We start from the raw sequence: 144179 nt of genomic DNA, 5'->3' as shown, positions 1-144179 counted from the left end.
TCCCTGGGAGAGGTGCAGCCAGGAATGACCAGCAAGGTGGGCATGGTGGTGCTCAGAGGAGGCTGAAACCATGGGCAGCACTGGGCTGGCTCTGAGATGGTACCTGAGGCATCTATTTCAGAGCTCAGGCTGGAATGATGCTGGTTTGACCCTCCTGACAAGTCTTGAGGTTGCAAGAGGAATCATTTCATTGCAATGACATTCCTTGGGAAACCTGAGTTTTTTCAGATTTGATTTTAGTGGGGTTTTTGCCTCACAGATAATCCAGTTAAAATTAACAAAACAATGGGTTTGGGTAAGGGTTTTTGTTGGAAGAGTGGCCTGCTTTTATTGCAGTGTGTGTTGGGGCTGGCCAAAGCTGCTCAGTGTGTTCTGCAGGGTACATCCTGCCACCACATCTGTCCTGGCTCTGGAAAGGAACCATAGGAAATACTCTCAGCAGTTTGGACCTGCACCATTCTGTCAGTGCCCCACGGTGTATAACAAAGGATAAAAGTGCGGAACATAAAATCCAGAAAGCTGGACGGGAAGATCACCAACTTTGGGTGGTTCCTCTCTGGTTTTGAACATTTTTTTTTGGCCTGTAGCTTCAGAGGGGCATGTGGCCATGGTGTGGGGAGATCATTTTCCTGCTCTGCAGCTCAGTTGCTGCCTGCCTGTGGAAAGGCATGCGGCTGGCACAGGTGCAGGTGCAGTGCAGGCAAGGATTACAAATGCAGTAGGCACTGGTGGCAGACACACCATTCCCTTTCCTGAATCTCAGCCCATAAAGAGCAGCAAGGAAAGCTGCAAGGAGAACAAGCAAGGCTGTTATTATTCCAGCTAGTGCACCTACAAACATTATTTCCTTCTTTTCCAGCTCTTCCTTTTGGGTCCTTGCACTGGCTCAGTCCTTCTGGCTGAGTTTTGTTGTCTTTGTAACTTTTGTTGGTGCAGCTTTCCAGATGCTTTCACAGTTGATAATTTTCTGAAATAGTCATGAAATGCAAATCTGCTACAAGGTTTCAGCTAAGAGGAGTGATCAGGAGTGGTGTGGAAAGATGTTATGATGTCTCTGCCCCAAACACAGAGGGTGGCCGTGGCCAGCATCCACTTATGTGGGTTGACACTTAAACCTACAATATTTCTGGAAATATTTTGCTCTGCTGTGAATGGGGCAGGGTCCCTGTTGAGCTGATCCTCCACCCAAAACTGCCCTTTTGACTTCAGTGGGGGTTAGACCCAATTGTCTCTGGAGTCATTACTTGGTTTAATAGCCAAGACACAGTTAGTAATGCTCTTGCTAATGTGCTCCTCTCTCCCCCAGTGCCCAGCTGCTCCTTGCCCAGCAGCTTCAGCAGCACGGCTGAAAGTGAGGGACTGTTTGACCTTCCCTGCTGCCACAGCCGCTGCTGAGTGACACACACTTCACCTTCAGGGCTGGAGCACGAACTGGCAGCCCTGCCAGCCTGGGTAGCAAGATACCATGTTTAGGCATTAAACTAGGGCACTTGCATACCAGCACTGGCCGCTATTTTAGTGGGTATATGAAGCTGATCCCTGCTCCCCACCCCTGTGGGACAAGGGAGCTGCTGTGAGTGAGGGATATCCTCTGCCTGGTGGATAAAGATATTAAAAATGGACTGTGTTTTGTCAGGAGTATGTAGCTCATCCAGCTGAATGACTGTAAAAGTACCAGCCCAGCTTAAGGTATGCTGATACATGCTGTAAATGAGAGCACTGCACACAGGGCTCGGCCCCTGGGGTCCTGTGCGTGGTGTGCTCATGCCTCCTCAGCAATGGGGGTGTAAAGCTCTTCTCCTCTGACTCAAATCAACACCACTTGCAGTGATTCTGTGGAGACCATCCAGGATGTAACTCAGCCACGCTAAGTACCATAAAATTGTGATATTATTCTCCATTGTTTGTAGCTTGGAGGCCTGTAGAGGCCTAGCTTAGAGGAGTCAGTTTTATTAAGCTCCATCCAAACACAGTGAGATAGTTGTTCTTCCTGAAGAATTTGTGTTCTCAAAGTGTGAGCCGCCCCGTTTGTGTTCTTGTATCCATGCAACCTTGTTGCTCTTACATTACACATTTGTCCTGTGAGATTCCCTCCCTTACAATAAAAACTCACGAGAATCATACACACATTTTCAACTCCGAGCACTCCAGAGACTGCAGGATCCAGCAGTACCTAAAGGACACAGGGGATATGGAGGCTGCTGTAGTAGAATTGCTAGCTTTGAACTGCAAGTGTTTGTAATGGCTGTGAAGCTTCCTAATTGAATTTGAATTTCTGACCCTTTTTGTCACAGAAACCTAGTTAATATAAGGGAAGAAGAGCAAGTAAAGGATTGGTGATTGGTTTGCTTTTTTTTTTTTTTTTTTTTTTTTTTTTTTTTTTTTTAACAGAAACTCCAGTGTAGAGTTTTTTTCATTTTTCTTTAAATTTTCTTAAACCTACAGCAGCCTGATCCTCACATGGTCTCAGTGACTGTACATCATTCAAGGATCATACCTGAAGTCACCAGCCCAGAGTAGTATCTCTACAGAAAGGCTTCATGGAGCCCATGCTGAATCTCCAAACTCATCCTCCCTGACCATTTCCATCCTTTCAAGACACACTGGTATCCACAGACCCACTGATGGTGGTGGTCAGACCAGAGCAGGCAACCCATGTTGTGGCATCTGCTCCTCAGCAGAAATTCCCAGGGAATTCAGTGCTTTCCATCTCTTTATTCTCAACACTTTGTACTCAGGTGATTTCTTCCTGAGAGCTGATAAAGATCTTTCATAGCCATGAGGCACATCAGTAATCAGAAATGCAGAGAGGATGGAGAGAACCTGCCATGGGGCCATGGCCAAACTTCAGGTGAGAAGCTGGTAGCAACCATTCCTGAAGCCCTTTTCTCACCACCTTGGGACAAGTTTTATCATTGCCCTGCTAAATTTCAGATCTAGTAGACCTCTGAGAAGCATCTCTGGTCACATCATTTGGCTGTGTCACATGGAGATGTCTTAAGGTGGTCTGTCACCTCCTAGCCACCATCACATGGTCCCTGTGAACATGTTCCTGATACACTGCTGGGCTAGAAAGGGACTATGCACCCACATTTACACCAGAGTTGGTGTAAATTGTTCTTGCTAGAAGTGAACTACAAAACCATAGATTTGTAGAATCATTTAGCTTGGAAAATACCTCTAAGATCACCAAGTCCAACCATCTTCTCCATCCTATTGAACCTAGCATTTGTTTACCTTTCAGCAGTGGCTTGTGATGCCATTCCCATCAGTTGGGATACAGAACTCCCTCTTTCTTGGAAGTCAGTGAGGAGTACAGTGTTAAAGCTGAGAGCAGGCAATGGCCCTTTAAGCATTGTCTGTTTAACTGTAGCACGATCTCTCCTGCACTCCAGTGCTTTCCATAAACAGCAAGCCATCCTGGAAGGGGAGGGAGAGGATGATAAATAATCCTGTTATTCATGCGACTGCGTTCTTTCATGAAACTGGGAAAAGGCAAAATAAAGTGGCGACTGCGAGGCTGAGAATGAAACGTGAGGCAGTGGGTTGTGTTGCTGCATTTATTTGGGGCTGGAAGAAAATCTGGAAAGAGAAAGGTGAGCAGAAAAGCTTTAAAATGCCAAGAAGAAAGGCAAGAGACAGGACATAAAAGAGCAGCTTTCCCTGCATTTGTGTCTGGGCTCACTGCTGGGGCTGGCTGTGGTTCTGTCTGTCCAGCAGCAGCTCCCACAGAATGCCAACCTTTGCCAGAGGCTTCCCTGTGTGTGCCCCTTGTGAAAATTGGGGAGTGGGAGATGACAGAGCTCCAGTAAGAACAGCTGGGCAAGGAGAGATGCAAAAGTGAGCAAACCCTGGGAAAGAATCTCATAGAACAATGAGGAAGCAGAGAATAAACCTGTTTGCTGAGGGTCCTAGCAAATGAGCTATAATTATTTTTCGTGGGGCAGTTATGGTATTGCCTTCGTCACCCTTTGCATGTGTGCCAGAGGTGCCTCCCCAGTTTGTGTTGGAGGTGCCCACGCTGCAGCCGCTCCAGTTCTCCATCTGTGCTCTCTGTGCATCCCCTGGGCCCTGAGCTGGGACAGCTGAGGCACAGGCATCCCTCATCCCATCAGCCCTGCTCGTGGGCAGCCTCCCACCGAGAGCTGGGACACACAGCTGCGGGGAACATCTTAAACCACTGCAGCTGTCTGCTCTCTGCATGTGAGCCACAGCCCTCCATCCCTGGGATGCTCCTGGAAGCAGCCAGGCCCTGTACCAGCCCCTTCTTTGGTTTGTAAGAGAGCCTCCTCCTGGGACAGTGTGCCAGCCATTCTAACACTTCAGTAATGGCACACATCCACCTCAGCAGCATCAGGGCTTGGGATAACCAGCCACATTGTTATAATCTTCCAAAAGTGCCTCTTCCCTTCGCATGGCATCAGTGCAATTCCTTCAGGGTTATAAAAGCTTAAGCCTTTGTAAACAAGGCAGCCCTGGGGCCTAGGTATTGTAGAGAGAGAATTCCTCTCCATGTCCTAAATATTTTGGATGGGAAAAAAAAATAGAAGAAGAAAAAAAAGAACACTTAAGACATCAGCTTCCCTTCTAATGTAAATGGGACCAGCTCCACCCAGCTTCAGCCTGGAGTCTCTAACACTGTCACAGTGCAAAGCTCCCAGTAAGGCAAATGGGAATTGCACATGATGTGATGGGAAAGCAGCAGATACCTCTGTAAATACTGCACCCTCACACAAGCCACAAGTATCTTTCCTGAGACACCCTGCCAAACTAGCAGGTGTTTTTTACATCAGGCCTTATATTAACACACTCCTACGTATGTCTGGCTGCATCTGCTGCATTAACGATCCCTCGGTGCATAATGGCTGGGTTAGTTTGTGAAGTTAAATACCACGGGCAAGAGCCCAGCCACAATGCATACAAACCTCAAACTGCTTCTGTTTCTATCACAGGAGTTACTGCTCTGCTTCTTTACTGTGACTTTTTCTTTCTTTTTCCTTTCACTGAGTTTTTCCCTTCTTCCTGCCCATCCTTTCCCCAGTTTGTAGTGTCCAGGTTCCCTCCATGTCTTTATTTTCTCCATCTTTTACTATGTCTTTCCTGTCTGATTTCAGTTTCTGCAGATGCCAGAGAGAATGAAAGCTGCAGCCAGCCAACCCCAACTACTGCAACACTCCAACAGCCCCAGAGTGGTCAGATTCTCCTCCAGCCAGTGCATGTCTGGAGTCTGGGGGCAGTGCCATGGGGCTGCTGGGTGGGGATGCCACCATTTCAACTCTGGGTGCTTATAGTGGCTGCTGTGGAAGTGAAAAAGGCCAGCTCAGGCCTGCTCAACTTCTACTCTCAGTGCAGACAACAACTCCAAAGCCACTGGGGAAAATCCATGCCTGTAGTGTAAAAGCCTGTTTTTACAGTAGCCAGTGGTAGGAGTCTTTGGGGATTAGTCTTGTGTTGTAATTATCAATGATTTTAAAATGCATTGTGGCCAGGCATAAAAGCTGCTCAGAAACATGGCAGGGCTGAATCTGAAGCCAGCTATCACAGACTTCTACAAAAACCCCCACCTGCCTTTGTAGAGCTGACACTAAAGTTAGGTTGAAATTTTCAAGGGCACCAAAGATGTGTGTGTATGTTTAACTTCCACTGAAATGGGAGTTTGGGGCATTACTTAATGAGAAGGATTTGACAAATACTCTTCTATCCTCCTTTGTTTAAAATTAAGATGCCAAATTCAAACATCCATGCCAGCGTGGTGTCTGTTTCCATTGCTCATGCTTTTAGTCGTGCAGTTGTTGTCATGGTCCTTCATGGAGGTCTCACCTTTGGTCCCAGGCTCTCTTGGCCCTAGGTTTAGCTTTTTGCAGTAGTTCCATGGTGTGTGCACACACACAAAGCACAACAGCTGGTGGATCTCTTATTCATGGCTTAATCACTTCCCTCCGGAGGTGTGCGGTGTGATGTGTGGTCTTGCTCAATCCTGGCTTCCTCAGGGATGGAGCAGGAGGGTCAAACACAGCCCAGATTCCCTAACCCAGCACTTAGGAACATGACTAACCCGGGGCATGGAGTATTCTCTCGACATCATTAGGCTGGACCTGCTTCTTTTCCTGGCCTTAAGCAAGCATTTAGCCCTTTGGAGTTTGTCTTACCACACCCTTCCCATCTCATGCTTATCTCTGTATCACACTTTGAGCTGCCCACTGGTTTTCCACACATCTCCTCTGACTTTCCGCAGGCCATCCATCTGATCTCATAACCACAGCTCCTCTGGTGGTTCACCACATGCCCCAATCCCGCCCTTTGTAAAGGCTGGCTGTATCACTGCTACTTTCCTATCCATCTGGAATTTCCCCTGAAGGCTCTGAGCCACCTACTCCATAAGTGTCATCAGACACCTTTTGCTGGGAGGGACTTTTATTTCTTTGTTTCATGGTTTCGTAATCCAAATTGGCTGTCGATTTAATTCAAAATGCCATCACACCAGAGCAGGGCCTCTGCATTTGAAGCAGTGGAGAAAAATAAAACGCTGATAAGGAGCCAGATGGCTCAAGAGATTGGGAACCAGCAATGGAGTCAGTAACCTCGACATCACTGCTCCAAAATGCAGCTCTGATCCACAGTGAACTTCCTGGGCTCAGTCCAATTTCTAGTGTATGTAGGGTCATGCCAGAAAAACTTCCCTTATAAACACCCCCTGCTTTAGCTAGGAGGCCTGAAGAGATGTGTGAGGGTCCTTCAAACAGAGGAAATGTCACCTACTGCATATGGATGATGCAGTCCCTAGCAGTGCTTGTGCACCTTCTGCAGCAAGGGAAATTCATATTGCAGCATTGCCCACCTGGCCACTTTCCACAGGGAAGACATTTCCTTCTCTTCCAAATTACCTTTCAAGCCAGTTTTAAAATTGCCTCATGCCTAAGTCTCATGAAAACTGTAACTCTGCAGTCCCAGTGGTCTGACTGATCCCATGTCTACCCGGTGAGAGGCTCCTCAGAGGTGAAAGAATATTGTGTCAATAAAGAATAGTGTCAATAAAAGAATAAGAAGCAAGGAAGAATTTGTGTCTGGAGCATCCCTAAGATTAAAACAGTGTGAGAACAAAATCTGCCCATGCACACAGAAGCCAAAAGCCTTACTAAACTAAGCTACAGTTTCTTGCAGCACAGCCTTCCTTCCTGCTGCTGGTTATTTTCTAACCTCGCTGTGCAGGAATTGGAAAGAAGCAGGTGCCAGAGAAGAGGCGACTCTGAAATGGCACAAGGTCATTACACAGAGAGCAGAAGAGCAATCCAGCCTCCCAGGTTTCCTTCACTAAAGCCATAATAGTCTGATAGGGCATCAGACCCCTTAGTGGTAGTCTTCAACTGTATGTGAAGGCAACAGAGAAAACAACTGCTTTTCCCTGCAAGGCTTCCTGGTGTGGATGCTGTCTGTCCTCAGCCCATGTTCCCTCAGCTGCTCTCTCCCAGATTCCCCTTGCCCCCACTGGAAAGCTGCCCAGGAACTCCCTCCACAGCTTCAGGGCCAAGACCAAATCAGCTCAGTCAGGCTTGTTAGAATCATAGAGTCATTAAGGTTGGAAAATATCTCTAAGATCATCAAGTCTAACTACTAACCCAGCTAAATGGTGTCCCCAGGGGCCACACCTACATGTCTTTTAAATCCCCCCAGGCACAGTGATTCCACCACTGCCCTGGGCAGCCTGTTCTAATGCTTAACAACCCTTTTGGTGAAGAAATGTATCCTAATATTCAATCTAAACCTCCCCTGGCAGAGCTTGAGGCCATTTCCTCTTGTCCTATTGCTTGTTGGAGAAAAGACTGACTCTCCTGGTACAATCTCCTTTCAAGAAGTTGTATAGAGTGAGCAGGTCTCCACTGAGCCCCCTTTTCTCCAGCTCCCTCAGATCTGTCAGACCTGTGCGCCAAAGGGACTCCTTGTTATGTGGGTTCCTGCCCTGCCTTGACACCCTGTGCAGGTTGTTCTCATTCTGTGGTCCTTGTTTTGGCTACCCAGGCATCCCCCAGTGCTCCTGGCTGTGAGATGCCAGTGCTGCTCTCTGCACCCCTGAGAGCTGGTCCCATCCCACACGTCCACAGCCCTGTGTCAGCCCCGGGGAGCTGCTTCGTACCATCCACAACTGTTTGGTTTATATTCGCGTATCGGGCCGTGACCCTGAACTGGCTTCTCCCTTTAAATTCCTTCCACATGGCTCTGCCCACACTGTCCACAAAGCCTCTCAAAGAAATGCAGCTTGGAAAAAAAAAAATCTGAGAAGAAGAAAAACCCCTTCACAACAAAATGTCCTTCTCTCTCCGGCAGCTCCGCTTGGGTGCGGTTTTCCCAACACTCCCCCGCAACTGAGGCGCGGAGTCTGTTCAGCTCTGCTCCTGCCTGCACTGCAGGGACAGGGTCACCCCAGGCTGGGCACAAACACCCCCACTGCAGGGACAGGGCCAGCCCAGGCTGGGCACAAACATCCCCACTGCAGGGACAGGGACACCCCAGGATGGGCATAAAGCACCCACACTGCAGAGACAGGGACACCCCAGGCTGGGCACAAACATCCACACTGCAGGGACAGGGACAGCCCAGGCTGGGCATAAAGCACCCACACTGCAGGGACAGGGACAGCCCAGGCTGGACACAAGCATCCACACCGCAGGGACAGGGACAGCCCAGGCTGAGCACAAACACCCCCACTGCAGGGACAGGGACAGCCCAGGCTGGGCATAAAGCACCCACACTGCAGGGACAGGGACACCCCAGGCTGGGCATAAAGCACCCCCACTGCAGGGACAGGGACAGCCCAGGCTGAGCACAAACACCCCCACTGCAGGGACAGGGACAGGAATACCCCAGACTGGGCACAAAGTATCCATCCTGCAGGGACAGGAATACCCCAGGCTGGGCACAAAGCACCCACACACAACCCCCATACACAGGGGCTGGGCACTGCATTGCTCTAAAATAGTGTTTTTACCCAGCTTTCATCCCAAAAGCCTTGATAACCTTTAGCTTCTGCCATGCCCAGCCCTGGGATTGTGCAGCAGGGCCAGGATCCTTCTCCCCTGGGTGAGCAGCCCATGAGAGCCCCTCTCCATTCTCTCCCTTCCATATAAACATATATATAGGACTGTCCCCATATAGTGGCAGCTCCACACATGTGCTGGTGGGCGGGTAGCTCTGCATTTGCCCTCATGATTTCATGCCAGAAACATTTGCAAGTTCAGCTCGCTGCTCGGTTTCCCCTCTCTCTCTCCTGCTCCCTTTCAGGGTTACTCCCCGAGTCTGCAAAGGCATCCCACATTCTCCCCCCAGGCCCTGGGCTCCTGCCTGCCAGCATCCCTCCAGCTTCATCATTGCCTCATCCTGCCCCAGCCTCTTAAACATTTCCTTAAAGGATTTCAGTAAGATCAAAATACATTTTGCCATACGCACTGCTGTTATCAAGCCTTCCCTTTTTGCCTCTTTTCTCAGCAGCTATTTTGGGGATGATTAATAATTCACAGTGAGGCTTGGCACAGCAATGGTTAAAGGGACAAAGCTGAGCTGACGCAGGAGCCTTCTGGACAGAAGCAGTTTTATAAAGTCTTATAAGTGCTATTTTTTTCTTTAGGAAAGGAGTGGATTTTTTTTTTTTTAAGTTTTGTGAGAACAGGAATGTTTCTCTTTTAGCCAATTCCACATACTTTTTGTTATAGGAGAAGATGTGGTCTGAGGGTTTTAGCAGAGGCTAAAACAGGGGAGAACTGGATCTATTTTGGTGGTGTATCAAGTGGATAGGAAATAATCGAAAATGCTGTGTTAAAAAATGAGTTTAGCAGCAGCTCCAGGCGAACCCTGTTCTGCAGAGAGCCCTCCCTCCCCTCACCTGCCCAGCACCCAGCAGACCTGGCAAATGTGCAGATTTGATCCATTTCCACCCTTTGGCCAAAAGACATTCTTTTAATCATGCCCTCCTGGGAGCTGAGGTTGTGAGTGTTTTTCTGTTGGTAAAACGAAGCACAGTGGCTGCCAGAGGCTGTTCCAAGGCTGTTCAGGGGGTGTGGTGCATGGTGGACAGACAGGTCTCTCCTGGGGCTCCACTGGGATGCTCCCACACATCCTGGCTGATGGGCAGCCTGTGGCTTTGCTCAGGCTGAAGCACATCAAACATTCCTTTCTGGGCACGGTGGTGCAGCAGCCTCCTGACTTGTACCAACTATTTTTCCTTCCCCACCTGCTGCCTGGGCTGAAATCAGAGCTCAGACCCATCCCCTCTCATCCCAGCACCCTGTCTCCATCACACCCTGCTCAGTGGAAAGGTGATGGAGTTTTTCCAGGACCCCACATGACACACATCCCTTCTGAGGACACTCACTGGTCCCATCGCTTCAGACACACCTCCAGGTCTGCCAACAGCCTCGCCTGTAGTGATGGGTGGGATGTAAAATGGATTAAAAAGCAGAGGCCAGAACTTTTTCAAGTTAATCTCCTAATGCAAAAGGATCATATTTGGCAGCAATATAAGGCAAGCTCTCATCAGTTTATATTTCTGTTTTTCTTCCCTTTAACAATCTAATTTTGTACATCACTGTGTGTAATCCAGATACAGATAATCCTCCCCCAGTTAACACCACTCTGGCTGTGCCCTGTGGAAATTTGTGTGCTGCCTGTGGGAGCTGGAGACATGGGGGTGCCGTGCTGGTCTAGAGACTGTCTGGAGGGGTTTCAGCAGGTAATAGATAGCTCAGGGTCACAAGAAGAGCTGCTGGAAGCACTTTTCATGAGCATTTTTGGAGAAAGTGGTCTTTTGTGTTTGCATCTCACCTTACACTTTGGTGCAGGGGACAGTTGGTAGCTGTTGAAAACTGAAATATTCTGATTGTCACAGAGGAGAAACTCACAATTTTCCATTAAACATTTTCACACCAAATGTAAAATTTCTGACAAACTATTCAGCCAGAATGACCTTTTGTGCTGCAGAACAAACTGTGATGAACATTTTTTCTACCAGGTTTTTCTCCTGACATTATGAATCCTGATGGAGGATTAGCTAACACAGCTCGTTATCAGCACATGCAGCATCAGACAGGACTTGGAGCTATGTGAGATCTCAAAAACAACCGTCTGATGCCAATATTCAATTTGAGATGCTGCCTCCATCAAAATGGAAAATTCATGGGCTAAAGTTGGTGCTGATGTTAACCCCAGCTATGGGTGAAGTTGCCCCTAGGCTGAATTTGCCTCAAGAGAGTCAAGCTAGGGAGTGGATTAACTTCTAAGAAACTCTGAGTGAATGAATTAGCGGAATTACTGGGTAGGGTCAGCAATGAAATTATGAGTCTACAGCAGAGGAAACAGGATGCATTTCTAAAGGGCTAAGAATGGCCCCTTTGCTAGATTTATGGGGCTGAGGTGATGAGCCCGGGGTCAGATAATAACCTTTCAAACCACCAAGGCAGACCAAATATGCTTTGCCATGGCCCGCTTGCTTTTCAATGCATGTGTGTCATGTTTGGAAAACAAGGCCCCATCTGTCCAGGCTGAAACAGCAGCAACAAAATAACGCTGCTTGTTAGGGAAATGCCACCGCAGAAGAAGATAATTGAAACATTCAGGCTGGCAGTACAGGGGGATAAAGGCAATAAATCCTGAAAGCACGCTGCCTTATCTCGGGCAGGAGCTGCCGGCGCTGCTCCTTGGCCCGGATCCGCCAGGCTGGGGAGGCCTCGTCTGGGCCCGGTTATCCTGAGGGCCGGCCTTCAGCCAAGGCCACCAGCCCGCCATAAAACAGGGATGCTGAATCTGACAGAAACCTGTCCCTCCTCGTACTGCAGCTGTTTTCCCTCCCTGACACATGGGGAAGCATCTGGAGTGGGTTGGGGTGTGTGAATTAACCCAGGCTGCAAAGCGGCACAAAGCTGTGTCAGGGGGGTTTGGGGTGGATATGAGGAAAAAGTTCTTCACCCATTTGTGTCAGGGAGGTTTAGGGTGGATACGAGGAAAAGGTTCTTTCTTCATGTAGAGGGTGGTTGAACACTGGGACCTCCAGGGAAGTGGTCACAGCACCAAGCCTGACCAAGTTCAAGTGTTTGGAGAACATTCCTGGGAGTAGGGTGGAATTTTTGGGTTGTTTAGTGTGGGGTCAGGAGCTGGGCTCAGTGTGCCCATGATTCTGTGAAAACAGAGGTGGGGCTGGGAGGGACACACAGCCCCTTATGGAGCCACTCCAGGCTGTCCAGTACAGCCCTGGTGAGTGTTCAGCACCCCCAAAAGAGCTCAGTGAGCTGGAGCTGCTGCTCTGGTGCTCACAGCCTTCTAGGGCTTTCCTGATGCCTCCACAATTCATTGCTCCAGGGACTCTGAATTTATCTTAACATTGCAGAGAGTAAGTGGGCAAGGAACCCCCATAATTCACCTACAGATCTGATATAACAATGATGCAAACTTTTCCTCTGGATTTGTGTACAGCTGAAACATGAGCAATAAAAGGGGAAAGCCTGCAAACAAAACTAGTATCCTCAAGTCTTCTGCTTATTACGTGGCAACAAAGGTATGTGATGCTGCAAAGCTCTTGGCTTGTGGCCTCACCCTGCTCTCACACAAGTCCTGAAGAAGTTACGCAAGTGCAACGGGAATCCATGAATTTTGATGAGGAGTATCTCTGCTTCTCACCATTCATGCCCCTGTGCCAGGAGGCAGCACAGAGATGTGCTTCAAGGCAGCTGCATGGCAGTGACCACTTCATTACTGCCCTGACTTTGTCCGTTCAATTTTCCATGCTCCTAGAAAGTTTCCATGGTTTGCTGTTGTGGCACTGAGATTCTTCTGGGAGTGGTTTTTCAGCTGGCAGCCTGGGCAGCAGCAAGGCCCAGCCCCAGCCAGGCAAAGAGAGTCCATGATGGGACTTGGGCTCCAGGGAGCACATTTGGGCTTCAGGGCAGCTCCCCTTTGAGGTTTTTCAGAGCCCACCCTCTGCCCCTTTACTTGCTTGATGTTCTTCAGATGGAGACAGGATTTACAAATGCTTGACTGTAGGAAATAAATGTAAAGGAGAGTGGTATTTCTCTCCCTGCTTCTTTCCCCCATCTACTCAAGGATTTGATCCTGCAAGTACTGCTGAGACAAAGCCACAGTCAGGGGGGAAATGATGTTTTCCAAGACCACTCCAAGGTGGGCAGCACAGAGCAATCAGTTCGGGTCTGTGTTGCTTTGTGCTTGACAAGCAGCAGCCAGAGAGTCTCCAGGGAGACCTGCTTTTCCTAAGGTGCCAGTACAACTCCTTACACGGAGCACAGCAGTTTGAGGTCCTGAGGCATCACTGTCAGACCCCAGCTTGCTATGGAAATGTTGCTCTGGGAAGAATTACCTCTCTCTGCAAAACACAAACCTTTTTCTTTGCTGCAGTAATTTTTCTGCAATTATAACTTACACTGAGCAGCTCAAACTGCAGGCATTAACACAGCACAGGCTGCAGTCTCCCTTTACCTTCGGGTGGACAGCATGGATCAGACAGCACTCGGATGGTTTCAGCATGAATCACTCACTGCCTCTGTAACCAACATTCCCATAACCTAAATCTATCAAAAAGAACATAAACCACATCAGAAGCCAGTTCTCAGATACTCATTTGCTAAGACTTTGGAAACCTCTTATATTAAACAGATCATCTCTTTACAGGAGCATGAAGCTGCCCTAATTATACAAAGGGTGGAAAGGGACAATCTTCCTTCTGGGAAGGCTGTTTAACTTCTTCTGGCTTCCTAAAAAGCTATTGTCTTATAAACTGAGCATTCCTTCACTGGCCTGGTAGACACAACATTCCCCATGTCCCAACCAAGTGCTGTGCAAGGAGCAGCAGGACCTGAGCCAGTCAGCCTGAGCAGCCCCGGGCACAGCCCCACAGGGGCTGCTGCTGGCTGCCCCTGGAACGCCCCATTCAGAGCATGATGTGCTGCCAAGCATAGCTCTGCCTTGGCTTTTGCCTGGGGCTCTTCAGCAGTGGCCTCTGGCCTGGATATTTTTTGGAAGGAAGAGGTGCTCTGGGCAGCCCCCTCCTTCACACCAGCAATCACTGTGATTGTAGGAACCCCACTGGGTGAGCAGCAGCTCAGCAGCATTGGTCTGGTGGCTCTGAGGTTCTTCCACGTGGCTGGAGACACAGTGAGAACCCCAGATCTTCAGGAAGAGGAGCAGATTCATCACAAAGGCTGTGTGGCTTCTCAGCAGCCACCAGGGCCAGGTCTACCCACAGGAGGGTGATGTCTCAGGATGCAACAACACCCCTCAAACCCCCTTTGCTTGCAAACCTTGTTCAGCGCTTTTCTGCAGCTGGAAAACCAACTGTGAGTAGCAGTGAGGTGACAGCTACTAACACCAAGTCACATCTTCTAGGAAGGACATTACTTCCATGTTATGATAAACCCAGGTGTTTTTATTTGGAACCAGTAGCTTTTGTTATTCTCTTCCTTCATCTGTCATCAACACTGTGCTCAGTTTCTGCTTGTGTACATGCCATTGTACATCTGACAGGCCTTAAATTCACAACTTGTGGGAGGCATATTTATTTCCTAAGGTTTTACATCACTGAAGGTAGCAAGCCACAAAATAAAACCATTGTTGCAAATATCATTTGAAGCTAATCTTGGTATAATCCACAGTAAATATTTATGTGCAATGCAATAGTGGATGGATTTGTTTACAGTTTGAAATTGTTAGAGAGGATTCCATATAGATTAGTCAGCTAATCTGCTGTAATCTGCTTAAAAAGCAACTGAAATGGGTTTTCTTTCACTGAATCATGTTAGCCCTGTCTGTGCAGTGACTTCAGATAGGGAAGGGATTCAGGCACAAAAGGGCATTTACCTTGTGGGTGCTCACAGCATTGCTCACATTGCAGAAGAGCCATAAATTTCCCCTCCTGCCTTAGAGAACGGGACAGCTGCCGTGACTGAATTTAAGCTGAGATGAGTGTCAGGCCCTTCTATCCCATTTCCTTGCTGCAGCTTTTGAACTCTATTGCCTGGGGATAAACTGATCTTTGATGAGGCACCTGCACGGTGTCTGCACAGAAGTCATCCTTTCTGAATTTATTCTGTTTTATTTCACTCTCTCCTAAGGAGATCTACAGGAGGTGCCTTTACTTAGCATGCTCCTGGGTTAATAATGAAAGCATCCCATATCCTGTACTCCCAACTCACCTTTGTTCACAGGGAAGTTGCAGCTCAGGGTAGAAAAAGATTTTAGATACTCACTGTACTTCACAGAAGGTCTCTGGGTGATGTGGACATCCATGGGACAGGTGTGTCTCCTCTGGGCTGTAAAGGTCCAGGCTTGGACCTCTGATAGCCCAGTGAGTGAAAGGTAAAGTCTGTGCAGCAGAGAACTTCCTCCAGCCAACCAAGCAACAAGCTTGTCTGGGACACTCAGCTAGCACATGGCAGAGAGGATGTGAATAGTGATGAAATCCCATTCTGTGGCTTGCAGCAATATTCAGAGGCTGGAGAATGTCTCCAAGACCTTGTTCCTGGTGTAGGGATGCTCACACAGAGGTGGCCTCACGGATACCAGGTGATGGCTGCAGCATGGGTGAGTCCTGAGCTCTCTGCATCCTGTCTCTCCAGGACACAGGCAGGAGCCAGGCAGGGAACAGCCCTGCTGGGAGAAAATGGGGCTGAAACAAGACACCCTGTGGGTATGAGGCCAATTTATTTCCCATTTACCCACCACACCTGGGACAAGCCAGGTGGAGGATGGGGTTACCTGTGGGGGTCCCTGCCCACCACTAGTTTTATATCCCATCTGCTGCCCCCTTGCACTGGGAGGGTTGGGCACCTTCTGCCTTCAACCAGGTTTGAGCAATGGCTGCAGCCCAGCTCCACTTCTGGAGGCTGAGACCTGGAACATCCCCAGAGAAACCTGGGGAAGGCAAAACACACTTTGTGTCCCCCCCATAAACAGCAACACTGGCAGGTCTGTGGCTCCCAGTCTTGGAGGGGACCTGGCCCATCACCTGAGTGACCCTCTGGCAAACACATCAGCCCTTGGTGTAGGGGAAGTCACTTTTCTCCCCTTTCACACATCCCCAGTGCCGGTAGATCATTTCAGTGTGGGTGCCTCTGAATAATACATTCATCCACAGTCCTTCCCCCACCCCATCCTCAGCAAGGCCTTCACGAGTTGAATACGGTGGCTCGGCTCCAGCACACACAGCTGCCATCACTGCTGCAATTCTTTTGCCTTGAGAAAAAGCATATACAATTTAATATGCTCCTGGCACAACAGCTTTTCTGTAGCAGAGGAGGCGGGTTTGTTTATGGCTATTTTGATAGGGCAGCTTTCATCCGGACACAGGTTCTGCTGCATCTCCCCGCCCGCACAAGGGTGCCTTTGTTGGGCTGGTTCTCGTGTTCTTCTGCCCATTTTGGTACCTTCTCCTGCTCCCTACAAACCCAAGGTTTAAAAAGCCCTTCTTGCTGGTCATGTTATTCTTTAAAAGCTAGATCCTGGGCTAGGAGCCAGACATGCAAGGCAATGGGAGAGGGTGTGATGCTTTACTGGATATGTGTCAGGGATATGAACCATCCTGCCATCTCATGGCCCATGGAGCAGAGTTCTTGGTGCTTGTGGTGGCCGTTAGCAGTGATTTACAGGCTTTCCAGGCTGGGGAGCAGCTCTGTTGCTTTCTCAGACACCTTCTGTCTCACCAACAGCCATATGAACCATGCTCAGGGGCACAACTCCTTCCTCCAGGCAAGGCCAACACAGAGCTTTTCCATCTCTGCAGGAGCTGGCACTGAGAGATGCAGATTCCCTTCCGGCAGCAATTTCCAGAGTCACCCTTACGCAAGATAAACTGTGAACAGTGATACATCTCCCTGCTGCCATGGCACTCAGCTCCCCAGGCAGGGTGGGGTGTGCAGGAGATGTACCTGGGGCTGGGAAGTCTCAATCAAACAACCCAGAGTCTGCAAGCTCAGCCAACTCCTTCCATTTGGCAAGCAGCTTGAGCTGCCTCTAGTTGATGAGGAGAAACAATCTCTTGTGTTTTTCAGCTGCTGAGTCTGCTCCCTCTCACTACCACAGTGGAAATAAATGGTGGGAGGGTTTAGCCAGCACTAATTCATTGCCATGTTCAATCTGAAGCCGCTGTGACTTTGTGCTTGGCCCACAAACACAACGGAGAAAATGAAACCGGATAGAAAATACAACGGATCATCCGATCATCGTAAGCACATGGGAAAGAAACAGAGTCACTCTGTAGTGCACATGAATTCCACACATGTGGAGGAATGCAAAGCAGCTATTGTACCCCCACTTTGCAGATCCATTTCACTGTTTTCCCAGTTTATCTGGAAAATACATACTGCATGGTACTGTACGTCGTATTTCACTGCTATGCACCATGATGTCTTCTAATGGAACAATCGCCATGCTTGTAGTCTAAGGGCAATACAAAAGTGCTTTCAAATAATAACAATACATTTTCTGTATAAAGAGGATAGGGAGTAGCCATTTCCCAGAAAGGCTTGATTTCCCTGGAGCCAGCAGTATGAACATCCAGAGCGCCAGTAACAGCAGGCAGTGGTGAGAAATTCCCTACCTCATCATCAGTCTATACATCCTGTTTCCAACTGCCAGCTCTGGGAAGAGTGGAGGCTGTCAGCACCCACCAAGGGTAAGGTGAATGCACCCAGTGAGTCTTGGCAGCACAAGGCTCCATTTATCCCATCAGGGCTTGGGTGGGGGGCACTTTGTTGGCAAAACAGCTCTCTCAGCTTTGAACCAAAGCTGTGAGCAGAGGAGCAGCGTTCTCACAGCCCAGCTCCCAGAGATCACACAGCAGCACAGCATCTGCCAATTCATTCAGCACCGCTGGCCCATGCAGCAACATGGCACGCCACTGTTCCACGTTTGGAGGCAGTTTATACTGGAATAGGAGCACTCTTCTAGGGTAAAATGATTATTTTTTTCCTCCATAGGATCTCACGACTTTTTAAAGGGAACACTGGACACTTCAAATTGCTGAAGCACAGGAGCATGGGAAGTATGCTGCAGCTGGTCTGGGCTGTGGAGGCTGTCTGTGATACTTGTGCAGGGAATGACTTGAAAACAAGAATTAAAGCACAGCTGGGGAGGAGCTGACACACTCAGAAGGGAAAAGTTATCCTCGTACATCTGAGATAGGAGTCAGAGCAGCCCAAGGAGACACTCATGCTTTGCTTTCCTTGCCTAGGCAAAGTGCAGCCTCTTTTCTACAAACTCAATCCAGATTTTTAGACATCAGAAGAATCACTCTGGTATTGGAGCCTGATCAAGCACAAAAAACATCCTCAGCCTTCAGAAAAATACCAGATGGCTGCAGATGCCAGCTCCTTCGGCCAGGCAGTGTTTTGAGAGAAAAGGCCAGCTTGTTGTGGTGTGCTGCATCCCAGATACAACTCTGCAGAGCAGCAAAGAGCCACAGAGAAATCCCTGGAGGAGGAGGAGCATCCAAGCCAACGTATTCCCGTAACATCAGATTTTCAAGGCTGTACATATGCTCCCATCCAAATATGCTCTCTTCCTCTGGAGGGAAGAGGGACCTACAGAAGTGACTCTGGCTGGAAATGCTCTTATGAGTTTCTGAGCAGTCGTGTGCACTTGAAGCTTCAGTCAGAGTTGCCAAATCATTGGAAGCAAGTTACAAAAACATGTCTGGCAATGTGAGAGGGAATAATTTGGTCTCCACATAGTGAACTGGTCTTTGGAATATCTACTATGAGACTTTAAGCTGGTTGGTTCTCAATCACCTACTCTTTGAGGAGGTCATCATGGTGTTGCTGCTGCACAGGATAATATTCTCTTTGTTCTACAGAAGTGAGAGCAAAGAATGGTCACTTCTCTCATAGATAGCACAGTGAAAGGATTTATGCACCATTTAAGACTTAAAACTTTATGTGGTGACTCCACTTCCAAAGACCACTGACTACAAGAAAAACAGCCCAGCAGCCAATAACCAGCTGGGGTTACTTGGTTCTCCAACAGCTCTTGTGTCCCACCAAGACCTGAACAGGTAACATGGTGTCAACCTGTGGTTTCTTGATGATCAAGGAAGGATTCACAGGGTTCACAGCGACTCCATGACTTTGGCACCACTTTAGCACCACTTTAGTGCCACGAAGCAGTGGGAGTGCCTGAGCCAGCCAGAGTAATGTGATACACACACCAAAGCCTGGTCAGCCACATGGCCTTGTAAAAACCTGAGGTGCAATTAGTTTCTATTGAAAAAAAAAAGAAGTATTTTCTTTTGTTTCAGGAGTCCTGAAATGGCTGTGATACAATTAAAACCAACCAAAAAAGGAATGTCAATGAGGGTGAGATGTTCATTTCTGGGGAGCGTGGGCTGGTAATGTCCGTCTGGAAGGACCTCAGAGAGAGTGGTCACTTTTGATTACTGCATAATGTGAGTAATTCTCTGGAAAGACCAATCCTTCCCTCCTGAATCGTAGGAAATGGGGGAAAAATAACACACTCCAAAAACGGAAAGCTGCACAGCCCTTGGATGTCGGGAGCCACCCAAGATTTCTGTGCAGGGGCCACCACACAGAAGCTGCAAGGAGTGAGCCACTGGCCCTGCCCTCTGCTCTGGGGTGGCAGCTCTAGCTCTGGAGCCAAACTTGGACCATAACACACCTACTGAAGTGGCCACCCAGAGCTCTGGTAGGTGGGGTGACACTAACAGCACATGGAACACCTCATCACCCAGAAGCCATGCTCTCCAGTTCTAACCCATGACTGCACCTTGATGCATGAGGTGCAGGTGGTTCCTTTGGAGGCTCTCAAACTCCAAAAGAAGTTTGTCCTCAGTGCAGTTCCTAGCCAGCCCATGGCATGAACACAAGCCATGGAAGCAGAGCAGTACATCCCTGGTGCCAAAAATGGGGCTGTGCTCCAGGACAGCCACGATTCTAAAAATCCATGTGTGTGTCCATAAGTTGAGAGGAAAAACTGGGACAGATCCCTGGTGTGGTTGGGACCATGGGCTTTGCCTGTGATACTGGGGGAAAGGAGCAGCAGTGGTATTTGAGAAGGAAAGAGCCTGTTTTTGCCCAGGTGTACCCCAGGCCATATGACAGCCTCAGCATCAGTCCTGAGGGTTTCACAGCTGGCACCTGCACAACAACAGGAAGGCCCAAGAGACACATCGGACCCCTATTTCTTTATATAGACATATATGGTTACATTTAAACAGATGATTTTTTTCCTTCATGCTAATCCTCCACAAAACCAGTTTGGTTTCCATTACTATATATAGCACTGGGAGTCTTGGTCTATTTTTTGTCCCTTTGCATCTGATTATTTTCAGTAGAGCTCAAAGTCTTGATGATATACAGATTTTAACTGGAACATGACATCTTCTCACACAAACTTCCATTAGCAATAAACCCACAATGGCCACTTATAACGTAGAAGAATTTTATTCATACCATAATCCTGTCCCATCATCCACTGCAAATATTACAATTATCTTCAAAATGTCACTGAATATCATTTTGTTCCACTTAAAGCACAGGAATCCTGGTGTTAGACAGTTACATTTCTCTTGAGATTGCTTATAACAGAACCATAATTCAAATGTATTTTCCATGAGCTGTAAAGGTTTAAAGCAAAGAATCTGCAGTGTGTCTGTGTGCTCAAGTAACTTCTAAACAATGAGGCTAATACTTGGTATTTGACAAGAGATGTGTCCTGCATATTATGTGAAACACTCACAATTTTTTTACCAACACAACAAAAATGCAACAGGTAAAAGAACATACTTGAGTGACTGGTAACATTTAAAAAATATTTCTTTTAAAAATTGCACAAGAGAATACAAAAACAGTGCAGCAGATAACCAAATGCGTATACATTGACATATCTATATAGAATAGGTCTGCCTATATAAATGTACGTGATAAAAATTGCAAGGTTGGAAACTGTGAATGGTCATATTTAATAACACGTGCAAGAAGCATAACATAACCATAATAAATAGCAACAACGAATATACCCTAACAGGACCACTGAAATTATGCTAAAATAAATTAAGCACCTTTAAGTGATGAGAAGAGCATGAAGCTGAGAAGCTTTTTAGCTCTGTGAGAACCACTGCAGGCAGCTACTGGAATATTGGGCCCTTGGTGGGAGTCAACAGGAACGTGTCCAATTAGCATTTGTTAATTCCAAAGAAGAAAGCAATTGTGTGTCAGTAGGACTCATTTTAGCCATATAGCCAAGTTCAGCTACATCTCTACTTTCAAAAGGGAGACTGATGTCGTATTTCACTGCTTAACCTTTGGCATGTCAAAGGTACAGAAAGCTTGTATTTACTCAGAAGAATGTTATTGTAAAGAAGAAATGGAGTTTTTGGCCTAGCTGAAGGGCAGGCAGTGCTGTTTAGCATGGCTGAGATGCAGAGCTTTGCTGCTGCTGGCAACGACAAGTTTACCTGCAAAGGTAAAGCTTTGCACATCATAGTCCCAATGATCCCATCCTTGAGGGCTGTGCAGATCCCCAGCCTTGAGAGATCTGCAAAAAGCTCCTTTCAGGAGGAGCCCCATGAGTAGGCAGGGCAGCAATGACTGCCAGCAAGGCCATGAGGCCCCTGGAGAGACCTGGGCTCCAGGATCCTGGTGCTCTTTGTTACACAATACTGTCTTTTGGAGGAGAAGCAGCATTTTGAAGCACTTATTTGGCTTTCAGAAAATTTTTAAAAAATCTAAAATTTAGTCATATACTAGAAGAAAGGCATTTGAATTTCATTAAGTGGACCTTATTAAAAACAAGCTGCTGTATTTTTCCCTGAAGTGCACCTGGCACCATCTCTTCAGCATTTTATGTAATGCTCAGAGAAGTGGCTGAGGACATTCTGCTGAGTTTTGAAGCCAACTTAATTCAGCAGAGAAGCCCTCACTGGACTCCTAAGGACTCTAATGTAAACCCTCATTTTAAAAAAGCTGAGGACAAGTAACTTAGGTCCTAAAGGCTCCATTTGAATTCTTACAAAACATTGTCCCTTGACCTCTTCACCCAGAAGACTGGAGCAGGCTGTTTGCCTGAGCATATCCTACAAAGCAGACCCAAAAGGGGTTGTGACATGGAGGAATATGGACCCTATATTTAAGCCACAAACAAAATCACTCAAAAGCTTTACTTTTCCCTGGCTTGCTGGAATGATCAAAAGCTTCCTCCAACCTTCCCCTTTAAATTGCATCTCATCAATGAGACTGCCACTTATTCCATGGGATTTTGGAACCCCCCAGTCTGTAACCAGTGAAAAGTCTTTTAGAAGTGACAGGCAGAGATATCAAGGAATCACAGACTGGTTTGGGTTGGAAGGGACCTGAAAGGCCACTGACTTCCAATCCCCTGCCAAGAGCAGGGACATCTTTCACATCACTTGATCAAAGAACCTTGACAAAAGGTAAGACCAGCTTTAAAGATAATAAAGAAAACAGAAATTCATAAGTATTTTAAATAGTTGAACCCACAGTTTTAACCAATATGAACCAACAATAAGTAAAAATCTTGTCTTCAAGCCACGAGCTCAAAAGAGCCCCAATCTTCCCCAAAGCTAGTCTTACCCAAATAGTTATCCTTCCATTTCCATGATACATGAGATTTGAGCTAACATCCACTAGTTGACATAAACAGAAAAAAAAAACCACATAAAATGCACACTTCTTTTTTTTTTTTTCTTCATAAAGCTGTGGAGCTGCACAGAGCAAATTTGAAGTGCACAAGGTCACATGAAGGCAGCTTTCCAGAGGAATCATTTAGACAGTGAGCGAAATGAAGCTGTTGTATCTCTGAATGTTTCTCTTGAGGATCTCGGAGCAGGGGCCGAGCACTCGCTCGAAGCGGGGCCGGTCCAGCTTCACGCACTTGAGGGGTCCTCGTGCCACCACCGTGGCTGCCCGGGGCCGGTTGAGCAGCAAGGCTATCTCACCTGGAAACAGAGACAGCACACTGCCACACACCCTCCTCTCTTTCACAGCGTGCATATTCCACCAGCCCGTTGCTCTGCTGGTGGAACATCTCCCTTTATGTATCTCTTGATAGACACTTTACATAATTCTGCTGACAGTACAAATGCATTACACATGCATAATGCATGTGTGTAAAATGCCTTTGAAAACAAATGCTTTCAGACTGTTTTGCTGATTCTGGATCTGTCTCCTGTCAGCTACACTGGTGTAAACCATGGAATGGATTCAGCTTCCCTGAAATCTCTGAGCATCGCTGAGAGCAGCGGCTGACCTGCCCATAACCCCTCGCATGTAAGAGTGGAACACTAATTAAGACAATAAGTACTTGACCCAGATGTGCCTGTCTTTCTGAACCATGCTCAGCTGAATTTTCTTACCAAAATAATCTGAGGGACCGAGTCTTCCAACTTCGACGTACTCCTCATTGTCAGACCTGCGCTGCAGCACAGAGGCTGTGCCCTGGGAAGAGAAGGGCAGGGAGTCAGCTGGCTTTGCTCAAACCTGTTCTCATTTAAAAAGTACCCAGGCCTGAGTATTTCCTTTTGCATATCACACTCCTTCCTGATATATGAATGAAAGGAATTAAAGGATTAAAAAAAAAAAAAACAATCAAACGATTTCTCTGTTATGAGTTGTTTGGATGCAGACATATTCCGCTCATAAAAAGAAGAGGAACAGGACAGAACCCAGGAATAAAGTACATCATGCTTTAATATAAATGTATACTTTAATATAATTTTGAAATATGTTCTGTGTGAATGCAGAACCTTAGAGAGAGACACACAGAAAAGATTTACATTAAAAGAAATAAAAAGGCAATTTTCCCAGTAATTATCCTGGGACACAATTTTGTAAGAGCAACTAGAGCTTATTCCTCACCTGACCTATTGCTGAAATGGGTGGCAAAAGACATTTTTAATGCTTGTTGTAACAAAGGGTGATTTTTTTTTCAGGGGCTTTGCCTGCTCGTGGCCTGTAGTGATCTGGACACCTGCGAGTCAGTCTCTGGAGAGATGGAATGTGCCTTGTCTCCACTACCCTTAATAACTGCTGTACCTGACACGTGCTAATACATGTCAAAACTCAGTTACAATCTATTTAAACCTTCAAAGAGTTTTACATGCAGAAATATTCTGACCTGGAGGAAATCTTAAATTATTGTGGCATAAAGCTTTTGTAGAGGAACAGAGAAGGTATCTGCTTTTCTGGAAAAAAATTACAGCAACTAGTAGAATATCATCTGAGTCCAAACCAAAAGAATAGGAAAAGGCCAAATGTTAACAGATTTTGATTTTAACTAAATAAAATAAACCTCCCTCCAGTGCAGAGTGTTCAGTGAACGTTCACTGGCTGCAAATATCCTGCAGCCTCCTTCCACCAAAAGAAACTTGTGCACCTCCAGTAGGTAAATTTTATTTCTTCTGTCAAGTTTCAAAAAAAAAATCCTTTTCCTTGATTTAACTAAATTGTTCCACCAACACTGCAGTTTCCCAAGATCTTCCAGTAAATCTGCAAGGGCATAAAAATGCAGAGATAGTGTGATGAGCGTTGCTATTCACACTTGCAGCAGCTTTCAGGGCAGACCCACATTCACAAGCAGCATTCTCAGAAATACCCCACGCAGGGAACGATGCCTGCATCCATCCCTCTCTTGCCAAACTTTGGATCAGGTGCAGCTCAGTAAATTGATGCTGTTCTCATGGCTTGTACAATGTAGATGGATTCAGCTTCAGAGTCACTTCCAGCCCTTGTCCTCCTCTCATCTCCATCTGCAGCCTGGCAAAAACTGAACCCCTTGACCCAAATAGCTGCCTGCAATCCATGTCTCCAGTTCCTTTCCCAAAACTCATCTTTTAAAAAATCTTTTATTACAGATGTTTTATTACATAAAACAAAAAGAAGTCCCTGAAGTAATCACAGTGACCACCCAGGTCAAATGAAGAAAGGACTCAACTCCCCACTGCTCACCTTCAGCACATTGCTATAAAGGTAATCACAGTATCAAGCAATATTGCTTTCATCTCCCTGAGTGTCAGCCTTTATTGTGGCTAATATTTTTCTGACAGGGTCCATGTGATATAGGACTCCAATAAGTCAGCCTTCTGAAGCAATTTCTTCCACTGTTCCACTACAGTCAGCCTTTTTAATCCAAGAAACACCATATCTGCTGGAGAAGGACAGATGTGTCTGGCCTCCACAATAAACACTTGGCTTGGCAGGATAAAGCAATGCATATTCCAGATCCATCTTTTTTCCACTCTTGTTTTAACAGTCACACAGGCTTTTCCCCTTGCCCAGTGAGAGCAGGTCTATCTCAGAGCAAAACAAGCTTCCTGAAGCCCTGACAGAGAACACCCAGATGTCAGCTCTGATTACACTGCTTGGCCCCTGCTGCAGCAGCCACCAGCTCCACAAGTACATCCTGGAACATTGTCAGAGTGACCTTCAGGGGAAGGCTGCCCACCCCAGGAAACAAAGAAGATGTTTTTATAATTGCCTGTCTGTATCACCTTCACTTTGTGTCTCTTATCTCTGGAATCAGCACTATTCTGACTGTAGTAGAGGAGGAGTCCAGTTGTAGGCAAACAGTGGAAATGGGACAAAAATAACATAGAAATAAAATAATAAAGAACAAAATAAAATATTACAGAATAAAATAAAGAACAAAATAAAATAATGCAGAATAAAATATTACAGAATAAAATACTACAGAACCAGTCCTTCATTACCCATATATCTGATAAAGTTTTCATGAATTCAGTTTTGACCCCTACCCTTGCCCTCATCCCAAGTTTTGTGGCTGTTTTTAACTTCATTTTACTTGTCACATGCTTGTGATAGAGTTTTTGGTTTTTTTGTCCTTCTTGTGCTTTAGGATCTCCTACCTCCCACAAATGATAGGACTGAATAAATCCTCTGGGCCCTGTCCCAGGAGGTAAGGGCATTATCTAACAAGGGTTCAGGAGCTCATCACTGTCACTCCTGAATGCATTTTTTCTCTATGGGAAAGACTTCTCCTTAAATGACACACAAAACTTGGCAAGATGAATCTCTGAAACAAGCTGCATGATCCTAGATTTGCAGGATCAGGCTGCTTAGTGCTGCTCAACTTAAAATGCTGCCTTGTACACTGATACCCATTCAGCCTACACCACGAAGCAAACCCTACAGAGCACAAGCTCGAAGGCTGTCAGGAGGGTTAACACCATAAAATAAATCAGCCCTTTGTGATGATATCAAACTGAAGGCAGACAGGCATGTCTTTCTGCTAGCAGACACTTGGGAGTGAAATTATGGTCTTTGGGGGATCCAGGAATATTCCCTTTCAGTCACTGGGGAGTGCCTGTATTCCCAGAAACTGATAGCATTAACCTTCTCTCCTCTCCTCTGAGTAAATACAGGCCTCCAATTGCAAAAACAACAAGAGTAGGAGTTCCCAAAGCACTGTGCCATCAGCACCTCTCTGCCATCCTCACCCCACGCACCTGCCTGCTCCCTCTGGCACTGCTCCACAGCACTGCTGGGAGTGTTTATTCAACTCCTTCCAAATGCTTCAGCAGTTTGTTTTGCAAAAATTTATGCCTTAGATATGGCACCATGAGTTAAGATATAAAAAATAAATTAAGGTTTATAATCCATGAGCTCCCAACGTCTCCAAAGTAATGAGATTTTGATAGATGTTTCACTTTTAAACTCTCAGATTCTACAGACAGATGAGGGAGACATTCTAGTGTGGCCCATCTGGATCAACACTGGGATTCCCAGGCTTATCCTGCAGGTACTTACAAGCACTAATAGCTTCAGGAGCCCTGGTTTTATATTTAACCATGAATCCTGTAGCCAGCAGTTGGCCTAAAGAGCCTGGCTACAAAAGGCAAGTATGATTCATGGTGCTAAAAACTGAAATCCTGTATTTTTTTTCCTCTATTCCAGCTCAGTGGATCAGATGGGATCACTCCCAGGTAGCACTAGGCGAAATGTGTTCCCTCTGGGCTGGACAGGCAGTGCAGGATGGGCTTCACCAGGGGCAGGGGGTGGGATGAGAAACTCCACTGATTTAGAAACTTTTTTGGTTTAAAAGTCAGTCATACTGATTGTTTGGTTTTGTTGGTCTAACCACCTATTTTAAAGATATAGCCATCAATAAAAAATATAGTGAGGCTCCATCTGGGATAATTATAAAAAGGATAATTATAAAAGGATAATTATAAAAAAGAAGACATTATTAAAATTATAAGAAAATAACTTCAATTTTCATAATCAGAAAGTTACTACTTAATATCTCCAGTTTTATTTCATAATTTTTTTACTTCTGCTTTTTCTAAAAAAGCACAGGCAAAGTTTTTCCCCCATGGCCTCAAAATGTGCCATTTTTATCCTAGTTTTGAGCTTAGAAAGTGTTTCTAGCCTATTTTATTTTCCTCTGCACCACCCAGCACAAAGGGCAGTGCAGTGTATGGAGTGAGAGATGGAAAGGTCAGGCTGATCATCTGCAATTGCCATTACCTCCATCAATGGCAGCTCTGAACATACCTTTGCTCTTTCTCGCTATGTTAACCCGCACACTCCATAATTCACACGTTCAAAAGATAAGTTTCCCCTCACTCCACAGCCACACAAATCCTCATTAATGTGTTGCTATTAAATCATTGCAGAGTTACTACAAAAGGAGAAGGAAGGGGCTGTGCTGTGGCACAACACGCTGCTGCTCCCATGGAGGAGCAGAGGGCCTGGATGGAGGTGCAGTGGGTCTGAAATGAATGAAAAGATCTGTCAAACAGCATGATTCTGGGAGGATTTCATTTAATTGCAGGCAAGATGGGGTTTGTGGAAGTAATATATTTTATTAGATCAACAAGCAGAGCTAGAAAAAGGGATGAGAGCTCTCGGGCACATGTCTATCTTCAGGTTGCCTATTTCCCCAGGTAAATCTAATAAAATCCACCATTCACCTGTCTACAAACACTGTCTGGGCCATGTTCTCATATTATAACAGCTACAACCATATTAAGTTGCATCTTATTCAATCATATCTGCTTCCTAGAGCATCTCCAAATCATTAACTTAATTTAAGGAGAGCCAAAAGCTCAAAATTTCCTGGAAATTCCTGGGAGCTGGAACTAATTGATATTTAAAGTCCCTTCCATGCCAAACCATTCTATGTTTCTATGAAACAGTGATTGCCTGGTGAATCTGGGAGACCTGTCAGCCAATGCTTCACCCTCCACTTCAAAAAAGGATCATATAAATCAGTTCAGTTGTCTGATGTGAAACCTCAAGCAAATTTGGTCCAGTTTGGACAACTCTCCCTTCTTGGCTATCCCTCCTGATGAGCCAGTTTTGATGGTGGGAACAGGCTGCCAGAGCAGCCCCAGGTTTTCACTGACAGGAGAAGTGGTGGCAGTTTGCTTTGCTTATCTCAAGCAAGTCAGCTCTTTTCTGCTTCCATTAGAACTCACTATAAATACAGCACAAGGCAATGCCCAAGGTAATGAGCTGCTGAGAGCTTTTGAGAACAAATGTGCAACATTTTACACATCCAGCTTTTTTAATTTGATTGTGATTTAATACATTTGGAGTTGCACTGATTTCATGAGATTTTTAGGAAGTCAGCACATTGGGAATGGGGTTAGGATTATTAATGCAAGGTCAAAGGAGCTCTGAAGGCAATGTTAAAGTTACAAGCTCTGCACCCTGATACTCTCCTTAAGTTGGTCTCCTTAAGAGAGCAGTGCTGCCAAAATCACCTTTACACTGTCAGTGATCATCACCAAACTGTCAATACAACATTCATCTTATTGGCCATCATTCTCAACAGCACATCAAATTTTAGCAGAGATGGAAAGCACCTGTCACTGCCCAGCTGGCAGAGGTCCTGGACATCATCTCTGCAGCCACCACTGATATCAAACAACCTGCAGGCTGCTGTGTGTTTAATATCACACCTGCACCAAACTGCCCTATGTGTGCCTGGAGTTTTCCCAGCTCTCTGCTATTCAGACATGTTTATATTAGTTTGGGACTATGGGTTTAGGAATAACACCCAGACCCGGGAGAGAGGAACAAAGCTGTCTAGAGCAGTCACCAAAATAGCCACAAACATTTAGGTACTTTTAAAGACGACAATCAATCATAAGCCAAGTGTAGCTTAAAACAGCAGAAAGAACTAAGCCACAGGGCATTTCCTAGGGATATACAGGAGGCCAGGGTTAAGGCCCAGACATGACTACACCCAGCCCATCATTAATCACCAGGAAATGCCTTTGTCTTGATCGTTCAGTATTTAAAATCATAGATGTCTGACACGGGAAGACCTTTTCAGTCGTTTTGTTCATCCCCCTACTGCATTACCTCAGACAATCTTTCCCTTCAGTGTTTCTTTGATACAGCCTGCATTAAACCTGTGCTGTACCTTTGTATTCCTCTTGAGGTAAAAGAAATGCTGTTATTAAATGGAAGAGGTCAAGATTCAGACAGAAAGAGACCAGTAAGCACAGTGACAAGCCAAAAGAAATTGTACAAGCTGCAATTTGCTTTGTGCATGGAGACCTCTGCAATACTCAGGTGAAATAAAATAAGTTTTGCACAAAGTAAAAAATGGGATTTCTTGTTTTGTTAAGCTTTTCCTGTTGAAAGACTTAACAGGAGCAAAACTTTAAGTTTTATAGTATATATTGACTTTAGATTCTTGCCTTTGAGCCACAGCAGCCAAGCTACCATCAAGCTAGACCACAGGTGTCCAGTAGAGGCATATCCACATGCTTGGGGACTCACGACTTCATCATCATCATCATCCCCCATCATCAGACAGAGGGACACCACAGCAGCTCTGCCACATTTCTTCAACCACCAGTTGCCAATGGGACTGGGAAGCCTGAGAGCGAAGGGATGGTGACAGAGGAATAAGGATACCAGCTCTGAGACATGGGAGGAGCCCCTTGCCTGGGGTGTGATCCCCCTTGGCTAGTTGTCCTGGCTCCATGCCCAGAAAGCTGGGAAGCCATTGCACCACAGCCCTTGGGGCTCCTCTGCATTTTTATCTTTATTCTGTTCTGGGATTTTGGTTGCGCCTTCCATTACACATTCAGTCACCTGTTGAAGGGGTGACAAGAAGCAGAGCTACTCAGTAAAGGTGGGCTCAGATGTTGGTTTTAATGAATCATCTCAGGGATACTTGGCCTTGACTAATCAGTAGCTTCTGTGGGAAAACAACTGAATTAATATTCATCCCAGTGCCAGATTTTTAAGACCGTCTGTGCCAAGCGCTGTGGATTATTGGCAACAAGGCCCTGTTTTCCTCCCTCAGACATGTCAGTGTACAAAGCAATAAAAGTCACAAAGGGAAAAAAATGTTGCATTTTAGAGATTCTTTCTTTCTACAAAGCTAGCCATTATCTTGCCTCTCTCTGAAGCCAGGAAACGTCCACTGAGTCAACATAAAAGTGACTTTATAATGGGTTATTCATCAACTGTTCATATTTGTGACTGACCTGACAGGGCTCATCTCCTGCAAGCAGAGAGCTACCACCTACAGCCAGGGCAGGGGTGAATGTATGGGAGAGAAAACACGAAAACAGAGCTGAACCTCCCTCACCCTGCCCGCAGAATCCTTTCTGGTGAAAATCGTTTTTAGCTGTTAATGCTGTTTTACGGCCCAATTACTCCTACCACCATCTGCTTCTTTGTGAAAACATTATGTAGATGCTGAAGTAACCAGACCAAGCAAAAGGCTGAGGCAGACATTGTCATTAAAGTCTCATAACTAATGCTGTGACCAGGGCTGGGAGAGCAGCTGTGGCCAGCAAGGGCAGCAGCTTCTGAGCAAGAAATAAAACTTGGAGTAAACTGGAGGAAGGAGAGAAGAGAGTTTATCACAGAGATCTGTAAAATCCCCCATGGAAAAATCTCTTTGAGTCCTTTCAGTTAGTGAATCTTGTGTGTTCAAAGGACCAAATTCTGAAATTCAGAAGAAAAAGCCTCACAAACTCAAAATTGGCTCATCCTGGAGCACACTGAGAAGTGTCTTGCATGCTCCAGAAAATCCACACTGCACAGCTAATGAAGGAGCCCTAAGGGCTATATTCTTGCAGCAAATCTGCAGTCAACTCAATGATATCTTTGCAGAGCAGGGACTAAGGAGCATATTTAACATGATCCAGAGAAAGGGATGAACTCCAGCAGGGACTGGGAAGTTCTCCATTTCTCTTCCTCTAGGTTGAGCACCACCATATTTCAGGTCTTGTTTACACTGCAGTGTTTTTGCTTGAAGACAGAGAAGCTCCCAGCTCCTGACACAGCAGATGCCTTTAATGTCAGTTCAGATTTAACATGCCTGGGGCCATAAAGCTCTTGTTCACCTTGACTAAGTGCTTTGAATCAGGGCTTGTGAGCTCAGGCTCCAGCGCCAAAGGAGCTTACAGGGATCCTGAAAACCTTGAGGGGTAAACATCCTGTGCTGCTCTCCTTACTCCAATGGAGAGGCTTTTCATCCCCTGTGAACCTCCAATGCTTTTGCAGACTGTAGGAAAACACTTCTGGACAGGATGAAGAGCACCAGCCATACCCTAAAGTTGGTATTAGCTCAGGGAGAAGTCACAGGCTGCTTTGAATACAGAGAAAGTCTTGCACTCTGATTTTTATGCAAATTCAAATGGGGCATGCATATATTAAGAATGAAACTGCCAATTACTAACTTTGGGGTTTCCTTCTCTGCCCACCAAATAATTTCCCTGATTTCCCTGATTTCCACATATCCCATAGTGGTACAGGGCCAGGGTGTGTCTGTCATTCCAGCATAAACTTCAGTTTTATGGGTTTACAAATCAGATGTTTTAAATTACAGCTGAATGAGACTGGAGACTCCTACACAAGCTGTCATGTCAAAAGTGAACCGGGGAAACATTCATACATTTTATTTTATGCTGGGTATAGCATGTGCAAAAAGAGGCTGGGAAAATGACTTTTAAGCCTTTGGGAGCAGTATGGCTGCACTGCATCCTCCTGGGAATTGTGCTTCAAGATGTAGATTTATCAATATCCCAAAGACAGAGTAACACAGCAGGTCCTGTGTGTACACGGGGGTGCTGACATAAGCAATGTCCTCACTCCCAGTGTCCTGGAAGACCACCAGCACATCACTCCTCAGCTGCCATTTCAGCCCTCAGGGACTGCTGATAGCATCATTCCTGGGACAGCTTTCATGTTAGAGCTAAGGATCAGCAGTTCTAGGGCTACTTTCCAAAAGAAGACAAATCCTTTGAACTATGTAGCCAAAGACACTGCAAATATTCCTTTAGCCAGTAAATAATCTTGGATTCTTATTATTTGCCAGCCTTTGATTTATGAAAGAGACCTTTCTACAAAAACAAGGGAAGAAATCAACACATTTCTGCCAATGCAAAGTGCAAGGGACTTCCACAGAACCTGCAGCATAAAATAACACCCATCATTTTTGGGTGGTAAGGTTTAACCTAAAGGAATAAGGATGGCCCATTAATGATGAGGTGCTGTCCACAGCTCCCACTGTTTCTCTGCCTTAGACCTTACATCAACAAAATCATTAAGGTCCTTCAAGGTGCCTAATTCCCATCAATTGATTTTTCAGGAATGAAGAACTATCCCAACTTTTGTGCCCTCTGCTTCAGATCATGCAACACGGAGGTTGGTTCACACAGCTCATCAGAAGGTGTGGTGAGAATAAAAACCCTGTGACCTTCATGAGATGTTCATGCAGGTAAAGAGGAATGAGTTGGTTAAAAGCTTTCATGTAATATAGACCATAATTATTAAAACTCTTAAAATTATTTAATTATAAAATTATTTATCTCATAGCATATGGAGGGGCCAAATCCAGGTGAAAACTCTTTTCCATCACAAACTATTGCCTGTGCACATTGCTTTTACACTGTTTTCATTTCCATCAGACCTCTTTTCCAAAAGTAATAATTTTCCTAATATAAAAGCTATGTGACATTAATGGTCTTGCAGAAGGATGAAGCAAGAGGACTTAATTCTGATTGTGGACTCAAGATTGAGTCATGACTGGGTTTGACAGTATTTTTTAACTGTACATTTTTAAACTATTATATATTATTCTCCACTCTCTGGGTTCATAGCAACTCAAGGCATTTATATACAGTTGTCCTGGTTTCTGCCACAAATGAGGAACGAAATCTGCAAAGCTTTAAAATAGACTAGAAATAGTGGCTAATGTGAAATTTCACAAAGTTGTTAGGAAAATGCTCCCTCGTACATCACTTCTGAGGTTCTGCAGAATTCACCAGAGGTGACTGCACTGCAGTGGTTATTGGTGGGGCTGGAGAAAGGTTGAAGGAAAGGCCAAAAGCTGCAGTCTGACAGGTCCTCCATGGCTGGGAAGAAGAAAGGGAGCAGCCATTTGCTTCCTATGAAACATTATCCCATGGATATGCAGCCTGACCCACTGCCCATGGAAGTTAAACTGAGTTTAACAGAAGCAGGACTTAGCTGACATTTAAGTCTCTTTGACTCAGCAAAACACTTCACCTCCATCCCTAGTCAGGATGGGACCCAATCATACACCCAACTTTCCATCTTTGATGGCAGCTGGCCATTAAAAATGGATCCTGAGCACAGAGGAACTCTGTAGCAGGGCCAGTGGAAATGCTGCTGCCCCAGCACAACTGGGTGCTGTCAAGAAAATCGAGCATCCCCTTCCTGTAAGAGCTCTGTGGGAAACAATGTCTGTGCAGTTAAAAATAAGCAGAGTACAGAGCCCTGGTGCCTGCTGGCTCTGTTTATTCAGGATATTTTGTTTATTAGGTACATTAGGAGTCGCTGCAGACTGCCTTTGACAAACATTTTCGGTATCAACAAAATCCTGGTAACACTAAGCAGTTCAGATTTGTAGCCTTTGAAACTCCTTTTCTAGACAACATTCATCTTCCTAATTAATAATTAATCGCACTGTGTTTTAAAGAGATTATCAGGTGTGATAGCAGAGTGTGCCTAAGGCAGTGACTTCATTATCCCTGTGGAAGGAGTTTACTTTGTAGTTCCCCTGCCTGTCGCAGGGGTAGGTGCCAAAGGGGTCTCTCTTAGGTTAGAATGTCAAAGAGCAACGATTTAGGGCAGGAAACAATTGGGCTATTATTTTTCTTTTTTCTTTTTTTTCTTTTCTTTTCCTTCTTAAGGAGCTTTTAAATCATAAATCTTCAGATGCTCGTTGTGTAATTTAAGACTCGAGTCGAGTTTTCCTACAGAAAGGCCCAATTCTGTGTAGCACCAGGTGCCCTTCCGAGGTTACCATGGCAGGAAGAGTTTACAAACACTGTTCCACCTACAGGCTTTGAACTGCATCTGTGCAGAGACGCTCCAGAGCGTGCCAGGAGTGTCAGCGGGGCTGGAAACACTGATTTCACCTACAGGACACTATCTCAAGTACACTCTCATCAAGAACTCACAGCGGATCCTGCCCAGACCGGAGCCGGTTTGTGGCCCTGACTTGAAATGTCAACAGCAGCACGGAAGGAACAGCCCCCACCGAGGGCTACTGGGCTGTTTCCAATGTGATCAGCCAAGGATAGTGCTGGAAAAATGATCATTACCAATTAATCTCAATCATTTATTTCAATAAGGCAGCCTTCTGCACTATCAGTGTGGTTTTTTTTCTTTTATTTGTCAATTCTGGTATTCCCATTGCCTGGTTTCAGTAGCGACAGATATTTATGCCTTTTCCCATTAAACTTTTCCTCACCTTTAAGAAGTGTCATTAGGATTGTTCCCACTGATGGGGAAACAGGGAGGGCAATGTTCTGCCCAAAGACTGGACAGGTGACACTGAAAATCAGATGCCCTGACCATGCCTCCTCTCTAACCAGCAGGATAATAAGGAAGAATATAAATCCCAGATTTTTATAAGTGCTTTTCACAAAGGAATTGAAGAGGAGTACCTGCTGTAACTTACCACAAATCTGCAATTAAATATATTGGGTTTTAAAGCTAAAAACAAAAATCCAATGCCAAACTCCTTGATACCATGGGTCCATTTCTCCTTGAATTGTCTCCTGTGAATTATCTTCTATTTTTAGGTCTTTTATTTTTAGACTGCTGCATGCGATTGCTGGGCAGCTCAACCAGCTATTAATTGCAAATGTTTTACTTCTCATGCAGATTTATTTCCACGCTTTCTTTTTAAACCAACCTGTCCTGGGAGCAGATGACAGGCTGTACACTTAAAGGGCAGCCACAAGCTGTGCTCCTCAGGCTCACCCTGGCCCTGTCAGAAACCTTTTGCTGCTCTCTCCTCCTCCACCTGCGCACGTTTGTGTGCCTGTGCACACATTTTTCTTGAACCATGTCAAACTTTATGAGTATCAGGGCCATATGGCAGCAGCTCAGCAAGCTCTGAGAGTGCAGCTGAGACTCAGAGAGTCCCTGGGCACGGGGGGTGAGTCCCGTGACAGGCTGGGTGCGCCGGACACGGCGCTGGCTCGTGACAAGCCATGCCAGGGATGGGACAGGGCAGGGCTGGCAGCTGGAAACCCCAGCAGGCTGCAGGTCCCTTTGGTGATTTATGGAACGGTGTTTTTGGCAGCTGCCTCACAGACTTCGAGGTATTGTGCCACCCAGCCAAGCTGGAAGCTGAACTTGAGAGAGTGGTACATGATCAGAACCGCTGCTTGTAATGCTATTGTCGCTACCTTTCCCAGTAACCTAGACAACAGCAAAAACCTCTTTTCTTTCCAGTTTCAGAGCACTACTACACTGGTTTGAACTACTGTTTGAGCTGGAGTCAGAGGCAAAGCACAAGTTGGGAATAAAACCAGCCCCTGTTCAACTGGCATTTCATTTAAAGGGGCTTTTAACTCCACAAAGCTCACATGCCTTTGCATCCACCACTTTAAAATGCTGGCTAAAAATATTTGCGTTATCTGAAGTCAGATGAATAAATCCTCCCCACTGCTGGGTACACAGTGTGGCAGGGCACGACACAACTGCAAATTTATTTGTTAGAAACCGTACATCTGTTATGATTTACGCTTGCCAAAGTATAATTCTTTATGGCAACAATTGTTTCATGGTGCTTAAAGTTTTTCACCTCTGTGCCAGGAATCTCATATGGGATAATTCCATGACCTTGGAATCCAGCAGATACATTCCACATCTGTCTGGTCTGGGAAAGCCCGAGTTTGTTGTGTGAAAACCATAGTGGGAAAGTAAGACCTGGAAATATCTGAAAATACAGAAACTGCAGGGCTGCTTCTTTTTTTATTTTTTTATTTTTAATTACTAGTTTCAAGTGCAGTAAATCAATCTCACAGAAGTCGTTACTTTGCTTTTATAAGCAGACATTGACTTCTGATTCTATCTTCACATTAGGGAATCTGGTATAAACATCACAATAATTCTATCTCTGGGAAAAAAAACCCCACAATCTTTAAATATTAGAACTAAATCTTTTTGAAGGCTGCTTGATATTTAAACAGAAAAGAACCCAAACTACTGCAAGTAAACATCTTACTGGTGCCTGTGAAGATTTAGGATGGCAGAAAAACTGTAGCTGTCCTGGAATCTCAGGGTATACACTTGTCTCATTAGATTTTTTAGCAAAAAATGAACCATCAACAGCTTTGTGAGCAGTGAACTTAAAAAGCTCTGGTTTCCTGTGATTCTTCCCTGTGCACATTTTCTGTTATTATAATAATTTGGCTAAGCTCCTGCTGCAGCCTTGCTTTCCAAGAGGCACTGTAGCATTTCCATGCTCACAGCCTGCACCTCAAATAACCTGCACCCCAAATAAACTGTGCAACACTGGAGGTAGGAAGGTGGACAGAAAGCCATAACAAAAAGGTTATAGTAAGAAATGGAGAGAAAAGGTGAATGTGTTTTCTTGATAGAAGGGGGAGACTAACTCGACTTATCCACACTAACTAGGATGATATTCCTGGTTTAAAGCAGGAATTGCTCTTCTGATCATCACTGGGGCTATCAGTCTCCCTTTCCAAAGGTTTCAGTGGTTTCTCTTCAGTCTGCAAATCCTGAAGGTGCCAATCCACTCACAGGATTGGCAGGATTGGGCAGGACCAATGTCCTTACAATGTCCCAAAGGGATGGCACAGAGCAAGGCAGCAGGGCAGGCCAACCAGAAATTAATAACTAATTGATGAAGTTCAACAATTTTAAATCCATATGTGAGTCCTAGGTGCCTCGAGAAGCTTTTATGGTAGGATTCACAAGATTCCACTTGGAACCAGTATCTGGGATGCACCAAAGCTTTATAAAGTGATAACTGGTTTGTCTAAGGCATGACATGAATGATCATGGTTATGATAAATCATAGAATGGTTTGGGTTGGAAGGGACCTTAAAGATCTTTGTGTTCCACCTTCTGCCATGGGCAGGGACACCTTCCAGTAGTTCAGCTTGCTCCAAACCCCATCCAACCTGGCCTTGAACACCTCCAGGGATGGGGCAGCCTCAATTTCTCTGGGCAACCTGTGCCAGGGCCTCACCACCCTCACAGGGGAGAATTTCTTCCTGATATCTAATCTAAAGCTGCTCCTTTTCTTTTGAAGCCATTCCCCTGTCCTGCCACTCCAGGCTCTGGCAAATATTCTCTCCATCTTTCCTGCAGGCTCCCTTCAGGGGCTGGAAGGGCACAGTTACCCTGGAGCCTTCTCCTCTGCAGGCTGAGCAATCCCAATCCTCTCTGCCTTTCCTCCCAGACAGGGGCTCCATCCCTGTGATCATCTCAGGGAGGGGACCCCAGAGCTGGACACAGAGAGCAGAGCAGAGCAGCAGCATCCCCTCCCCTGACTTTCTGCCACGCTGCTTTTGAAGCAGCCCAGGACACAACTGGGGCTGCATGGAATGTAAAATGAGTAAATAAAAAGGTAAATTAGTACCTTGTCCAAAAATCATGTGGCCAAGTTAGCTTTGTAGTACTGGACACGCTGTGCTCCAAAGGAGGCTGCATTTTAGTGATATATGAAATGGTTTTCTGCATACACAGCAGCCAAACAACTTGGCTGCATTTCTAGTGGTTTGGATTAGAAGACCACAAACATCAAAAAGCATATGAAAGAAGCTAATGGCTTTTCAACATATTGTGACAACAAACCAGCCAAAACTACTTTCAAGCAGGTTGTAGAATAATGTGTTCCTGGTGATTTGCAGCAATTTTTCCTACAGAAAAGCTTAAAATCAAAGATGTGAACTCCTGTAAAAATCACGTTTAAAATACGAAGCTTAAACTCTGTGTGAGAAGGCAGAAATACTGCTGCAGCACAAGAAATATTTGAAACTGGATGTTCATTCTTTAAAGTAAAAAATATAGGCAATTTCCAAAGTAAGAAACTAAGTCAGATTTGCAGTGAAGGGTGAGGTGAGCAGGTACTTTCTACAGAATGCAGTGTTAATGCTTTTCTACCCATTCAAGACTTAACAGCTGTTTCAGCAAGAGGGGGAAAATAAAGGCCCTTGGTAACTCTTAAGCAAGCTGCCAATTTTCCACATGGGATTCAATGGCTAAGAAAATTAAATTTTCCTAGTCTCCTGCTGCTGCAAGGAATAACAGCACATTCAGAAACACTAGGAGCAATAAAAACTCCATATTTCTGAAAAACTTCTGTTTCCTAAATTTTTCTCATATACTAAACATCTTCTTAATGAAAAAGATTCCCTATCTAATATCTAGTCTCATTTATTCTAACATTGTTGTTTTGATGGGAGACTGCTTGTCAGATATTTAAAGTTCCTGAATTGTCTCCCTGTATGATAGACAGATGCAGTTACTTGCACTGACAATTTTGTGAGCATTGTAGAAAAACTATGTTCACAAATAAAATACATATTTCCAACACTCAAGAGGAAGGAAGGATGGAATTTTAAATGTCAGATATTGATTATGAACCAAATTCTGGCTGCTTTGTATAGAGGCACCTGTCCAAAAATCCACAGATAAAGAGCAAGCAAAGCAAAGCCTGGGCTGCATTCTGTGTGCATACAGCTGGATCCCAAGGTTGCACCATGACAGCTTCTGACCCCTCTTACCCAACTTCTCCCACACTGAGGGGTTCCAGTTCCCTCCCAGTTCCTGTGCCACCACTGGAACTCACTGCTGGTCATGTAACACCTGGCAGGTGTGTGCACTGGAGCTGTCACCACAGCCATATGTCGGTTATTTGGTTTATTTTATTATATTGGCTATTTCTGCTCTGTATATTTGCACAGGAACACACACAATCCATAGACAATCATATCCTAATGCTCTCCTGTTATTCAGTCTGAGTGTCTCTAATTCCTCTTTATAGCTTGTTATATCACAGTGCCTTGGTGCTTGTGTGAGATAGCAGGGATCCAAATATTTATGTCAGAGAGGGGGGAAACCCTGCCAGCATCTGTTTGCAGAAGTGAGATGGTGGAACTGAAGTGTCAGATAATCTCCCCAAAAGATGTCAGCATTTCCAGCTGCCTGACAGATCTGTCTGCCTGTGTCAGAGTAAACAAAAAGATGGCTCAGCCATTAGGGATGAGTTTAAGGCAAAACAAAGAACAAATTATCCGTTTTCTGATCAGGTCTCCTGCTCCAGTTTTCAGATGTCCATTTGTGATATTCCCTGTAAGCCCCTTTGGGAACAATGATCAATGCACTCTGTGGCTGACCAGCCCTGCTGAAGTATCAAAAATTTGGAACTAGAAAAGTCTCCCACATAAGCAAACCTTCAAACAGTAAAGGCACCAGACACACCTCAAAATTATTCTGCATTTTCAGTTTACTGGAAAGAAGATTGTCTCACTTAAGACAATTCCATGGAACTGGTCTCTGAATTCATTTGAATTTTGAGTAGGTCTCCTGGTTTAAGTGGAATTAGATTTATGCTGAAGTAAGAGATTGAACTGAACCCAAATGTCTTTAATACAAAGCCTTGATCTTTACCAGGAAATGACAGAGCTTATCAGGTTGCCAATCTTACCTCTGTAATAATGAAGAAGTCATCACCAGGCTCTCCCTGCACAACAATTTTTTCTCCATCTTCAAACTGGACAGGTTCCAGTGCATCAGCCACTGTCAGCCTCTCCCATTTGTCCAGGGACTCTAAAATATTGAAGATCATAAAGCTATATTATAAAAACACTCCAACTTTGGCTGAAGATTCATATCTAAACTGACAGCTCTGCCGTGCCTGGTTCTGTTATAAAAGAAACATTTCTTTCATCCAGGCACTTTGCACGAACCTTCAGTTGGGAAACATGAATGTATTTATTCATTGTGTCTTAGCCATCAGTAATCACCCAGATAGCAATCTGAAGAGTTGGACAGGGGAAGTTGGCTCTGGTTCCTCACTGCTGAGATCTGATCCGGGCTGCCCTGGCACTGCCAAGGCCTGGAGCAGCTGAGGAACTGCCTGGAGATATGGGAGCACCTCAGATTCCCTCACCAGGTGTCAGGACAAGTCCTGCAGTGTTTTCACTGAGGTGCTCCCATTTCTGGGGTGAGTGATCCATCTCAAGGATGGGTGATACCACCACAGCCAATGGCCAGACCCTGGTGGCACCAGCAGCAGGAGGCCAGAGGCATCCAGGTTTATGGATTTTGAAATGGCTTCATTCAATTCAAAATCTTCTTCATTTGCCAGAAGGATGGCCTGCAAAATGTTTTCCTTTTCATTGCCCCGCTTAAAGGATAAATGTTATAAAACTTTAAAAAATTCTGTAATTAAAAATGATGGGTCTGGTTTAGGGTTAACAGAGCAAAAGCAGCCTGTGGTAGGGGTCCTCACCACCCACCTGCACCTGCCCCAGATCCCCACCATGAAAAGGGACAGCCTGCACATTCAAATCTTAAATCCAGGGCTGCTCAGGGTCCCAGTGCCCTCCCCTGCCTTGGCTGAGGGATGGATCCCACCTGTCCTGCCCTCAGGGAGGAGGTGCCACCTGGGTCTCTCTCCAACACACATTTGCATGAGAATTCTAGAGAGTGAATTGTACTTGAACTTTTGTACTTTGATCAGATTTGACTGAAAAATTACAGGTTTAAGAGTTATTAAAAGCAACAGATAATACCACGATTTAACCTTCACTGCCTCAAAAAGCTGGGCTGAAATTGATGTCCCAGAGCTCTGCTGATTCCTACTTACTATGAATTATTGAACTAATGTATGTCAAGATACAGTTTCTGACACCAGGATTAGATGTGTGCCATTCCATCAGACTCTGGTTTCCAGTTTTTTTTTCCAAAATATTGCTTAGAAGGATGGTGTGAAGGTAAAAGGAAGTTCATTAGAGTTAAAATGCCTTTTGGCTGAGCTCAAAAGAACACCCTGAGCCTGGTAACAAAACCAGACCAAAGTGCTCAAAGCACCAAAGGTAATTTTGGGGTTGACTGACACAGCTTCATGTTTTTATGCCACTTTCTTGTTGCTGCTTGGGAAATTAATTGTTTCTAACATTTTCCCCACCTAAAGCACTTTCCTGGTGTGTTTGTGACCTTTGCTGCAGAAGAACTAACGTCAAAGACCAAGCCCATATTGTCAATGCACCATTCAAAAACTGCTCTGTTTGATTAAAAATAAGCATAAAACTCTTTCAAACAGACTAGAGAAGACTTTTTCTTTTCTTTTTTTTTTTAAGGAACTCAGTAATTAACAATGAAAAGAAAGAGCCTCTTGAAACTTCTTCTTCAGTTGCCTTTATAAAAAATTCAAAGCTAATTGTAGCTCCAGTCACGAAGTGTCTCTCTTTTGTCTAAGGGAACTGTACCACTACCAATACATTGGTTAATAAATCTTGCAAACAGATCATTATATAGAATATTCTACAAGTTTTAGTTGCAGAGTTGAAGTATCAGATAAATTAGACTACATCAATGCCTAAATTGTACATATCAATTCATGACTTTATATTTAATTAAACTCCAGAAGAAAAATTTAAAAGTATCATTTCTTTCATAAGCAACTACTGATAATCTAAAAAAATCCTTAGATTTAAAAAAAAAAAAGTGACTCTTGCAATTATACAGCTAATTCCAGACACTGGACAGACCTTGGAAAAAAGAAACATAAGAAGCAGGTAGAGGTTTTTCCACCAGGAAATCACTGAGTTCTGACCACAGCAAGGGATAAAGCGAAGTTGACTTTCCAGTGCCATTTTGAGATTTCTAAAATATCTTTCTGCTTTGCAGGTGTCATCCACTTTTTAGACATGTCAAAGGGATCCTTACACATTTCACCTAAATTTCCACGTTCCTGCAATGATGTGTTATTTTGTTCGCTGCTTTTCTGTACTTAAAAAAAGTTCAAATCTTAAAGTTCTTCCTCTTTTTTTGAACCAAGATTCAAAAGCCACACTACAAATTAGGCTCTAATTACAATGCAAACCACAATGAAGGAATGTGTTTAAGGAAGCACATCTCTGAATAACCTTTCTACTCTGAAATTGTTTTGAGATGTCTCATTGTTGTAATTGCTTCTCATTAGTGCAGGTGCACAGATTCCTTTTTTTCTTTAAATATTCACTGTAATTTGGTATAATTTGTGCTCTTAATTTAGGAAGATTTAAATTAAGCATAAAAGAAGGATTTTAAATTATGAAAACTTCATTAATAAGCAAGAACATACTTGGCCTCACTTTAAGCATACAAATATAATTGAAAATCTCATGGATAGCACCTCTCAGAAGTTCAAGTATACTCTCACTGAGACACTCTCATATTTCAGGTACCTCAGCTTGAATGGTAGGTGAATATCATAAACAAAAAAAACTGGAAAAATTTTAAGCAGAAATAGAAATGCTTCAATTATATAGCAAATAAATCCTGAGCTGTTTTTTTCCAAACAGCCCCAGCAAAAACATGATGTTTCTCCTACAGAATCAACAACTCATTGTACTGTCTAACACTGTCCTCCTTATTAGAGGCTTTTGTTCTCCTAATGGTGATTGATTGGTCAGGCATTATGGGTTTGTTGTTTTTCCTACTGAAGGCCATCAAGAACATGTCCAAATTTCGTGGCTATCACATTAATCAAAGGGAAACAAAATCCAAGGACAAGAAGCTAAACAGATGTTTTAAGAATGTGAGACAGGGCCTGTAAAATGCACAGAAGAAAAAAGATCGGTCCAGTTTGGTTTGTAAGGTTGGTTTGTTTCGTGCACACAAACACTGTGTTCTTGCAGGAAAAAGCTTCTCACCTGCTCCCTGGGAGGATGTGACTGGACTTTATGACAAATTCATATCTCTGCACTGCTTTCTGCTCTATCCACATGATCTTTACTCAGCAGCAGCTACTGAAAGTACCAGTGTGTGCCTGCTCCACCTTTAGCGCTGCAAACACAGGGGCAGCGCACAGGAAAGAACGAGAAAAACAAAAAGGGCCCTTCACACTTTCACTCCTTCAGAAACAGCACAGTGCGAGACCTTCTGCCTGAGCACTGCTCCTTTCATTGTGCCATCAAAGATCAGAACTCATCCTGCCAACGTGAACAACAGAGAAACCAAGAGCCAAGTTCCAGAGGGCAACTGACCCAAAATGGAGACCTTGCTCAGGAACTCTTCGTACATCTTCCGCTTCCTCAGAGTGCTGCCCTGTTATTACAGGAGGGAGAAAAAGGAGAAGAACATTACACACAAGTATTTTTGTGATTTCTTCCTACAGCTGCTCCTTCTTTTTTTTCCCCCCTCCCTTTCCAAATCTTAAGCATAGCCAGTGTAAACAGCCTCAGGCAAACGTTTCCCCATAAAATGTCTGGGCAAGTTGCATTGCTGATAAGCAAAGACAGAAGGACTCAAATTCAATCCTGCTGTAATTTCACTGACTTCACTGGTGTTACTGGACACTGCAGATGAATTGTATCCATTCACAGGCATTCATTTTAAAGCCTGAACTTCATCAATTAACTGTTTAGCTAATTCAATACATATATAGTTGCCAATGAGGCTCTTTGTAATTACAAAGTCAGATAAAACTTAAAATATGCCCCTTGTAGAGCCCATCCTTTTAGCTTAAAAACTCTTTATTGCCAAATGTTTATCTGTAAACCAGATTAGTGTTGTATCTACTGTACAACCTGTACAGTGTTGTGTCTATTGTTATGCTGAGCAATCCATTCATATTATTATTTTAACAAGATTTAAGCATTTGGGAGCAGACAATCCATCAATGTATGTGCAGCCACCAGCACAGTCATTCCCATTCTACTAAGATTTTGTTGTGTGATAAATTTCTAAGACACCTTCTCCTTACATGGTGTTTGATCAGCAAGACAGAAACCACAAGCAGCTGCTCCAGCATGCTTTTTTGAAGGTGATTCATGTTGGAATAATTATGATGAAATTTTACCAATAGAAAAACAAAAATAATGAATGCATCCTTATTTCCTTTTGCAGTGACATGAAAATCTTGTAAAGAAATTCTTCCCAGGTACCAAAGAGGAATTCCAGGGTCTGCCTTGTCCAGTGCAGTTGGTTCCACACTGGTGACACCCCAAATCCCTCTTGCCTGGGCAGATTTCCTGGGGATGTCAAAGGCTGCCTGGTGCCTCCTACTCAAATCTACAAGGCACAACACAAGGATGATACATTGATCCCCTCAATAAAAGGAAAACAAAGATGCCATTTATTCATAGACTGGGCAGAGAGGATGGAAGCAAATGTCAGTGTCTGCCATAGAAAAAGTCATTTCTTTATTTCTCCTCCTCCTCTGAGTGACCACATGTGGATGCTGGGAATAGAGAAGGTAAAAGAAGAAACATTTTGCCCTCCGGTGTGAGAGCATTCAGAAGTGATTTGGGTATGAAAATGGGATTAGGTGATGTATTCAAGAATTAAATATCATCCCTCTTCCTACAAATGTGGTGCAGGTGGGGCTGCAACAACTCCCAGAGCACCACGAATCCTTCCAGCAGCATCCCCAGAGCACCACGAATCCTTCCAGCAGCATCTCCAGAGCACCGCGAATCCTTCCAGCAGCATCAATGGTCTCTGGCTCCAACTAGGAGCCACCAGGTGCTCTCCTCTGGGGGCATCTCCCATTTGTGCCCCTGTCCCGGGGTAGCCCTGCCCCCAAAGAGCCCCAGCAGCAGCAGGAGCTGCCCCTGTTCCCAGGTGGATCAGCAGCAGCAGCAGCAGCTCCCGAGGCTCCCCTGCGCAGCCCGGCCGTAACTCGGGGCTGGTGCTGACAGTTGTGCTCAGCGATAGCATCGCTCACCCTGCTCTGACCCCTCTGTCTGACTGACTTGGTGCTCAACCTCGGGGGGCCCCGGCAGCATTTGAAGTGCCAGGAAGAAAAAAAAAAAAGTGGAGGACTTCAAACACAGGAGGCTCTGCGAGCCACGCCAGCTTCTGACAGCTCGCTGGGAGACAAAGAATGGAAAACTGGACACTGTGCAGTTGTTGCTTTCCTCCCTGCAATCGGGTGGAAATGAGAGCAGCAAAATTGACAGCTGTGGAAAACCAGATTGGTGGTTTAGTTTGATGGGCTGGGACACCCAGGGACAGATGTGGAAAATGCTTTTTAAATGACTTGCGGACACAGATGAATTTTAAGAAGCAGTAATCAGCAGCCATAAGTGATGCCTGACCACGGCTTTGAGTATTTAGAGATGCAGACAAGACCCAGGAAGGTGGGAATTGCAGCCATCCCACCTGGCCCAGGCAGAAAGAGCCCACCACTTCCTACAGGAACACAGGTGTGCTATGCCTTGGCTAAACTAAGCCAAGGCAGCAGTACAGAATCCACAGTGAAGACAAGTGCAAGAGCAAAACTGAAGTGGAAATAGTTAATTAAAGGTGCTGCTACCATTTTTTGTATTGCCATATTATCTAGAACCCCTCTTAATGCATAGCTACACTGCCTTAAATATCCCATCAGAATGATCCCACAGGGCTGAGGGAGAACATGGGAAGAACAAGTGACTGGAGCTTGGGGCTGCTGTTTGCCAGCACATGCACTGAACCCCAAGGTGACCCAGCTGATGGCTCCTGACTCATCCTGCAGGATGGCTCCATCCATCCCTCCCTCCCTCTCTCCTCAAGGAGACAAACAGCAGCCCCTGGGGTGGTACAGCTTCACCTCAGGGTGCCCAGGCAGGCACAGGAGCTTCCTCTGCTTTTTCAGAGCATCTGTGGCTGGATCCAGGTTGGCACAACCAAATCCCAAATTCAGTTCCAGGTAGGAGAAGCCTGGCTCAACCTTATGCACATTGTTTTGAGTGTGTTTTCCTGCTGCAGCTCTCACAAGCAGAGTGAGGGGAAGGATTTGGAGAGATCAGTACTGTAGTGCAAGCTGAAAACAACCCAGCAGTGAAATTACAGCCAACCAACCATGTGTTTATTTCCTTTGGTATTAAGCATCTTTTCTCCCATGAAACAGAGAGAGAACACAGGATCATAGAATGGCTTGGGTTGGAAGGGACCTTAAAGATCATCTTTAGCTCCTTCCAACCTACTTTGGCCAGCCTGATATTCCTCTCTCATCCCCTCAAAAGCATAGCATCACCTCTGACTTCTGATGTCCTTTTTACACTTTTCTTTAGTTGCTTTACCCAAATTACTGAGGCCAGAGCTATGAACAGCATCACAATCTCCTCTCCTACCCTTCAGGTGCCCTCTGCAGAGGTGCCAACCTCTGCATTCCCTGGTACATGTGCTGGGTCTGTCCTCATGCAATATTTTCATGGAGCTCCCAGAAGCAGCAGCAATTAAGACAGTACCAACATTTAAAGACTATGAGATGCTGAAAGTTCACCAGAGCAGGAAAATAACGAAAAAGGGATCTGGAGACGTTAGAAATGGGGCTAGAAAATAATAGAATGTTCATCCATTCGGAAAAATCCAAAGCAGAGATGTTTGACATAGAGAAGACCTGCAAGTTGTAAAGCTGAAAGAGATTCACAGACAGGAGGTGAGACCTGCATCAGACTGCAACAAGAACACAGCCAAGGCTATTTTGGTCTGCACAGGCAAAGATATCATCCAGGAATGAAGTTTAGAGGCTCCATCTCCGTGGCTCAGATGTGACGGCGCCTGGTGTGCCACATTCTGTCTCGGTACCTCTCCTCCAGAAATGTGCTCCCAAATCCAACAGAGCCTGAAGAAATGCTGAAACACTCAGGGAGAGCTGATAAGGAAGGAGCAAAACAAATCCAGCCTGTATTTGTTGGCTCAGCACCGGGATCATAGGTATGTCATCCTCATAGCTAGCATGCACTGTGGCAGGGGCTTTAAGTAGACAGTGATAATTATCTACAGATATGTGACAGAAAGAGAGGGCAATTCAGTACAGCACAACTTGACATAACTCAAAGTAATGGGAGAAAATCAAGGAAATCTAATTTAAGATCAATATCAAAAAAGTTTTCCAATGAAGGAATTATTCTCTCGCAGAAAAGTTTCCCAAGGGAAGCGGTAGAAATCTTACAGCTTAAGCCAGATAAAAACAATAGTAAATGTACATGAATAATTCTGCACTGGCAAGGTTCTTGATGGCATGTTTTAAAAAGTCTTTATTAATTCTGCTTTTTTCTATCCTATTAATAACTTATTTCAATAGTTGCTGCTTCTCCCTCTCCCCCTTCTCCTTTGTTCACTTTCTCCCTGGCTCTGAGCTGTCAGGCACAAGCTCATCTCCTCAAAGGCAGTGGCTCCCATTAACTACAAAGCCTTGTTAATATTCTAAGCTGCAGTGCTCCTCCCTGAGACAGTCCCAAGGAGAAACAAGATCACTCTCATTCCTCGAATCCACACAGAAAAGGCCTCAAAGCCATTTTTAGGACCATTTAATGTTGCAAGGCCTAGGCTTAGCTTAAGCAATACACAGGCTGGGGAAGATGAATACCCCAGAGACTGTAACAGGTCCTTGAGTTCCTATTCAGCATCTGTTTCATCTCATTTCCAGCTGCCCTTTCCCTGTTTTCTCCCATTTTTTCTTCTCATTCCTCCAGTCCAATCTTTCTTTCTTTGTGTCTTGTTTCCAATTCATTTTTTTCAGGTGGAGCTGATTGAGTCCTTCCTGGAAATCCCCACCTTCAGTAAGAAGCCAAACAAATGTCTACTGAGAGGCAAAGCACGACTCAAGTTTCAAAGAGAGAGTTATCCTGGCAGGAGGTGCCAGAATGGACTTCAGGACTGCACAGCCCCATTTAATCCCTGGTTAAGCTGTTCCTGAATGATGCTTTGGGTGTCCATTCCTGCTGGAGCATGAAAGAAAGAGCCCCTGTGCATTCTGGCCATGGGCACCAAGCAGCTCACACAGTCCTGGTGCTCTGTGCCACAGATGTCAGGTGGATTGCAGCCCTTGGAGTTGCTTTATGCTTTAGCCACCACACAACCTACATTTTATGGCAACCCAAAATCCCCCTGACTGTATTTTATCTCAGCTGAAAAAAAACCCCTGCTTGTTAAAGAATTTATTCTTGGGTTCAAAGCTGTAAAAACACAGTAGAAGAAACCCAAACAGCATGAATAAAATGAAGTATAACATTAGGAACTGACTATCCCTGATTTGTCACAACTTACAAACCAATGTTATAACTCACTTTCTGTGAGCAGTTTGCCAAATAGGCCAAAGGTATTGAATCCCACACAGCTCCACTCTCAGAGCCAGGTACCTTGGGCCATGGAAACTAGAGGGTAGTTAAATTATCCTGGATCAAGTTCTCCTCAAGAAGAAATTGCAAGAAATTAATACTTCAGATTTTCTCAGTCTGGGAACTGAATTGTCTAGGGGATCAATCTGATGTTGGGATAGAGACATTTGCTTCTCTGGTATTTGTGGTATTTGCTATATTTAGAATACAAATATTGTACTACCCTGGGATGTTCCCCATTCCGTGATGCTCTCGAATCCAAATTGCAAAGAAGAGGGCAGCAACTGAATTCCATGAGAAGCCCATGGCAGAAAAAAATCCTCTGCTCTCTCCCAGAAGAATGTAAGTAAATAAATGTTGACTATATCCACAAGTGTGTGTGTCTGTGCCCGTGTGCACACACACAGAGAACATATACATAAAAGAATTTGCAGCAGAGTGAAAAGTATGTAGCCCAGCAGAGATGATTCTATGAAATGAATGGAGCACACAGATGGACAGATAATTTGTGAGTGCACCACAGAGGGAACGTGTTGAAGTGGTTTTTTGTACCCCACCTAATACAATGAATTTCATGGTGTAATACTTTGTCAAGGACTGCAGTTTCACTGCACATTCTGACAAAAAGACCCATCCCAACATTTACAATCATTACAGCTGCTAAAACAAACTTGAATGTGACCTTGAAGCCATCAGGGTACCTAAGCTGAGACAATGAAATATAAAGAACTGTATCTGTATCAACAAACTTCCTCTGGGACAGGCTAAGTAATAAATGGATGACAAGTGTAACAAAAAGCCAGCAGGAACCTTCTGCATCAGGCTTTGTCCATCCATAAAAAGGAAACCCCAAACTGCAAACCTCCTGAGATGCATTTTATTCATATCATAAACCAGTCGGGATCAATGAGACACGAAAGTGGGGAAAATGGCACTAAGCAGAAATAAAACCAAGAAATTATTAAAAGCAAAGCAAAGGACAAAAATAGAGCCTGCAAGGAGAAAGGAGGTGGAGAGTCAAGTGTCTCATGACAGGATAAAATCTTTTTGGCAAGTGTGGATCTGAAGGCATGATTTGCAAATAAATATTTACAACTTGAATAAAATTTCAACACTCGACTGAGAAAACACGGGGCTGGTCATGGCAGGGAAGGAATGCAGACAAGAGAAATAACTATCTGGGGTTATGGAGGGGCTTTATCTGACTACAGCAAAAATCTTTGGCAGAAAAAGGTCATTTATTCCTTGGACAAAAGGATTTGAAACCAGAAAATAAGAAAAAAGAAACTCGCTCACTCCCAAATTTTGAAACCATCTTAAATGATACACTTCAAAAGACACCCTAAGAATTACTATTCCTTATTTAAAGGCAGCAGTATTTATACATTCAAAACACCCAGTTAGAGGCTAAATGGCAGGAAAACATGTATTTGGGAGTTGAGAGGCAGCCACTATTACACTTGAACTCAGAACAGCAAAATCAGCCCCATAATGGTGGGGTCAGCTCCAGGTATGAGATGCAGCCACTGAAACATGATGTAATTAATTCTTAGGCTTGAGGAAATGTGCAGAGAGCCACTGCAACCTGCCCTCACACGACTGCACAAGGACAGGTGTCTCATTTCACCTACAGCAACAAAGTTATCCATCCTGCACTTACAAATAAATGGGAAGGTGACAGTATTCATTCAGTGTGGATGGGTAAATTGCATTCACCATTTAGAATTGGACATTTTCTACACCTGCAGAAAATCATTTACCAGGAAATATTTCCTATCTCAGCACTAATAATGCTGTCTGGGTATCTAACACAGTGCAGCAGAACATCAATTTTTAGTGGGCTCAACTGTGAAAAAAACACAAGAAGCAAGAGAGGGAGTGAAATATATCCATGTTAATCAAAAGGTCTCATTGACTGCAGAAACTGAGCTTGCTAGCTAAGGTACAGCAGGCACTGGTCCAGAGAACATGTAAATTAATTGGAAAAGCACTTAGCACTACTAGAATCAAACAGAAGTGCAACCATAATATTCAGCTTGTATGTACGACCAAACTAGCATTAAAAACACAGTCTTTTCCACTTGGGACTTTAAATCTTTTAGCAGAGTCCTGTCTCTGCATCAAATATTCATCTTCTGTAGTGTGCTATCAGGTGATAATGGACACATGACCAACCTTGACAGCTCACAGGGCTGGGTGGTTTTGGGTACCTCTAGTTCCATCAACACCAGCACTGAAATCACCTCCAGGCTGCAAAGCCTGTGAACCTGTCCCTTCAATTCCTTACACAAACTCACAGGCAGCTGCAGAAAGCTCTGCTTAAAGAGCCAAGGAATATGAGCCTTGTCCTGACATTTATTTCCCTCCTACATTCCTTCGCTTTTGAATTTTGGATTCTTCCTTGTAGCTTGCAGGTTCATCACACCAGTTACTCCAAACCTCTCCACTGCATCCTTGTAGGACATGGGACAAATAAGATGTGTGTGCCTCTCACATCTCTTCAGAAATTCTCCTGCTCTGAGTTTTAGAAGTAACTCAACGTTCTTGCCTGCACTGGGAACCTTTCAGAACTATTCATCCTGCTTACCCAAAAGAGAGAAGGCAAAGCACTTTTCATAATTATTCCTCAATTTTTCTTGGGGCCATCAGGCTGAATATTTTGGGGTAGAATAAAGTTCCATCAGCTGTACTCTCCTACATGCCAGTGTGATGTTTGTTTATGTGACACTGAACTCAGCCCATGAAATAGGGAGTGAAAAGCAGCAGTGCTCATGCAGACACCCAACAGCCATCACACAGGGTAAACAAAGATCACTTTTACCCTGCTGCTTAAGAATTAATCATTTAAGGGTAAAAACTACTCAGTTCCTTTGCTGGTTTTTCTGTTTTCTGTAACACCCACTAGAAATACAGATGATCTCAAAATTGTTAGTCTGAGAGCACAGTGTCACTTCCTTCAGATCAGAATGGAACAATGCAGCTTTGAGAGACAAGTCCTATTGAGAAATAAGCTTTACAAAGAGTAATGTCTGTTAATTATCAAAAAGAAAGGAATATTTTACAGAGAAGGAAGATATGCACATGGACATTGGAAACAAACTCATAAAAGAGTTATGACTTTGCTGAAGTTAATTATCTGTCAAAGTTTCCATTATAAACTCACCACAGAAGAACCAACAGCAAATCCATAAGCTAGCACACGCCCCAGGTGCCACAAAGGTCTGCAGAGCTCTGCTGCAGGGATGAGGGAGTTTGAAAGGAGCAGAGCAATGAATCATTAGCAGCTACAACCCCATGGTATGTGTGGCTGGGTGCTGGCTAACAAAGATGGAGGGCACAGTCCAAGCAAGCCTTTTTATTATTTTAGTGGAGCTGGATTTACTTTCTATCACCTGCCTTGAGGAATGTAATACAAGATCAGACAAGGACTTCACAGGCAAGGGGTGCTGCTGAGAGATATTTCCAGGCTCACGATAAGGAGAGGATTTGCATAGCTTTGGTGGGTAACAGAGGCCTCCTGAGGTTTTCATTCACAGAACAGTTATGCATAATGTTTCTCAATTGCATTTCTGACTCAGCTCCTTTCTGCTGAATCCTGTCCCCTTTTCTTTCAGCTCACTTCATTCAGCTACTCTGCGATTTCGCCATGTCCGCTCCCTTTCACAGGGAAGCACCGGAGCACTCTGAACACAGAGCTGCAAAAGAAACTAGAAAATACCCACCCACAAGGAATCCCTTGCCCACGAGCTCACCATTAGGATGCGTCTGTAGCTGTCTCTGTCGATGCCCCAGAGCTTCAGGTCTGTCTTGGCCTTGACGGTGGCAGCGCGGGGGGTTCCGTAGATGAGCGCCAGCTCCCCGAAGCTGCCTCCTTCCCCAATGCTGGTCACCCACTCCCCGTTGACATAAACCTACCACAGCACAAGACAAAAGAATCAAAAGCAGAGCTGGAGTTCTCCTCCTCACTGCCTAAAAGGCTGTTAGCAATTTCCTTTCTAATTGTCAATGTTGGGGACACAGAAGGAAAACAAGAGCGCGACGCTTCCGACAGTTGGTCCCCAAAGAGGGGAACAACCTGCTCTGTGGACAGAATTTCAAGTTGTCTCACTTCAGTACAATGACTTTATTTACTCTCTGGGTTTTCAGCTCCCATGGTTAGCTGGCATCATGTTTTCCCCCTTGTGTTCAAGGCTCAGGCAGTCAGCAAGCAGAACTGTCACAACTTTGGCTTTTTATTAACACTGTCAGACTTGAAAGGAAGGAGGTTTGTTGATATGTGTAATGAGGATTACTGAAATGTGCCATGGCCATGAAATGAAAAACAGTCAAAACAAGGAAATATCTTTTGAAAAGGAACTTTTTTTTCTTTTCTTCCCTAAGCCTAGTGCCTCCAAAACCCATTTAAATGTAACTATACAGATCTCCCTTAGTGAAGATGATGACTAAGGGCTTTGGACTTGAGAAGCTCCAAGCAGAATGACCCTGTAACATCAGCTCTAGAGAATTTGGGAAGCAGAATTTGACCCACATCCTATTTAGGTACTATATCCTCTTGGAACATGGTATGGATTGATACCACTATTGCTATATTTGTCCTGGATGATGTTTAATTTAAGAATTCCTGCACTTGAGTGCTATGTGACATCTTCCCTGGAGGAACGGGACTCATGCAGGTGTTTTCTGCTGGGCAGCTTTTTCCTCACTATTTATTCACGAACAATGCTGCTCAAGAGCCAAAAGAGTGCATGCAAAGGCTGCTGTGGGCTGTGCATTCTGCAGCTTGCTATAAGCTACACAAAAACCCTTTCAATTCTGTCACTGTGCCTGTGAGTTTGGAGGGGAGGGCAGGAAAGGCTGGGTGCATTTACTTAAATATACCCCAACCTGTTATAGATCAGTAACATCAGAAACCAACCAGTATTCATTTCATTTGCTTGGAAGTTCTGTGAAGAAAAATAATATGAAAAAAAGAGGCAGGTATTCTCATCTTAAGCAGAAAAGCATTGCAGAGGCAAAGATCATAACCTGATATCAATTAGTGAGTAATAAACCAGCAGTTTTTTAAAAAATGAATGAATTAGAGGTGTGGAAATCAACCAGTATTCATTTCATTTGCTTGGAAGTTCTATGAAGAAAAATAATGTGGAAAAAAAAGGCAGATATTCTCATCTTAAGCAGAAAAGTTTTGCAGAGGCAAAGACCATAACCTGACACCAATTAGTGAGTAATAAACTAGCAGTTTTTAAAAAATGCATGAATTAGAGCTGTGCTCAAGCTGGGCATGAGAAAAGATGGTGACCAAAATAAATGAACTGGGGTCAAAACTCAACAACCTGTCAGTATTAATTTTAATTCCATCTTCGTTTCATGATGAAAAGGCATAATACAAAATACAGCTGGAATCAATCCCAATTTATCCTCACAATATTCAATTAAGATTTGCTCCAGCTCCCACTGAGGCCAGTGAAATTCTGGTTCAGTGGGAGATGGATGGGGCCACGAAGCAGTTCAGCTGATCAAGAGACCTCTTGGGCATCAGCTGAAAAGGAGCAGCTGAACTCCAGGCAATGTGGTGGCTCCTGGTGCTCCTGGAACATCAAGGGGCTTAAAAATAAAGGGTAAAAATAATCCCAAACAGGCAGGTGGTTGCAGACTGCCAAGAAAAAGCTGAAGCCACAAAAGCTAAAGCTTCATTTCATCACCATGACAGGATGAATGTCACCCAGGAGAATATCACACAAGAGAACAGCAACAGCCTTCCCTTTCAAACTTTCACACTCGCCGCAGAAAGAAAATCTCACAGAACATCGAATCTACTTTTGATTCTCCCCGTGATGAAAAAATGAAAGCAAAAAAAAGAAGTTTTAAAAAAGTCAGGCAAACCCAAGCAGTTTCCTGGTTAAATGAGAGGGTAATTCTGTGGTTTCTTTCTTTTTTTTTTGTGAGACAAGCAGGAGAAATGGATGAATAAAATAAGGATTCTGAAAGGCTTGTAACATAGTGAGAATGTACGAACATTTCTAAACTCTATTGGTTCATTGCAAAATCGGCCAGATGCATATTTGACTGTAGGGACACCCTCCTTCTGTGGGAACTTCACTGGATGGGGTCACTGGGTTTGCCACACTACAGTAATCCATGTGTTCTCAGTAAAAATCTCAGGGATGGTGGGGAAAATCTAAATTCCAATGGGTTTTGGATCACATCCTGAGCGCCAACTGACATGGTACCCTTGACTCTTTTTCAGCACACCAAAAATAGATGTGTATGTGTAGAGTACGTGCTCTTCTGAACAACACAGATTTTGTTGCTGCAGAAGGGTCTGAATTATAAGCAGGAAAATAAACTTATTCCAACACATATTTTTTAAGCAACATGGCGACATTTCTTGCTAAAGCAGTGTGCAGGATGTGACTGCAGCCCAGAGAGGGAAATTATGGTAAAACTCAAGACTGAGCAAGTGAATTAAATGTTGCACAGTTTTTATTTAGAGAGGCTGCTACTGAACTGCTCTAAAACTCCTTTAATTTTGATGTCCTGCTTGACAAGACTGTACAAAACATGTTTGACATCTCGTCTTAAACTGTTTATGCAAATGGTCATTCCTCCACCCTGAGGGTGTCAGGTTTAAAGTGCTCTGAGGTGAAACCAAATCACCGATCTGACAGTCATTGGGCCCAGCACTCACTGCCCCAATAAAATGTCATTTCAAATATCAGTCTCTGAACAAGAAAACAGTTTGAGAATAAGTTGTTTTCTAAAAGCAATACCATTGGACTTCATTCTCTGCAAAGGCCTAAGTCAACACTCAACTGTGTTTGTGATGAAGTTAAAGTGCATTGATGGCACACTACAAAGCCATCCTGCCCTTTAACAGAGTTCAGCTGCACTATAAATCCCTTTAAAATAGATTTTTTTTTTAAGGAGTGGAAAGGAAAGAAGTTCTGTTTGTAAGGTGTGGGAAGCAGAGCTATTTTAGGCTCAGAACAGCTTATGAAAGTCGATTTTATATGGCAGCAGCTGAGATGATCTCCCTATTTATCCTAAAAAAATGCTGGGCTGAGGTTTTGGCTGAGCCAGTTTTAGGCATTTGTGAACTCTCACCAAAGTGGTGAGTGCATAAATGAATTATTCCTAATTGTCACTTGACCTGCCAGTCACAGATCCATAACAGCTGGAACCTTCTTTCATGTAGCTGAAAAGTGGAAGTGCAGATGACCAAATATGACCAAGCCATCAGGGACCATCTACTTTTCACAGAGCAAAAGCACTTTATTTCTATACTATATTTCTACTTTGTTTCTATTGATTTCCATCATCTAATAAGAACACTGCACTTTCTGGGGGCTTGAGAATCACACAATTTGGTTCATTTCATTATATTTTTAGGAGGCAAATGGGCTGTGGTATCCCTGGGCACCAACTGTGGGAGAATTTGCAGAGTCATACAACGTTCAGTGCCACAGGAATTAATCTGGGCCTCCCTCACCTTCATGTTCTATCTCTAGAGATGCAGAAAAGGCTCTTGCCATGAGCATTTTACCTTGCAGGCGGGATAGGAACATCTACCTCTGAGCTTCACTGAGCTTTCCTTTAATTTTGTATTGCTGATTTCAAGTTAACTTCTAGCATCTTTTAAATTTTTTTTTTTTGTGCTGCCACTTTGTGATCTGTGTGGACAATCTAATTTGTTCCAGGCATGGTAATTCTTGTCTTAAATCCTCTCCCTTGTATCTGTTTGTAATAATTTGTGCTTTGTGTCTTGTCAAGTCTCACTATTTGTCCTCTAAAAATGAAGATGGGTTTTATTTATTCTTGGAAAAATGAACAAGCCTTAGACATGAAGGGTATTTTTATGTGGGTAGTTTTCTCAAAGAGAGTGTTTTATTTCTAAGTTTGAATTTGAACACATGAACTTGGAGATTGCCTTAAGAATCCTTAAAAGTTCAAGTTGAAAAACTCCAAACATGAAAATGTTCTGCTTCAAATTTCAAAAGGCAACCTCCCAATATTAGAAAAATCATTGATGATGAAAGCATTTAAACTAGAGGCAATCTATGGAATCTAACCATTAAATATAGCTAGTTTTAAAATCCAACAGTATTCTCACATAAAACACTGTGTAATTTTCATCTTTGTATACACAAATTAGACAGTTTGTATATGCAAATAATGGGTCCAGGAAGATTTGATCTACAATCAAGAAATAATTTTATCTATTGTCCACAATATTTGTGTATAGCTTCGCATAGAGATTTATACAGTAAATACAGAAATGAAAGAACAAAACACTGAAAAGTTTTTTCATTTTGATTTTCACCAATAGTACAGCTTGACTGCTGTTGTCTTACAAGAAGAAAACCTGAGAATGCCTGTAGAGAAAGTTGCTGTGACATTAAATAGAATAGGAAGTTTCTGAGTCTAAAAAAAAAATACATCTGTTCGAAAAGGGCAGCCTATGGTTCTTTTTAAAGTAAAAAAATGTGAGGTTGTGAGATTAAAATAACAAACAGGAAGTCACTTTATACTTAGAAATATGGATTAGAGATTTTTGCAAGTCATATTTTAGCAGGTACTTTCAACATCTTTACTGGAAACTATAATTTAAGTTCTGCCAGCTCCTTTTTGGCACTCGTTCCCACTTGTCTGAGCAGGAAAGCTTCCAGCAGACAAGTGACCTCTAAGACTTCAAAGTTTGTGCCACCATCTGCCTCGTACCCATCTGCAGGGACAGTCAGGAGATTAAATTCTCCTCAACCTTGATGTGCTAAGGAGGAAAACTGTGAAAATGCAATAATGCAGCTTTGCTGAAAGTGTACCTGGTTTGTAGGATACAGCAGAAGAGAGGAAAACCCCATGTTTTCCAAGCCGACCTCTTCCTCATTATAAAATCTTCTTTTACCTATGAAAATTTGTGCCCTTCCCTTGGCCCACAGAAGAAAATGTACAGATATTTTGTTCTGTGACAACAGGGCTTGTTTATACTCTAAGAAAATGAAAGAGTTGAGAATGAAGTGCTATTCTATTAAAAAAATATTTTATGATGCTTCTAATTTGACTCAGATTATTTTGTAAGGGAAAATTTTAGAAAGTTCTTGCTTAGTCTGTGGGGTGCCTGTGCCAAAACTCAAACAAAAATTACTTTTACATGCGGCAGCTTTTTGAACTCAAAACACCACACATTGATTTTGTTATTCTCACTTTGTTGGTGGTGTCTGTTTGGTTTTGGTTGCTTGGTTGATAGATTTTATTGGGGTTTTTTTTCCGTTTTGTCATGACTTTCTTCCATGGATAGGGATTTAATGATGACACTTGCAACCTCCTTTATGTCTGTGCATGGAAAACCAGGGTGCCTATCAAACATGATGATTCCAGAGTATATTTCTCCTTGAATCCACCATTCCTGCCACTCCCAAGCAGATCAGGGAATGGCAGCAGAGACCCTGGCCAGGGGTTAAACCTCTGTGCACGTGCCAGCGCCAGCTGAACCAGGCAGAAAATGGCTCGAGGCTCCGAGTCCCAGGGTCAATTGTCTCCACTCCAAGTCACTTTTCTTTCTTGGAGAAGCATGGAAGCACGCCAAAAAAGTCTCTGGCAAGGCTTAAATGAACAGCAGCTCTCTTACTCGTGGCCTGGGGTTTCCTCAGACAGCAAGGATTCCTGCAGTTCTGCCCAGAAAGTGGCAGAACTCTTCTGGGGAGCACCAGTACAGGGTGATGATGCCTGCCCAGGGGCTCTGGGAGATGCTGCCCTACACAGGAGCAGCTCATCCTGCCCTGGTGCTCTGGAACAGACTTTGCTCTCAGGGGGAAACTGGGATCACCTTCCTGCAGCCTCCCAGTTGAAACTGGCATCACCTCCCTGCAGCTTCCCCATTGAAACTGGGATCACCTCCCTGCAGCCTCCCAGTTGGAGCTGGGATTGATAGTAAAAGGTTTTAAAATCATAAAATTCGGGGAATTAGAAAGAAGCTAGGCTTAGTGGGGTCCTGGATAAATGTTAAAAATGGACTCTGAAAATAGGTTAGGCTTTGTGTTTGTCAGATCATGAGAAATTGCACCTGCGTTAAGTAGTATATGATCAATGATATGATTGTTGGATGTGATGATTGTTTAGTAATTAAATATAATTATTGTTTTATGGTAGGAAGAATCATGAGAAACTATGTTAGAAGTTTAAGGGGGGGTCACGAGGAGCCCATGCTCGAATGAAGTCTATGTATACAATAGAACAATATAAGTTTAATAGTTAACATGAAAGTTCTGTAACGATAGAATATAAAAACATGTTCATCCCGAACCCATATCGGAGTCAGATTTGGGTTTGTACCCCTGACACCCAGAGCTCTTCAATAAAAGCACCAGCATATAATCATTCTCATGATTATGTGTTTCTGAAGGCTAGCAGGATCCCCTCCCTGCAGCTTCCCAGGTAATGCAGGGAACTTCCAGCCTGTGGCTCCTGCCCTGCACAGCACCTTGCACTGGAATCCTGGGAGTGTTTTGGCTGAAGTTTTAGGAGAAGCTCAGGAAGGAGAAAGAACCAAGCTGAGCAGATGGGGAGCAGTGGGAAGGTGCATCAGGAGGCTCCTTGGGGAGGGCTGAGGTGGGGCAGCGTGAGAGATGGTCACAGAAGAGTTTGGCACAGATGGTCAGGGGCTGCACTGGTCTCTGGACAAGCACAGTCCAAATCACATATTTAGGTCTTGTTAGGAAGTATCTGTCCCACAGGTGGTGTCTGTACCTGTCTCTGGTAAGTGTCAGGATGACATTGTGGTGGATATGTCCATTTTAATCTGTCCTAGCATCTATAGGCTGATTTCAGGGGAACAGGGAATGATAATGCTCATGAAATCAAAGTTGCAATCTACTCGGTGAAACCCTTCCTTGTCACTGCTCTTTAAGAGCACTATGTGCATATAGAATATTAACTCTTTTTGCAATATTAACTCTTTTGCAATTAATTGCAAGGCTTTTGCAAACTGTTATCTGATGCCATTCAGCCTCTCAGTGTCCCTGAGCTGAACACTGAAGAAAGCTTTCCTAAAGGTGTTGAGAGAGGACAAATGATTTTTAGAGAGGATTAATCTATAACTCCAACATGAGCATTTGCGTGTTTGCGGGTCTGGTTCAAAGCCAGTGAACTCATTTAGCTCCCTATCGGTCCCAAGCCAATTATTTTAAAACTAAATTTTAACACTGTTCTATAAATATTGCCCTTTTATTTTCTGGCCCCGTGGATGTGGCAGTGTTTGCTGTTGAGAGGGCTGTCTGATAGGAACAGTGAGTCAGACGGATTTCCTGAGGAGCAACTTCCAGAGGCAGAGGCAGCTTGTGAGGTTTCTCAATTCCCAACAATACCAATTAGATGGTCTCCTGACATAAACAGAGTGCTAAAAGAAAATAACTTTCACTAAAATAACTCCGTGCCTCCTGCCTGGATTTAAAATAAATCACCTTCTTCTTTAAATATGCCAAACCAAACTCATGTGGGCATTGGAAGAGTAAAGTTGCTAATGAGAAAGTCTGTCCTACCCAGCTACTGTGGATACATGCTTGCAGCAAAAACTGCAAAAGGGTGAGTTTCATACAGGAGAGAAATGATAGGAGGTGAATAATTTATGATTTGGAAGGCAGGTTCAGAAAGAAGCTTGTTTTCAAAGACTTGCTGATTAAACCACTGCATACTCCTGTAAACATTTTGTGGTCTAACAGATCACTTTACACTTATAATAATCCTTGCTTTATTAATATGCTGCATTGTTCTTATATTTGGACCTAATTTTAAAAGCAAATTAAGGTTTCTAAGATGAAGCTCACTGCCTGAGGCTGTATCTCAATTTCTGGGAAAAAAAAACAAAACAAAACAAAAACAAGCAACACATGAGCTAAGCTAACTGATTAAAGAAAATATTTTCATTATGAACCCTCAGGTGCATTCCAGCATGGTGGCCTGCTCTGCCAAACACTGCACACCTGCAGGTGTGGTTAGGGCTCTGAAGATAATGTCATTTGCTTGGTTTTGATTTCCTGCTTGGAATGGACAAATAAGCTAGGATGTAACACATGCCAAATTTAAAACTATGAACAAATAACTTAACACAACAAAAGCAAAGTAATGAAACCCATCCTGTGAAATCTAGTTCAAGAAGAAAGGAGACAGACCCACAGCACGTGGCTGGCTCAAGCCCTCTGCCAAAGCACACAATTTTATTCTGCAGCTTCAAAATAAATATTATACTGCAAGAGCATACTTACATCCACCTCGCCTTGGTCAATCACATAGAAGTTGTCTCCCTCATCACCTGGAAGCAAAATACAAAAGGTGATTGTTTCCTGAAGGACTGCCAAGCTATTCAATAACTTCCTGTCCCTGCATTTAATCCTGTACATATTTGCACAGGTTTGTACACCAGATTACTTAGAGAGAGATTAATTTTCTGAAACATCCTTGCTTATTTGCCTTCACAAAGCAAAGTATCGCTATGGTTTCTTGCTATTAATACCTTTCAATTGCATTAATTTTTCTCTTTTGATTGATTCAATATTCATTCAGGATAAACACTCAAGAGGTTTTAATATAGCCTGAGGGTAATGAAGTCCTCCCTGACGTGCTGCAGGCACGCAGGTAAGTTGCCAAGTGTGATAGCTCTGATACAGCACAATGAGGTGTTGAATATTCCCAACAACCATAAAAATATTTTTCCATCTCTAATTACTCTCAGCTTGCCTGTGCCACCCTTATGCATCCTGAGCTGGGGTTTACTTCCTGACTATCTTCAGTTAAGGAATGAACATTTAAATTTGCAGTGCTGCTTATCTACATTTAACTGTAGCACTTGGAAACCCTGGAGATCCACCAGAGTGGGGTTCTCTGCATGTGTAGCAAGAGACTTGCATCCATGAACTTGTCATATGGCTGCACATCTGGAGGCCTTTGGAATATGGCTGATCTTCCCATTAAGCAAAGAGGGTGAAATCTCAAATGGAGAGATGTGAACTAAAAGGCTATAGCAAACAAATGACAGGAAGAATTACCCTGTTGTATGACTGTTTCTCCTGCGATGTGTGTGACAGGGAACATGGCATCGAATATGTCGCTGCAAAAAGAAAAGAAACACTTATTAATAAATCAGACCTATTTCTTATCTTGCCAGTAGACCTACCTTCATTGTTTATTTAGCCTTTGTTAACAGATTTTGCAGAAAAAGGAAAGGAAAACATTAGCTATAACTGGAAAGCGAACCCCAGCTCAGCAAGAAATCAAAATAACTTGTTAGGCACAAGCTGTGGTTTAAAACTGAGACTGTGCCTTGGTGTGTGCTGGTTTGAAAGAGCTCCTGAATTAAAAGGAGAAAGGCACCTCTTAGAGCAGTGCACAAACTGGCCAGTCTGAGTTCTGTGTTGCCTAAGCAGAGAGATTTCAGATTTTCAGCTGTGATGGGTTTGTGGCCCAGCAGTGACTGCCAGATGCCCAAACAGGAGCTCTCCTCTTCTGAACATCTGGCCTTGCATTTACAAGCAAAACCTGTTCCACAGAGCAGAGCACATTTGGAAAGGTAGTTGGCTCTAAATTAATGCAGCATAAGAGCTGGCAGGAGATTGCACTCGCAGTGCAGAAGGGGCCAAACTCTGAAAATCTCAGCGCGTTACTGGTGAGAAGGAATCCAAGCGATGCTGCAGAAAGAGGGAAGCTGCAGAAGAGCCTCGTGCTCATTAATCACAGCTGAATTACACACAATTACACACCTTTCCACGTCTCCAGCTCGCTGTCACATCGCCTTAAAAGGCCAGGCAGAGCAGTGGGGATGGGAACACACCCTGCACCAACACTTCGGGCAACGTGCCCAAAGCCAGTCCTTTGTTTATTGAGGGAGACAGCAGGCTCTGTGGAGCCAGGGCTTCCTTTCCCCACATCAGATTTTGGGGAACTTATTTTCAGAAGCGTGAACCACACTGAGACGGGCGCTCCCCACCTCTCTTCCCCTTCCTATGCCTCAGCCTCAAGGGCTAAAGGAAATAGCTCCCCAACAAAAACAAAGGGCAGCAAGAGGGGATTGTTAACTGCTCTCTTCCCTGGTCTGGCCTAGAATGGCCCATCCAGGGACCACTGACGACAGTGGAGAGATGAAACACTTCAGTCTGGAGAGGAGAAAGGACCTCACACACACAGCTACACAAACAGGGAAGAAACCTAAGATCTTCACCAAAACAGGCAGAAGATCAGCCACCAAACCCATAAACCTATGCTACATTTCAATGCCTTATATGGGAAATGCATATTGTAAAATCCCATTATTAGCTTATTTCCTGTTCAGCTGTTCCAGACTTTATTCAGGCTCAGTTCTAGGAAATGTTTCACTCCTAAGTTCAAATTGCTCATGTCTTTCCTCTTCATCAGCCTGAATGTTTTTGCTCAGGATCACAGCTCTGCGTCAGCACCATCCCAGCAGGAGAACTGGAGATTTCAAACCAGGCACCTCCTGCAGCACCTGCAAGGGATGCTCAGCCCATGGCCTATATACAACAAAATTATATATTTTACTCCTGTTGTTTTAATCAAGTCCAAGCACAAGAGACTTGAATCCTTCAACTTATCATATGGCTGCACACTTGGAGGCCTTTGGAATATGGTTAATCTTCCCATTAAGCAAAGAGGGTGAAATCTCAAATGGAGAGATGTGAATTAAAGGACCCTAGCAAACACACAGGAGGCCATGTTCTCTGCTGCTCACAGTCATGCAGAGCCCATGGATTCCAGTCTCTGTGCTATTCCTACTCACATCCAGGAAACACCTCCACCATGGACACAAAGCCTGCTCTGAGGCATCCAGGAGAAACTTCCTCCTCACTTAATTCTGAGCACCACTGCAAACACGTACAACAGATTATTTTGAAAAGTCTATGGATCTTATTCTTAAATCTACTAAGCTCATTTTTGTGATCTTACTTAGGTTCAGCATTTCTCCACTTCAAGGGATTTCTCTGCTGGCAGGAACCATCTGCCTGGTACAGACAGATCCCTGGTCCCTGTGCCAATGCTCCAGCTGGAACTGGGAGCTGAGGATCCAGTGGGATGGAGAAACAGCCACACAGGTGGGTGCCAAGCTGGAACAGCCCCAAGGGGCTTTGTGTCCATAAGGGGAGTCCAGTTGTTGTTCAGCAGCTCTGGGACTGGGAATTCAGTGTGGCAGAGGCTCCTTTGCCTGCCTCTGGTTTCACCTTGGCCGTGCTGGGGCTCCTCACTGAGCTCTGAGAATGGTTCTGCAGCCTGCAGAACATTTACTGAGGAAAAGGCACTCTGTGAGACAGAAAGTCTCCAATGTGATACAGCCAAAAATAGGTACAACACAGTGAATATCAATAACCAAACCAAAATGTGCTGTTTGAGCGAACTTGGAAACTTTTCCTTTTTTTTAATAGAAATACAGAGGAAATAATACCCGCAGTTTCACCCTTTCATCCTTGTGTTAATCCTCTATTTTATTTATAACTCAACAATTGACTGTACAAACAGTGCCCAATAAATTATGTATAGCACTGCACCCTTCTCCAAAACGTTCCACATTTTATTTCTACATAACCTTTTAATTTTATCAGGAAAAAAAACTTCTTTGAAACTCACAGACTAAAAGTTTCACCTAATAGGGTAATGCACCCAACGTCTATTAGCAGAAACAGCAGACTTACCCCAATACTCTTTACTCCCAAAAATATGATGAGATGAAATCTTACTCTTAATTCAGTGAAGTCTTAATCTTATTAGGTCAAGACTTGGATTTTTGAATAGCCCTTTGAAGGACATGTCATCAAAAATTATTCTAAAGTACATATGAACACAGAGACATGCAAGGCACCCAAAGTTATGGTGGTGTTGATTTACAACTCCAAAGTGAATCCAGGGCATGTCTTTGATATAAATGTAAGCAATCAGCAATATCACAACTGTCACTGAAAACACACCACCATGTTCCTTTTCTGCTGGAGAATTACTGCTCTTAATTGATATGGTTTGGCCAAGATCTCTCACAGTGATTAATGAGTTGAAGTGTTTCTGCTTTTGGATGCTCAATTTGAGATTCATTAAACACCCTCAGATCTCCAATGATATGGATCAGCAGGCAGCCCCAAAGTTTCTCAGCCAAGAACTGGGTCTTTCAGAATGGCACCAAAGAAAACCACCCTTCTGGAAATTATCACCTCCTAAAACACCAAATGCTTAAGATCCCTGTAGGAAATCTGGCTTTTGAATCAGTTCAGACTAAGTGTATAATGGGTTTAGAAATTTTTATTCCCTCTATCTTCAGTGTCTGAAATAAACACAAAAATGTCACAAGCATCAATATACCAAAATACTTCAAAAATTTGAAGTATTTGTTCCTGAACCAAGCCAAAATCTGAAACTGAAAAAAACCAGACCTATTTTCCATCCCCCCCAATAAAGGTCTGATGCTGGCATATTTAGTTCAAGCCATGTGTTCCTGGGCCTGTACTATGTAGAGAAAACAAGCTTTAAATACTGAATAAGTTGAGTAAGTGGTGCTTGCTAAAGGCATAAACAATACAGCCAAGGCCAAAAATATGGTCTGTTGTTTTTCCCTGTACCACGCACTTGTTTATAAGACATCCAAAATCATTCTTTGGCCATTACAGCAAAAAACAGCCCTTACAAACACAGTGCTGCAACCATCCCACCACCAATCAGAGACTGGAACTACAGCTCTGCTAAAGTAGGTGCATTTCTACTGTTTGAAGGTTTTTTTAAAATAATTATGGCCGAACACATGCAAATACATTCCTAACAATCAATTATTTTCTTTTTCAAGCACAAGCAGGTTTTCTTCCAGCACAAACAGAAAGCCAGAAAATCAGTAGTTAAGTCTCCAAACGTTGAACTACCATGATTTCATCTTCTGTCTGAGCTGCAGCACCAAGAACACAGCAGCCTCTGTCTCCTGCCCCTGCACTGTTGACACTGACCGTGCTGGCAATGCTGTGTGCTCAACTGATATGGAAATGGTTTGATTTTCTGCCAGGATTTTTATGATTGTGCTGTAAATGAGAACCGCTCAGAGGGATTTCTTCATTTTGTTGACCACGTATCATTTGCCCTCTTTCCAGATGACTTATTCAGGTGGCAGATGAAGAAAATAGGGCACCAGTTCTGGTATCTGAGCTGTTGTTTTGTGAGGCTGCAACCAAGAGAGCTGTGCTGCACCCAGTGTGTCCTGGGCTCAGCATCAGCACTTGGAGGGCCCTTTTTTCACCCTCTCCACAGCCAAAGACTTTGACAGGCCTTGCAGTTTTTTTAAGCCTTCCCCACCTCCTCCCAGAAGATCTGTGTCTGGTTGCTCGTGGCTCTTGGGAGCCAAGCATTTGTTCCAACCAGAAGGGATCAGGGGCAATTTTTTGTGCAGCTGCAGGTGGGACTGTATGCACCCAAATATCCATGCTTAGATCCAAAGGGAGACACTAGCAGGACATTTTTCCAGGGATATTTCTGCCCCTTGAATTCTTTGCAACCTTTTTGATGGTATCACTCAAAAACAAATCACAAGAGAAGATTGTGAGCAGCAGAGAACATACAGGGAGCAGTGAACTAATCCAGCAAAGTGAAACCAAGAAATGCGTTTAGACATGAAATCTCTATCTATTCAATCAAAAAATACCAGCTGTCTGCTTAGGGAATATCAAAATTTAGAAGGCTTTTTTTAAAAAGGTCAAAGATATCAAAGGCTTGCAGCAAGTTTTAACACATAAAGTGTCTTCCATGAGTGTACATGGAATTGCAAACAACTGCAATCAGATCTGGAATCACAGGGGCTGATCCTCTGCTCTCTGGTATCTCTGATGACTCCTGGCCACCTGGCCAGGTTGAGCCAATTCCCTTCGGATGCCAAGAAGGCAAACTGCACTCAAACCAGTGAGACTGCACCTATTTAGATCAGAAAAGGATCTATCACAGTGATTGCAGAGTAAATATAATGAAACACTTTGCTGGTTTAATTCAGTAGCATTTTATGGACCCCATTTGCCAAGAAGCAAATGCCTGTGCTAGGAGGAAGCCAGTGGAGAAGTCAGGGCCAAGGGGTTCTCTTTCTCACGAGAAAAAGTGAGTGATAAAAATAAATCATCTCATCTGCTTTTACACCGAGGCCTCTTGGAGTTGACGTAGAATAGGAGATAGAAAAAAAAATAAAAATGATGTGCACTGTGGGTAATATAGCACAGGCAATAGGCAACTGAGAAGAAGCTTGTTAAAACAAAACGAGAGAAAGAGAATTCCAAGCACTTTCAGAACCAGACCATGGCAATGGCCAAAATAGGGAAACTATGTAAGACAATTTATCAGTTTCACAATCAGATTTCTTTCCAGCCCTTGCTGTGCTGAATGCATTGCAGGGAAGGAAAAATGGAAGAGACAAAATGTATACGTGTTAGGCAAAAATGGAAAATCCTCACTGTACCTGCAGGTTATAATTTGTCAAGAGTTCAATCAGAACAATTTCATTGCACAGGCAGCCTCAGAAAGCCTTCAATGTTTGTGCTATGCAGTTTTTCCTTCTTTTGCTACGTCTTTAACAAAACAAAGCCAGCCCTGTGTTGTTGAGGACAGCTTTAAAAGATATGGAGCTGTTCTGGCATAATTCAACAAAAGACATGCAACATTTTCTCGGAATGAGGCTGCCCTAGAAGCAAGATTCAAGTATTTTAAACCTTTCCTACTTACATACCTTTAAAGTTTAGTAAACACAGTTCATAGTAACCCCACCTCCCTTTAGCTGGAGCTTTGGGTACTATTTTAAGATTTCTAAACTGGGGGGGAGGATAGGAGGTGGGGCTGTATGGGGTCTTCTTATGTACTTCTGAGATTTTCATATGATTCATTTCCTGAAAAGACAACATCTTTCTAGCAATTGTTCTAACAACAGCTCCTCCTACTCTGTAAGGATGAAGAGCACAAAATTTAAACCAGACTGGCTTCAATAAACATCTGTACAGTGAGGGAATAAACACAGTACTTTACCACTGAATTAATTGCAAGGGTCTCTGCTATGTGTAAGTACAAGGCTCCAAATCCATACTCCTTCTTCCTAGGAATGCTGCAAGTCCTTGCTAATGTACAATACTGGAACCACCAGGAGTCATTACTATGATTTACTGACTACTGAGAATAAAAGCATTGCAACCAGGTAAAAGAAAAGAATTCCTTTTTAGAGGTATTTAAAATTAACAGCCCTGAGGTTACAATTGCTATAATCAAATATGTGGTGTGGCAGGCTTGTACCTAAGAAAGAGTCAGTCCTGAAGCCTTAACAAAAACATTACCCATCTGCTTCTGTTAATTTCTTTTCCTGTTAGGGCAGCAACAAATTAATTATAGCAGCATCCAAAGTTATTAACAATTTAGAGTATTTAATTACTTCATTATAATGGCTGATGATTAGTTACTATTACAATTAAGACATGCATTGATTTTACCATAATGATCATAAAAATTGGACATGAGAGGACATTGTGAATGGTAGGTTAACACTAAAGTCCATGTCTAATTCCATAACATGCACTGAGTCACAGGTCCACATAACTAACAGACATATGAAACAGAAAGAAATAAAAATTTATCATCTTCTATTTCTGTGAAGTATTTCCATTTTTACTGTTTTATGAAGTCCCTTTATAGGTTCATTAATTATGACACCAAATGAACAGAGTACAGCTTTATGGGCAGAGCATCAATTCATTTTACAGGCCCTGCACATCTACGTGCCAATGGGTCACATCATCCTCCACATGTTAGCAGCAGCTTCCAGAGAGAGCTTCTGCAGGGATCTTCATCTGGAAAGCTCTCTGCCATGGACTACTACAATGAGAGGTAAAAAAGGGGGACAAACAACGTGGCTCAAGGACAGGCCCTGCTTTGGCCGCTTTTCCTCTCACCCACCCCTAGAATCATCACCTCATTGAGGTCTCACTGCCAAGCCTTGCTTGTACCACACTTGTCCCAGAGGCAGGGCTTGGTGGGAATATAACTCAGGTCCCCTTCTTGCCATCAGCTCCCCCTAAGCTTTCCCAAAGCTGAGGGAAGACCCAGGGCTCCCTCAGCACCCCCAGGCCCATCGCCACCTGCCCAAGGAGCCCTGTGGCAGAGCAGCACTGGGGGCTGGGGCAGAGGAGGAACCTTGCGCTGTGTGGATGCTCAGCCCCATCCCAGCTGTGCCCAAAGCCAGGCTCAGGCACAGGGCAGCCCTTTGGGCAGCCCCAGCTCCCCAGAGTCCTTCACAGTAGACCAGACCCATAGGTTTCAATAATCTGCACTTCAAGAGCAACTGCAGGCTGGGCTGTACCTCCAGGACTGTAGCCAGCAGCTGAAGGAATTGATTTTCTCCCTCTTGGACAGCCTGGAGTACCATTTTGGGTACCACTTTTGGGCTCCCTCACACCAGAAAGACACTGACAAACTGGAATACCATTTTGGGTACCAGTTTTGGGCTCCTCCACACCCAAAGACACTGAAAACTGGAGCAAATCCACAGAGGCCATCAAAATGGAGCATGGAGCATGGAGCATGTCCAGGGCATGGAGCATAGAGCATATGACGAGAAGGGGGAGAGCTGTGTTTGGTCTCTCTGACAACAGGATCAGGGACATCTCACTGCTCTTAGGATAACAGGCACAAATGGGAACGGAGGAAATTACCACCTGATCAAGAGGGGGAAAAAAACCTCCCGATGAGGGTGGTCAGGGCCTGAAGAGGGGCCCAGGGAAGGGGATTGTTTCCAAGCCGGGCAAGGCCCTGGGTGAGAGCAGCCAGCTCCGAGCAGCCTGGCTGTGAGCAGGAGCAGGGAGCAGCAGCGATGTCTGTCTGTCTGTCTGCCTGTCCACCTGCCGGGAGCCGGGCCTGGCGCGGAGCTGCTCCCAGAGGGAGGGATGAGGTGGTCCCAGCTCCCAGCCCGGCCGCAGACACGGGGGAGGCAGGGCAGAGTGAGTCAGGGGCCAGCTGGAGCAAATCCCATGCATAATGCACGGAAAATATGCTCTCTGTGCACTGGAGGAGGAATATCTGCCCTTCTGCGTGAATAATTGCACAGAGGCCGGGTCCCAGCTTCCCATCACCAACAGCACTGCTCACCAACAAAGCCTGTGCATACCAGGAGGCCTGCAGGAGGAACTGGGCAACACAATTTTTCTCAGGAAAAAAAAAAAAAAAGTTTGGTGAAACTGAATATTCCTGTCAAAAATGGCTGATGCCATTTTCCCATTTTAAATGCTTCAAAAGTTTAGAAACTGTCTAATTGTCCTACTGTGATAACTCTAGATCTACTTTTCACAATGAAATTACTTCAAAATAGCATTTCTTAGTGAAAAGCTAAAATCAAAAGAAGTCATTGTTGATTTCAGTTGAATATAATCACATTTGTTCTCTTGTTTTCTGTGTGTGAGCATTCTCAAGATTTTCATCTTGGAACTAGGATTCAAAATGAGGGATGAATTTAAATGCCAAAAGGAAAACCAAAAAGCAAAAAAACAAAAGTCTAGAGGAGCTTGGGTCAATAAAATACACTTTCTAGCTGATAAAATGTACAAGTATTTATATATATATATATGGAGGTATAAAGAAACACAAATACTAAACTGCACAGGCTTCTTTCTGTTTTAGTAGGTACAGTGCAGTGCTTAGGAACTCTTTCCTTAGCCTGCAGGTACTGGATCTAATGCAAAGACAGAGACATTTATGGAGATTATACACTGTAAAAACACAGCACTGCTGCAAGCACACTCTGCTGAAAGTTTTATCTTGAGAAGTCCCCAAATGCATCATTATTTGAAGCAGAAAAGGGCGCAGTAACAAATTCAAAGGTGTTATTTGTATGCATGGGCATCATAGAAGTGACCCAGGGAAAGGCCCAGCACAACAACAAACCATGAACTTCAGACCAAATTCATGGTCTGGTGTCACTGAAATGAGATTGGAGTGTTTGAGCTGACTGAACACAAGAATGGACCTTTAAGTCTCACACAAGTTTAATGTTTTTCATTTTCCCCACAATTAATTACTTTCTCAAAATTCTGGAAAAGCAATGGATGATACCATGCTGAAAAAATAAATATTTTTACTTAATACTTGAACAAATAAGTGTTTTAACTTAGTAACTGAAAAAAAAATTGCTGCTGGTTGGACTGGAACACCCCACCACAAGAGTAACCATCACCCCCCAAACAAGGCTCTGTTGTTAACATGAAGCAAATTCCACCAGTGATAAAGGGCAACCACAACAAAGCCCCCATATTTGAACAATTTATTTCCTTCTGGTGCTTTTCAATCCCTTCACTCTTTAATTCCAAGCTCCCTCTTCTGGACTATCCCAATGAAGCTGGAGAGTCACTGTGCACTCCCATCCTGGCTCCAGCAGCCAGGTGACACAGCTGAGGAAGCCCTGGGCAGGTGGCACTGACAGAGGTGATTCCTGTGGCCAAATCATGGCTGCTACCGCTGAAGTGATCTGAAAATATAACAGAATAGGCTGAGATTTCAAGGGCTGCCAGAGGGCTGCAATTGGAAATGCACTATTATGTGACCTCTTGGAGCAGATGATGGTGGAGATGTCCCTCAACACAGGTACATGGAAAATGTATCCCTGAGGATATCCCTGCATAGGGATATAGACATTATTTTCAATAAGAAACTGTAACAAATCCTATTTCACATGTACATAAGTAAATATGAACAAAATCATGCTATGCATATGACCTTACAGTTCACATTTTCCAGTGAAGAGGAACATAAGAGGAACATCTTCCCCCCCAACAGTAATATCTTTTTTTGTTTTGCCTTTAATACTGAGGACATTCATGAAAATGAAGTTATATGTACATGTGTGTATGTATATATATATATGTGTGTGTGTGTGTGTGTGTGTGTGTGTATATGTATATATGTATATATATGCATTTACATTTTTTTACATCCCTATGATTAGAAAATTGTTGCCAGAGAAAGTTTTATTCTAATAATTCACCCAATTTTTCTATTCAGAACATGGTTACACACAAACAACACAAACTGGTGTGGTTGTGGAACTTGGACATGAACATGATATCAATCTACTTACTTTTTTTCCCCCCCATTTTCTGAAGGAATCACTTTTAACAGTTTTCTATAAATATAGGAAAATTAAATTGTATTTGATAATTGCAATTGTTCCTTCAAATTATATACTTACTGCTCCTACACACTATTTTTATGACTATAGCTTGTGAGCCTTGAGTGTCACAAGACAGCACCTCTGCCTGGCAACTGTACCAGCACAAAAATAGATAAGAACTATCAGGTATTAGGCTAAAATCTTTCTGCTTCCACACCTGGTGGTCCTTGTCATTAACACAAAAATCAGAATACTGCAAGGATGCTAAAGATGTTAAAGAATAACACAATGCTAAAAAAGGATAAGGTGCTCAATATAAGTGCGGTAAGAGGGGGTTTGTTCATGCACAGTAATTTAGTTGGAATTAATCAGGAAATATATTAATAATAATAATAATAAATAATAATAAATAGTAATACATTATAAATAATAATAATATTAATAATAATATTAATAATAGTAATAATAATAATAAATTCCTTGTTAATTCTGATAATATCAATATATGGGGCCACTGGAACAGCTTGGGAGCAGCGAGAGAGCAAAGCCAAGCTCTGCATGTAGCTCTGAGTCCCTGAGTGGTGCCTGCTGCCAGTCAGGAACGTGTCCTGTAACTAATCACAGAGTGTTTGACACGTGTCTGCCCTGGCTGACAAGCTCAGAGCACTGGGCTGCAGCCATCTCCCACATCTTGCTTAATTAATTTCCATCCCTGTTGTGTGCTCCCACACCTGCAGATATCAAACAGCTGCCTAGAATAAAAACATTTTAACCTGTGTTAGCAGATAGGGTTCAATTTAGTTTATAATTGGACTGGTAAATGAAATCATTATAAAATAGCTGATAAAGGTTCTCTGGAATGAGTCAGAATGGTTTTTTGAAAGTGTGTAAATCTAGTGTTAAAGAGCTGATGAATAAAATTCACATCTAACGAAAAACCACATGTCCACAAGCACTTGCTTTTCTATTTGCATATCTATTATAGCTTACAGACATGTGGAAACTCATACACCCACACATTTTCCTTATGTTTTCCTGAAGTTCATCATTACTCCCCTTCATCTCTGATTCACAGCATTTCCGAGATAGAATCTTCTACAATAAAATGAACTGGAGATAAAATTTCCCCAGACAACAAATGCTTCTTTTGTAGGAGTTCTGAGTGAACTATAGCAATTAAGCAGTTTCATTTTTTACAGCTCCACTATAATTCAAAGAAGGAGAAAACAGAGGTTGATTAGATCAGACAAAACATGCATGTTTCCTTAAGTGGTCTGTGTTTGCAGGGCTCCAAAGGAAAAGGCGATTTTTAAGCATGAAAAGCTTAAATCTGTAGATGCACAAACACAGACCTAAGGGCACGCTTTCCTCATACCTATGGAAATAAATTCAGACCTTACATTGCTTCATTCCATCTTTCTCAGTAATTTTCTTCCTGAGTCTTCACTAACCACTGCAATGTACATCAAAGACATCTTGAAGAGTCCCAGCAATACCCCTGGCAGCAACACCTGCTCCTTCCAGCCTCCCAGCACCCATTTCCCAGCAGTTCAGGGTGCTTTTCAAACCTGCCCAGCAGACTCTGCACTCACCTCCTTATTCTGCACTCTGCCACAACCATCACAAAAATCACGAGTGCCCAATGCTCAATTCTGCAATGTGCACAACCCTGCTTCCATCTCTCCACAGTGAGAGCAGACCTGGAAATCTCAGCTATGCTGGGCTTTCATTAGCATAGCTGGGATGGGAGAGGGGGAAAAGCAATATATGCCTTCCTGCATATCTGCAGGACATTTTTTAAATGCCTGGTTGAAAGGGGACATGAAGAATTCGCTGGGCAGTCACTGGGTCAGAATTAACCCAAACCTTTGTGGTCGCTCTTAGCCCAAACCTTCAAACACCTTTGCTTACCTCTGCTAATTCCATGTTTGCTCTCATGCTGGTATAGTTTTGAAGCAATCTCTCAGCAGAAAGAATTCCATTTTATGGCATTAAATAAACCCAGCCTTGAAACAATTTGTGAAAAAATGAAAAAATAAACCTGCAGGAGTACATTATCCCACAACTCATGTTGCTTCCTCCCAACTAAACAACCCTCCCAGTTTACAGATTTCTGTTTAATTTGGCCTCTGGCATGACAGAAAGGAATTTTTTGCCCATTTACACAACTCTATGAATCAAAGGTTGACAACAGTGAGCAGCTCCTCAGTCTGACTTGGAGGCATGCACCCAACACCAGCCAAGTGCTGTACTTGCTCCATCAGGTCTCCTGCACACACATCCCCCCCAAAGACCTGATGGATCAGCAGCTCTAATTGCTCTGAATCTTGAATCCTGGCTCTGTTTGCTGCTCTGAACTGCTCCAAGCACCTTAAAATACTCTGAGAACTGATTTAGGTTAGGTTTAAAAAATAGTTTTAAAATAAATAGATTTTGCTGTTTAAGGAACATACCTCCGCTGGTTTAAATAGATTTTTTTTAATGTAGGGCAAGCAGGCTTTATCTCTGTTGATAAGAAATTCCAATATACAATAAAGAAATGAAGCAGAAATTTCTATACTAAAGCCCACTTAAAAATAAATCCAATTAAAGGGAATAAATAGGACAAGAGAACAACTAATTCCTTGTCTTTGCTTCCCTTCAAGGAATATTCATATAAATCCCTGGTCTGACATTTATGCTGTTTCATGTGACAGGGATCAGAATTCTCCATAGCACAATGTTTTTAAACCATTTACTGCAGCAGCACCTTTATAACTAATAATAAAAACCTCTCCACATGCACAGAACATTTTCTATAGGCTCACAAAGGGTTTAACCCTGCAAGCTTTTATCTGTGTGAACAGTCAGCACTCTAAGTTGGAATAAAAGGAGTAATTTAATGAAAAGGGGGTGGCAGGATCAGGGATTGGGGGTGAGAATGTTCTGGGATGAGCATCTCTCTTATCTGTGCTGGTGAAGTGGTTTGTGATCACGAGCATTTTATGTGTGCTTTGTGGTGCAGTAACAATAATAACAAGGAAAATCTTGAGCTTGGTGCCTGAATTAAGTTAATGCCCTGGAGCCTTCAGAGTGCTTTATTTTAAAGAGAGGATTTCACAACTCAGGGGCCAAATCATTGCCTTCTCTACCTGTTCCTGTGGCCAGAGGAGGTGGGAAGAGGTCATAAACATTTAGACTCCACTTTGAATCTCACTTTTATGGGAAGGACATCAGGTGGGACCCAGCCACGCCTGAATGGCTCAAGGTAACATTTATATGCAGTGTTCCTGCTCAAATATCCAGGCAAAAAAAGGGCAATGCCTGCATGTGCTGAGGGACACAGCCCAGAGAGATCCAGAGAGCAACACTCCTTTGGGACATTCAGTGTGAATCTAGACTGAGATGTTATCACAAATCAAATCAAATGCAATTAAAAGGAAAAATTGAAAAAGGACACCGCAGAGAAATTTAACTCGGTGAGGGTCAAAAGAGAGGGGAGAAGGAAGGAGGCAAAAAGCGCTTCTTAAATGGAGGAGATAAAGATGGTAGGAGATAAAAAGGTCAGACTAGGTGGTCTAAAGGTCCCTGTTAACCCCAAACTCAGTGACAGATACAGAAAAGCAAACACTTGATCTCAGAAAGATTTGCTCATGCAAAGAATGTCTTGAAAATCTCCCAGAAATGAGGCAGCAATCAAAGCAATGCTTGGACCCTGGTAGTGGGTAAATATGTGATGAACCACACAGATATACATGGATCATCCCTCCCCACTGGAAACAGCAACTTGCACTCACATTCCTGGGATTCTCCTCAAAAAACACTCTCTGCAACACCTCAGCAGGAATATCAGACATTATTATAAAAATCTTACAGGAATAAGCAACTGAAAAATAAACTGCTGATGTGCTATAGGATTGGTAACACTAGGTTGACTTTAAAAAATAGACTAATACATGCAAAGGTCACTAAAATATTTATATTAATGATGGAGCGGAACACTAAGCAGATATTGACTTCTGTTAAGGTGAACCTCAAGATTTATTGGCCTAAGAGGTAAACATTGACTGAGATAAATCCAAGGTCAATATTTACTACAAAGGACAATAAATCTTGGTGGCCCATGAAACATGAAATAAATACATATATATGTATATATACACATTCATAGACACAAGCATACCTACTGATATTTACACAAATGATCATCAATTTCATCTTTTACATCTTGTTCCCCTAATTATTCCAGAGAGAACCAATGAGCAATTATGAAACAGTGCTAAGAGGCATCTATTTTTGTATGTTTGCACTGGTGATATCTTGGGGTGACATTTCTGCTTCTCCAAGTAACTCCTTGGCCCACCGAGCCAGGTGAAAGAAAAGCCACAAAGGGAAGTCAAATTAACTGTCCTATTTCCATCTTAGCCTGAGAACCCTTGCTTGTAACTCCAGAAGCAGAGCAGCAAAGCAGCCTGAATAATTGTCAAGCTCTGGATTTATCAGCCAGAAAGATTTCTGATGGAGCTGCTCTGAATTCAGTGTACCTGCAGCTAAGGTCAAGTTTCTTTCCACCCAGGACAAGCACAGGAGGGGAACACGTGGATATTCTGGAAGTGTTTTAACAAGAGGCACTTTTACTGGAGCTGTGGTCAATTTTGTGTAAGCTCAGAACAAAGATGTATCAATCAAATGCAGCAAAATAAATAAATAAGAGCATTGGATGACTTTCAGAGTTATAGGCTTTTTCCTTGAACTAGAAAAGCAAATAAATTTAACAGGGGTGCTGACAAAAGTAGACCTTCTTCCTCCAAACATTATACAAGATCTAAGCCAAAAGGAAACAGATGACTTTGTGTGTTTGTAGGAAGTGATTAGAGAAGATAGAACTTAATTTATTAAGATGGGAGATGGTGATTCTTTTGTTGACTTTTCAGGTCAAGTGTTAAAACCTCCTGCAAATAAGGCAGTAGACACACTACAACTGAGCCTTAGTGGGTCAGGGGATCAGGCTCTTTGATACTCGGGGTTTTTCTTGTTCTTTGAGCAATTGTTTTGGGAAGCCAAGTGAGAGAAATCTGCACTCCTTGCCTGGGCTTTCCTGGTGGCCACTTCTCTGCCCATTGCACCAGTTTGGGCAGCTAGGGGCTGGTCTGGTCCAGCCTACACCTAAAGTGCCAATGCTGGGCACTGCCCAAAGCCAAGGGCTGACAGAGCAGGCTAAAAAGAATATAGAAAAAAAGGAAAAATAGGGTAAAATAATACATAAAAAAAAAAAAAAAGGAAGAAAAGATAGAAGAAAGTGCTTGAAAAGAAGTATTTCATTTATCTACCAGCCTGACAAGTCCCAGGCAGGAATGTGGTGCTGCTTAGGCAATGCTGGCCACTGGGTTTGCAGGAAGGAAGGGCAATTAGAAGCTCTGGGCAGGAAAAGGCCTGTTAGCACTCTTACCTTTAACTTAATCTTTAATCTCCTCCTATGCCTCCAACTTGTCACCACAGGCATTAATCACCTTGCAGGTCTTATAGGCAGCTCAGGCTCATTTATATTATTTGTTTTAATGGGCTCTCTCATGCCATCAGTGCTGAGCAGTGAGTGGATGGTTCTGCCCTTATTTCCTGCTGGCTGCTTTGGTCCATCAAAGCCATGTGGTTTATTTTCCCACAGGTTTCCTAAGGCTACAGCACAGCCACAGGTTTCAGTGATCATATCACAGTTGACCTCTCAGAGACAGTCCTCCAGCATAACCCATGAAATATTATTGCTCTGAATATTTTAGAAGCCTCTGAACTCTCATTAATGTGAACACTTTGTATTTCACTGAATTTTATTAATGTTCTTAGTAATTCAAGGAATGGCAGAACGGCTGCACTCTTAAGAAGGATTTATTTGTTAGCTTGCAAAGAAAGGAAAAGCCACTTTCAACTATAGAAAAATTGGAACATGAAAAATAATAAACTGACAAGAAAAAGACAAAATGTCTTTGTACTCTGTCTTCTAAATCCAGATGAGATCTCAGGCTAAGTGTTCTCTCGACAGACAGAATCACTATATAAAACTTATAGCCAAGATTTTTAAAATTAGAAGCCAAAAATCCACATTTATGGGTTTTCAGAAGAACTGATAATTTCAGAATAGTCCTGTTCAGGAAAAATATGATGCCAAAATGGGCTCAATTAGTTAAGCACAACAGCTCTCTCCTTTGAGGAGAATCTGTGTCCAGAACAGGGAGATTTTGTTTCTTGCAAACTATTTACCCCTCTGAGGATGCTCTAAAAGGGGCTTTCAGTGAATGGTGATAGCAATTACAATATTCAGAATATTTACATTTAATGTCACTTTCCCTTTGAAGTAGTGCCAAAAATTTCCCTTAAAAATTGTGGTCTGAAAGCTACTGAGAAGATCCAACTAGGAATTCTTAATGTAATACCATATATATTTTATATGGTGAACTCATTTATATGCCAAAACATTTTATATGGTAATTATTTCACAGCATGCAAAATTGTGAGGAAATAACGAGGAAAGTTTTGGAGGAGATTTTAAGAGAAGTGGTGACTCAGTGACCTGCTGGGGGAAAAAATGGAAAAGCATAAACCACTTTCAGTTTCATTTGTTTTAATTAGAAATAGAAATTTCTCAAAAATACTGTGTATTCCACTGGGACTTTGAGGGGAAGACAGCCTAGTTTTTAATTTTCATGCAATTGAAAATTAAATTTTTCAGACATTCCCACAATCTGAAATTCTCTTTATGAAAGGCTCAGGAAGGTATATTTTTCCTGATGTGAAATGAGGAGTGCAGCACAAATGTCTGACCTTTTTTTAATCAACTCAGAAAAGACTGCATTAAAAGGCACTTGGCTCATCATCTTTGATGTCTGCACATTGATGTCACCTCAAGGTAACCTGGGCAGCTGTAGATTCACCATTAGTCCAACCTCGACCATGCAAGGTTTGAAAACAAATTTTTAAGTCAGGAATAATGAAAGTCAGAGAGGTAATTGGAAAATGAGGGACACTGGAATATCTGCTTTATTTGATAACTGATATTCTACAGAAAATCAATCAATCAATTCTTTAAGCAAGCAGGTTCAGTGCTAAGAGGCAAGCTGCTGGTTAAAATGGGAAAGTTGATTAGGAAGAAGAACCATAATGTGTTTAAGGCAATAATTTAAGGTAGATTAACAACAGTTGATATTGGAAGTGGAAGAACAAACCCAGAGGACATTTTATTAAGGATATTTCAAGGCCCAGTCCTGACCAGTGGAGATGCTGTGTTCAGATGGATTGCACAGAGGATGCTTTTGATGACTGAAGTAATAAAGTTGGAATGAAATTCAGTAATCTAACATGAAAGGCCATGCATGTTGGAGTTACAGCAACAATTTCTGCTTTAATCTGAATTCATTAAACCACTGGGTAGCTGCAAGCCACCCTTTTTACCCCTGGCTGGGAAGAAGGCAAACTCACCCTACATCAGTTCACAGTGGCGAGCAAGGAAGGGTTAATGTCATTGTAAAAAGCCCTTCTGTAAATTATCTCACTTCAATACTGGGCACAATTATCACCAACCATGTGCAAAAGAAATGGAGAAACAAGATGCATTTGATTCAAAAAAGATGCAGAAAAAGGTATTCTGGGGTGATATGGGTAATGAAGAGTCTATAATTTATAAAAGAAGAAAAGAGAATCAATCATTTACTGCAGTAAAATAAGTAAAGACCAGATATAATTTTAATTTATAAATAAATAAGGATATAATTTTAGTTTATAAATACATAGGGATGAAAGGGAAGGGTTAGGCTGAACAAGAGTTGAAAAGGAGTTACTTTAACTGATGGGCAATGAGGCCATGAAAAATCAACACATATAAACATTTAGTCTGGAAGTGAGATGCTCTCTTGCCATGGGAGAAGTAATATGCAGCAGCTTTCCAGCAACTGCAGCCCAATAAACAGGAGAAAACAGAAACATCTCCATTTGGGTTATATGAGGGATCATATGACTGGGCTTTTATGCAGTTATCAGATGGCTGAACTCAGTGACTCAAGAGAACCCTTTCAGATTGCATTTCCAAGGACAAGCAGGAAGATGTTTCCTAGCAGGACAACGAAGAGTAAAACAAGTGCAGGATGACAGTCAGAGAAACCACACTGATTCCTGACTGAAGCCCATCCTTGTAACCCAGACAAAATAGCTGGGAACCTCATCAGACTCGTTCCTCCCGACTTTTTAAAGGATGAGAGGCAGTGCCAAACACTGCAAACAATAAGGTCTTGCCTTTATAAACAAGCTTTGGTATCAGTGGATATAAAGCAGAGCCTTGGCCATGTGCTGAGCATTCCTGTTGGACTGGCACCAGCGCTCTGCCCTGGCTCAGGGGAAGGTGACGGGGTCAGCAATGAGACATCTCCTGCTCCAAAAACACCCTCCCAATCCTGCCACTGGTGCCTTTCAGAAACCACCTCCTCCACAGCCTCAATCTGCCTTGTTTTGGAGGTTTTCAGGCATCCTCTAGTTCCAGTTAGAGCTGATGATCTGTCTCAGTGCGTGTGCTGAGGAGAATTAGGGACTCTGAGGAGCTGTGTGGAGTTCAGGCTCTTGGCACAGCCATGGGTAATGCTCTGTGTCCTGGTACATACTGGGAACAGATTGTCTGAGTCTGCTGCAAGAATTTCATTGTTAAAGATGTAGCCTGGGACTGCCTTTCCCCCAAACATCCTTCTCCAGCATTTAATCTCTCTGCTAATAAATGTTATTTTTACACTGCTCTAGTCCTCTCCATATTTTGCACGTTCTCACCAGAGATACAGCCAGCCTTTATCCAGACAAACATGCTGGATAGACAGGGGATGATTGGAAAACATCAGTACCAGTGGGACAGCAAGAAAAAAACATGCCATCCCCATCCCCAAATAATGCTATCACCCCCATAACTTCTGAATTTTCCCCCTAAAATTGGCACACCCAAGGTGGCACAGCCCAGCACCATGCTGGCTGAAATGCAGAACAAACCAGAGCCACTTGCCACAAAGTGTTTCCTCAGCTTCAGCTAATGGGATGATTAAACCAAAACAGAGCTGCAGATGAACACAGCAACTGGTGAAGGCACCGGGTGACCCAAGCGAGCCCAGAGGGAAGGCAGATGTTTGGGTACTGGAATGAGCAGTGTGAGATCATTAACACCCAGCTGAGGGATCACAAGAAAGGCAGAGGAAGTCTCTGAGCTCTCCTGTTTCTTCCTTTCACCGGCCTGAAGGCCGGACAGAAACACGGGCATGTGTGAGGGAGTGTGAGCTATTTTAACAAAAACATTTCATCCATCCCTAAATATGGTCACAAGATTTTAGATACTTGGCTTACTCTTAAACAGTAAGATTCTGAATTATCTCCAACTGTGTAGGCTGTAAAAGAAAATGCATAAACCAGCAATCCTGCAAACTCCCTAGAAACGTATTCCCTGCCAGTTTCTTCTCTGTAGCTGTTATATTAATCAGTGTCTTAAGGAATTAGAATGCCCTGTGATTATATCTCTTTCAAACCTAATAAGCACTGCTTTGCAATTAACTTCAACTCACTCTCCTTAATGTCATTATCTATCATCTAGAGCTTTGAAACACACCAGAGAAAAATGCCAGAATTATGGCTCCATGTGTATGGGCTGCACTTTCCTTCCAGTGAGCAAACATCAGTATTTCAGTGGCATCTTGGTTACTCTCTAAAGATTTCTAACCCAAATGGAAAAAATGTGAAAAGATCAGCTGTTCTCAAAAATATTGCCAGAAAAACACATTCAGGGGATTTTGCCTGATTCAGAACTCAAATAATTTTCCAGAATCTGACCCTTAACAAAAACTCAAGAGATCAGATTTCAGGCCTCAGTTTTGTATCTTACCAGATAATCACATACAAGTTCATCTTTCAAAGCAACTTAGATGCACAAGTGTGTGAGTGTGAATGTACACACAGCAAGTGTGACACTGGGGTGTAGTCAATGGATTTTATTTCTGCACTTGTAAATTTATATAGTCTCACAGAAACACCTCTCCCCATCTGCCATATGAAAGTGTTATATATATGGCATGAATGGTGTGAGGTATTATCAACATAAATTTGGAATAGTCAAGTTATTTATAAACAGGCTTTGCAGTATTGGATTTTAATTGACGAATGTTGATAAAAATGGAATTTATATTTCCTTTCAAGACTCACGGGCTAAATTTTTTTTTTTTCTGAAATTGAACAGATGCCAGAAATAAATCAGAAATTGCAAAGTGGAAGAGAGCTGTGAGGCAATGCGCCGAGGGCCGGGAGGAGAAGAAAAGTGGAAAATTACCAGAATGTAAACCCAATGGATTTAAGAGAAAAAGGCAGAGTGGCATCACTGTGAACTCCATGGCAATAGAAATAGGGAGAGAATAAAAATTGACCAGAAATTATAATCAGCATTGTGAGTCAGGAACTAAGAGTGTTGTCTGAGTTAAACCCCGAGTTTCCAATAAAAATAACTGCAATATCCTACCAGCACCACGTCTCCAAGTGCAGTAGATGGATTTTTTTTCAAGCAAGACACAGAGCAAACACGGGTGAGTCTTCTCTTATCTCTCATTTGCATTTCAGAAAAGAAAACTGTTATAAAGTTGCTTTAATATATGATTTTTAATTATGCTGATTTTTCATGCCTCTGTGACTGGAAAGCTGGGTCACTACCAAGAGGCTGAATCTGGGAGCAATGAACTAAAAAAACACCAAGAAAACTAGAAGGAAAGATGGAAATTTTCAAAAATAGCTGTTAGGAAAATTTCTGGGTTTTAAGTCATATGCTTGCAATCTATGCAAGATTGCATTGATGCAATATTATACTCCTGCATTTTAAATCAATAAAAATAAGGAAAGAAAAAAGAAGACTCCAGCAAAGGGAAAACATTAATTCAATCACGTTAGAAAACTACTTGACTTTATGTGAAACTTCTAGTAACTGTGCAAGGCAGCCAAGTTTAAACAACTCCCAGAATTTGTAAAAACTAATTAGCAATTTTCTGATTTAGTTCCACAAAAGAGCCATCTAATAGCACAATTTAATTCTCTCCCACCAATATTTTCTGTTGTTTTGCTCCCTGTCGACAGCTCCTTTACTTTGGCCACCAATTTAATACTGATTAATCCTCCTTCCTCCAGCAGCTCCCACTGACGTCCACAGAGCTCCTCCAGTTTATAAAATTTTGTTTGCAGAGATCAACTTTTGGGATCAAAAACTCACTTTGTAATTTTATTCATCAGCCACAATAGCAAGGGATATCCAAAAATCATTCAACATAGATAATGGTTGCTTATCCTTCTTAATAAAAAGCCCAGAGCACAATAGGCAAAGAGCACCTTTAAGAGCCAACTAATATTAAAACAAATATGCTTCACAAAGCTTTCCACGGCTTGCTTTTTGCTGCCATTCATCCCTTCTGCTTCTCTGGTGCACAGAGTTTCTATCAAGCTGCAGATCAGATCCTATAGCTGGATTCTCCATTGCCCTGAGAGCTGACACAGTTAGATGTCATTGATAAATTGATATTAATTGATAGATGCCATTGATAAATCTTGATTTAAAATATCTGTAAGGATCTTTTGCTTCTCTCTAAATCTTCTCTCTGACCCATAAAGTGTGGACTGACCATGAGCATCTGAGGGACAGCTCAAGCTCTACAGTGCTTGAAACCATTCAGACCTTAGAGAAGAAGTGCAGTGGCATCTGCACCAGCAATCAGAATTTATCTGGACCCCAAGCAGCCAGGAGAGAGCCCACCCTGCAGTGAGCCCCAGAGTGATGCTCCCCCTGCATCCCTGCAGCCCCAGTGGTGCCCTGAGCCCTCCTCTGCTCCCAGCCTGGTGCCTCAGCACTGAACCTCGTGTTCTCTCACCCAAAGGGCTGCAAATTCTCTTCCTTACTTCACATTCCACACATTTCCACATGTGTAAAGGGAAAGCAGCTGTGCAGTATTTTTAGCTTAACCGGTTGAAAGGAAAAGCAAAGGAAGCTAAAATCAGAAGTATTATTCTGCGCTGTGCAGCGTATTAATGACGCCTTTCCAACCTCATCAACATTCCCATCGAAACTAACATGTTAATTTATATTCTTCATATAGCACTAATTATGTGTACAGCAGCATGATAGCCTGCACGAGGAGATATCTCACTACAAGAGATGAAAACATAATGTTCTGATTCTGACCTCGTGATGGGATACATAATTAATTACTCCAAAGAACACTGATTATAATAGCACTGAAATCTGCTTCTGAGAGATGCTTTGAATATCATAGAACTACAAAAGATGCTAAGTAGTTTTATTTAGAGGTGGTGCCAGTGATGCAAAGATGAAAAGGCACAGGAGTAAGGCAGTTCTGACTATAAAATCCTCCAGTATTGCAAGAAATATATGATTTCCACTTGCAAAGAGCTGTGAAGGAACACTACTCTGAACACTGCCACTGTTTTCCACCCTGCTCTCCTTCAGTTATACCTGTAACTGAAGTACTTCTTATCTAATCAAATGCACAGATATGTCAACAAAAGCATTAAGAAAATTGCACACATTATAAGCGAATTATACAGGAATTCTTTTCTATGAGGGTTTTGAGGCACTGGCACAGGTTTCCCCATCCCTGGAAGTGTCCAGGGCCAGGTTGGATGGAGCTTGGAGAAATCTAGGATAGAGGAAAGTGCTCCTGCCCATGGCAGAGGGTTGGAACAAAATTGTATTTAAGGCTCCTTCCAACCTAAACCATTCTGTGATTCTATGATACACTTTTCATTTAGTAAGGACAAAAAAGGTTAAAAAAACCAATTTACCAATTTTTCCTACTAAAGAGCAGATTGAGTTCCATGCAATGTCTTGTACATCCCCATTGTCTAGAAGTTCCAGCAATATTTAGCTAAAAGATGCAGTCCACAGATGTGCATTAACTGCTCCAGCTCCAGTGGCGGCCATCCACTGCAGGTACAGCAGGAGAATTCTGTTCTCTGGGTACCTACAGGCCTTTATAAAAGGATTTGTGAACAGAAGAGAGTGTAAAAAGGATTTCTATGCCTTTCTGCTTTAGCTTAGACTTTCAGAGCACAAGGCAGCAATTTTTCAGCTGTGTTAGAGCCAGCTCAGAGGGCAGCAGGGATGCCCAGCTTTGAGCAGCTCCCACACTGCAGGGCTGCTCTGACAACAGATGGGCCTGGAAGTTGAATTTGCATCATCTGGGTTTTCCTCTTTTGCCAGTGCACCAACAGCCCTTCCTCTCTCACCTCCACAGAAAGATTTACATCCCCACAACATTTGGGGGAGTTTTAACATAAATACCTATTTTGACAACTTTAAGCCTAGCCAGCTTGAGGATTCGGCCAAAGTGCTCTTAAGAAGTACTGCTGGGACATAATATATCATGGGAGGTTAGCTGAGACAAAGCTTTCATTAATAGCACACTTGAGAAATTCTGTAAGATGGGTGCAGATTTAAAATATCCCTTAGACTCCCCTATAATCTCACATGTGTAAATAACAGGAACAGCCACTGGGATTTTGAAGCAGTTCAGGGATTAAACCAGATCAGCTTCAAGAGCACAGAAGATTTCTCAGCCACAAAACTACACAGCTCCGAGGACCTTCAAAGTCAGTTGTAACACCCCGTAGGAGCCAACAGGTAGAAGAGACAAGATGCAGTAAGAAAAGGGTACAAGAGGCAACACTTTCCTTGTGATAGTCCATGCATGCTTTACACAAATCCCTGACCTGCTTAAGTAGAGTTGTTTACACACTTCGTTTTCTCACTCACAATAAAAATTTCAGCTAATTTGTATACTTGTGGTAATCTCAATTTTAGCCTCCAGGGGTTAGGGTTGGGAAGCAGCATGTTTTTGCTGCTTCTATTTTCTTTGTTACTTCGTACCTCTCGTTTTTAATAACCTTGATCACAGTGACCCCAGGTGGCAGAGACAACCACGGCTGCTCTCAGAGGCTGAGCCAGACCTTCACATCTCATCCCGGCGCTGAGAAATCCTTGTGTCCCAGCCTAGAGTCCCCAGAATCCATCCAGGACAGCTCAGATGCTGCCTGGGACTGGAGAGGGCTCATTCCAAGCAGGTCAATACAAATCCCTGCGGGACAGAGCAACCAAAGGTTTTCAACCCAGCACCTCCCCTCCTCGTTTATCCATGGAGCTCTCCCTAATAACTCTTTAATTTTTCTGGAGCCCAGCAGCACAAACTTCTGTATCTGGACTAATTCAGGTTGCTGAGAGGCCCAGTGAGGGACCTGTCACAGTTTTGCCCCAACTCATTATTCTGTATCACCAGCTTGCTCTGCAGATGCACAAGGCTGCTTATCAAAACAAGACACAGACCTAGATGTGACAAAAAACATTAAGTATTTTCCAAAACCTTGATTTTAATAGAACTTAGGCACCTTAATGCCTTTTTCCAAGCCTCATCCACCCCACCTTGCTGTTCTAATTGCCTCAAAAGCTCGCTGGTATTTCTTTTTACTGCCTGGAAAAATGTCAGCTGCAGGAAGTTTGTATTTTGTGACTCATCATGTAAGACAGCAGAATTAAAAGCAATTCCAATGCAATATACAAAATTAACAGTGAGTAGACAACTCTAGGCTTTCCATCTTTAAAAATGTGTGTTATTTCCCAGCAGAAGGGATCAGTGAGTCTCAGCTCTGGTGAGAGCCACACCACAGCCAGAGCATGGCTAAGGCTTGGCTCAGAGCCTGTGCTCCAGAAGAGAAGAGTGTGCTTTAGAGTTGATGTAAACAAATTAATTTAAGCACAAAGGGAAACTTTTCAAGCTGCTCACCAGAAGAAAATCCAACTCACCAGAACAAAATGTCCAACACTGTTTATTGCACGGTGCTTGGATTTTGTATCAATTAGCCATCATGTACAATGCTAACTTTATTTTCACATGTGGGAATTTCAATCTGGAGCCAAACCAGCTCTGAGGGAAGGCAGGACAGGGCACACCAATGCCTTTCCCATGAGGTTGCTCACAGACTGCTGCTGAAGAGCCCCTAATGGCAATGGAGCTATCCTGCCATTGCCAGAGGGTGTCACTACGGCACTGGGACAAAGCAACCAAACAAATAAAACAGATAAAGAAGAGATGTGGAGAAACCTTTCAGAAATAAGCTCTATGTAACCTTCACATGTTCATCAGCACACCCGTGGGCTTTCAGAACATGGATCTGGAGTCCGGATACAACATCACTCTGTATTTTCTTTTTTTTTTTTTCTGTATCTCTGCTGCTCAAATCTGATTTTAACACTAAGCCTTTGAAGGAAGAAAGGAACTACCTATGAGAATTGTTTGCAGAATCTCCATTGTTCCCACATAATCTTACCTTGTTTTCCATGAAAGCATCCTTTGAAAATGAACCTGTTCTAAAAGCACATAGTTCACAGAAACAATGACTGTATTTGTGAGGTAGCTGTTTTCACAGCAAATTGCTGCAAAAGAAATCTAAATCTTCTCACACAATGACACATAGCTGAGGTAATTAAAAAGAGCCAAATTGAGCATGTTAAAGTGATCTTGAGTGTTTGGTTAAAATCCTAAACCAGAAGAGGAAGGAAGCCAAGAAGCCAGAGAGCACAGTAAATGAAAACACTCAGAAGGCTGAGAAAAATAACCCTGCAGGACAAGGAAGATTCCAAGGCGCACCAAATCAGTACGTTTATTGTCTTTGTAGTCTAGATGCCCATTCTAAATACTTATTACTAGGAAATGGCAGGAGACACATGGCCATGAGCCTGTATTAATGTGGTATTTGATGGCCAAGAAACCTGACAGATGCTGGAATGTCTGAGCAGCCCAACCAGGACGTGTGTGCAGGGGATCAGGACCTGCAGGGTGTTGGTGGCTGCTGCTCTGAATGTGGCTGTCAGTGGAGAGGGTGGGGTGACTGTGAAAAAGAGAGAATTAATCCCAGATTCCCTGCTGGAGCAACTGAGCAGCTTCATTTCAATTATATTTTGGTACCAGGGCAAACTGACTGATGCTGCTGAGGACAGTTTTGATTAGGAAGGGCTGCTCCTGCAAAGTGTTCCAGAGCTCTTGTCAACCTGTCAAGGAATCAAACCTCGTGCTCTAATAATAGAACAATAATTTAATATTCTTGGAAATACCTTCTAGTCAAAGCACAGGATTTAATAAATAAGAGAACAAATATGACACATTTCATAGCATTAAGGAACAGTAGGTGAACTTGGACAAAACAAGTTCACTATTTTAAACCAGGTTTCTAAAAGCAAAGGAAAATCTGCATGGATGTTGTAACCACATTGCAGAAAGCAGCTCCATGAGGAACATGGGTCAACTGCAGTGATTAAACTGTCAGGACTTGAAATCAGGGCACTGCTACAATATTTTAATATAGCAAATCCAGTCTATCATGGTGAAGTTTCAGTTGGCTGTTCTGGGAATTATTAGGGTGTCAAGAGGCCAAAGTCTATTTCTGGATACTGAAAAGTAATTCCCATTCACCTCATACAATAATGATGTGCCTCTGTTAGGGAAAAGAAGAGTAAGCAATCCAAAGGTAGCAGCAAAGTCTCCTTAAAAATCTTTTCAACAATGAATAACATAAGAAGAAATTAAATTCAGAATATATGTAAATCTGTTGGTTTGTTTCTCTTGTTTTTCCCTGACTTTCATGACAAACAGATCTCTCAGACTGTCAGACATGAAAAATACAGAGATGTGGAAAACAGAGCTGGAATTTGGCTTAATGACAGCAGACTTGGTCTTTCATTGCAAATGCAGAGAGGGATGGCAGGAGGTCTGGCCTTTATGTGGACCTTGCAGTAACTGTAAATATGTAACAGACTATCAACTGTTGTCCTATTGATTAGAATGAAAGCTCTAGACTGAGCAGCTTATTCTGCTTACCTCAATTATCACATCTGGAAAATTATTCCATTTGTGTGTCAGCCTTTATTCTAGGACATTCACTCACATGAGCAAAGAACTTTCAGATCCTCTGGGGTCATGGTGCAAATCTACTTTTTTCACATAGTTATATCCACAACCAGAATGAACTAAGCTTGATCCTGTAAACAGTGATGATAATTGCCGATCTTTTAGTTATTCAGATGGTGCAGGACACATGGAGATAGGTTAGACGTGATCAGGAAGAGTTTTTGGAAGAAGCTTGGGAATACTTTTGGAAGTATTTCCCAAGCTGGGAAATACTGAAGGAAATGGCTTAGGAAGAAGCTTGAGGCAGTGTGGCTGTTCAGTGCTGAGCACTGCACTCCTGCTCCGGGCAGCAGAGCTCCTCTGGGCCCCTCTCCCTGGGTGCTTCACCCTTTCCATCACCAACCAACCAGAGGCGCTCATGTGCTGTGCACAGCTTCCCTGCCACCATCCAACACCAGCTACAGAATCTCTCCCAAATCAAACCCCATCCTTTGTAGCTGGGCTGGAACAATAGCCTAGCAAGAGTCCCAGTGTGTGCCTGTTTCAGACATCCCAAAACCAGCTGGGCTCCAAGTTGTGAGAGCTTGGCTTTCAGGAGGGCCGATGTCATACAAGTGTTTTGTTAGCAAGAGATGGCTGCTGACTCTTCTTTAAGTGAAATCAATTTTCATGTCATCACATTTTGCCATCTTTGAGAAAAAAAAAAAAAAAAAAAAAACAAACAAACCCTCACAATATTCTGGAGCACTTCAGAACATACTGTGAGGACCAGCACGAGCAGAGAGCCAAGTTTGATCTGAAGGTTTCAAGCAATGGAAAAATCTGCCACATCCCAAGCTAATTTAAATTATGGATCAGTTCCCTGATTGCTCTAAAAAGAGAAACTAAATTTTTCCAGTCTGAATGTGCCCAACTTCAGCCACCAGCTTTTGGATCCCACATGGATCTAACATGTGTCTTTTAAAGAGGTTGTTGCTATCACTTACCTTTCCCTCCCACATATGATAAATTCACCTTCATTCTGCTTCAATTAACTAAATACTGTCTCCACATACAAAACTGGGAAGATGCTGAGTGCCTAAAAATAGCAGTTGATGCTGTTTTTTGGATATGCACTATTATATTTTCGCTTTAGTGCACCACACAGAGAAGCATATTATACTTTTCTAATGCAAATTTCAGCTGTCAACAAGCATGTCTTTGGAAGATTTATAAATCAGAACTTGAATAAATACAAAAAAGACAAACTCCCTACAAAGAAAGTGATAGTTTGGGGAATTTTGTTTTGTTTTTTAGTTTCTGAAAGCAAAAAGCAGATTGAAAACCCAATTTCTTTTTCTGCTTTAAAAAAAAAAAAGGAAAAAAGAGAGAAAAGGAATCTGGTGGTGCCCAAGGGTTAAAGTATCCCATTTCGGGCAGCCTGAATATCTGAATTTAGCAGCTGACAGTGCATGGTGTGTCAGTCCCTTACAGCTGTTCCAGTTGATTCAAAGACCATCTTTGTTTCTCCAAATCTTAGCAACTGTTGCTTTTTTCCGAAGACAATGATGGACCAGCTGTTACCTCACAAGACGCCATGTACTTCAGGTCAAAGTCTTTAGTAAGGAACTTGTAAAACAAGAACTAAATCATTGTTTGGGTTTGTCAGGGCTTTTTTTTTTTTTCATTAAAAGAGAGTTAGCAGCCTAACAGTCAAATAACTTACACTTGGTATTCCCATTAAGTGCACCGGAATGACAGAGAAATTTCATCTGGTTGTTGAGTTGAATTCTCTCTTTCTATACAGAAGAAAAATCCCACTACTAAATCTTGCAGTATTATAGGATATTTTTTTTGTTTGAAGGGCAGTTCCTGCCTTCCCAAACACGGTGTTACTGAGCAGATGTCACCTCATCATGGAAACACACAGAATGCAAGGTGGGGATTTTCAAGAGAACCTTACAGGAGTTAAACATTCGCTTCCCACTATATATCAATCAGTGGGAGTATCCAGTTCCTTTAAGCTCTTTGAAGACCCTCCTCTAAATGCATAACAAAGCAATGGAATCACAGAGCTGATCCTCCAGGAGCATCTCACCCCGCTTGAAGGCTCTCAGAGCCCTGCAGGGCTGCAGAATCAGTCACCTCATGAAGTCAGCAGTAACTGGTGATGGGTTACCTGCATCCCTTCTGGAGGGGTGAAAGAAAGGAAGCAGCATTGTAAAGAGCTTTGGTTGAAATAAACCCTCGTTCATCCCAGCACAAAGACAAATCACTGCTTCCATCTGCTCTGATGCAAAGACAAAGACTTGCTGAGAAGAGTGGACGTTCTTTTATTTAACCTTTGTGTTTAATTCTGGAAAGCCTTAGCATTGAGCAATGTATTTGCAGAGCCACTGCCAGCTAATTGTTGTGTAAAGAAGCACACAAAGGCACAGTCATGTGTACTGCAGTGGTAGAAAAATTTTACAAGCCCTGTTAAATTCAAGCAGTAGTCATAATTTTTCTGTTTTATATATAGAGAGATAAGTTTAGACTCAAGATTGTTTCACGAGCATGCATGAATACTATTTGCCTCAGGCTATTTTTTCTAGATCTAAAAAGGATTTATGTAAATAACTTCTCTGCTTTAACTCTGTTTTTCAGAATGGGTGACATGCTGCCCATATGTAAACCAGTGCTTTATGCAGAATTAAAAATAACCCCCATTAGGCATGGCGCCGCCAGTATTTGTGATGAAGAATATAAACTGTCTAACAAAACACTGAGGGTGAATCACAACCCCTAAAAAGCTACAAACTGACACTATTTGTTTCTAGAGATAAAAATATCCATAAATACCAAATGTGTGTGCTTTTAGTTTTGTTTAAGAGAGCAGCTTACCTACCAGGCCAAATCCTGACATCACAAAAAGTACATTCTGCTGATGCTGTCAGGCTGTTGTAAGGGGATTGGTACCAAAGCAGATACAATCTCTGGGTGACTGCTGAGAGCACAACTTTGCATAACTAATTTAAAGTCTGCTGCCTGCAGGCACCACAATGGTAATTAAAGACAATAATTCTTGGTCAAATGAGATGGATGTACTGGAAAATAAAGTCAGTGCTAAATTCACAGCTAATCCTTCAATGGAGAATTGGATCATTTATTTTCCAGACTGCTGGGCAACTCTACCTGGTTTCATTTCCATCTCTGCTGCCAGATGATTCTTGTCTCCAAAATCTGTAATTTTTTCTAGTTTAAGTAGTATTCCTCATTGGCAAGCTCCAATTCAGCAAAGACTGAGTGTGCTTCCATTTAAACACATGAATAGATCCTTTGACATCCACTGCCAGCCAATGGAACAACTCACAGTTAAACAGAACACTTTTAAACACCATGAGGAATCAAGGCCATAAACAAGGTACAAAAGGCACAGAGAAAAGCTGGATTGCAAGGCAGTTTACCTGGAAAATCACTTGGTGTCACCCAAAGAAGAAAAGCTTTGTTTAGCGTGCCTTGGTAAATCTGAGTTCCCTCTTTTTACAAGTAGAATTCACAGGACAGGCCAATCATCCAATACCACTGATGGTCAGGAAAAAATCTCCCATACAGTGAGGAGATTTGCACCAGTTTCTTCATTACCAGACCTGTTACACATGCATAATGTATCTTGAATATATATTCACACTTCCTCTGACCCCAAGCCACCACTGTCTGCTGAATCTCCTGAAGTTCCAGCACAGCTGGGGCGTTCACACCTTTACAAACCCTCATGGGATGTATCTGCACAACACTGGGATTATGCTGCATCTCCTCTCTCTTCTGCTACCCCCAAAAAGGAGGATGAAGGATCCCATCCAAGTCTGGTCACCAAAAAAATCCTAATGTAACTCAAGAAACCCATGTTATGGATCAGTAATGCCCTTCAGCCCCTGCTGCCATGCCTCACTGTGCAATTTCCCTCTCATCTCTTATTCTTTCTTTTCATCTCTCATCTTCCCAGTGGTTTAGCTCAAAGTCTTGGGTATTCTTGGCAAAGCTTACACACATCTATTTCCATCCTTAGCCTCGTCCAGTGACTAGAATGGAAATTAGGGTGCAGTTTTGCCAGCAGTTAGTTTGATTTGAGCCCCTGCTGCTGCCAAGAGGGGAGATCCTGCCCTGCCCACTCCATCCCTCCCCTTGCCAAAGCATTTTCAGCCAGGCACAGGGGGACAGGAAGGACCTGCTCTGGCTGAAAATAACCCTGCAGGGCAGGATCCCTTTTCAGAGAGCTGCTCTGGCCCACCTGGCCATGAGAGCAGCAGGAACATGCAACCAAGGTCTGGCACTCACTGCTACTTCACCCTTTGGTACCAGCTCAGAATTCAGCTTAAATATACCCTGCGTTTTCTGTCTAAGGTGGAATTTTTCTTGCACTGTTCTGCACACTGTAGGCATATATGAAGCACAGGCAGAAGCTAAATCTGTGTTTGTTTTTTGACAAAAGACTTAAGTTACAAATGCAAGGCAAACACAGGATGTGTAATGAATATGTCATGGCTGTGGCATCCTGTTTCTAAAATATCTTGCTCCTGAATGGTGCAGTCTTAGGTTTCCTCCACATGCATGAGGCTTTCCAGCTGGCCTGCAGCCAGAGCTTTAATAAAACATGGTATTATGCAGAAGTGAATAAAGCTGATGGCAATAATAATGTCCTTGAAATTCACTAATCACCAGAAGTTTCAAGAAGATTTCAGTATGAGATCAACAGGAGAACAACTAAAATTCATTTGTTAGCTATGGAAAGCCCCTTTTCTCGTGATAATTTATGCCTGGATTGAAAGAAACCCCAAGTCATTAGTGACCCAGATGAAAAGTGTGTTTTCTGAATTTGAAGACAATACCTTGCTGCAAAGGAGCTGCAAACGCTTTAAAAAACTTTAAGATGTAAAATGATTGCAAATTGAAGAAATAGTCTGAGAAAATAGATATACTGAAAGTCAAGACACAACAGCTATGAATATTAAGGGAGGGGTGACCAACAGCATAAATCCATGGTGAAGATTCATGGCCAAAGTATCACATTTGCAGGAAAGGAACCACTGATTGCACTGGTCTCATCCTAAATAGGACTCAAAAACATCCCATTGCTGTGAAAAATTTAAAGAAACAAGCAAGACATGGAGCAGCTAGGGAAAGGTGAGAACAACAAAAATGGTAAATAAGGTAAGGCTGAGGAACCTGGTCTGCAAAGTGCCAACATCCATCTTGGTCCCAACAAGCACAGGAATTAAAAATGCTCTTTATCCTCCCACCTTTGCCATGCAGGGAACACACAAAAGTAAATACAACACTGTGTACTGCTGAAATAAATACAGAGTCTTCAAGTTCATTTCTTGGTAGTTTTCTTGTGTCTTCAAAAGGGCTCAACATTTTAGTAAAAACATTAAATACTATTTTGTGCCTCTTGCTTTCAAAGCTGTTTCACACCATTACACTGTTCAAAGAAACCAATTTATTAATAATGCAAGCAATAAAATACACCAAAATATTCTAAAAGCTGTTGCAAGCCTTACAGCTGCCTGCGCATTCATCACAAATGCTTCCAAAAATTACATTAGCTAAACATTGATCCACTCTCTTCACTCCCTGATGAACAAGTTTGACACAGCATGTACACACAGATATGGTGAACATTTAACCTTTCCACTTCTTTATGTGGTCAGGAGTTTCTGCACAGGGACTGGCAGATGTGGCTCATGGCTCAGCAGAGCAGCCTGGCACTGGTGACAGCCTGGAAGCAGGAGTGACACTCCTGCTGCTCCCAGCCCTGCTCTGTAGCCATGATATGTTATGAAAAATCCTCAGGAACAAAATGTAAACAATGGTTATCTGCTGCTGTGGAATGCAACAGGTGAATCTGGGATTGGTCTCATGTGGTTGTTTTTAATTAATGGCCAATCACAGTCCAGCTGTCTTGGACTCTCTGGTCAGTCACAAGATTTTATTATCATTCCATTCCACTTCTTTTCCTTTCAAGCCTTCTGATGAAATCCTTTCTTCAATTCTTTTAGTATAGATTTATATAATATATATAATATGTATCATAAAATAATAAATCAGCCTTCTGAAACATGGAGCCAACATTCTCATTTCTTCCCTCATCCTGGGACCCCTGTGGACACCACCACACTGCTCTCTCCCCTACTGGTTATTTCAGCTCTATTTCCTTCTCCTCCTTGGCAATCATCAGCCTTGGGTCCAGCCTCCATTCCCACAACAGCTCACCCCTGAACTTCCCCACTGCCCCTGTGCAGCAGAGACACAACATCCTGTCAATGAAATGATGAAAAGTGACTTTTTTATTTTTATCCACAGCAGAAAAATGAATAATTTCTCTCTCTTGTTTCCCTTTACTACTCAACATCACGGCAGAGCCAAGTGGGTGTGCTGGTATTCCAGCATTACATGATGAACAATGAAAAATCTTCACAGCCATGCTGCTGGGTTAGAAGAGATTAATCACAAGAGGTCAGAAAAAGGTCACTCAGGCTGGCCCCTTGTCACCAATTCTGACTTTCTACACCATTTCACAACTAGGAGGATGTTAGAGGATGTTAATCTGCTGGATATCCAGGAGTGGGAGAGGAAACAGAGCGCTGCCAAGTTCTGGGTAATTCTATCTGTGCACAGACAGGAATCCTCAGAGGCTGCAGAGGCAGAGCAGTGGCACAGCACCGGCCTCACCAGCCTCCCCCACGTGCAAAACTCCCACACAGACTGGCCAAAGAAGGGGGGATGTTGGTGCAAACCCTGAATCATCCTCAGAGCGGGTCTGAATCGTGAGATCGCCTCAGAGCCAGAAGGGAGAAGATCAGCAAGGAAATTCCCCCCCAAGACAAACCATATTATATAAATTCAAATAAGAACAACAGCTCCTCACATCTAAAACCACATTCCCACTTCAGGTAGGGGGCATTTTGCCACTGGCTTTGGGAGAACCAGGACCTCACTCCGGAGTTTAACCAAGTGCCAAGAGTGCAGTGCCAGGTCACTGCACAGAGCTGCACTGCTCCCTGCAATGTGAGCAGCTCTTGAACATCCTGGCAAAAGCTGCTGATAACTAGCTCTGCTGCTCTTGGTACTGGTGCAGTTACATTTCCCTTTCACTGCACTTTTCAGTATAATTTTACACCAGGGACTCTGTGTGTAGGGCATGGATGGCAGCCCTGTCTGAAGCAGGGCACAGGGAAAGACGTGCTCTAAAACAAGACTTGAACAAAAGTATTTCCAACACAAGTGCAAAAAGATACCTGTTTACCTTAACTGCAGCATGATTTCTCATGCAACTAACCCTTCAAATGGGATATCTGACACAGAGATTGTATGCTACACTCTGCCTTTATAAATAAGGGCTTAAGTTTCACAGCTGCCAAGCAGTAAGTGCAACACAAGTCAGAGCAGGCTAACACAAATATCTTTTTGAAGAAAGAAAAAATGCAAGAGTCATCCATTGTAGATGAGAAATTGCTAGTCCATACTTCCCCACCTAAACACCCCCTAGATTTTGGTCAAACATGAAATTAGATAAAACAAGGATAATATCTTCGGTGTAGAAAGCACAAACATAAGCTAATAAACACCACCACTGCAGCACAGAAAATAAAATAACCTTACCCAGCTTTCCACCATTGCAAGAGCCCAAATGAAGTAATTTACCACTTACTTCCCTGAACTACATATTTGCATTAAGGAGATGCAGACTGGAAGTGATGGCAATGGTATGCTCTGACTTGCTGACTTCTCCACACTTGACAAATGCAACCAGACAAGGGCAAGAGCACGATGTCAGTTTATTCCTTCATTTCAATCTTGTCTGCAGAGCAGAATATGCACCCTTCTGTGGGCTCCTTTTATTTTTCCTGATGTCAGCAATAGCCTGCTGTGCTCATCACGAGGCTCAAAGGAGGCCTCTGGACACATCCCTGAGCATCGAAATGGTCTGAACCTGAGCATGCTCCAGTGCACAGCCCAGCAGCTCCTGAATCTTCTGACAGCAGAAGCAGAATACACCTGGCCAAGCCTTAGTTTGCAAAAGCAAAGACTCCACAATGCACCTGCAGCACACACAAGGGAGCCTGTGCAGGTCTGTTCTCACTCCTACCACAAATCCATGACAGGACAGAGGAAAATGGGACACAGGGAACAGACAGGAGAGACCATTGTCATGATGTGCAATCAGCACAGTGTAAGAAAAAGCATTTGTCCTTCAGATTTTGTCTCTCACCCTATTTTGATAACAAATTACTGAAATATCCTTTTTTCCAGCCCTAAAACCTATCCTTCAGTGCCTGGCACATCAGCATGCTGACAGCATAATCAGGATTTACAGCAGTTCTGTACAGGGATTCTCCTCTGTGGGTGAAAAAGCTACAAGAAATGTGCAAACTTCATCCTCTTCTAATTACTCCAGAAATCTGCATGTTAACAGGATATCATTAAGATTGCAACGTAATTAAACTGTGTCAACATCTGCAAGAGGGAGCAAAATTTGCACTCTTGGAATGTGCTTTGAGTGCATTTGAGCAGCCCCACTGAGGGACTGTGCTGCTGATGTTCTGCCAGAACTGAAACCACCCGTGTAGAGAAAGTTTTTGTCTTTTCTGACCATGGAAGCACAGAAAAGTGGGGTTGGTGAGGAGTTCCTGACTCAGTGAGCCTTATCTGCTGCCAGGCAGGGCTGATCTTGTCATTCCTGGCAGCCTAATCTGTCCTTAGTGGCCTAAAGTGGTGGAGGCTCCACAACCGACCCAAGCAATCAGAGACCTCCTCTTGGATCTGGCTTGAATCTCTCCCACTGGAGAAAACTATTTTAAAAAATTATTTTCTTTACCCTCTGGCCCACAGAGCAGTTTATCACTCATATAGCATAATTCACATGCAACTATAAGCTATTATTGCATCCCTCTGCCCCAACTTTTATTCTGCAGGCCAAGCCATCCCATTCTCCCCTCAGAAGTGATGTTATCTAGGTCTGGATCATTACCACCACTCCTCCATGAATTTCCTCCAACTGTTTTTCCTTGAAGTGCAGTGCCCAAACTGTGTTCCAGCTGAAATATTTCCAACACTGGGACATCTTGTATGTTCTGTTTAGTTACCCCAGAAAAACATTAGTATTTTCAAAAAAAAAAAAAAGAGGGTTTACATTAGTGACAGTTACTCAGACCATGAGGCACATTAAGTTCCACATAGTTTTTCAAGGAACTACCAGAACTGTCTTACAGTCATAAAGGTGTTTTTCCTGCCTAAGGAATACTTCTCTGCACTTGGCTCAGTGTCAACCCATCCTGCTTTTACTAGAACATTCCTTCAAGCTGGCAGCATAATTCTGAATGCTACCCTTGTCTCCCAGTGTTTTAGCAGCCCTTCCCATCTTCATGTCAGCTAAAAATTCAACACTCATCACCTGTCCCACTGAGGCCACTAATGACAATAATGGTGAAAAGCAGAACAACCCCTTCAATGCACCTTTCCATTGGAATGATGGACCAGTGATACCTGCTATTTGTACAATTCCATCAGTTTTGCACAGTAGTTTCACTAAAGACACACTTCCCTGGTTTTCTTTTATGAACCCATCATAAACATTAATGTCAAAATCATTACTGGAAGTTGAGCTGTTTGGCCTCCTTTGTGCCTCCCCCAGCTGTACAGCTTGTTATCAGTTCTTGAAAGACATTTTCAAGTCTTTAAAAGTCACATTGGCTTTTACTGAACTCCTTGGTCTCCTTCAGGTGCTTACACATAATTTGTTTGCTCCAGTTTTTCCAAGAACAAAACAATTTACCTGTCATTCCCTTTTATCTCTTTACAGACTTTATGTTTTTTCTTTCCCACTCATTCAGCACTTGACCTGTTTTGCCTGAGTTTCAGAAGTAATGACAAATGCTTCTGAGATTGCTTTAGCTAATTAAGTAATCTAGAATAAAGTTTATCAGGCCTATCTGTTCTGAAAGTATTAAATATGTCTGAATACACTCTAACCTGTTCTTGTCCTTTTTTACCTTGTGGTTTTACCCTCTGTCAGAATACCATGAGCATATTTGAGGGTGTGACTCAAATGCATCAGTGAGAGCAGTTCTGGACCTTGAGATGAAATTTAATCTAATTTAATCTAATTTAATTTAATCTTTTTTGTCCTCACACCAAGCTGAGAATTCCCTTGAGTCATAAAGCCCCTCATACCTCCGTTCATTGTCATCAAGATGAGCAAAGAGCACGTTCTTGGAGATGGCCTTGGCCAGAGCAGTCATAGTTTTATAGTCCTTTGGAATAACCTGTAGAGAAAAGAATGAGAGGTAATTACATGCCTGATTGTATCCACTCACAAATCATGAAATCTACAGAAAATTCCACTATTCCAGAAAATGGATGTGATTTGATTTCAGGCACTGAGACAGGATTAGGCTATAATATAAAGCCACTAAGAAAACAATAAATTACAGTTTTGATAATGTGTGGATAAGAAATTTTGTTCTCAAAATGACACTCAGAAAGGCAATATAAGATCAGAGATGACTGAGGAGAAGCATATCCATAAAATACTGTAATTAGGAGATAGTGGCAGCTGTGTAATCTCCTTTCAAGTATCTTGGACTGAGGAAAATGTATTTTATGTTCCTCTTCCTTCCAACCAATATCAGAAGCAACCTACTTTTAAAACTGTGAAAATAGCAACATTTCTTTAGGAAAAAGGTAAAAATGTGTTAAATACATCACATTTTTCAGTACTGCCTGTGGTACAAGGAACCAAGCTCCTGATAGGCCCACTTGAGTCAAAATTCTGTGCTTGGGTTCATGGCAAACAAGCAGAATTTCCATTTGAGAATGAAGAGATCTTTATTTGTTAACTGGAGAGATGTCAAAAGTCCTGTTGTGCATGAATTTGCTTAAAATAAAAGTTGAAATTCATGAGTATTTCCACTTTGGAAAGCTAGGCTTTCCATTTTTGGTAACCATTTAGGTAAGATACCAGTAGATAAAGTATCTCTCTATTTGCCAAGTATCTTCTCCTATCAGTCAGAGGCTCCAAAAGTAGGAGAGACACAAGAAATTTGTAACAAAATTATGACCTGTCAAAGATATCCATTGTCTTTGATAATGTGATTTTCCTTAATAGTTTAATTATAAAAGGACAGAATCAAGCATAGCAAAAGTTTTAAGTGTTAAATTAACCTTACTGCAATCTGAAAATCAGAATCTGTTTGTCAGTCTCAATTACTGCACAGTAAAGGTCTGATAAGGGGCATTTATCTCTCACATTTTCTTATGATAGAAGTAGTATATCTGTCTGTTGCAAGTTACTGCCTGTGTTGATGTGCAGGTATTTTCCTTCTTTCATCCTGGAAAGGCAGGAAATACCCATCCAACCAAAAGAAGGACGCCTCAAAGGGTAAAACTGATGTAGAACCAGTTCCCACAAAGAATTATCAAGATTTACCTCACAGGTAAACGCTGCACTGTGAAAATCTAGAGTTAAACTGGCTTCAGACTTCTCTTGTATTGACTGCTGCAGAAATCAGATTACTCCAATTAAGTCCAGAGAAGTACACATGCACAAACTGCATGCTTGTATCAGAGTGAAATCTGATCTAATTATCTAAAAGTTTAAATTTCTCAATGTTAAATTCAGCCAGTATCTTATTCTTGGTTTTTACCCTATCAGAGGAACACTGGATTGAATTGCAGACCTGAACCCTCTCTCTATTAAGAATACACCAGCTCAGCTTACTGCTGATGAGCCAAAGGGGTAAATAATCAGATCACTGAGACACTCAACTCCAGCCTTTCTGTCTGATGATGAAATAGCACTGAGTAGCTTTCCTTAGTGTAAATTTGCAGCAGTGAAGGCCACAAGGCTTTGTGGGTTTGTTGGGGCATGTTCTGTTTAGTTTTCTCCAGAAAACACAGTTGCAAGACTGTCAATTTCTGTTTAGTTTTCTCCAGAAAACACAGGAGAGGCTCTCTAGGAGTGACCAGGCATCTGACCAGAGTCAAATGCTGTAAGAATCACTTGGCCATTTCTTACCTCACTCTTCCAAATAATCACTGGATGTTCTCTTCAAGCTGATCACCCTCTTTAGAGCAAGATTCCTGTTCTCTTAGTTGCTAGCTGTGTTGTCAGATGTGTTGACAAATACTGCTTTCTCTGGTTCAAGGATGAACTAACCCTCCACAGAGATCTTCCCCGGAATGAAGCCATGCCATGTGCTTGCTCAAATCACAGAGCTAAATCTCTTTTGATTTTCTCTCCAGGGACATAATTCATTTCACTGCCTCTAGCACTACTCATGCTATAGCTCACCCCTTCAAGGGATCCTTCAAACTGGCTTATAACCCAGATGTGCTTCCATCCAACACCTGAATTCAAGCCAGCAGTTCCTCCTGACTACTATCTAAAATTCCATCTGTTTGCAATAGTCTAACACAACCTTTGCCTTGCTTTTTACTCTCTTAAATTTGTTCCATAATTTGTCCTTTCAGTGTCTCCTTTTATTTCTGTGTTCTAGAAATCACACACCCATGGGTTTCACCATGGGATTCCTTTGCTTATGGCAGAAGACAAAGCACTGACACAAATCCTCCCAGTGCTAGCTCTGCATTCCTTCCAGCATCTGTACAAGAAACCATCCGCTAAATTATTATTATTTAGGATCAGTCAGTTCCTAGGAAATTGAAATCATAACAGGACTAGTCAAAGAACACAGAATATGATCTGTATTGCTGCTTCTGGTTCTTGCCTACTCATGCTACTGTCAGGGCTCACTGACATCACTGTTGAGAAATGAAGAAAACAAAGTTTACTCCAGGTTCCATTACAAACATAAAAGAATTGCTCAGGGGGGTGGGAAGGGATGTTTCCTTTGATTTTCAGAAGAGTCAGATGGAACCCATAATAAGCAGAAACAAATGGGATCTCTTCATGGAAGATTTTTAGGGGGATATTGCAAAATGCACAGGAAGAAAAGTGTTTTAAAGTGGCTTCTGAAGTATCACACAAGTTTTTTAACAGTGCAGGGCATTCATTAACAACTTGACCACAGCGCTGTTAAAATTTGCAAATTACACTTGCAAACATTATTTAACTGCCACAAGAATACTCTTACACACTTCTTTTTAGGATTAATGGCTCTCCTAATTTTTTTTTTCTTGGGAAAGAAATCCCCAGAGCATCCAGTGAACTTGTATCATAAGCAGATGACAAAAGCACATCTGACTGCAAAGGCAAAAAGCATTCTGCCAAAAAAACAGTGACTGACAAAATGCATTCCCATAAAGAAAAAGCTCTTTGAGTTAAAGCTACTCCAGGCGTGCACAAAAGCACATTAGCAGCATCTGTCAACCTTATGAAATACATTTTCAGCCTGGCTCCCTAAACAAACATGACATATGCTATTGTAATGTCTCTCTTTCAATAATCTTTGAAAACTTTAGCCAGTGTCAAAAAAAAATGCAGAGTTATTAAGAGATATCAAAGATATAACATAGCTAGATAGTTTTATGAAAAAAGGCAGTTAAAAAGAGGGAAGACCAAAACAGAGCTCCTAGTGGAGAAATTATCTAATTTGGGATTGGCATTTCTTCAAAGACAATGGTCACACAAAATCACCCAAGTATGGTCAAGAGACTTCCAAAATTCAGTGGATTAAGTGGTACCTAATCAACAGGGGAAATACGTGCCTGAGTGGTCTAGGAAACCTAAATGACTTAGATTAAGGAAAACTTGAGGCAGATCTGACTTTTGGAAACAAAAACCAAAATGAACAGGAAATGCAGCAATAGAAAAGCTGTCCTGAATAATGAGATTTTCTGATCAAACTCAGACGATGCTGAAGCCAGTGACTATCAAGAAAATGGCTGCGAATTACTGACCCTGTTAGATGAGCAGCACATCTTAAAAAAAAAAAGGAACAGTGAATACTGAAATCTCATTGCTGGGGAAAATCCTCAGTCAAGGAGAGAAAAAGACCTTGAGTGTGAAGATGGTTATGCCAGCATGGGGACACCACCCTCCAGGCTGGCCCAGGAGCCCAAATCAGGGGCAGAACTCGAGTCACTGGATTGCCTTGCACATCTGGGAGGCAGAGGGAGGGTGCAGGGTACCTTTCTGACATAGGACACAGCATCCTCCTCCGTGTACACCTCTGCGCTGACGCCGCCGCGCCGGCGCCGCGCCTTCACCACCGGGTTGGGCGGCGGCGGCGAAACCTCATCGTCGTGGGAATCCGACTGGGAGCTGGACTTCTGCCGGGCCAGGATCTGCTTGCATTCCTCCTGCAAGGAAAAAGGGACAGTGAAGCAGCTCTTACTCGTGGGTACAGCCAATTTGACCTTCTTTTATAGATATCAGCAGCCCGTTCATGTCTGTGTTTGGGTGACGGTCGGTTTGCACTGCTGAACGAAAATTACAGATTTAATGAGAATGGCATTAACCACAACCTGTGTACAGGCATTTCGCCTGTTCTACTCTTTCTTACACTTCATGGCAACAAATGTATATAAAGTGCAGGCATATCTTTGCATCTACTCCTGGCTGAGAAAGCAAAACTTCCACTGCTTACTCTCCAACATCACAGTGTTATTTTCTCAGTTGGATTGTACACATCATTGTCTCTAATACAAACAATTTCTCAAAAGTCACACATTGATAAATTAGATTGGTTTCTTCATCTTGCCCTGTTTTGGAAGCCTACTATCACCACAAACAACAAAGATGCTCCCTACTCCAGAATTTCTGCCATAAAACTGATTTATAATCAATGGGACTCTTTCCAAGCAAATGGGATCCAAGGTAGGCTCCAGAGGACTATGAGAGATGGTGGCTGGCCTCGCACCAGCTGGCCAATGGGGAGGTTATTCTCCAAATTTCATGCTTGTGGAACAGAGAATAAAATAGGAAAGGGAATCCCTGAAGAGAGAGTAACAGGAGTAGAGAACAGTACAGAAAACCTTCAAGAAAGGAGGTCAGAGTTGCCAGACTGTCAATTCATACAGTGAATTTGACTTCCAAAGGACAGACACAAACCAGATTACCCACAATTACAGCATTTTCCCAGACCCCCATGTTCTATCCCTCAGCTTCCTCGGATTCAAGGGAAAGCAAAAAGGAGTAAAAATTCCCTTGGCATCATCCATGTCTGTCAGTCAGGAGCTGTCTGCTCAGACCCAGCCCTCTTCCTCAGCCACAGCACACTCACTGCCTCTTGGGGCTGGCTCATCCCAATCTCCACTAAAGGCAGGGAGAACTGGAGATGGGGTGGACCATAAATTCTGTTCCCTGGTACAGGAACCAGAGGGCAGGAGCGCTGCACTGCAAGGAGGCAAGCTGGCTGCTGCAGCAGTAGCTTCACGTGCTGCCACCTCCTCTGTGCAGGCAAACCCCAGAGCCTGGCAGCCCCAGAGCCATGCTGAGGGACGTGCACACTCCAGGGTTTTTCAGATAACTCAGCTCAGCAGCACTGCAGGCTCCCCAAAAAGAAAGCACAGCAATGCTGAGCTGCCTGCACACACCATAAACCAACATTCCACCGACAGGGATGAACTGCCAGGACCTGGCCTCTGTCCTACAGGAAATCTCCAGTGAGATTTTTCATTCAGAGCCAGGATGGGAGTGAGGAGGGAGGGAGATTCTGGGAGCCCCAGCACGAGTGGCAGATCCCCAGCATCACCAGCTGGTCCCACTGACAGAGGAAGTGACTGATGCACAGCTCATCGGGTATGGATGGCACCAGGAAAGGGCAGCACAGAAAACTGGCACAGGCTCGCAACTTTCGAGCTTGCAAGAAAAAGGGATGATTAATATATGCTTTGCCACTGATGTTTGCATCAAATGCATCGTGCCACCTGTCTTTTCTGGTCTTATTCCAGTCAATTCCTGCACCACCACTGACACTGCCCTTCTCATTAACCTCTGACCAGTCTTTGATGCACTACTGTTACTTGAAATAAATAACTGAGCAGTATTTCCCATGCTGCATGACTCAAAGCAACAAGTCACACATTCTTGTTCTGAAGAAGGCATTAGTGAAATAGAGGGGACAAGCTCAGATATAAAATGTAGAGGGCTGGCTAAAGATCTGACTTTTCAAGACCTCGATCTGCCTCAAAAAGTGCCAAGTTCTTTCTGAGATCAATTGGGGTTTGAATTTAGCTTACAACCCCAAAACTCCCAGGGCTGTAACTGAAAAACCAGAATTTCAGATGTATTAAATCCTTACTGAAACTTTTTAATTTTACATTCAAATAGCAGGACTAGATATTTTAAAAAATTACTAAATTAGATTTTCCTATACTGTAAGAACTGCAAATCCTATTTCAGCATTCTCATCAACCTCTTCCTTACTCCTCTCTGTCTCTAGATTCCTAAACTACAATCAAGCAAAATATTTCAAGTACAAATGTGTGCTATATATTACAATTATATTTAATACCTAGTGTTTAAAAACAAAAGCTGTGACTGAAGAATTTCAAATAGCATTACTGACTGCCTATCTCTGATAGTGTTAATGGTCTCTGACTATAATAAATCAACACAACCAAATTCACCTTCTTCATGAGTTTAACTGAAAGGCAGTAAAGACCTTTCTGAAGAATAGCAGCTAAAATTTAACTAAAAGGTAAGTACAACAAGAGGGCAGTTGGGTAACTAATGGTGTGCAGCACTTACACAGTTCTTTTTATCCAGAGCATATTTACTCAGAGAGAAGAGTTGTAGTTTGCCACATTTGAATATAAAATACACTCTTCTCTCTTCAGTACACATTGCATAAAAGCCACTTCCAAGGAATTAATAAATAATATCTCCCCCACCCCAGCAGAGATTTATATACAAAAGGAAGCTCAGTGAGATAAAATTAATACTACAAAGCATGCTCTTAAACTCAAATACTTTTAGAAGCCAAGAAGATTTGAAAGGATTATAAAAGTGAGTTACTGTGTGATTCATTTTAAAAGGAAGTCTCTTCACTACAAACTCCTTCTGTACAAACAGCAGGTACTGGACTGGCTGGTTCTCCATAGCTGCAGGCTGGGAAGGATCCCCATTCCTGAACTACAGCCTGCCTTCTGCAAATAAAGCCTTTGCTCTGTCCTGGGCTGCGCTTTCAGAGAGATGTCTTCCACATATCCTGGGGTAAAGCTGCACAAATGCAGCCAGTGTTTGGAAGGAGGAATGAGCTGTCTCGAGAGGAGTTCTCCAAACCCCAATCCTCAGATGCAGCTTGATGTGAATCCTTGTGCAGAACTCAGCTCCAAGTAAACACCTCATCATCTTTTGTTGTCATGACAACAAGTGATATCTCTCTCCCTCTCTCTCTCTCTTTGGATGGCACTGATAAGTCATAATCATACTGCCCAATTGTGTCCACCTCCAAATGAGAAAACACATGGAAGGCACAACAGCAAGGCAGTGGAACTGCCTTTGATCATTGCTTCAAATTGAAAGAACCAATAAATACAACTGCAGGAACCAATTTACCTTTTGAATGTCCACTTTCAACAACAAGAGGCTGAGGTATAAACCACAGGAATTTAGCATATTGTCCTCAGCATCTCCCCCAGATAATGCTTCCATGAAGTTTTAATGAGTTTAAGCATTGCAAGTGAAGCAGCCACAATGCTGAGGCAGTTTTTAGGTTTCCTTCCCTTCCTTTCAGACCACTGCTTAAGATCACACACACCTCCTGACCCAGAAGCTTTCTTCCCTATCATCTGGAGCATTTCCAAACAGAAATTCCCTTCCTCTCCCAGTCTCTCCTTTCAGACTTTGTCATTACCTGAAAACCCAGATGAGCTGAAGGAAGGAAAGCACCAAATTACTGTGCAGCCTTACAACAACATCCCCAAAAGACTTAAAAGCAAGTCAGACATTTGATATCAAAGCTCAGCACCTCTGCTCTGCTTCCTACAATGTATACATTGCATTCAAAAACCACACCACCAAGTACACTCTAAATGGTTGGGGGTTTTTACCCCCTCAAGCACATTCATAAACTTTTCTGCCTGACAGACCTGGATTGTTCACAGAAAATGTGCAGGAAGGTTCATGCACAGGTAACTAATCTCTCTCTGCACTGGAATTGACCCAGAGGAGATGCTCTCAGTGCAGGAGGGTTTCTGACACCCCTCACCACTCCTTGGGCTGATGATTTACAGCAACCAATAAAGGCCAAAGGCAAAGCACTTCATTTTGCTGAAGCATGGGACTGCCTGATGCCATCATTAAAAGCAGGAAAATCTGGGAGATCTTAATGTTCTTTCCAGTCTTATCTTTGCCAGGACAGACAATCTTTGTGATCAATTCAGCCTTGTTATTCTCACAATCCCAATTATTGTTCTACTGCCTTCCCCCTGCTCCATTTTACTTTTCTTCTACAGCACTTGTAAGAAATATCTTTAAATGCACTCCCTACCATCCTGCCAAGGTATTTACCCCCTCCACAGTTACCCTCCACTTTGATTACTATTCCTGCATCCTCCGTGGTCTCTCTCTGCATCTCTGCTCATTCCCGATTTCCAATCTAGGCAAAAATCTCCTGCCCAAAATCCACCTGCCGTGGTGACACTCCAGCTGCATGGCTGACCTTCCCCAGACCCCTTACTGCCATTGTTTCACCTTCTGCAGCTCGTTCACACTTCTTGTCTTCCCCCCACCAGCGTCTTCAGCATCCCAACCCATCACCACCTCTTCCCCACTTTCTTTGCCTCACAGCAAAGTGAGAGGTTATGTTACAAAACACAGACCCTATTTTTGATACTCGAAAGCTTATATAATCAAAGAGAATCATGGCCAACACTTCTGATTCTTAAAATCCAGCCAAATAACAATGTATGCACACATAGCTTGTGTAAGAGGAGACAAGCCCACATAAAAGTGGATTAAGTAACCTGATGAATGTAAAACAGGGCAGCTTGAGATGTGAAACAGAGAAGTCTTCCAGGCAGAATTCCCTCCATGTTCACTGCATTCTGGTTTTGTCAGGTTTTGGCTATCAGAGTGGGAAAGCCACTCATACTTGTGGACACACAAAGGAAAGCTCATATGAGCATGGGTTTGCTTATACCTAATTTTATTTCTTATGGAAAAAACTTTTTTTTCTCTTTCTGCTCTTATTCCCTTCATCCTCCACCCTTCCCTTCATGGAGGAAATTTGCCCGGGGATGGCTTTAAAAATTCACCTTGTTTTCCTTTACCTCTCCCAAGAAAAGTGTCACCTCTCACAGCACTGCCTGGGGCTGGCTCTGGCAGTCCCAGAGGTGCCACCTGAGCTGCTTTTCCTCCAGCTCTTGCCAGTGCTGATCCCAGGGGAGAGGCAGGACAGAGGCTGCCCCAGCCTGCTCAGCCACACGGCCAGGGCAGCTGCTGCTCCCACTGCTGTGCTTCTATCAGCACCTCAGGTATGTTCCTGCACACTTTTCTGACCACCACGGAGATACCACACAACTGCTTGGCAAACTTTGGACAATATTATTATTAGGCTTTCTAAAACTGCTTGTTTAATGCATTTTTTTCTATGGTTTTTTTCTCTGTGTGATTTTGCTTCAAATCCGTAACCACTCCCCAGTTTATCTGAAAGCAGTTAGTTATACTTTGCATAATTATAACCTGTACTGTTAAGAATTAGTTTCATCAGTTTAGACAGGTTCTGGTGGAAATTACTGATTGAAGGACTCTTTTTTGTGATAAAATACAAATACTGGGAGGGAATACTGCCACAGAAGAAGAGCCTGGTGCTCCAGCTTTGATGCTCGGGTACCTTTGGTTGTAAAAGCCCCCGTGGTAAGTAAATAAAGAGTATTTTGCTAAGAGAAATAAATATTTTTGCAGTTTGTTTTATCGCTCAGGGCCGGTCCCGGCACGCCCGGGTGCAGTTCCGCCCGGCACCGCCAGGGGGCGCCACGCGGGCGGCGCTGTTGGCCCGCGGGGTTCGAGCTCCAAATTTGGATTTTCCCAGTTTTGCCCAAACTTCCCTTCCCTTCGCCACCGTGAGGATGCGGCATCAGCCTGCATCCCAAACAACCCTGCCGAGCCGCTGGCCGTGGTTTATTAGAGTAAAATATTGTTTCCTGCTCGTGCTGAGGGCGACAGAAGGGCCTGGAGAGAGCTCAGCTCCGGGAGGTGCCAGCAAAGCCCAGCTCAGCCCTGCTCTAAAATACCCCACATTAAAATGGCTTCGGCAAAGCCATTTTAAACACATCCTGCGGTTTACTGCTGCTTCCTCTTCTTCGGTGCCATTTTCTTCATTAGTTCTATTCTTCATTCGAATTCTTTGCTGTGGAACAGCTGAGCTTAGCCTGGCAAGACAACTCCACCTTTGATCACAGAATCATGGCACTAAACAGCCTGACACTATGAAATTTTTGCAGTCTCAGTATGGCTAAAAATACAAAGCATTGCCTGTCATTTCTCAGTAATTGACTTTTTCACATAAAGTAAGAACCAGAGATAAAATATGGGTTCCCTGTTTTTTTCTGCTATGCCTCCTTTAGTCCTCAAGTAAACAGGACTAAATTACAGCTGTTAAAATAATGCCACAGTTTCTTAGCTAACATCTATTCCCTCACTCCAAAAAAAACCAACTACAATCCCTAAGGGAAAGACTTTCCTCACTCCATCCACCAAGATCTACGCAGTCAGAGGGAAATGTAAAATAAATTGTTCAAAGGAAATATCACAGGTTTTAAAATCTAAAGTCTCTAAACTGTTTTCAACTATTTTTTGTGCTCAAGGGCATGTTGTAGATTTTTACAAAGTAACTGTTAATGTGATCAGAGTAGATGTCATCTTGAAGTCCATAGGGTCACAGCATATAAAAGTGACTTGCAAATTTTAGAATATAGAAACATAGGCTGATTCCCAGCAATTACTGGCAACTTAAGCGGGTCCTGCCAGTATTAAATGAACAGAAAAATGTGCATTAAAGTTTTCCCACAATTATTTTCGGAGTAATGGTTTTTGACATTGTACTTGATACAAATAAGGTGCAGTTGAAAGGCTTTGGGGGAGTGTTCTTTGTAACACTGGCACTCCTTCAGAATCAAACATCAAACCTCAGTCTGCAGTACTTTATTCAGAATTATTTATTGATGTTCTCCCTTTACAGCCCTCTCAGGCCACGTCCATGCTGTGAATAAAGAGTGGCCCAGGCTCAGAGCAGAGCCCACATCCCCTGGGCATTCCCTCACTGCTGGCTCTGCTCTCAGGGCTGCAAACAGCAATTCCTGCCATGACAAACCTGCTCCTGGCGTGGGACACCTGGGAGTGACACCTGGGGACACTGGGTGTGCTGGGGTCAGGGTTATTGCCTGATCCATTCTCATTTAGCAACAGGCTGAAGGGAATGGACCCAACTGATGTCACCAGAAGGTGAGAAGCATTTATGATCCTCTCTAATCTTGCATATCGTAATAAATCTTGCTTTTCTGAGTTGATTTCATGAAACTGAGTTAAAAATTAGCAAAATTAAACTTACTCTTCTATTTTTCTATTCACTTCTGTGGTAGCTTCAGTACATTGATGAAGCTCTTCTTGTTTTCCACAAGCCCATTTTTCAACCACTTGAAAAATATCCTACACTTCATCTCTGAACTTCCCACATGTGTTTTTGACAGATAAACTGTTCTTCTCCTGCTCTCTTCAGTGGAATGTGTTGTTTATCCTAATGAGTTTGGAAAATAGCCCCACAATACCACACTTAGGTGGAAAAATGCATGACTTTGTTTATAAAATCATTATTAAACCCAAATATTTTCACTCCTCTCCCTCCACAGGACCAAATGAAAGGAGCTAATAGCGAATGTGCCACGTCAATATTGCACATTTACAAAAATCTAATGAACAATTGCTAAATTCACAATTCCATTAGGATTCTTCAAACTACCTGTATATGACAAGTGTATAAAAACAGGATAAAACTTATTGAAAGATTTTTCTATCTTTAGAAGTCTTCCTTTCAACTGTTCTCACACAACCAGCTAAGTCAAAATATTATTCTACAGCAGAAAATCCTTCAGAGTACAATTTATCCCAAGGAAGTCCTCAGAGATGTTTGGGCAACAAGGGAGTCAAACTGCTGTAGGAGCAAGAATTACAGTGCTGGAAACCTCCAGAAGGAGCCTAAATCCTGCAGGCTCAGCAGGCTCGGCCCCCAGGCTGCTCTGGAGAGGCAGTGCCAAGATTGTGTCCTCCCACAGCAAGCACAATATTCCCTGCAGTTGATGCCTTGATGTTTCTAAATCATCTTCCATTTTGAGACAAGTGATATCCATCAGCTCCTGTGCTGGCATCCTGATTGATGTCCTACACAATCCTGGCATCTGCTGCTCTTTGGGAAATAATGGAGATTACTTGAGAGAAAATGGCATTTCTCAAGGATGCCCTCCTGTCTCAGGTGTGTGTGTGCTGTGTAAACACCAACAAATGATGATGACCAAACTCCCCCAGTACAGCTCCTCAAGAAATCCCTCCAGCAATGGAGCATATTCCATAATACCACAGCATATTTTAATGGGTTTTCTTCAAGAATGGTATTTATCCTTCTTTTCAAGAAGCCCAAAATTCCACATGTTATGATGGATAATAATTCACAACACAGTGATGAAATTCAACAATTTTGATTCTCTCAAAATAGGTCTTGGCTGTCAGAAGTTCAGAATATACAGAATTAAGAGACTGTTTCTTTTTCACAATAATCAAATACAATTACAAATCACCTTGTACTTTCTCTGATGTCCCAGGCTGCCACCAAAATGCAATGTTTGCATTTTTTAAAACTACACAAATTTGGCATATACTCACCTATATAAAAATTAATCTGAAAAGCAGAAAGTGAGATGCATTAAATGTTTTACATCACTGGTGATATATCAGCCTCATGTATTATCCACTCCTGAAGGAAGAAACTACTGAGCCTTATCTCTCAAGCCTACAACAACACTTGCTCACACAATGTGCTCTTCCTGCAAAGACACCCCTGGGCTTTAGAGAGAATTGGTCTGGGAATGCTCTGAAATGTTTCCCCCTCTCTACACTGTTTTTGAAGGCACAGTAAGTGAGGTCTCCCTTAATGCATCCCCTGTCAGAGGATCCTGGGACAGGCACTACAGACAGGAGAGAGCAGTGAAATTCAATAGCAAAATGTTCAAGGATTTTGAGAATTGCTGCCTCCCTGATTTTGGTCAGTTTTAGGGGAAGGCCATCTGACACTGGAATAAACATCATCTTTTGCTCCCACAGGCAGGTTCTTCCAAGAGATGAAAGCTCGGGGTACCATGCCTCACAACCCATTTGAGTCATTTTTAACAAATTCAATTTCCTGAGATATTATAATCTTGGTGTTATGCACAAAAATTTCTAAACTATAGCTAGTGTTATAGTAGTCATCCACAAATGAAGGGTTGGGGCTTTTTCTCTTAACAGTTTACATTTTCACAGTTGTGTGATCATTTAAAAAAAAAGAAAAAAGTACCAAAACATTTGAAATCTTTAAACAATCATTTTCATTTTATAAATGGAAAAAGACACCTGAAAATCACTGACCTTTTCTAATTTTTCAAAGTGTTCTCTGAGGAACTTCATGGGTCGGTCTGGCTTTGCTATACAGAGGTTTACAATGCATTCTTTTAGAATCTGTTGGATGTTGTGTTTCTGAACATAGAGTTCACATCCCTTCAGGCTCTCGTCTTCTTCCACATTGCAGGAAGCAGCAGCAGCCATCTTCAGGCTTGTAAACAGAAAACACAACCTAGGTAAGAAAATGGTGCAAGACAGAGATGAGAGACAGACCTCAAATCCTTTGTCAGAGAGATCTGAAGAGCAAAGACATTTTAATATTGCCTGTTGCCTACTGAAGACCTATTCAATTTTAACATTTTCATGTCCTGGGGTTGTACAGGGAAATGCTGAGCTGTGTCATCTCTGTATCATCAACATCCCACCAAGTGCACAAACAGGATTTAAACTCATAGATTGTGATCAATTTTTGAAAAAAACACACAAACCGGTGAAATTAACCTACGAGGGAAGGAGTTTCAAAAGCACTCTTAAATGACGGCATGATGCCTTGCTTTGCTGTCCCCGTGGGGACTCGCTCCTGTCACCAGAAGCCCAGCTTCTTGCTACAGAGATTTTCGGGCAATTTTAGCATCTCTCCCTTTCCCATACACCGACCCTTGGCTGCCTTGGGAAAGCAGGGGGGGAGCGGGCAGAGCGCCCTGAAGTGAAGTGAATTCCCCAAAGAGAACTTTGGTGACCTGCGGGGAGAACAGCCCCAAAACCTCTTTATTTCCCCCAGCGGGGTTATGAGCGCTCCGTTACGAGCCCAGAACGCCGGGGCAGCTTCACCCCGGGGTTTGTGGGTGCGGGGGGCGGCCGGGGCTGTGCGGGGCAGTGCGGGGCAGTGAGGACAGTGCAGGGCAATGCGGGGCAGTGCGGGGCAGTGCGGGCAGTGCGGACAGTGCGGGGCAGTGCGGGGCAATGCGGGGCAATGCGGGGCAGTGCGGGGCAGTGCGGGGCAGTGCGGGCAGTGCGGGGCAATGCGGGGCAGTGCGGGGCAATGCGGGGCAATGCGGGGCAGTGCGGGGCAATGCGGGGCAGTGCGGGGCAGTGCGGGGCAATGCGGGGCAGTGCGGGGCAGTGCGGGCAGTGCGGGGCAGTGCGGGGCAGTGCGGGGCAGTACAGGCAGTGCGGGGCAATGCGGGGCAGTGCGGGCAGTGCGGGGCAATGCGGGGCAGTGCGGGGCAGTGCGGGGCAATGCGGGGCAGTGCGGGGCAGTGCGGGGGAAGTGTCCCGGGCCCGGCCGGGCGGCACCGCGGCAGCGCATCCCCCGGGCCCGGCCGGGCGGATCTGCGGCCGCTGTCCCTGTCCCCGTCCCTGCCCCCTGCCCCTGTCCGTGTCCCTGTCCCTGCCCCCATCCCTGTCCCCGTCCCTGTCCCTGCCCCGCCGCACGGGCCCGGTAAATACCTGGTGGCCGGAGCCGGCTGAGCGGCGGCGCCTCCGGTGTCCTGGCCGGCGCTGGAGGCGGGGGCAGCGGCTCGCCCTTGCCGGTATCCGCAGTGCAGCCGCCGCCGCCTGCCCTGCTGCCTGCCCGCCCGCCCGGGGCCGCGGGGCGCCGCGGGGACCCTGCTGCCGCTGCCGCACAAAGGCTCCGGCTCCGCCGCCGCCGCTCGCCCGCAGGAAGTGCGGCCGCCGTCACTCCCCGGCGGGCGCGGCCTCCACCGCCGCCTCCGCCGAGAGGCGGCACGGAACCCTCCGCTCCGAACGGAGCGGCACGGACCCCCCGCTCCGGGAGGCACCGAACCCTCCGCTCCGAACCGGGATGCACCGACCCCGCTGCTTCGAACAGCTCCGCACCGACCACTCCGCTTCCGCCCGCACCGACCCCTCTGCTCCCATACGCTCCGGGCAGCTCCGACCCCTCCGCTTCGAAGCGCGCCGCACGGACCCGCTCGGCACCGCACGGACCCGCAGGGTACGGCAGGACCTGGCCCTGCTGCCAGCCCGAGGACAGGCTAAGGAGGACAAGCCTGGCCACCATGGACAATGGCCTGGCCGTTCAGAACAGGCCTGGCCACGAAGGACAGTCTGGATGTGTGAAGTGGCCACACCATGGCCATGAAGAATGGGCATGGCCATGAAGGAGAGCAGCCTGGCTGTGACACATGGCCCGGCTTGGGCACAGAGGACAGGCTGGCCATGGAACCTGTCCTGACTATCACGGGTGATGAGCTGGCCGTGCAGGACAGGCTGCCGAGCCAAGGCAAGGGCACAGTACTGGGAACTGCCAGTCCTGCTGAGCACCCAGAGCTAGGGAAGGGCTGGGAAAGGCTGGAAAGGGCTGAGAAGGGCTAAAAAGGGCTGAGAAGGGCAGCTCACCAGCTCTGCCCAGGGGTTTTTAAAGCAAAGCCATCACAGGCAGCAGCACCTCCGTGGCAGGCCGTGAGGAGTGTGGTCCCAGCTGGCACTCAGCCATGGGCCAGCACGAGCTGTCAGGAGTGCTCCAGAGCACGCTTGTGTTCCTTCTGTTGCCAGGAAATTCACATCCACGGTTCCCATAGAATAAAGGGTGAAACAGGACTCCAAAAGATGACAGTCAAGCTAGGAGAAGCGCAAGAATGGAATAAACTCTGCTGGTAAACACAGGGCTATTTTAAACCAATTTGAATTAGTTCTGTGGTTTATTGCACTTTGGATTCGGTGTGATCACTCAAGAAAAGGACCCTGAGAATCTTTTGGTTTGGTGTCTGTTCCTTGGAGTCGCCAGAGGAGAACACAAAACATGAGGTTGTGTAAAGTATCCATAAGTACAACATAAACACAAAGTACATACACATTAGCTAATATAAATAAATGTACATACACATTAGCTAATACAAATAAACACTAAAAAGCATACAACGCTGGTACAGAAACTGACAGCTTCCTGCCCGTGCTGTTTGGTCCTCAGAGCAGGGACAGCGAGGAGGAGGCACATGTGAGTGCGGCCGGGCACGGAGCCCCCGGTGCCTTCCCGTTCCCCCAGCCCTGGCACCACCCGCGGGCTGTCCCGGGCTGGCACCGCTCGATCCCCGGGACCCAGCAGCGGCTCCGTCCGGCCGGTACCGGTCCGGCTCCGGACCCGTGTGCCTGCCCGAGGGCCCGCGGAGCGCCCGCAGCGCTGTCACCCTGCCCTGGCCCTGTCCCCTGTTCTAGCCCTGTCACCCTGCCCTGTACCTGTCCCCTCGCTCTCTCCTTGTCCCCCGCTCTGTTTGTTTTCCCCGGCTCTATCCCTGTCACAGTCTCTGTCCCTCCACCCCGCTCTATCCTTGTTCCCCTCTCTGTCCTCGTTCCTGTCCTGGTTCTCTGTCTCTGTCCCTATCCCTGTCTCTGTCCCCGTGTCTCTGTCCCTGTCCCGCTCTCTATCCCTGTCCCTATCCCTGTCTCTATCCCAATCCCTGTCTCTGTCCCTGTCCCCGTGTCCCTGTCCCGCTCTCCGTGCTGTCCCTGTCCCTATCCCTGTCCCCGTCCCTCTCCCCTTGTCCCTCTCCCTGTCCCTGTGTCCATGTCCCCCTCTCCGCATTGTCCCTATCCCCGTCCCTGTCCCCGTGTCCCCCTATCCCTGTCCCTCTCTTGTGTCCCTGTCCCCGTGTCCCTGTCCCTCTGTCTGTCCCTGTCCCTCAGTCCCTGTCCCTCTCCCCGCACTGTCCCGTGCACTGCCGGGCCCGGCCGTAAAGCAGCGCGCTCCCTCCGTCGCAAACGCCCCGCGCGTCCCTGGCGACGCGGCCGCCCCGGTGCCGGGATCATGGCGGCGGCGGCCGAGGCGGCGGCCGAGCTGTCTCAGGCTCTGTCCCGGCCCCTCAGCCTCCTCCAGCAGCCGGACTGCAGCCGGGCGGCGCGGCTGCGGGCTCTGGAGGACATCCGCACGCAGCTGCAGGGCCGGCCGGTGCCGGGCGCGGTGCTGCAGGAGGTGTTCGCGGCGCGGCTGCTGCGGCCGCTATCGCGCTGCCTGGCGGGGGACGCGGCGGAGCGGTGCCGGGAGCTCGCCCTGCAGCTGCTCCGCCACGGGCTCAGCCAGGGCGAGCGGCCCTGCGAGGCGCTGCCCGTGCTGCTGCCGGCCCTGGCGCAGCGGCTGTGCCCGCCGCAGGGCGCGGAGCCCAGCGAGGAGCTGCGGCTCGGCCTGGTGCAGCTGCTGGGCCTGCTGCTGCAGCGCTGCGGCGCCTCCATGGCCCCCTACCTCGGCGACATCGCCCGCGTTCTCCAGGCCACCCTGCTCGACCACTACGCCGAGGTCAGGCGGGAGAGCTGCGCCTGTGCCGCGGCCTGCGCCAGGGCCATGCCAGGTGCGGCTGAGGGACGGGCAGCGCTGCGGGGATGTGATGGGGATGAGGAGGGCACGGGGATGCAGGCAAGAGAGTGAGGAGGGGTCGCACACACCCTCACAGGGGTGCTCTGCAGGGTTTCGAACCATGCCAGGAGTGCGGGCTGAGCTGTTAGGTGTGGGTAGTAGCAGCAGGAGGGGCAAGGGGAGGGATTGCAGGCAGCGTTCAGCTCTGATACTGTATAAAGTTATTGCTACATAAACACAGCAACATTAGTCAGGCTGCTGTTCATAGTGGTACACAAATCGTGTTGCTCCAGGTCTGTCACCCACGTAGAGAAAGAAATAGAATTATGGAACAGCATTAAGCCCCCTCCAAGTGAGTTATTCCATCCCAAATCATACTGCTGGCCCCAACAACTGTTTGGTCTTATGGATATATCCATGCTACATACTGTAACCCACGTAGAGAAAGAAATAGAATTACAGCACAGCATTAAGCCCCCCCCCCCCCCCCCCCAAAAAAAATGCATATGTCCATCCAAAATCATCTCATACTGCTGGCCCCAACAACTGCTGGGTGTCATGGATATATCCATGCTACATACTGTCACCCACGTAGAGAAAGAAATAGAATTACAGAACAGCATTAAGCCCCTCCCCAAATGCATTAGTCCATCCAAAATCATCTCGCACTGCTGGCCCCAACAGCTGCTGGGTATCATGGATATGTCCATGCTACACAGAATCAGAGAGTGGTTTGAGTTTGAAGGGACCTTAAAGATCAGCTAGTTCCAGCCCTCTACCATGGACAGGGATCCTGCCCACAGTGGGAGCTCACATGGTTGATGTTCCTTTCTGCCCTAACAGAGCACTTCCATCTGCAGTCAGAGTCTCTGATAAAACCCCTGATGCAGACAATCTCCCACCAACACTACAGAGTTCGTGTTGATGTGATTCAGGCTACTGGAGCAGTGATACAGTTTGGGAATGGAAAGTCTGTGGATGATGTCCTATCTCATCTGGCCCAGAGGTTATTTGATGAGATTCCCAAGGTGTGCTTTTCTTCCTTCTTTTCCTGGCATTTATTTCAAATCTGTTTAAAACCCATCCCCATGGCATGGGTTTCTTGGTGTTTCTCTCCCTGCTCACCCCGTTTTCAGCTGTCTTGCATTCAGCTGAGATCTGTAAATACATCTATCATGGTTTAATCCCAGATGGAATTGAGGACCACACAGCCCCTTGGTCACCCCCAGCTCGTGTCACCTGTCCTGGCATTGCTGCCTCAGCTGTTTGTGCAGAGCTTGAGACACCCAAAATTCCTTGACTTAGGGTAAACTCTGCTTAGCAGCAGGTAAACATCAGTGTGTTATCAGCATTGCTCTCACAATAAATCCAAAAAATAGCACCCTACCAGCTGCTGAGATGAGCTCTGTCCCAGCTGAAGGCAGGACAATGTCCCACCCAGCCTGTATCAGTTGTAATGTGTCCCAAACCAATGCTGGTGACTGCTGTCCAGTTCAGCAGGGTGGTGAGGATTTTGTTCTGTCTTTAATTCTCTATCACATCTCTCTGGCTCTTCATTCTCTGGCCTTTTCAGGTGCTTAACAAACATGAAATGGGTCCCTTTATAAGATGCAACTGAAGCAGTAATTTTAAAATTAATCTTTCCTTAGTAGTGAACAGAGAAAATTTTCTTCTGGCGATGTGCTTGGAAAACCACAAATTCTAGAGAAATGTACATTTTTTAAATTCTCAGGAAGGAATTAACAATGAAAATTTCTGAGTTAGGTTTGTGTCTTGTCTTCCCCTCAGAGCTGTGCTTTTGTGCAGCACTAAGCCAGAGAGAAAAATGAGAATGTGATTCCTTGTGTGTTCCTCAAGATGCTTCCTGCAAGTGAGGAAATGCTGGGTTCCTGTAATTTCTTCTGAGAGTATTGATGTGCTTCACCATGTCCTATATACAGAAAGCAAATATTGTTTTTATTATATTTCTGTTATTTTCCTGACACCTTTAACATAGTTTTTTTGTCTCCCTGCAGGTACGGCACGCTGTAACAGCTGTCATTGGAGAATGGTTGTTGCACCTACGAGACAGATACTCATATTTTCACAAGCTGATCCCTCTGTTACTTGGCAGCTTTACTGATGAAATTCCTGAAAATGCGTATGTGGAACATATAGTCTTTCCCCTCACCCTTAAATAGATATCAGAGAAGTGTTCCTAAGCTCACAGATTTTGTCCTCTTGTTTAGAGGACAAAACCCCCATTTCTGTTTGTTAGTTAGTTAGTTTGTTTGTTTTTCCTTAGACTGAAAATATTAGCATTATCTTCAGTAACTTTTGTTATACTGTCCTTTCATGCTACATTCAATTAAATGTGAGACATGCAAAAACAGGGGTGGACAGAGACAGAGAATTATCCCTTGGGAGAAGAGGGCTCTGTCCACTGAGTACAAAAGAAATACAAACTCTCAACTTAATGTGCCTAGGTTAAGTGGCAGGAATGCTTCTCATCCTTCCAGCTGAATTCAAGTAGTCAGTTTTTCCAGAGGTCTCATTTTAAAGTGTTTTTCTTTGGGGCATTGTGGTATAAAACTCTTATTTTATTTCTAGGAAACTGGCTTGCACCTACTGGGAAAAGATAGGCTTGCAATGGGAGAAGGAGAATGAAGAAGATTTGAAGGATAAGATGGATTTTAGTGTTTCACCATCTCATTATCCCAAAGGAGGTAAATGTTGTACTGAAAGTGGTTTTTGCTTTGTGAATAATCTCCAAGAGCTGCAGTGCAGTACTGACAGCAGAGCAGGATGTGTAATATTCATTACAATATGTAATATTAATGTAGAGAGGTAGTACGTATAAAATATATATAAAATTATTTAAATTATTAAATTTAAATTTTAAAAAGTGATTGTTCAGTAACCTCATTCTTTTTTTTTTTTTTTTTTGTTAATCCAAAAATTCATTTTGGAGAAAGTAAATGAGGCTACCTATGCTGAAAAAAAGGTAAAGCAGTGGTGCAGAAACAGCAGTAAGTTCTACATCAACCAGCAGCCAGGTGCACAGGGGGCACAGAAATGACTGGAAAGAAAGGCAGGAGAAAAGAAGCCATGAGCTAAGTCCTTGAGTAATGAGTGCAGGTCACAGCATTAATGATCCATATAATTGGTGCTGAAGAAAAATTTGCAATGAAATTATTTCAGACTTCTCTGTGAGACACAGGGATGCTACCTAAAATCTGCCAGTGCACATGAAGAATGTGGGAACAGAGTAATTTCCTTTATTATGCACAAAAGCCCCAAGATGTGCAGAATGGGTAGTTTACTTTTTAGTACCATATGATTTATAGGTGGCTTTCAAACACTGTGTTTGCAGTAGCTTGAAGCTTGTTTCCTGTCTTGGGTTCACAAAGTTAATGTTTAAAAATATGTATATGGGAGTTGGGGGAAGACAGAGTTTAACTGGCTCATTTATTGATTTCTATACTCATATTTAACTGAAGAAAAACTCTTTTGGTGTGAAAGAACAGGTTCATGCTTGACTTGTGCCTACATGACAATCACATCACAGAATACCCAGCAGCAAAATCCTTTCCATGACAGTGGGTTCCGGAGCTCTTTCTTCTTTGAATTACACTTCTTTTTTTTTTTCTTTAAAGTTGTTTTACTCAGTAATGCTTCAATGAAAGGGGAAGCACTTCATAATGGTGACTGGTTTGACAGAACTGTTTAGCTTTGAAGGCAGGCAAGTTGATCTGTCATCCTTCCCAATCTTTTTTCTTTCCTCCTTATTTTCTGTATAATTTTACCTCAGGGGTTTGGAAATGCTAAAGAACTTCCACTAGTCATGGCAGAAACATATTTCTTCTCCTGGCAGTCAGAGAATCTTTTAACAGACACAAAGTGATGAAGTTGAGTGTCTAAGCTCCAGTCACTTATTTTGCAGTGACCATGATATAGTGAAGGTCATAAAAGGTTTAATTTCATTGTCTTGGAACAGTGATTACCATTTGTACAGCTGATGGGGTTACCCTGGTTAGTTTTGTCAGGGTGTGTGTTGGGGTTTGTGTCTGTAAGCTGTTGTGGAGAGGCTTTTTAGAAAGTGACATCTACCAATTACTTCATATTTCAATGATATGTGATCTCCTAAATAATCTCCATACCACAATAAATATGCTTCACGAATTTGGGCAACATTCCAGCTCCACATTAAATTGAATTTTCATGCATTTTTCTTGGTAGAATGATGCAGTTAAGGCTTGAATGTGACATATATGGGTATATTTATATATATGTGCACATACTAAAGAATATTTTAAAGAAATGGCCTGATAATTTTGGACTTGAGTCTCAAGTTAATGGTGACTTTTAGGTATCATTTCTTTTGTTTATCTTTACATCCAAGTTGTATGTCTTATTAATACAATATCCAGGCTTGATGTGACAAATAGAAGAAAAGTCAGAGGAAAGGATGATTGGCTGCTGAATCCTACAGACACAGAACTTTATCAGGGACACTGATATACCTTATGTGGTATCCTACCACAGCTTCTGTATGGATGATTGTTATTATCTGTGTCCTTTCTCTTTGCTCTCCATGAACATTTGGTTGGTTTGGTTTTTTGGGAGGGGAGTTTGTGTTGGGATATTTTAGTATTTTGTTGCCATTTCTTGTGACTTTAGTGGAATATTTTTTTCCCAACTGTGTGTCTGTAGTACATTTTACTTAAGTAGCTTTGTCCAGCTGTCAGACTAATGGAGCTGCCCCAGGAGCCCTGCTTTGATCTCCCAGTGACAGATCCTGCAGGTCAGAGGGGAGCAGAGGGAGCCCTGGTGTCATCAGGCACTGCACAGCCTGCACTGAGCCCCAGCACTCATTGCCTCAGGATACAGGTGCAGACAGTTTATAGCAGGGAAGTCTTTGACAGGAGTAGCTACAGGGATAAATGCCTGCATTTGAACATCTGAAATGAAGGAATTGCTGATAAAGAATGGGCCAAATTCTTCAAACAAAATTCTGCCTCAGGTTCAATAGGATGCCAGTCTGTATTTGCTGTCTCAAGTTGATTTCTTTATTTGACCTTTTGCTACTCATTGTCAGCTTTCATAATCCAAAATGTTTCCTCCATTGACAAAAGAAGCAGCAATTCATGTCCTGATGCTTGAATTTTATTTTTTTCCCTAGTTAGGTATTTCAGAGGTATTTATAAGCCTTTTGTATCCTTAGACCATTTACTTTAGTCAGCTTTCCTTTTAGCATTTGTAGTTACACAGGCCAGTGCAGGAAAATATCCTGAGACAGCTCAGTCATTTTCTTCCTGAGCATTTACAGAACTCTGTTTCAGAAATAAAAAATGCACTCACACATTCAGTGTATTTTGACGCCTCATAATGGATGATGTCTCTTTCTTAAAACAGCATGTGAACATTGTGAGTGGCAATTATGAAATCTTGCTTATCAAAGAATAACTTTTCAGATTTTGTTTGTATAAACATATACATTGTTAAGAAAAGAAAATAGACTGGAGGAAAAAATCTCTAAAAAAGTTTATTGCTGTTTTTTTGGAAAGGGCTGTCACAGCTTTATCTGTAAAGTACAGAACAGGACATTTGTTAGATGCTTGTGATATTGGTCAAGTTGCTCTTCTGAATCTCAGTGATTTATAAATTAACTAATGAGTAAATTAGATGGTTACCAAGGCAGTATAGTAGGCATTTGTTGGGAAAGGTAAGTTTGTTAATTATCCAGAAATCTGCATCATTTGTTGAGGCGGGGAATATATATTTGTCACTTTCCACAAAGTCATTACAAATTAAATTCAGTCTTAAGAAAAAAAAAATTATATCCCCCCTAAACTCGTGTATCATAATTTTAAATTTATTCTTCCATTTTTGAAACATTGAAGAGGCACTTTAGTGAGCTGCTTCTCCTGGAAAAGCCTTAGCAAGGAGATTATACAATAGCTGTGATTTTTAAAACACTATCAGTTTGTTGGCCTGATCTATTACACAGCATCTGTACAAGCTATAGCTCGTGCCCTTTCTGCCTTCAATTTGCCAGATACGCTTTTAACCTTTTCCTTTAGAGGGCACAATTGACATTGTCTGTTTTACTGCAGCTTAGGTCTTCTGTACTGTTTGTGCCTTCTACCTTCTTTCCTCCTCCAAATTATATTGACCTCAGCATTTGCATGCAAAGGTCTTTATTCTCTCTATCTGTGTGTGTTTCAGTTTATTTTTCTTGGGATTTGTGTTGCTATCAAAATCAAAAGGGAATTATTAAGCTATGTTTTCCAAAGTGGGTAAAAACATGTATTCATTTCAATTCTCTTTCTCCTCCTTCTGTAAACATTTTAAAACATAAGTCTAAATCACCATCCAATAATAAACAGATAAATATTCAAAGAACTGTGTGGAGTTTTGATTCTGCAATATTTAACTCTGCAATATATATTGCAAGGAAATGCAACTTGCACAGGTAAATTCCTCAGCAGCATTTGGAATATTTTGTTCTATGCTGAAGCAGACACCCAGAGCTCTTACCTTGCAGCTTTTAAACTTTTCTGAGATTGTTATGCATGGGATTTTCCTTCGATATTTCTTTTTGTGCTGTTTTTGTTTTTTCTAGAGACTCGACCAGGACTGGGTTGTCGGGAACTTGTGTCAAGAAACCTCTACAAAATTCTCCCAGGTCTCTGTCATGATATCACAGACTGGCTTGGAAGCACAAGAATCAAAGCATCCCAGCTCCTGTACACATTACTGCTGCATGCAGAGGATCACACCACCCAACACATGGAGCTGCTGCTGAGAACTTTGTACCAAGCATGCTCAGATGAAGAAAGTGAAGTGGTTAAAAATGTAAGTTTGATCTACTAAAGTAGCTGTTGTACACTGAATAAAGACTTTATAGAAGGTTGACTTTACCTTAGGTCACTGGGAATTGCCCATGACTGAAGGATCAGGCTCAGCTTTATATGGATGTTAAAAACATGTGCACATTATACCTTCCTAATCTGTTAAAATAAATGTATTCCTCTGTTACTGGTATGAAAACCAACAGTAAAGTTATTTAAAAACTGTTTAGTTTGTATGCCAACCCCATGAAGCATTGATAATAATCGCTCTGAAAATTATAAGCAGTGGATTAAAGTGTAAATGCCTTGGGGCAACAAATTCAATGTAAAAAAATGTGCAGGTCATGCCCTTTCAAGTTAATTTCACTTACCTCTCCCTGCTCCATAATCCAACCATATATTGAGGAATGTTTATTCCATGTGATACCCATATTCAGTGTTTGAATCCTTGACTTAATGCTTGGAAAATGCAGGTTGAGGGGGGTTGTGAGGAAAAATTAGTTTGATTTTTACTAAAAGTTGATTCTTTCAACACTTTGATCAACAAACCAGTAAAACAGATGCAGTTGAAGACATGAGATAATTTTAGCAAAAGAAAGACAGGTGGTACAAATGCTTTTACAATTTTAAGATAAAATCTTCTGTTCCTGTTTCTACTCAAGGAAGAGAACATATGTATAACAAAAATATATCTATGTAACTTACTCTAAAATTACAAGTTTTACTGCTTTGGGAAATTGGAAGAATGTGTTCTGCCTACTGGATGCAGATAGTCCAGCCCTAAATCAGGCTTTTCTTTAGGTTCCTGCTCTCAGCTGGGCTGAAAGAAAACATAAAAAATTAGGACAATCAGGCCATGTAGCCCTGCTGTCCTGTCAAATTTCCTATCAAGTACTTATTGCTATAAATCTAAATTCAAAATATGTGTTCAAGCAGCACATTGCTATTCCTTGTCTTTTATTGGCCATACTTGTCTCTTTCTTGGAATTCCACCCCTGCTTTTCTCACAGGTGCTTCCAGGGATTTATTCCTGGTTGGGAGATGATTTCAGTATTTAATTGTACTTTTCCTTGTGCCAAACATAAGAGTCACCAAATTATGGTTTGGGATGCCTTTTATCTCTTAGTGATGCAGCTTCCCAGGGTACTGAGATAACCTCCTCTAGTTTGTCACTGTAGGAACCCATTGCAGAGCAGACCCCAACTTGGAGAATGTCCATGTCTTTCTCGACTCTAGTAATACCAAATGAGACCCTTTCAATTTTTTGCCCTATTAAAGTGAGTAAATGGATCAGTACAAATGTATGAAATCATATTTTTTAACTCTTTAACTGTATTGTCCAGTTTTCAGAGCATTAAGAGTCTTTTTCCTTCTCTGTGGGAAATATGGAGGAGAATAGAGTTCACATCTACACAGAGGGTGTTACAACTCCTTTGAGTCCTATCTTTGTGAAAAGAAACAGCTCTATATAGTGCAGATTTAAACTGTGTAACTCATTACTGTGTGCTTCTATTGTGACTAAAAAACCAGCCTTATTCAAGTATTAATTAGGTGCAAAAAAAAAAAAAAAAAAAAGTCGTAGTTAAATCACTAGACTATAAATGATAGAGAAAGCTTTCATCTTTGGGGAAATGACCCAACCATGAAATCTGTGGGACTGGAAGAAGTGTTCCTGTTGCACAGGTAGTGCTGCAGTAGTTGATTGTTTCTTTATTCATGCACATGATTGTAAACATTGGGCATCAGTCAGGCAGTAAGCCCTGGTGTTGGTGTGGTGGTATTTCATGTGGAATACAACATCCTGATACATCTGCAAGGCAGCAATGGGATCAAAGGGTGTCACTGTCACACTGTCATGGGGAATACACAGTAATTTAAACCTTTCACTTAAAGAAATAAGATGGAAAGCAGTGGGCAGTTCCCCCAAGGCATTGCTTCCACACTTAACCTCATCTGTAATGTCAGCTTCAAGGTATAGTACAATAACAAAAATTTCCTCCTTCCTTTTTTTGTAGTTAGTTTTAAATCAGTTTTTAACAAACGGGGGTGATGCATTAAGGGCAAGCCTCAGAACAGCATTTGAGGAACAAAGTGCTAAACCACTAAATGTGTAACATCTGGTTACTCCAAATTGGAAACTTTATTACAGTGAAGTTGTACACTTTGTTTCTGTGCACTGCTTTCTCCTGGAAGTTTGTGTGATGTGGGGAAGGCTGCTTGCAATGCCTTATTATGTGCTTACTGAACATGTCAAGAAAATCTCTTCATGCATCTAATCATTACTGAGCGAGTGGAAAAGGCCTACAAGGCAACTGCTGAAGCATTTAAAGTAACAGCTGGAGTCATAAAAAGAAAAAGACCGTGATACCTTGAACAGTCTGTGTTTTCAGGAAAATCCTCAAGTTATTCCTGTTCTTTTTTTCAGAGTGTGAAAGCAGCAGAACTGATTGGAACGTTTGTCAGCCCTAAGGTGTCTTTGAAATTAATCACCCCAGCGTTTGAGCAGACCCCCAAAGCCTCCTGTGTGATGGTTCTGGCTGCAGTGATTCGAGGCAGCCCAAGAGAAATCTTACAGCCTCATGTGGCCCAGCTTGGCAACACACTGGCACAGGCTGGAGTCTGTCAGAGGTCTGAGGAGGTAAGGGAAACTGAAAAACACACAGCAGGATACTTGAACAAACTACTTTTACACTTATTCTCCCTAAATGCTCCCATTCCTGTCCTTCCCTTGCACACCTGTCTCAGGATACAGTTGTGGACATGTGTCTGAGACAAAACAGGAGCTTCCCATCCTTCCTGGGCCATGTTGTGGTCTCCTGGGCAAAACTGCTGCTTTCAAAGACTTACCAACAGTCCATCCTCTCAGCAGATGTAGGTTCAGGTTTGAGAACAGCTCTAAAAGACTTTATATAGTGATAAGAAAATGAAGAGGCAAGGCAGGGAGAGAAGCAGTTGTTTAGTAAGTACTGTACTAACAAAGAACTGCCCTGGCTGGTCCTGAGGCACAGTTTAACCCATGGTTTGAAATTCCTTGTGTTCACAATCCAAACAAGATCATGCATTTCAATCCTCATCAGTAAAAATCACTGACAATTTTTTATAGTCTGTTGTAATTGGTGTGTCAGGTTTCCCAAGATTCCCTCTTAATGTTATCTGATTTTTTTTTCCATTCTTACTTTCCATTTTAAAAGGCAGGTGCCAGCACTTTATGTATATATTTAGGAGAATGTTTTGCAAACTTTTGGGCTTGGTTTCTTCTCTTTAAGTGAAAGTCTAGAAGGAAGACTTTTATCAATTAGAAATTTACTTCCAAGTGTGTCCTTAGGTAATAGCTGAGCCCAAAGACCATTTTTATTTTAGCATTTGAAGAATATTCATCAATTGCTATATAAGGGCATGAGAGATTCTCTTGAACACGGAATTGGTATTTTTTAACCTGCAGGAATTTTTTTCCTTCCCATGTTCAAATGTAGAAATAGATCTGTTAGAGATGCACAAGAGGAATCCCTGTAGTTTTCCCCACAAATGAAATCCTGGCTTTCATTCCACCAGCAGTTTGTTAGACCTCTGCTGTTAAGATGACCAAAAAAGGGCCAGTGCTGTGCCTTGAGGATCTCTGACTTCATGTCAGATGTAGGCTTCCCTTAAAACAGTTATTCATGTGTGCAGACTGAATCTGCCCTAATTGTCTTTCTGAGCCAATGTAAGAAATACATTTCAAGTCCTTCCCTCATTAGGTTTCTTCTCTAATGGAATATGTACCAGTGATGCAGGAATTAACCTTAATCTCCATGAAGCCTGTGATGATTAGGAGCTCATATAAGTGGAAGCACTATAACCTGATTGTTCAAATAACAATTCCCTGAGGTATAGCTGCAAAATTGCTGTGAGGTTTAGGCTTACCACTTCCATTTGGCATTGGCTCCAGGAGTCAGATCCATCTGCAGCTGAAAGTTTGGCAGAATTGTTCCAGCCTATAGTCTTGGAAAACAATCTCTCTCTATTTTAGCCAGCAAATGCTGCACAGACTCTCTTTAGCTAAGGATTGACCATGTCCATGAGATTAATAACACTTATGGCTAACCTATTCCTAGACTTGATTTATTTTTTGGGAGTAAATTTGTAACAATGGCCCCTTCTGTTCCCTGACAGCTTCATGGATATCTGATGCACTTTGTCATAGAAGTCATGGCAAACCAGCTGACAACAGTATTGACTTGAACTGGTATCAGTTGGATCAAGATAACATGAGTGATATGGCATCAAATGAGATAAATTGGCTGAGATAAAAGCAAAGGCTCAGGGTTTTTTTTGTTTGTGTATTTAGCTGTCATTGTTCATCCAAGACAGTCAAACATGGAATAATATTTCAAAGAGTTGTAACAAATATGTTATTAATTAACAAATTGCACTTGAGAAAGAGAAAGTACTATCAGCAAGCACTCCAAAATGCTTTGATGTTTTTATTCACCATTCACCAGTGGAACCATTGTGTGATTAAGAGCAGGGTCATTTATTTTGTTAACAGGACAAGGTAAACACAAACAAACAGTGTGGGAGGAAGATTATATTGTATTCTCTAAAAAGTAGAATATAGGTAATTAGAAAAACTAACATGAAATTACCAATATGTTACCAATGTAAGGGATTATACAGTGCTCAGATTTAATTACTGTCATTTCCCATATCTCTCCTTTAAAGAAAACCTTATATTTGCTAAGAAAACGTAATAAATATGTGCTTTTATTAATAAATAGGTCTTTTATATGGAGCAGCTGCTTTATTGTGTACAAGCATTGATTGAAGTGTGCCAGGAAGACTGCAAAGAAATTAGCTTGCAGCTAATGAAAGTTTTGGTGACCATAATGGCAACACCATCTTCTCAGGACCTTAAAGAAAAGGTAAAATATGAGCTGGTTTAATATTTTGTTGTGTTCTTGTCTTTTCATTTTGATAAGACACTTTGTGGAAACAAAGCCATAATTATTTGTGGGGAGTATTTGTGGCTAGTCTGAGATTGTGCATCTCTGACAGTACAGACTGTACATGATTAGTACCAGAATTAAATCTGGAGTTGGGTTTACAGTTTGGGACAGCAGAGCCTGGAGAATTATGTTTCTTCATAACTTTGAATAAAAGCTCCTAGAGTTAAAATACATTCTGGTTCCAGAAAAGGAATTCAGTTTTATTTTGTGATCAGAAGCATCTAGCATGGGTCTGCAGCTGCAGTTACAACTATAATTTTCTGTTTCTGTGTGTTTAGGTTAAGTTTCAGAATAGATGACTTGAGGTGCATTACTGGAACATGGGAATCTTGGAGCTGGATGGGGGCAGCCATGGGCCTCATAGAGCACTTTTTTTGGGTGGGTGTTAACCACCTGTCCACAGTTAGGTAAAGTTTCAGAACAAGAAGTGTCCAAGATTTTATGTTTGCACTGGATCCTTGGGCCTTGGGCATGCTGGTGGTGCTGGTTGAACTGCTGATGTTTACCTCTTAGGGGATATAAGTCACTGGGAATGTTTGGTTATATTCAGGAAAAAACCTGACATTTATTTTCTGACTGTTAAACAACAATTCACTTAGAGGTCAAGAGTACTACTGGCCTTAAAAATGTGATGTGATTTTTTCATCTTTAGCCAAATATCAGACTGATTTTACAGTAGTTGACCTTTTTACCTCCCCACAAGAAACAAAAGTTTGAATGTCACAGGAATGCTTTAAAATCAAGGACAGCTGTACATGCCCAGATAATAGATGAGCTTTTTGGCTCAGCATTATCTCACCCCCTTATTTTTCTCTTCCTCTTTCTTCCTGGAGCTAAATATCATATAAATCAGCGAGCCATCCTCATGCAGTACAATTATGACCTATCCCAGTTGTCTTTTTTCAAACACACACCTTAAGTGCAGTGGCTATTCTGCTTCCTTTGCTCTTGCTCCCAGGCATGGTGTTCCAAAGGCCTGTGCAGGATCAGTATTTATGGCCCCAGAGCTGACAGGCTGCCTCCAAGGAGAGCTCAGAGAGCTCTTCAGGAAGAAATAAAGTGGAACAAAGCTTGAAACAAGTACTGAAAAGACTTTGCAGGTCAAAGAGGGGTGGGATGATGATCTGTCTTCTGGGAGTGGGATTTGGAGGTTTTGTTTGTTTGCTTGGGGGTTTTTTTAAACAAAATTCAGCCTTAGACAGATGGATCTGGAATGTTTTGTGGTATCTTGCCTGTTTATCCCTGCAGTGGTCTATAAAGTCAGCAATGTCCACTTAAAACCTTACAACTTCATACTCCTAAGAAGAAAGCAGTTTCATGGAGATAAATCCTGATTTTCATAAATGGAAAACTTAATCTCCTGAGATTATTAAAGGTTTAAGATGTTCCTGCAGTTCCAGATGATTTTTTAAGTTGACAGAACTTTGGATGAGAATCCTTTTTCTCATTAGCCTTTCTTTCAGCTAGACACATACAAAATCTGGCAGTGAGATTACATAATTGCAATATTTCAAAATTGTCAAAAAGACAAATATGGCTTGAATTTTATTTTTTTTTTCTCCAGTTACTGATTATTCCAAAACTTCAAAGTGAGTTTGGAGAAGGCAAGAAGTCCCTGTTAAAATAACTTAGGAACATGTAGAACAAAAGTATGACAGCTGCTGTATGAATATGAGTTTTTTGTTCAGAAAAGAAATCTGTATTCAGACTCAAAAGATATCGAGTATAAACATAAATTATTCAAAAATTTGCATTATAAAACTTTAATTCAGGCTTTATTGTAAGAGGACAGAAGACCACTGAGACAGCGGAGACCACAACTGCTGTGACCTGGTGGTGAACACTCAGGTCTGGCCTGAATTTTGGCTTTGTGTCCTGAATTTTGGCTTTGTGGCCTGATTTTTGGCTTTGTGGCCTGATTTTTGGCTTTGTGTCCATCGTGTTTGTGGTTGCTGGGGGCTGAGGGTTGCTGAGGTTGCTGGGGGCTGAGGGTTGCTGAGGTTGCTGAGGGAATGGACCAAGAGCACGAGCTGAGCCCAGCAGAGGCACAAGGAGCAGGGTGGGCCACAGCCCCAAAGGGAGTGAAGCTGTATCAGTTGGTGGAGTCTGTTTTGAGCTTGTCAGGGATTTAACTGGTGACCTAAAAATAAGGTTTTGTTTCATTACCAGTGCCCTGTGCCATCCTGGCTCTTCTTTCAGCACACTGATTATTAGCAGCAAAATATTGTGTCATTAAACTTGTTGGCTTTCAAATAGAGGAAAGAAAAATCACCTTAATTTTTATTTAACTGTGAGACACTGCTTAATGAGAAAACATGCATCAGCCTGCTGGCATATTTAATTTATTCTCTCTTTTTTTGTTTTTAATTGTATTCTTGAAACCATAAAATTTACTTTAAATCACATGTGAACAATGTATTATTTTGTATCTCCTGTTCAATGGAAAACAATCTTGTGTGTTATGTGTTTTGATGGGATTAAAAATGAGGAATAGTTTCTGTCCTGACACATTCTGTTTAATGCTGCAATTAATTTACAAGTAACTTATATGTAAAATATTCATTTATCTGAGTTTTTTTGGCTGTCTGGCAGAATGCTTCCATAAAGGAGAAATCTACTGTGCTTGAGGCAGGCAAACCTGCTTCAAGAGTAACCTTTGTCCTTAGCAAATCCTGATTTATTTATTTTCTTCTTCGAATTCTCATTTATTTTCTCCACATCTGGTACTTCCATAAAAACATCTTTGTCTGGCAAGTGATTAGTCTGGAAGAGTCTAAAGGTCCTAGACATGTTTGAGCTAACTTGTGTGGTTGAGTTCAGCTTAAAAATATTAAAAATATGAGTACAATTTGTAGTTCTACTGCAGCACTTGGAGTCAAATGATGTCACTGCCAGCACTGCACTCCATCTTCCCCTGCTGGAACTGGCCCTGCTGGCAGCACTTGCTATTCCTCAGTGAGGTTCCCAACAGGGCCTTGCTCCCCATTCCTGATTCACAGTCTGCTGAAATCACCAAGGCTACAGCTCCTGCTTCCAGCATGCTTTTAATCTCCTCCTTGGAGAAGTTTTATACTTCTGGTAGGAGCCTTCAGGAACTGTAAAAGCAAATTTTCATTTGCTTTGAAACACTTGTGCTGCAAGTGATTAGGAAGATCTACAGGCATCCTTGCCAAGCATGCTCATGTCTGGAATTCATTTAGTACTTCTTACATGTTTCATTTGTGCATGTTTTATTTGCATGTCTCATAGGATAGTCTTAGCTCTAAACATGAAGAAGGTATTTCTGATGTAACAGTGAGTTCTGGTACTTCTAGGCAACAGAAGTTGTGAATTTCAAAATGAGCTTGCCCAGCTACTACAAAGAGAGAAATCTTTCATTATTAAAACTGGGGGGAGAAAGGGAAGAGGGGAAATTCCATATTTTCTCTTACCTGCAACAGCAGTACTTTCTGGAAGCTACCATGGCTTGGGATTGTGAGAAATTTCCCCTGTCTTTATATTTTAAAGCATTCTTAAATTAAGGAGAAAAATCACTACATCTTTAAAACCACTAAGAGCCTTTTTTATGATGTGGTTAGTTTTTGGATAGGTCTGCACATGGGTTAGAGACTCTCTCATTTTGCTGTTAGGTTCCTGTGCTCTTGATGATTTCATTTTGAAGTCAGGACAAATGTTTCACTTCAAATAAAAGTTAATGGATGTAGTATAGACAGACATTAAATATCAGCCTTGATTGTTTAATAGAAGCTATGAAAATCTTCCCATGTCCCTTCTTTTCTTACAGAATGAGTTTTAAAAGTTTGGGGGTTTTTTAATGGTTTCAGTTAAATATCCTGTCTCTGTTCTAACAGGTGGAGAAAACAATGTCTTCCTTAGCTGCAGTGCAGCAATTGGAAAGTTTTCATGGTCTCTACAAGCAGCACATAATTCAGCTGCTGGAGTGGCTTGCAGTGTCCTGTGAAGGGTGGAGCTGCTATTCCCCAGAAGTGTTGCAGTTCGAGGTCATCACAACCCATTCAGGTATGACTTATTTAGTTCTAAAAAAGATCCAGTCAGGATCTCCACAGCCTGCAGACAGCTTGTGTTTTGTAATGAACAGTGTAACATTCAGAACCTTCACAAGAACATGATGGAAAATAAAAGAAATGCTGAAGCAGCTCATATTCCCAGAGATTCTGTGGCTGCAGGGAGAATGCTAAAAGCACTTAAGGAAAATGCACCTTCAGGTAAATGAAATAGGTGAGGATTAAGGGCAGACTAATTGATGTAGATTGTGTCCAAAACTCCATCTTTTTATCCCATCTATTCACAAGTCTTTCAGAGGACAAACAGTTCCTCACTGTGGCTGTCCAGCACGTGGCTGTGCAAGGTGAGTGACACACTCTGGTGTACATCTCACACTCCTTCAGTCCTGCACAGTGAGCACTCCTCTGCCACAGCCCCCAGCTGGCATCTGCAGCAAGGGACATGGGGACAGGCAGTGCTTTCCACCTGGACACCCATTTTAGGATTATTAAAATGAAAAGTCCTGGTTATTTGTTTTTTCCTTTCTGTTGGTTGTAAGGGAGATGGGAACAGTCACTTCATGAAGTATCACTTGTGGCTACTGCACAGGTATATTTTAAAGGAATGTATTTTCTGCATTTAATCTTTGAATCTCAAAGAAAGCCTCCTCAAACCTATGTGAAACACCCACTTGTTGGTTTGTGCAGCATAAGTACTTTTTTTGGTTTTCATCTGTGGAAAGAACAAAAAGTTACTTCAGTGTGAGATTTGAGAGGCCAACTTCTCTGTATATTTGTGCTCCCATTTCCATGACTGAGGGACTTCTAGACAGTTGTCTCTGTTTTCCTTAATGCTAAATAAATCATCAAATGTCTGGGCAAACATTTTGGCTTGCACCCAACACTGGTAATATGCTATTGTCTGTGTTTTCTGTCTGACACAGCAGCTCCTAGAGCTATTTTTTTTCCTTTCTTTTCATTCCCACACATAATGTTGTTTTTAATCAATTTAATCAGCTTCACTTAATTCATATTTCGAGGTTTTTATGTTTTTCAGGAGCATATGCTTAAGCTGAATTTAGCAGTGTAGTTTATTTTGTTTATTTTCCATCTGTTGAATTTGCTGTTATCAGTTTGATATAGTAGTAGTATCTTGTGAATGTCTCAGAACTCACATGAAGCAATGTATCTGGAATAAATGCTGTGAAAATAAAGACCTATTTGTTGGCACAGACATTTAGCAAACTACAGTTCAACACCCTGTATTGCTTCAGTCTAGACAGTGAAATTTGGGGTTTTTTCATTATTGTTTTAAACATTAAATTTCCAGATATTATTAAATGCTATTGAGCTTGTTTTGGAATCTTGAATACTTCAATCTGTCCATCCCATGTGTGAGGAATATTCTTGTCATCATGAATACCAGTGTTGTGTCTCCTCTGGAAGGGTTTTCTGAGTTAGTGGAGTTGGATAGAATGTGGATCTTAAGGATGCAAAGCTGAAGAAGTTCCTAAAGGAAAGTAGTTTATTGCAAAAATAGAGCAAAAAGAGCATTCTACAGCAAAAAGTTTGCAGAATAAAGCATGCATACAGTCTTATGCAGTCTTCCTCCTTAAAAGCAGGCAGATGTTAGTCATTATCAAGGAGAAAGGCACAAATTTCCCTCAGTTGTGGGAAAAGAACTTCTTAAAATGTTGGGATAACAGCTTAGAGTTTTGTTTGTTTGTTTATTGTTTAAATTTTTCACAGGGTGTGAAAATATTGACAAACTAAAGAGTTAATTTAGAAGATATTTTTATTTCAAGTAGCTTCTAAAGTACATCATATTTTGGATTGTCTTATAAGCTGAAAATAAGCATTATTTAAAGGAAGAAGGAATGCTGCTGCAGTAATTGTATTATCCAAGTTTTGAAGCTGATCCTTTCAAACAGGCCCTTTCCTATGCCTCTGGGAGTCATGAACGTTTCAAATGCTGCATGTGGAAAAACTTGAAAGAAGAAAGTGTAGCTAATGCTGCTGTGTCCAGAGGTGTGAGGGCCATGCCAGATCCATTGTAGTTTTTCATTAAGTTTAAGACAACCAAAGCTTTGTGCATAGTCTCAGACTTGCAGAGTTACAAGGGAGCAGCATTAATCCTCCAGCCAAAATGCCCTCAGGTACTGATGGTCCCAGCAACTCTGGGGTGTCATGAATAGATCCATTCCAGAGTCATGAAATGATGGAATGGTTTAGGCTTGAAGGAGCTTTAAACACCATCAAGTTTCAACTCCCTGCCATGGGCAGGAGCACCTTCACTATCCCAGGATGCTCTGAGCTCCATCCAGCCTGGCTTTGGACACTTCCAGGGATGGGGCAGCCACAGCTCCTGTGGGTAAATGTGGTACAGCCATGCCAGGCTGACTAAATGAGACATGGGGAACGGATCTTCAGGCTGCCCTGGCCAAAACTGGGGTACCTGAGCCTGTGGGGAGTCACATGGACCCCTCAACAGCTGAGTGGGAGGCTAAGGACTGTTCTAACACCACTTGTATTAGGAATTTTAATGCACTCACATATGAAGCATCTAAATAGAACTTACTAGTATTCTGAAAAAAGCCTTTGTGTTTGTTTGCTAGGTGCTGTCATAGGTGAAGCTCTGGATGACTTTGTTCTGGTTCTGAGGACGTGTCTGCAGCCAAACAGGGATCCCCAGATGAGGTTAAAGCTCTTCACTGTTTTATCCCAGTTGTTGCAGAAAGCAAGTGAGACCATCAATTCTCAGGGGTAAGTGCAGCTCTGATTTCAGACAGCTATTTGAAAACTCCAGTGGCACTAAGAAATAATGGTCTTGGGAGTTATTTAGCCCCTATAACCATCTCCATGTGAGCGTGGCTGGAAGAAGAAAGACTTTCCCACCATCTCCTACAGCCTGTTTTTCTTGCTGTAGTTTTTAATAATGATTAGGATGCTAGAGTGCAGTAATTAAAAAAATATATATAAATAAATGAAAATCTTGGCTTCCCCACTGTATCTTCCTACCTGTGCCATTACTGGGAATTAAAGGGAATGTCATGCAGATCTAGATAGTTTTCAAAAAGAAAATGAAGAGCTGTGGTTGAAAATAATACTTTTTGAAAGCTAAAAGGGGGATTCTTAGGAAAATTATTGGGGAGGGGGGATGTTACTTGTTTAAATACTGTAAAAACTGTAGTCAGTTACTTGTTCAAATAATCATGTAACTGAGTGATAGTTATAAGATTAATCTAGATATTCTACAATCCAGAAAAAAAGAAAAACACTTTGAAAACTGTTTGAAGTGTTCCAGGATCTGACTATTTGTTTTAAACCAGTTTGTATCATTTAACTGAGAATGCAAAGCCCTTGGAACCAAGAAACCCAACCCAGTGAGCTGCCAGTTTCATTAATATTCTCAGGAAAGGGAAATTATCAGTGTGCAAAAAACAGAAGAATGTTCCAAAGTAATTCAGTGAGTATGGCCACACAGCACCCCAGCTCTGCAGACAGCATGATGGAAGTTGTTTTGCTCAGGGCAGTGTGAGTGAATGGCCTTTGTCAGGATGAGATACACCCAGGGAGGCTCACAGACCTGTTTGTATGAGGGATGGTCCAGTCCAGCTCATAATGAGGCTCTGTGCTCTGACAGCAAAAGCAAAGCCACGAATTTTACCAGCAGGTTTATCTTCAAGACTCAAAAGCAGTGGAAGCAGCTAAATGCCTCTGAAGTTTTGATCCTGCTTACCATGGACACAGCAAATTTTTGCATGTAGGAGGTAACATGTGGAGTTTTTGTGTTTGAAGCATTGTTTGCAAAACATTTCTGGAGGTTTTGTTTTGTAAATGCCAAATCAATTTTGTTTCAAATTATCTGGGTTTAGGATGTTACGTTTTAAAAAAAGAAACAACAAAAGCATACACAGAAAACCCCAAGACACAGCAATCCATAAACATATAAGGCAGAGTCATAAAAGCAGAAAAGGAACCAATGCCAAACAAAAATGTATAAAAAATAATTAACATGGAATGAAAGTTTAAGTATGCAAGTTCATAAAACCAATTTTAATGGAAACCCAAGCTGTGCTTTGAAACATCTGCATAAGAGCAGGGTATTGATGTCTCTGCAGATCACATTTTAGTGCTCTTGTATCCAGCTGAGAATGAAGTATCAACTCTAAATACAAGCACAGACAGAGTATGTCCTTTCCTGGAAATTACTGACTTTTAGAATTAAGTTACATAGATTTACAGCAATAAGATCTGAAAATGGAAAGAGGGAGCATTTAATTGCATCAGCAACAGCAAAAATGAAATGTTAATGGTTATGAGAGATAGTGTTGGGGAGCAGTAGTAAATTCCAGTTGCACTCTCACATTCACTGCTGTCAGTAATTGGTTTAGCTCCTTGAAATGGTTCTCAGAGTTTGGATAGGGAGGCTTTTGGTTATTATGCTAAACACAGTTGTGTGGTCACCTAATTGTGTTTGAGCCTGACATGACTGAGTGAGATAATTGCCAGATATTGTTTTACTGATTCTGTTTCAAGGCACTAGAACAAACATTCTCACAAATAGCACAGCACCATGGTTAACATAATGCAGATGGAATTTACCTTTGTGTTTTGACAGATTGTTTTCTCACTGCAGTTTAACAGAAAGTTTTATTAAAAACAGAAGCAGCTACTTATCAGATAGCACAGACAGCACAGAGCTGCTTTTGCTTTGGAGCTGAAAGGAGATTTGGAATGATGCTGATCATTAGTTTTATTTTTTTCCAACAACTTTTTTAACAGGAAATTATTAATGCTTAAAAATGTGTTTAAACTACCACTTCTAAAGGGGTTTACAGATTTAGATGTGTCTAATGGGATGTCAGATTTCTTGTTATTCCTTAAGTGCCATCTGCTGACAAGAAGGAGCAGTGGATGGATCTCTGACTTCTTCAGAGCCCAAGGGCTCCCTTGCCAAGGGGAAGCAGCAGCCAGGTGGATCTATTTCCACAATGCTGCAGGTGTGTGTCAGCACGCAGCTGAGGCCTGGCAGTGCAGCTGCTGGTGCTTTAATAATACCTGGATAACAGGGACTACCTGCAGCATGGATTCTTTTTAAAGCACTCCCTGGTAATTGTTAGTTGTTAACATGGACCTGTTATGTTCCTCCTGTGTCTTGGCACATCACTAAAGGGGCCACTCATTCACCCTGGCAGTGTGGGACTCTCAGAAAAGTCAACAAGAGCTTGTTCCCTTTGTATCAAGCAGCAGGGTGGGGATGTGCTGTTGGGCTCTCAGGGGCTGCACTTTGAACAGAGCTCAGAGGGACAGTCAGGGGAGGTTCAGTCTGTTTGTGCACTGCCAGCTGCTCTCTAAGGCACAGGCACAGTGGATAACCTGAGCCTCAGTTACCAGCCTCAGCCAGCCACTAATGCAGCAAAACATTAATTAACTTGTGAGATCTGTAGTTTTTTTCCTCTTGATTTGAGATTAAACTGTAACTAAACAAGTGTGAGGGAATCCTGCCTATTGTAATTGCTGACTCTCATGGCAACTTTTAGCAATATGACAACCCATTGAATGGAGGAGAAGGAAAAAGCATCAGCAAAAACATCACAGATTTATGTGTTTGTAATAAAAAACCCTAGTATGGGGACTGGCACCATCAGAAAATCCTACAGACCTCTCATCTTTGGGGGAGACAAGTTTCTGAGCCAAGAGAGAGCTGAAATATTCTGTGTAGGCTCCCAGCTGTATCAGTGTCATCAATAGCATTCATACTTTTCACATTATAAATACTTTTGCCTGGCCAGTCTCAAAGGGCCTCACAGATATTAGTGAATCCTCACAGCACTGCACAGGGTGTTATCTCCACTGCACAGAAGGGAAGGTGAGACACAGAGAAGGTAAGAAGTTTACCAAGATAACACTGAGTCATGGTTATTGCCTGAAGTGGGAGAAAGTCTAGCCTCTCCTTTCTATGAATGTTAGGTAATTGTTTAAATATTATCTAGAAAAAATAAGTTGTGAAAAGCTTATAACATACATTACAATAACATTGCCTTAGAAGATGTTATTTATTTTTTTACAAAGTCCCATTTTTCCCCTTTTCTGCCTATGTTTCTATGTCAGAAAATTCTCTTTTACATCCTGTCAGTCTCTTTATCACTTTCTCATGGACCTTTATTTTGCTTTCTTATTTTTGGCTTCAGGCTGTTCCCTAGCTACCTTGAGACTGTGATAAAAGACATCCTGGCTCCTAATCTGCAGTGGCATGCTGGAAGAACAGCAGCTGCCATCCGTGCTACAGCTGTATTGTGCCTTTGGGCTCTCATCCACTGTGAAATGCTTTCACCAAAAGAGGTAAATTCTCTCTTTCTCATCCTTTGAAATCTTAGGCAGGAAAACAAAATAAATGCAAAGGGGAAAAAAAGAATAAATCCTTAGGGTAAGTAATGTTTTCAGAAGGACATACAGTCTTCATAATAAAATTCACTAATTGGAATTGAATGTTAATGACTGAAACAATCACTAGTGAAGGGATGATGACATCCTAATAAGAAATCTGAAGCCAGCAAAATGCTGAGGTGTAAAACTGAGTAGCATCACATTCTGTAGATTTTTTTTCTAACAGATCATCAATTCTGTAGTGCAAGGCACTGACCATTGTGAACACAACAATCTGGGTGTTGTTAACACAACAATCTGGGTGCTGGACATTACTGGACCCACAGCAGAGCCTGTGCAGCAGCACTGGAGCCAGCCAGGATGAGCTGTGCTGTCACGTGGCAAAGACAAGTTGTCTGGTTGCCTTGGAGCCCACAGGTCCATTTAGAGAAAATAAAAAAACCATCTAAAGATTCTGAGAAAGGACAGGAGGACTTGAAAAGGAACATGAAGAATATGAATAGAGACTGGAGTGCTGGCACTTGAAGAGTTGTTACCCATCCCTAATAAAGGATTAATTGAATCTGGGGCTGTTTTTGAAGTTTCTTTGCTAACAAAATTAGCACTTGGAAATTATGCACTGGAAATATGTTAAATACAAGGTCATTTTAAAAATATAAATTTAATTTAAATGTTATTAAATGTTCACAGTCTTTAGTGTCTTTATACCAGACCTTAATTGAACAAAGTGCTTAAACACACATAACTGGTTGAGTTCACATATACAAAAACGTTGATATCAGAAGCTGCTGTTGTAGCTGAACATTTTTCTCTGTATCGGTGCCTTAATGCCCATTTCTCATTAATGGCTGATGTGAAACACTCGGCATTAATTCCGATTCCGAGCCTGCCAGGCCCCCAGGCCAGCGCGTCCCGTTGGGCTCGGGGCGCCACCTGCTGCTCCCTGTGCGCAACGCTCGCTCCGAGCCGCCACTATTCGGTGTTTTTGTTTTTGTTTTTCTTTAAAGGAGAGTAAGTTTTAAAGCTTTTACAACCTTGAACATACATATGAGTTACATAAAACTCATCTGCTTGTATACTGAGTGCTCATGAGCTGGGTGACTGACTGGTGGATTTTCGTTTTCCAAGCTAATGTAGAGGCAAAATTAGAGCTCTGTAACCTCAGGGATTTTCAGGGTAACATTTATAGCAAATTTTTTAACTAAGCAAACAAGTATCTTCCACAACTAATGGTAAGTGCTGTAACACTAAGCATATTTTTTAATGATTTTCCTATTAACTGTAGATCTTAAGAGTGAAAGAGGAACTGATGCCCCAAATTATTGCTTCCATGGATGAAGACTCTAAAATTACTCGACTGATGGCCTGTCGTATTGTTGATGTTTTTCTGAAAGTCTGTGGGAGGCAATTCGATGCAGATAAATTTAAGAACACTTACACAGGTATGTGTAAAGCTTTAGTAGACTTGGGGTGAGGGCATTGTTGGTTTGTTTGTGTGTTTTAATCAAGATTGCAATGTTGACTTTTGCTTTTTTACCCAAATGCCACAGTTTGCTCGACTTTTAAGGGTTTGGCAGAACTGAGCAGTATTCCCACCGTCATTATCCATCAGACCACTAGGTGGAACTTCACTCAATACTTTGGTTTGTGCAGGGCTTGCCAGCAGCTCATCTGCATTGCTTCAGAGTTTGGACTATGTGAAATAATGTGCTAAGTATAGTGAGAGCAGAACAGTACTGCAGTGTATAAATGGAAGTCACATTGTTCTCCGTGCTGTGTGTGAGAGCCAAGAGCAAACCATTTCAGTGTACCATAAATAGACCTGAATAGGTAGTGGGTTGGGTTTTTATCTAAAAAAAAAAGCAAAGAAGAAAACTCTAATCTAGAGTTTTGTATTGCCAATTAGAGCTAGGAGCTGTAATGCCTCTTAGGATGAAGTGCTAAACCATTATTCAGAAGTACAAACTATGCTTTGAGCCAGGTTTTATATTCTTGTACAGACAAATAAATTTGGCTTTCCCTAACTCAGCGTCTTAGCAACTGATATTTTTTTCTTACATGGCACAGTAGAAATCTCACTACAAACATTTTTATTTTGGAGAAATACATGACCAGATAATTCTGAAAGTATATATGTCTTTGCATCTTGCATATTCATGTAGTCTGCCATGCAGTAATTCACTGAAACAGTAATATTTAACTTAATAATTTAATTAATATTATTTATTAATTAAATTGATATCAAATTAATAGAAATTATGTTCTTTATTAAACGTATAGATACTTAAATTCTGTAGTTCTGTAATGCATAAATAGACATCTATAGTTCTTTGTTAGAGGAAGTGCTAGATAATGTTCAATTAATTAAATACTTCTGTATATGCCTTTTATAAATGTTTGGACAATAACATCCAATATTTAATATAATATAATAACTATAATAACATTTATTATATAACATCCAATATTTAATATTATATAATAAATATAATAACATTTATTAATGTTTGGACAAATCATCCACTAACAATGAATGTGGAGCTTTTAGGAGCAGTGTATACATGTATTTATTATGCTCACAATAGAAAAATACATCAGATATGTAACAATAATTTGAATGTTGACAGAAAACATTTGTTCTTTTCAAATGCCAAAGCCAAGTGCAGCGTTGCCAGAGCATTTTGGTTCCTTTTCAGAGGTGTTGAAGCGTCTGGACGATGCCTCGTGCGAGGTGCGCCTGGCAGCTGCTCACACCTTGGCTAATTGGTTTAAGTGCTTAAAGGACAGTGATGTGAAATCCTCAATGGAAAATCATGTTGAGTTTCTGTACCAAGAGCTCTTGGTACATCTCGATGACCCAGATGAAAATCTCCAAAAAGCAGTCCTAGGTAAGAATTTCAGCCATGTATATTTTTAACAATGTTTTTTAAATCATCATTTTGAGTGTTCATGAAGCAGCACCTACAGGTAGAGGATAACCCTGCCAGGCTGGAGCTTTCCTGTGGGTTTGAGTGGATGAGCTCTGACCTTTTACCTGTGTGCAGAATGAATGCTTTGCCCAGTGTTCCCCAGGGAGGCAGCAGGGCAGCTGAACCTCCAGAGACTTTAGAGATGGTAAACAGGATATGGAGCACTGCAGGGTGTCACCATATCCCAGCTGCAGGAGGGGCTCTCTGGAATTTATTAGTGTAGCAGCCTCTGTTGATGAACATAAATATCAAAATACAGACCTCAGCAAATGGGGGAGGGAGGAATTGTGTTGTCATCACTGCATCACTTGTAGAACAATTTCCTCGTTTGCTTTCAGGGAACTTGGGCAGAGAAAACAAACAGCTACTGATTTATAAAACATTATTTTTGTCTTACAGAAGTTTTAAAGGAAGGAAGCATTTTATATCCAGATCTGCTGGTGAGAGAAATTGAAGGGGTTGTACACAAGCATCAAACACCAGTCTATTGTAATCAGCTGCTACATCACATTCAGTCAGCCAAGGAATCAGCTTTATGAATCACTGCTCAGATTCTGTGTAGGAAACTGATGTGAAATCTGTATGACTTGGATTATTTTTGTAATTTTGTTTGCTTAAGAAAGGCTGAGCTGGAAATACATTGTTTTTTCTTTGTAAATTCATTGTTGGTTCATTTGAAAGTGAAATTAGCACAATTCCATGTTCTCTGCAGTTTGAACAGTTCTTTGTATTTTCTAGCAATAAAACAATGTTTTAATTCACTTTGCATTGGTTTTTCAGATACAAGGTTTAAAGAAGGGATGTTTTTTCAGGAATTTAATTTTTAGATTATTTGACAATGTAATAATTTAATGTCAGAGTTACTAATGTCATGCAGCAAGGATTCAGTCTTTCAAAAAGCATTTCACACTGGATAAAATCACACTTCACAGTCAGGTATGTGGTGACCAGTGTTGTTAGGGAAAAAAAACAGCCAGACTTCTCTTTCATAATGCAGCAAAGAGTATAATGTTTTGAATATTCATATTTATGCTGATATAATAGGGAAATAGGTAGCACTAAAAGAATAGTTTTTATTTTTATTGTATTACATTTCATGAATGAGTAAAGCTGAATTTTTTAAAGAAGGTTTATACATGGAAAAATGTGCTGTTTTGTCATTTAGATTAACAGTATTTATATTTTTGTACTAAATATATGTCATTTGCAGTTTTTATGTTTACACCACTGTGCCTTGGAAAGCAAGCAACATTTGTTTGCATATTGTTTTGAAATTAAATTCTGTGACTTTAGGTTAAAGCTTGGTTTGTTTGGGGTTTTCTTCAGTAGCTTTGTAGTGTGTAAGTTTTGGTGTCATCTTCTATTTTCAGCTGTGTAATAAAAAAAGGGAGCTCCTGGATGCTGTGTACACCATTGTGGGGTAGAGTGCTGGGGTTTTTTTGCACACACAAATCATGGAAAATCAGGATTCTGATGTGGGTATTTTAAATTATCTGTATTACAGACAGAAAGTGCTCTTTGGCTTCTAATTCCCAAGTGCCTTGGCTTTGTGTCAAGTCTAAAAACAGACTCAGTGGGGGTTGTTCGTGCTCCTTATGCTGTAGGAAGTGCTCATGTTTGTTGTCCATCTGACCTAACTTTACCTTTTCAGGCCTGTGACATAGTTGTTAACCAAGCCATGATCTGTTTACAGCAATGTCTACTTGCCTTCCCAGAGAAACATTTGAGACAGATTACACACACAAGACAAGTTTTATTCCTAGCTTAAAGGCACAGTCAAACTTCTGGCCACTTCTCCACAAAACACTGGCTTGCTTTGAAAATTCTCCAAAAAGGGACAATAACACTAATGATGCAGAATAGTTGAGGAGTTTCTTATGGATCCAAAAGCTATTGTGCATTCCTGTAGAATAGGATACTCATTTTAGGCCCTTTGTACTGTCTTTGAAGTTCAGCTTTCTTTTAATGAAAAGCTGAAGTACAGCTGTTCCTGTACTGAGCAGCATTTTAATTGACTAAAAGCTATTAACTATTTAATTCACTAAATGGAGGGACAGCTAAAATTCTTACACGGCAATATATATAGAAAATATAAATTTATATAATAAGGCAATGTGAGTGAAGTAAAGAGTCCCTAGAAAACATTAAATAGAGTGAAGAGGTGGAGTCTCCATCTTTGGATATATTCAAAATCTGACTTGATGCAGCTCTGAGAAACCTGTTCTGCCTGAGCCTGTTGGGCAGGAGTGGGACTACATAGAGCATCTCCAGAGGCCTCTTCCAGCCTGACTATTCTGTGGTTCCATGAAATTGTTTCCTTAGTCTAATCAATTATTAAAAAGCCAATTAAATTAGACTGAAAATAGACTGTGCTAACAGAGACCTTGTTCTCAAAATAGCCTTTCAAAGCACTGCAAAGCAGCAGGTTCCTGCAATACAACCTAAAGTTTGACTTCAGCAGCAAGCACTCAGTTCTTATGGTGAAGTTCCCTTGAAAGTCCCCTAATTAAATCCTACTTAATGATACTACTA

The 144179-nt window shown here is 42.8% G+C and overlaps 2 protein-coding genes across 3 annotated transcripts; one reads left to right on the top strand and one right to left on the bottom strand.

Annotated features, from left to right (window-relative positions):
• Positions 1-22689: 22689 nt before the first annotated feature.
• On the bottom strand, positions 22690-113706 carry PRKAR1B (protein kinase cAMP-dependent type I regulatory subunit beta). 2 transcript variants are annotated; one of them, XM_058035535.1, is made up of 11 exons: positions 113607-113706; positions 112185-112389; positions 102752-102922; positions 98834-98925; positions 61597-61658; positions 60817-60863; positions 52312-52470; positions 43499-43559; positions 39952-40073; positions 23375-23456; positions 22690-22957 (listed from the first exon to the last, which is right to left on the bottom strand). In XM_058035535.1, exons 2-11 carry the CDS (start codon positions 112359-112361, stop codon positions 22785-22787), a joined length of 1146 nt encoding a protein of 381 aa, XP_057891518.1. In that variant the 5' UTR covers positions 112362-112389; positions 113607-113706; the 3' UTR covers positions 22690-22784. The 2 variants fall into 2 exon arrangements, with proteins under 2 accessions (XP_057891518.1, XP_057891517.1); XM_058035534.1 differs by having other exon boundaries at positions 112185-112368; positions 113607-113690.
• A 2217-nt stretch (positions 113707-115923) lies between these two features.
• Positions 115924-143046, top strand: DNAAF5 (dynein axonemal assembly factor 5). Its single transcript, XM_058035902.1, has 13 exons — positions 115924-116461; positions 117310-117494; positions 118482-118606; positions 119056-119171; positions 123071-123303; positions 125725-125937; positions 128057-128200; positions 132136-132304; positions 134904-135051; positions 138483-138633; positions 139964-140120; positions 141375-141566; positions 142047-143046. Exons 1-13 carry the CDS (start codon positions 115924-115926, stop codon positions 142184-142186), a joined length of 2511 nt encoding a protein of 836 aa, XP_057891885.1. The 3' UTR covers positions 142187-143046.
• The last annotated feature ends 1133 nt before the right edge of the window (positions 143047-144179 follow it).

The sequence above is a fragment of the Melospiza georgiana genome, chromosome 16 (genome assembly GCF_028018845.1).
Source record: "Melospiza georgiana isolate bMelGeo1 chromosome 16, bMelGeo1.pri, whole genome shotgun sequence".
Taxonomy (NCBI): domain Eukaryota; kingdom Metazoa; phylum Chordata; class Aves; order Passeriformes; family Passerellidae; genus Melospiza; species Melospiza georgiana.
The sequence above is the reverse complement of the archived record's forward strand: the minus strand, read 5'-3'. Positions and strand labels throughout refer to the sequence as shown.

Excerpts from the sequence above, each read along its gene's own strand:
- PRKAR1B (XM_058035535.1), bottom strand. The coding sequence starts at position 112,361 with ATGGCTGCTGCTGCTTCCTGCAATGTGGAAGAAGACGAGAGCCTGAAG. Across the intron at positions 98,926-102,751 it reads CTGTGTCCTATGTCAGAAAG|GTTATTCCAAAGGACTATAA; the intron begins GTACCCTGCACC and ends TTTTCTCTACAG. Across the intron at positions 52,471-60,816 it reads TTGACCAAGGCGAGGTGGAT|GTTTATGTCAACGGGGAGTG; the intron begins GTAAGTATGCTC and ends GTGCTGTGGTAG.
- DNAAF5 (XM_058035902.1), top strand. The coding sequence starts at position 115,924 with ATGGCGGCGGCGGCCGAGGCGGCGGCCGAGCTGTCTCAGGCTCTGTCC. Across the intron at positions 118,607-119,055 it reads GATGAAATTCCTGAAAATGC|GAAACTGGCTTGCACCTACT; the intron begins GTATGTGGAACA and ends TTTTATTTCTAG. Across the intron at positions 125,938-128,056 it reads TCTGTCAGAGGTCTGAGGAG|GTCTTTTATATGGAGCAGCT; the intron begins GTAAGGGAAACT and ends ATTAATAAATAG.